The following is a 141410-nucleotide window of genomic DNA, read 5'->3' on the forward strand; positions in this document are numbered from 1 at the left end:
AGGGGAGAGGGGAGTCTGGAGTGAGTGAGGGGGGGAGGGGAGTCTGGAGTGAGTGAGGGGGGGAGGGGAGTCTGGAGTGAGTGAGGGGGGTGGGGAGTCTGGAGTGAGTGAGGGGGGAAGGGGAGTCTGGAGTGAGTGAGGGGGGAGGGGAGTCTGGAGTGAGTGAGGGGGGTGGGGAGTCTGGAGTGAGGGGGGGAGGGGAGTCTGGAGTGAGGGGGGAGGGGAGTCTGGAGTGAGTGAGGAGGGGGGAGGGGAGTCTGGAGTGAGTGAGGGGGGGAGGGGAGTCTGGAGTGAGTGAGGGGGGGAGGGGAGTCTGGAGTGAGGGGGGGAGGGGAGTCTGGAGTGAAGGGGGGAGGGGAGTCTGGAGTGAAGGGGGGGAGGGGAGTCTGGAGTGAAGGGGGGAGGGGAGTCTGGAGTGAGTGAGGGGGGAGGGGAGTCTGGAGTGAAGGGGGGAGGGGAGTCTGGAGTGAGTGAGGGGGGAGGGGAGTCTGGAGTGAGTGAGGGGGGTGGGGAGTCTGGAGTGAGGGGGGAGGGGAGTCTGGAGTGAGTGAGGGGGGTGGGGAGTCTGGAGTGAGGGGGGGTGGGGAGTCTGGAGTGAGGGGGGGAGGGGAGTCTGGAGTGAGGGGGGGAGGGGAGTCTGGAGTGAGGGGGGAGGGGAGTCTGGAGTGAAGGGGGGAGGCGAGTCTGGAGTGAGTGAGGGGGGAGGCGAGTCTGGAGTGAGTGAGGGGGGAGGGGAGTCTGGAGTGAGTGAGGGGGGTGGGGAGTCTGGAGTGAGGGGGGAGGGGAGTCTGGAGTGAGTGAGGGGGGTGGGGAGTCTGGAGTGAGGGGGGTGGGGAGTCTGGAGTGAGGGGGGAGGGGAGTCTGGAGTGAAGGGGGGAGGGGAGTCTGGAGTGAGTGAGGGGGGAGGCGAGTCTGGAGTGAGTGAGGGGGGTGGGGAGTCTGGAGTGAGGGGGGGAGGGGAGTCTGGAGTGAGGGGGGAGGGGAGTCTGGAGTGAGTGAGGAGGGGAGAGGGGAGTCGAGTGAGGGGGGGAGGGGAGTCTGGAGTGAGTGAGTGAGGAGGGGAGAGGGGAGTCTGGAGTGAGTGAGGGGGGGAGGGGAGTCTGGAGTGAGTGAGGGGGGGAGGGGAGTCTGGAGTGAAGGGGGGAGGGGAGTCTGGAGTGAGGGGGGAGTGGAGTCTGGAGTGAGGGGGGAGGGGAGTCTGGAGTGAGTGAGTGGGGAGGGGAGTCGTGAGTGAGGGGGGGAGGGGAGTCTGGAGTGAGTGAGTGGGGAGGGGAGTCGTGAGTGGGGAGGGGAGTCGTGAGTGAGGGGGGAGGGGAGTCGTGAGTGAGGGGGGAGGGGAGTCTGGAGTGAGGGGGGGAGGGGAGTCTGGAGTGAGGGGGGGAGGGGAGTCTGGAGTGAGTGAGTGAGTGAGGAGGGGAGTCTGGAGTGAGGGGGGGAGGGGAGTCTGCAGTGAGTGAGGGGGGAGGGGAGTCTGGTGTGAGTGAGGGGGGAGGGGAGTCTGGAGTGAGTGAGGGTGGAGGGGAGTCTGGAGTGAGTGAGGGTGGAGGGGAGTCTGGAGTGAGTGAGGGGGGAGGGGAGTCTGGAGTGAGTGAGGGGGGGAGGGGAGTCTGGTGTGAGGGGAGAGGGGAGTCTGGAGTGAGGAGGGGAGAGGGGAGTCTGGAGTGAGTGAGGGGGGAGGGGAGTCTGGTGTGAGGGGAGAGGGGAGTCTGGAGTGAGGAGGGGAGAGGGGAGTCTGGAGTGAGTGAGGGGGGAGGGGAGTCTGGAGTGAGTGAGGGGGGGAGGGGAGTCTGGAGTGAGGGGGGGAGGGGAGTCTGGAGTGAGGGGGGGAGGGGAGTCTGGAGTGAGGGGGGGAGGGGAGTCTGGAGTGAGGGGGGGAGGGGAGTCTGGAGTGAGTGAGGGGGGGAGGGGAGTCTGGAGTGAGGGGGGGAGGGGAGTCTGCAGTGAGTGGGGGAGGGGAGTCTGCAGTGAGTGAGGGGGGGAGGGGAGTCTGCAGTGAGTGAGGGGGGGAGGGGAGTCTGCAGTGAGTGAGGGGGGAGGGGAGTCTGCAGTGAGTGAGGGGGGGAGGGGAGTCTGGAGTGAGGAGGGAGGGGAGTCTGGAGTGAGGGGGGGAGGGGAGTCTGGAGTGAGGGGGGGAGGGGAGTCTGGAGTGAGGGGGGGAGGGGAGTCTGGAGTGAGGGGGGGGAGGGGAGTCTGGAGTGAGGGGGGAGGGGAGTCTGGAGTGAGGGGGGAGGGGAGTCTGGAGTGAGGGGGGGAGGGGAGTCTGGAGTGAGGGGGGGAGGGGAGTCTGGAGTGAGGGGGGGAGGGGAGTCTGCAGTGAGTGAGGGGGGGAGGGGAGTCTGCAGTGAGTGAGGGGGGGAGGGGAGTCTGGAGTGAGGAGGGGAGGGGAGTCTGGAGTGAGGAGGGGAGGGGAGTCTGGAGTGAGGGGGGGAGGGGAGTCTGGAGTGAGGGGGGGAGGGGAGTCTGGAGTGAGGGGGGAGGGGAGTCGTGAGTGAGGGGGGGAGGGGAGTCTGGAGTGAGTGAGTGAGGAGGGGAGTCTGGAGTGAGGAGGGGAGGGGGAGTCTGGAGTGAGGAGGGGAGGGGAGTCTGGAGTGAGGGGGGGAGGGGAGTCTGGAGTGAGGGGGGAGGGGAGTCTGGAGTGAGGGGGGGAGGGGAGTCTGGAGTGAGGGGGGGAGGGGAGTCTGGAGTGAGGGGGGGAGGGGAGTCTGGAGTGAGGGGGGGAGGGGAGTCTGGAGTGAGGGGGGGAGGGGAGTCTGGAGTGAGGGGGGGAGGGGAGTCTGGAGTGAGGGGGGGAGGGGAGTCTGGAGTGAGGGGGGGAGGGGAGTCTGGAGTGAGGGGGGGAGGGGAGTCTGGAGTGAGGGGGGGAGGGGAGTCTGGAGTGAGGGGGGGAGGGGAGTCTGGAGTGAGTGAGGGGGGAGGGGAGTCTGGACTGAGGGGGGAGGGGAGTCTGGAGTGAGGGGGGAGGGGAGTCTGGATTGAGTGAGGGGGGAGGGGAGTCTGGAGTGAGTGAGGAGGGGAGAGGGGAGTCTGGAGTGGGGAGGGGAGGGGAGTCTGGAGTGAGGGGGGGAGGGGAGTCTGGAGTGAGGGGGGGAGGGAGTCTGGAGTGAGGGGGGGAAGGGGAGTCTGGAGTGAGGGGGGAGGGGAGTCTGGAGTGAGGGGGGGAGGGGAGTCTGGAGTGAGGGGGGGAGGGGAGTCTGGAGTGAGTGAGGGGGAGGGGAGTCTGGAGTGAGTGAGGGGGGAGGGGAGTCTGGAGTGAGTGAGGGGGGAGGGGAGTCTGGAGTGAGTGAGGGGGAGGGGAGTCTGGAGTGAGGGGGGGAGGGGAGTCTGGATTGAGTGAGGGGGGGAGGCGAGTCTGGAGTGAGAGTGCGGGGGGAGGGGAGTCTGGTGTGAGTGAGGGGGGAGGGTAGGGGAGTCTGGAGTGAGAGTGCCGGGGGGAGGGGAGTCTGGAGTAAGTGAGGGGGGAGGGGAGTCTGGAGTGGGGGAGGGGAGTCTGGAGTGAGTGAGGGGGGAGGGGAGTCTGGAGTGAGTGAGGGGGGAGGGGAGTCTGGAGTGAGTGAGGGGGGGAGGGGAGTCTGGAGTGAGTGAGGGGGGAGGGGAGTCTGGAGTGAGTGAGGGGGGGAGGGGAGTCTGGAGTGAGTGAGGGGGGAGGGGAGTCTGGAGTGAGTGAGGGGGGGAGGGGAGTCTGGAGTGAGTGAGGGGGGGAGGGGAGTCTGGAGTGAGTGAGGGGGGAGGGGAGTCTGGAGTGAGTGAGGGGGGGAGGGGAGTCTGGAGTGAGTGAGGGGGGGAGGGGAGTCTGGAGTGAGTGAGGGGGGGAGGGGAGTCTGGAGTGAGTGAGGGGGGGAGGGGAGTCTGGAGTGAGTGAGGGGGGGAGGGGAGTCTGGAGTGAGTGAGGGGGGGAGGGGAGTCTGGAGTGGGGGAGGGGAGTCTGGAGTGAGTGAGGGGGGGAGGGGAGTCTGGAGTGAGTGAGGGGGGGAGGGGAGTCTGGAGTGAGTGAGGGGGGGAGGGGAGTCTGGAGTGAGTGAGGGGGGGAGGGGAGTCTGGAGTGAGTGAGGGGGGGAGGGGAGTCTGGAGTGAGTGAGGGGGGGAGGGGAGTCTGGAGTGAGTGAGGGGGGGAGGGGAGTCTGGAGTGAGTGAGGGGGGGAGGGGAGTCTGGAGTGAGTGAGGGGGGGAGGGGAGTCTGGAGTGAGTGAGGGGGGAGGGGAGTCTGGAGTGAGTGAGGGGGGAGGGAGTCTGGAGTGAGTGAGGGGGGAGGGGAGTCTGGAGTGAGTGAGGGGGGGAGGGGAGTCTGGAGTGAGTGAGGGGGGAGGGGAGTCGAGTGAGTGAGGGGGAGGGGAGTCTGAAGTGAGTGATGGGGGGAGGGGAGTCTGGAGTGACGGGGGAGGGGAGTCTGGAGTGAGTGAGGGGGGAAGGGAGTCTGAAGTGAGTGAGGGGGGAAGGGGAGTCTGAAGTGAGTGAGGGGGGAAGGGGAGTCTGAAGTGAGTGAGGGGGGGAGGGGAGTCTGGAGTGACGGGGGGGAGGGGAGTCTTGTGTGAGAGTGCGGGGGAGTCTGGAGTGAGAGTGCGGGAGGAGGGGAGTCTGGAGTGAGAGGGGGGAGGGGAGTCTGGAGTGAGGAGGGGAGTCTGGAGTGAGTGAGGGGGAGGGGAGTCTGGAGTGAGTGAGGGGGGGAGGGTAGTCTGGAGTGAGAGTGCGGGGGGGAGGGTAGTCTGGAGTGAGAGTGCGGGGGGAGGGTATTCTGGAGTGAGAGTGTGGGGAGGGGGAGGGGAGTGTGGGGAGGGGGAGGGGAGTGCGGGGAGAGGAGGGGAGTGCGGGGAGGGGAGTGCGGGAGGGGAGTCTGGAGTGAGGGGGAGGGGAGTCTGGAGTGAGTGAGGGGGGAGGGGAGTCTGGAGTGAGAGTGCTGGGGGGAGTGTAGTCTGGAGTGAGTGCGGGGAGGGGAGTATGGAGTGAGTGAGGGGGGGAGGGGAGTCTGGAGTGAGTGAGGGGGGGAGGGGAGTCTGGAGTGAGTGAGGGGGGGAGGGGAGTCTGGAGTGAGTGAGGGGGGAGGGGAGTCTGGAGTGAGTGAGGGGGGGAGGGGAGTCTGGAGTGAGTGAGGGGGGGAGGGGAGTCTGGAGTGAGTGAGGGGGGAGGGGAGTCTGGAGTGAGAGTGCCGGGGGGAGGGGAGTCTGGAGTGAGTGCGGGGGGGGGGAGGGGGAGTCTGGAGTGAGGGAGGGGAGGGGAGTCTGGAGTGAGAGTGCCGGGGGGAGGGGAGTCTGGAGTAAGTGAGGGGGGGAGGGGAGTCTGGAGTGAGTGCGGGGGGGAGGGGGAGTCTGGAGTGAGTGCGGGGGGGGGAGTCTGGAGTGAGTGCGGGGGGGAGGGGAGTCTGGTGTGAGTGAGGGGGGAGGGGAGTCTGGAGTGAGGGGGGAGGGGAGTCTGGAGTGAGGGGGGGAGGGGAGTCTGGAGTGAGTGGGGAGGGGAGTCTGGAGTGAGTGGGGAGGGGAGTCTGGAGTGAGGGGGGGGGAGTCTGGAGTGAGAGTGCGGGGGGGAGGGGAGTCCGGAGTGAGAGTGTGGGGGGGGGGAGGGGAGTCCGGAGTGAGTGCGGGGGGGAGGGGAGTCTGGTGTGAGTGAGGGGGGAGGGGAGTCTGGAGTGAGGGGGGAGGGGAGTCTGGAGTGAGGGGGGAGGGGAGTCTGGAGTGAGGGGGGGAGGGGAGTCTGGAGTGAGGGGGGAGGGGAGTCTGGAGTGAGGGGGGGAGGGGAGTCTGGAGTGAGGGGGGGGGAGTCTGGAGTGAGTGAGGAGGGGAGTCTGGAGTGAGGGGGGAGGGGAGTCTGGAGTGAGGGGGGAGGGGAGTCTGGAGTGAGGGGGGAGGGGAGTCTGGAGTGAGTGAGGAGGGGAGACTGGAGTGAGGGGGGGGAGTCTGGAGTGAGTGAGGAGGGGAGTCTGGAGTGAGGGGGAGAGGGGAGTATGGAGTGAGTGAGGGGGGAGGGGAGTCTGGAGGGAGTGAGGGGGGGAGGGGAGTCTGGAGGGAGTGAGGGGGGAGGGGAGTCTGGAGTGAGTGAGGGGGGGAGGGGAGTCTGGAGTGAGTGAGGGGGGAGGGGAGTCTGGAGTGAGTGAGGGGGGGAGGGGAGTCTGGAGTGAGAGTGCGGGGGGAGGGGAGTCTGGAGTGAGAGTGCGGGGGGGAGGGTAGTCTGGAGTGAGAGTGCGGGGGGAGGGTAGTCTGGAGTGAGAGTGCGGGGGGAGGGTAGTCTGGAGTGAGAGTGCGGGGGGAGGGTAGTCTGGAGTGAGAGTGCGGGGAGGGGGATGGGAGTGCGGGGGAGGGGAGTGCGGGAGGGGAGTCTGGAGTGAGGGGGGGAGGGGAGTCTGGAGTGAGTGAGGGGGGAGGGGAGTCTGGAGTGAGAGTGCTGGGGGGAGGGTAGTCTGGAGTGAGTGCGGGAGGGGAGTCTGGAGTGAGTGGGGGAGGGGAGTCTGGAGTGAGTGAGGGGGGGAGGGGAGTCTGGAGTGAGTGAGGGGGGAAGGGGAGTCTGAAGTGAGTGAGGGGGGAAGGGGAGTCTGAAGTGAGTGAGGGGGGGAGGGGAGTCTGGAGTGAGTGAGGAGGGGAGTCTGGAGTGAGTGAGTGAGGAGGGGAGAGGGGAGTCTGGAGTGAGTGGGGGGGGAGGGGAGTCTGGAGTGAGTGAGGGGGGAGGGGAGTCTGGAGTGAGTGAGGGGGGGAGGGGAGTCTGGAGTGAGAGGGGGGAGGGGAGTCTTGAGTGAGTGAGGGGGGGAGGGGAGTCGTGAGTGAGGGGGGGAGGGGGAGTCTGGAGTGAGTGAGGGGGGAGGGGAGTCTGGAGTGAGAGGGGGGAGGGGAGTCTGGAGTGAGTGAGTGAGGGGGGGAGGGGAGTCTGGAGTGAGTGAGAGGGGGGAGGGGAGTCTGGAGTGAGTGAGTGAGGAGGGGAGTCTGGAGTGAGGGGGGGAGGGGAGTCTGGAGTGAGTGAGGGGGGAGGGGCGTCTGGAGTGAGTGAGGGGGGGAGGGGAGTCTGGAGTGAGTGAGGGGGGGAGGGGAGTCTGGAGTGAGTGAGGGGGGAGGGGAGTCTGGAGTGAGTGAGGGGGGAGGGGAGTCTGGAGTGAGAGTGCGGGGGGGAGGGGAGTCTGGAGTGAGAGTGCGGGGGGAGGGTAGTCTGGAGTGAGTGAGGAGGGGGAGGGGAGTCTGGAGTGAGTGAGGGGGGGATGGGAGTCTGGAGTGAGTGAGGGGGGAGGGGAGTCTGGAGTGAGTGAGGGGGGGGAGGGGAGTCTGGAGTGAGGGGGGGGAGGGGAGTCTGGAGTGAGTGAGGGGGGAGGGGAGTCTGGAGTGAGGGGGGAGGGGAGTCTGGAGTGAGGGGGGGAGGGGAGTCTGGAGTGAGGGGGGGAGGGGAGTCTGGAGTGAGGGGGGGAGGGGAGTCTGGAGTGAGGGGGGGAGGGGAGTCTGGAGTGAGTGGGGAGGGGAGTCTGGAGTGAGTGAGGATGAGTCTGGAGCGAGTGAGGGGGGAGGGGAGTCTGGAGCGAGTGAGGGGGGGAGGGGAGTCTGAAGCGAGTGAGGGGGGAGGGGAGTCTGAAGTGAGTGGGGGGAGGGGAGTCTGGAGTGACGGGGGGAGGGGAGTCTGGAGTGTGAGGGGGGAGGGGAGTCTGGAGTGAGAGGGGGGAGGGGAGTCTGGAGTGAGTGAGTGAGGAGGGGAGTCTGGAGTGAGTGAGGGGGGGAGGGGAGTCTGGAGTGAGAGGGGGGAGGAGAGTCTGGAGTGAGTGAGTGAGGAGGGGGGAGGGGAGTCTGGAGTAAGAGTGCCGGGGGGAGGGGAGTCTGGAGTGAGAGTGCGGGGGGAGGGGAGTCTGGTGTGAGTGAGGGGGGAGGGGAGTCTGGAGTGAGTGAGGGGGGGAGGGGAGTCTGGAGTGAGTGAGGGGGGGTGGGGAGTCTGGAGTGAGTGAGGGGGGGAGGGGAGTCTGGAGTGAGAGTGCCGGGGGTAGGGGAGTCTGGAGTGAGAGTGCGGGGGGGAGGGGAGTCTGGAGTGAGTGAGGGGGGAGGGGAGTCTGGAGTGAGTGAGGGGGGGAGGGGAGTCTGGAGTGAGAGGGGGGAGGGGAGTCTGGAGTGAGTGAGGGGGGGAGGGGAGTCTGGAGTGAGTGAGGGGGGAGGGGAGTCTGGAGTGAGAGGGGGGAGGGGAGTCTGGAGTGAGTGAGTGAGGGGGGGAGGGGAGTCTGGAGTGAGTGAGAGGGGGGAGGGGAGTCTGGAGTGAGTGAGTGAGGAGGGGAGTCTGGAGTGAGGGGGGGAGGGGAGTCTGGAGTGAGTGAGGGGGAGGGGAGTCTGGAGTGAGTGAGGAGGGGAGAGGGGAGTCTGGAGTGAGTGAGGAGGGGAGAGGGGAGTCTGGAGGGGGAGGGGAGTCTGGAGTGAGTGAGGGGGGGATGGGAGTCTGGAGTGAGTGAGGGGGGGAGGGGAGTCTGGAGTGAGTGAGGGGGGGGAGGGGAGTCTGGAGTGAGGGGGGGGAGGGGAGTCTGGAGTGAGTGAGGGGGGAGGGGAGTCTGGAGTGAGGGGGGGAGGGGAGTCTGGAGTGAGGGGGGGAGGGGAGTCTGGAGTGAGGGGGGGAGGGGAGTCTGGAGTGAGGGGGGGAGGGGAGTCTGGAGTGAGTGGGGAGGGGAGTCTGGAGTGAGTGAGGATGAGTCTGGAGCGAGTGAGGGGGGAGGGGAGTCTGGAGCGAGTGAGGGGGGGAGGGGAGTCTGAAGCGAGTGAGGGGGGAGGGGAGTCTGAAGTGAGTGGGGGGAGGGGAGTCTGGAGTGACGGGGGGAGGGGAGTCTGGAGTGTGAGGGGGGGAGGGGAGTCTGGAGGGGGAGGGGAGTCTGGAGTGAGTGAGTGAGGAGGGGAGTCTGGAGTGAGTGAGGGGGGGAGGGGAGTCTGGAGTGAGAGGGGGGAGGGGAGTCTGGAGTGAGTGAGTGAGGAGGGGGGAGGGGAGTCTGGAGTGAGAGTGCCGGGGGGAGGGGAGTCTGGAGTGAGAGTGCGGGGGGGAGGGGAGTCTGGTGTGAGTGAGGGGGGAGGGGAGTCTGGAGTGAGTGAGGGGGGGAGGGGAGTCTGGAGTGAGTGAGGGGGGGTGGGGAGTCTGGAGTGAGTGAGGGGGGGAGGGGAGTCTGGAGTGAGAGTGCCGGGGGTAGGGGAGTCTGGAGTGAGAGTGCGGGGGGGAGGGGAGTCTGGAGTGAGTGAGTGCGGGGGGGAGGGGAGTCTGGAGTGAGTGAGTGCGGGGTGAGGGGAGTCTGGAGTGAGGAGGGGAGGGGAGTCTGGAGTGAGAGTGCGGGAGGAGGGGAGTCTGGAGTGAGAGTGCCGGGGGGAGGGGAGTCTGGAGTGAGAGTGCCGGGGGGAGGGGAGTCTGGAGTGAGAGTGCCGGGGGGAGGGGAGTCTGGAGTGAGTGCGGGGGGGGAGGGGGAGTCTGGAGTGAGTGCGGGGGGGGAGGGGAGTCTGGAGTGAGTGCGGGGGGAGGGGAGTCTGGAGTGAGGGGAGTCTGGAGTGAGAGTGTGGGGGGGGGAGTCTGGAGTGAGAGTGCGGGGGGGAGGGGAGTCTGGAGTGAGAGTGCGGGGGGGAGGGGAGTCCGGAGTGAGAGTGCGGGGGGGGGAGGGGAGTCCGGAGTGAGAGTGCGGGGGGGGGGGGGGAGTCCGGAGTGAGAGTGCGGGGGGGGGGGGAGTCCGGAGTGAGAGTGCGGGGGGGGGGGGGGGAGTCCGGAGTGAGAGTGCGGGGGGGGAGGGGAGTCCGGAGTGAGTGCGGGGGGGAGGGGAGTCCGGAGTGAGTGCGGGGGGGAGGGGAGTCCGGAGTGAGTGCGGGGGGGGGGGAAGGGGAGTCCGGAGTGAGTGCGTGGGGGGGGGAAGGGGAGTCCGGAGTGAGTGCCTATGAGCTGCGGCCACGGCCATTAGGGGCTTATCTCATTCTTTAATGCTGTGGATAAGCCCCTGATGTAACCTGAAAGATGAGCATAACAGGTTAGATTATACTCCCCCAGGGGCGGTCCCGGTTCTGTTCCAGTCCGATGGGCGTCGCGGTCCGGGTCCTCCCATCTTCATTCCATGACGTCCTCTTCTTGTCCTCATGCTCCGGTGTACTGATTTGTCCTGTTGAGGGCAGAGTAAAGTTCTGCAGTGCGCAGGCACTGGGCCTCTCTGACCTTTCCCTGCGCACTGCAGTAGTTTGCTCTGCCCTCAACAGGACAAATCAGTACACCGGAGCATGAAGACAAGAAGAGGATGTCATATGAAAGTGGGAGGCCCCGGACCGCGACGCCCATCGGACCGCCCCTGGGTGAGTATAATCTAACCTCTTTTTCTTTCAGGTTACATCTGGGGCTTATCTACAGCATTCTAGAATGATGTCGGTGGCCGCAGTTTATAGGTGAATTTTGGGGTGACAGATTCCCTTTAATTTCTGCAGCCGCTTTCCTCCATATTTGCGCTGGCCTCCTCACCACACTCACACCGGGCACCTCGCTGCTTTGTTTGTTATTGGGATTTTTGTCACTAAACCTGGAAAAAGCAGAAAAAAAAACTGCTGAATAAGAAACCAACTTCAACATTGTCTCGAAGCAACTGTCTGCCCTCCTATAGCTCCTGCCTGTCCCCTCTCTGATAACTCCTCCCTGTGGCTATCCTTTCCTGTGGTGATCTCCCTCTCCGGTAGCTCCTCCCTGTGGCGGTCTCCCTCTCCGGTAGCTCCTCCCTGTGGCGGTCTCCCTCTCCGGTAGCTCCTCCCTGTGGCGGTCTCCCTCTCCGGTAGCTCCTCCCTGTGGCGGTCTCCCTCTCCGGTAGCTCCTCCCTGTGGCGGGCTCCCTCTCCGGTAGCTCCTCCCTGTGGCGGGCTCCCTCTCCGGTAGCTCCTCCCTGTGGCGGGCTCCCTCTCCGGTAGCTCCTCCCTGTGGCGGGCTCCCTCTCCGGTAGCTCCTCCCTGTGGCGAGCTCCCTCTCCGGTAGCTCCTCCCTGTGGCGGGCTCCCTCTCCGGTAGCTCCTTCCTGTGGCTATCCTCTCTTGTGGCAGTCTCCTTCTCCAATAGCTCCTCCCTGTGGCTATCCTCTCTTGTGGCAGTCTCCCTCTCCAATAGCTCCTCCCTGTGGCGGTTTCCTCCTCCAATAGCTCCTCCCTGTGGCAGTCTTCCTCTCCTATAGCTCCTCCCTGTGGCTATCCTCTCTTGTGGATGTCCCCTCTTCGTTAGCTCCTCCCTGTAGCTGTTTTCTCCTCTGATAGCTCCTCCCTGTAGCTGTTTTCTCCTCTGATAGCTCCTCCCTGTAGCTGTTTTCTCCTCTGATAGCTCCTCCCTGTAGCTGTCCTCTCCTCTGATAGCTCTTTCTTATGGCTGTCCCATCTTCGTTAGCTCCTCCCTGTAGCTGTCCTCTCCTCTGATAGCTCCTCCCTGTAGCTGTCCTCTCCTCTGATAGCTCCTCCCTGTAGCTGTCCTCTCCTCTGATAGCTCTTCTCTGTGGCGGTCTCCCTCTCCGGTAGCTCCTCCCTGTGGCTGTCTTCTCTGATAACTTCTCACTGTGGCTGTCTCCCTCTCCCATAGCTCCTCCTTGTAGCTGTCCTCTGATAGCTCCTCCCTGTAGCTGTCCTCTCCTCTGATAGCTCCTCCCTTTAGCTGTCCTCTCCTCTGATAGCTCTTCTCTGTGGCGGTCTCCCTCTCCGGTAGCTCCTCCCTGTGGAGGTCTCCCTCTCTGTTGGCTCCTCCCTGTGGCTGTCTTCTCTGATAACTTCTCACTGTGGCTGTCTCCCTCTCCCATAGCTCCTCCTTGTAGCTGTCCTCTGATAGCTCCTCCCTGTAGCTGTCCTCTCCTCTGATAGCTCCTCCCTGTAGCTGTCCTCTCCTCTGATAGCTCTTCTCTGTGGTGGTCTCCCTCTCCGGTAGCTCTTCTCTGTGGCGGTCTCCCTCTCCGGTAGCTCCTCCCTGTGGAGGTCTCCCTCTCTGTTGGCTCCTCCCTGTGGCTGTCTTCTCTGATAACTTCTCACTGTGGCTGTCTCCCTCTCCCATAGCTCCTCCTTGTAGCTGTCCTCTGATAGCTCCTCCCTGTAGCTGTCCTCTCCTCTGATAGCTCCTCCCTGTAGCTGTCCTCTCCTCTGATAGCTCTTCTCTGTGGTGGTCTCCCTCTCCGGTAGCTCTTCTCTGTGGCGGTCTCCCTCTCCGGTAGCTCCTCCCTGTGGTGGTCTCCCTCTCTGTTGGCTCCTCCCTGTGGCTGTCTTCTCTGATAACTTCTCACTGTGGCTGTCTCCCTCTCCCATAGCTCCTCCTTGTAGCTGTCCTCTGATAGCTCCTCCCTGTAGCTGTCCTCTCCTCTGATAGCTCCTCCCTGTAGCTGTCCTCTCCTCTGATAGCTCTTCTCTGTGGTGGTCTCCCTCTCCGGTAGCTCTTCTCTGTGGCGGTCTCCCTCTCCGGTAGCTCCTCCCTGTGGAGGTCTCCCTCTCTGTTGGCTCCTCCCTGTGGCTGTCTTCTCTGATAACTTCTCACTGTGGCTGTCTGCCTCTCCCATAGCTCCTCCTTGTAGCTGTCCTCTGATAGCTCCTCCCTGTAGCTGTCCTCTCCTCTGATAGCTCCTCCCTGTAGCTGTCCTCTCCTCTGATAGCTCTTCTCTGTGGTGGTCTCCCTCTCCGGTAGCTCTTCTCTGTGGCGGTCTCCCTCTCCGGTAGCTCCTCCCTGTGGAGGTCTCCCTCTCTGTTAGCTCCTCCCTGTGGCTGTCTTCTCTGATAACTTCTCACTGTGGCTGTCTGCCTCTCCCATAGCTCCTCCTTGTAGCTGTTCCCTCTCTGATATCTCCACCCTGTGGCTGTCCCCTTTTTTGATGGCTCCTCTTTGACAATGATTGCGCATGTGAACCTTGGGGCGAGTGACCAGCTTGATCATCTTTGATTCCCATTCTCCTGTGCTTTCTAGGGTCATCTCTTCAGTGTAAGATGTCAGTGTTGAGCAGCGACCTGTCTCTGTCCAGCAGAAGCGCAAACCCCCACAGGTTCCATGATCTTTCCTCGGACAGCTCCCTCCGTAGCGCTCCACTGACTGTCTCGGAGGAGGAGCTGCGCTCTGAGCTCTCTCTTTTGGGATTCACGTCTGTTCCCCAGCAAAGGCTTCTACAATTCAAAGAAGACCTTGAGTACCTGATGCGCAGCCGAGCCGCACTGGAAGATTCCTTGGGATCCTTTGAAGACACCACAGATGTTGGGAAGGAGAATGGTGGAACGTCTGTGAGTGAATGGGACAAGCTTCCAGCATGGACAGCGCCAGCTTCTAGTCAGGAGTGTGCACACAGGGGAGCCATAGACTCCTACATGAAGCACACAGTCAGAGTGGGGGCTCAAGTGCTCGGAAAACCAAGGCCACCAGCTCTAACGCGCAAGGTGCTACGCAGGAGAAGGGACGGCCAAGCACAGGTGTGTGACGAGTCCATGCTTTCTGCGGAGTCCGAGCTAGAAGATTCCAGATTCTCGTGTGCCGAGTCACAAGCCAAGAAGTCCTTCATCCGTATCCCGCCATATTCCCTGCTTGAGCAGTACAGGCAGCGCTCAGATCCTGTAGGACGCTACCAAGAATACAAGCAAAGCTGGGACGCCCTACAGGGGTCTGTAGAAAAGAGTAGGAAGGAGCTCTGCTGGGGGGTCCGCGAGAGGATGATGTCAGCACCACCTTTGCCTCTCCCACGAGCTCTGCCATTGCCCAACTCATATGTGATCCCCACAGAGAAGAAGAGGTTTGGTCTACGATGGGCCATCCGACATGCCCTTGTGCATGGCAGAATGCCACGAGGAGACTACTCCTAGGGGACTGCAGACATGTGTGATGTTCTCCAGGGCGGCACGTTACCCCGTGTTGTCTGGGGCAGCACGTTACAGCTGTATTCCGATGTCAGCCATAGTGATGAGCGAGCGTGCTGGGATACAGCAATATCTGAGCATGCTTGAGTGATGTGATAGAGTCCCTCAGCTGCATGATTCGCTGCTGCTAGGGAATCTCCATGTGTTGCAGCTGTGGGGACTCTAACATATTAGACAACCCCCCCCCCACTATACTCGGCTAACACCTGAGCATGCTCAGATAACACTGCATCCCTGTACGCTCGCTCATCACTGGTCCGTAACTATGGTTTTTATATGAAAAAATAAATGCAACAATTTTTAGATTTTATCACAATATTGTCATGCTAAATGCACAAAACCTTAAAGTAAAATATTTAATTTTTGGGTGTCCTGCACCGCATTCAAAGTTGGTTGAAAGGGCAAGGAGTCATAGCAGTCCCATAAAGATTCTTCCTCAATCCTTCACATGAAACTTAAAATCCTGAGGACCCTTGATCACCAGAACATTGCTAGACCCAAAGTTAAATTCACCAAGAGGGTCTCTTTTTGTCAAGACCAGGCCAGTGGGTCCATGTTGCTCTACGTAGCCGCTGTCATGATACTTCCCTTTCACAGGACGAGAGTGATTTGTGCGCAACCCATGGAAAGAGGACATTGAGTTTATTATACTAATCTTCCTCCTACCAAGCCGCGCCCTCCTCCTCCTACCAAGCCTTGCCCTCCTACCAAGGCGCGCCCTCCTCCTCCTACCAAGGCGCGACATCCTCCTACCAAGGCGCGCCCTTCTCCTACCAAGCCGCGCCCTCCTCCTCCTACTAAGCCTTGCCCTCCTACCAAGGCGCGACATCCTCCTACCAAGCCGCACCCATCTCCTCCTACCAAGCCCAGCCACACCTGCCCAGCCGCGCCCTCCTCCTTCCTCCCTGCGCCCGCCCGCACTCTACTTCCCTTCCTGTACTCGTGGTTTCCTAATTTTTAAGATTGATAGTAAACATAAGTCTACAGAGTTCATCCTCTATCCTAACATACTGATACAGAGAAAGCAACCCCCCGCAGGGGCAGACACAAATGGCGACATATTAGAAGAAAAGTTCCTTTCTCGCTCCACATATGCTGACCAGACATGTTTGTGGCTTCAACGTCCATCACAAAATTCAGTGCCCATAATCTATTATAAAGGAAGGCATCTGGTCTCCTGTACTACTGAATCATCCATTACATCGTGTGGCTGACAGTGCCATAGTCTCAGTGCTCTTACAGTAAAGAATCTGAGTCTGTGATTAGGAGTGAACATTCTCTTCTGTAGACATACATGATGCCCCTTGTCCCTGTCAGTGGCCCAGGTGTAATGATCATTATACAGATCTCTGTACTGTCCCCACATATATTTGAACATTGTCAGGACTCACCGTGCTGCCACCAAGGGATCCCACCAATCTGTCACGGTTCACGGGGAAGATACCTTTATCACCCCCACCCCTCACACCAATTTGTCACGAACCGGGGTTGTTTGGTTGCTCCTGGTTTCTTCTCAAGGGGATTTAACTATATCCCACTTCCCAGTTCCGGTTTGGAACTTGCAGCTCTCTGGCGCCCCCCTTACCCTTAGGTCAGTCGGGGTACTGCACCTAGGGTAATTAGTTGCCAGAAAGGCTGCCTGCTATGTACTGGCTATGGCGCACGCTGCAGCGAGGTCGATTTAACTACTCCCACTCAGGCGGGAACAATAATTATCAACGCCGCCGTTGCTACAAAGCCTCCCAAACGCACAGCACAAAGTATGCTGCCACCATCTCCGATTTTCAAAGTATTGACGTGTCCGGAGCCAACCCAAATCAGTAGTGTAATTCATTTCAGAGGACGTGACAGTCTGTTTAGAGCAGGGAGAGACAAGCTAGTAATTTTATATTTTACTCCAAAAAAAGGTAGGCAGTGTTTACAAAGTATAACAAAAAATTATAAAGAAGACAAAATCGTGTACAATACAAATTACAAATAAAATGGGATAAAAATTGAAAAAAACACAGGTCGTTCAGATTATTTAATCTCCAGTTTGCCCACGTGCTCAGGAAATACATCAAGATGCATGTCACATCTGTAGAGCAGCTAGCCCCCATACAAGACACTGCAAAAATGCTGTGTCACTAAGTTATTCCTAGCCCAAAACCCAGTCAGTCCCCCTGTGGTGACATCACTTAGAGGCTGACACTTCCCCTTAGAATATGAACACTATTTTTACGCATATCTCTCTGTATGCACTTCGTATATGAAATACTCCAGATTCCCGAGGTGCACCACGTTAGGGCGATTCTTATAAGTGTAAGCATGTAAGCACGGCGTACTTACATGAACCGCTTAAGGAGAAATCCACGCTTTGCACTTGTTGCATTTAGCTGCTAGCGGTTTCAGTGAGTGATAGATCTATCGATAGACATCCGGAATTTATAATTCTTATATCTCTAGCCCAGATCGGTGCCAGAATATGCCACTTTAGTGGAACAAAGAATCTCATGGTGGCTACACCAGTTTGAACTAGTAATTGTGGGAAAGGGAATAAGTAGTTTTAGGGAGACTGCTCTGCCTGCAGCATAGAACCATAAAAATTCTTCAGGGATGGGTTTAGGATTCACACACAAGCAGCAGGCAGAGAGAGAAGAGGGGGGGGGGTCGGAATGGCCCACAGCGTGTCTTTGGAAAACCATGTAACCTTCTGAAACCAAACTCACAATATGACATTTTTACATTATCGTGACACCTCCCCCTTTTGGACTGCGCTACAGAGGCAGAACCTCTCAGTACTCCTCCATGTGCACCTCAGCAGGTTCCCCTGGCGGGATAACCCACCTGCATTGCCATGCTCCCTACCCATTTTGTGTTCGATGGTAAAGTCATACTGCTGGAGGGCAAGGCTCCAGCGTAGCAACCTTCCGTTGGTTCCACACATGGCTTGTAGCCAGCGCAGAGGGTTGTGGTCCGTCATCAGTGAAGGTACTCCTGTACAGGCAGGGCTGCAAATGTTGCAGGGCCCAGACTATGGCCAGGCACTCGTTCTTGGTGGAATAGGCCACTTTCCCCGGCAGAAGCTTCCGGCTCAGGTACAACACTGGGTACTCGTGGTTCCCCGAGTCGACCTGGCTGAGCACAGCACCGAGGCCAAACTCGCTGGCGTCGGTTTGCACTAAGAACGGTCGACTGCTGTCGATTGCTTTCAACACAGGAGTGTTGCACAGGGCTGTTTTCAACGCCTGGAAGGCCCCGTCACGGCCGTCGGTACAGTAGACTATGTGGGGTAGCTTCTTCCTGGTTCTGTACGAAGCGCCTATAGTACCCTGCAGTGCCCAGGAAGGACATCATCTGTTTCTTTGTCCTGGGGCTGGGCCAGGACACGATCGCGTCCACTTTCCAAGGTTCTGGCTTTATGGACTTCCCACCTACCCGGTGCCCCAGATAGTGGACCTCTCTCATGCCCATCTGGCACTTTCCTGGCTTGATGGTCTCGACCAGCTTGGTGATTTCGCTTGAGCACCTCCTGAAGATGCTGCAGGTGTTCATCCCAGGAGGAACTGAAGATGGCAATGTCATCCAGGTACGCCACCGCGTACTTCTCCAGTCCCTGAAGCAGGTGGTTGACCATCCGCTGGAAAGTGGCAGGAGCATTCTTCATGCCAAAGGGCATGACCGTGGACTGGTAGAGTCTGAAGGGTGTGATAAAAGCAGACTTCCGCGCCTCGGGGCTCAGGGGAATCTACCAGTATCCTCGACTCAGATCCATTATGGTAAGATGTTTTGCGCCAGCTAACCGCTCAAGCAGCTCCTCGATGCGCGGCATTGGGTGCGCGTCAGAGGCTGTGATGGCGTTAAGCCCCCTGTAGTCCACACAAAATAGGGTGGTCCGATCCTTCTTTGGCACGGGAACTACAGGTGAGGCCCACGCGCTCTTTGACCGTTGAATTACCTACAGCTGTAACATCTCATCGATCTCCTGGCGCATAACCTGCTGCACCTCGTCGGAGAATCGATAGGGTGTTCGCCGTAGTGGGGCATGATTTCCGGTGTCGACCTCGTGGACAGCTAACATCGTCCTTCCAGGTCGGTTGGAGAACACGGCCTGGAAGAGTTCCAGCGTGGTCTGCAACTGCGACCGCTGGGGTTTGGTTAACAAGGCACTCAAAATCCTCGATGGACCCACCGGCCTTGGCTTGGGCCAGCATTTCTAGGAGGGGGTCTTCCTCCCCGTCTTCGGGCAGGCTGCAGACCGGTAGGACGTAAGGTTCACGTTTGTGATGAGCCTTCATCATGTTGACGTGAAAGGCCTTTCTCCTACCCCAAGTGTGGTCAAGCGTGACCACCTAGGTGACCGGGTTGAGCTGTTGCTGAACGACAAATGCCTGAAGCTTATCCTTTGATACAGGGACTAGCACCCACACCTTTTGACCCACATGGTAGGTCCGCTCCCGGGCGTTCTGGTCGTACCAGTGCTTCTGATCAGCCTGCGTCATGTTGTCATGCACCAACTGAGTGAAGGTCTGTATTTTGTCACGGAAGCGCATGACATACTCCACTATGGACACTTCAGAAGGGTTCGGCTCTAGTGATGAGTGAGTATACTTGTTGCTCTGGTTTTCCCGAGCACGCTTGGGTGGTCTCCAAGTATTAATGACTGCTCGGAGATTTCATTTTCCTTGCCGCAGCTGGATGATTTACGGCTGCTAGCCAGACTGAGTACATGTGGGGGTTGCTAAGGAATCCCCACATGTAATCAAGCTGTCTAGTAGCCGCAAATCATCCAGTTGTGGCAAGGAAAACTAAATCTCCGAGCAGTCATAAATACTCGGAGACTACCCGAGTGTGCTTGAGAAAACCAGAGCAACGAGTATACATCACTATTCGGCTCCTCTTCCCAGGATTCCCTTACCAACCCAAGGGGTCCCCGGACTCTCCTGCCGTACAGGAGCTCGAAGGGGGAGAACCCCGTCGAGACCTGCGGAACCTCTCGGTAAGCGCATAGCAGGTGTGGGAGGTACCGCTCCCAGTCATGTCCTTGGGCCTCAACCAGCATTCGTAGCATCTGTTTGAGGATACCATTGAAGCACTCACAAAAGCCATTGGTCTGTGGATGATACGCACTCGATACCAGAAGCTTCACCTGCATTTTCTTATAGAGCGCCTCCATTAGGCGACACATGAATTGGGTCCCTTGATCGGTAAGCATCTCCCTGGGAAATCCTACACGTGAAAAGATGGCCAACAGTGCATCCGCCACCTTATCCACCCTAGTTGAGGACAGAGCCACTGCCTCTGGGTACCAGGTAGCGTAGTCTACCACAGTCCACAGTAAGGATGCATTGCTTTCCAGAGCTGCTGGGGACTGCCAGCGGGCCCATAATGTCCACCGCGATCCTCTGGAAAGGCTCCTCTATCACTGGCAAAGGGATCAGGGGAGCCTTAAGAGCAGGCCCCGCCTTCCCCACTCTTTGGCAGGTGATACAGGAGCGGCAGTAGTTTGACACATCTGTCCCCATCTTGGGCCAATAGAAGTGTTGAGACAGCCGGGCCTTGGTTTTGCTGATACCAAAGTGTCCAGCTAGCGGGATCTCATGGGCAATCCGCAACAACTCGCCCCTGAATTGGTACGGGATGACCAGCTGTCTTTCCCTCAACCACTCCTTTTGCGATTTTCCGGGTACTGTCTCCCGGTACAACCTCCCTCGTTCCAGAACACCCTCTCATCAGTCATGGAGGTGGGCGTCTCGGCGATGTGTCTCAAATTCTCCAGGCTCGCATCTCAGTGCAGAATGGCCTGGAACTCCTGGCTAGGGGCAGCCAGAAGCGACATCAGGGTCCCTTCCCCACGGGGACCCTCTGGGACCTGCTCCAGGTCCATCTCTGGTTCAGTCACGCTTGTGACTGAGGAGGGTCCAGAAGGCCAAATGTTATCTGCGTTCCAGGCACTCTGACTGTGGGTGACTGCAGCTACGTAGGCTGTTTCTCTGGGGATTTCCACAGACCCATCAGCCGGCGCTGCTGTGGGTGCTACCTCCCCATCTACCCCCAACATCCCAGGAGCAGTGCTACTTAGGGGCAGTTACCTTCCTCGGTGGCACTGGTCAGTTGCACGGCATTACCTTCCTCACGGTCCCCATGCATCTCCCTATTTCCCATAGCACCATCGCTTGCTCCTGTTAGGTGTTCCTCAGCCATCCCACCCCGCAGAGTGACGTGGCTGAGCACTCCTGCACCTGTGAACACATCATCCTTAGGAAATAAATGGTTAGCAGGTAAAACATGCATATTTGCATTATCAGTATTACCCTCGGCATTTTCGGAAAAATGATTATCTGGTACATCATTAACCTACCTACCTACCTAAGCATTGTCAGGTAACACATGCAATTTCCCATCGCTATCAGCATTTGATCGGGGGGAGGGGGAGTCAGGGACATAGTATGCAACTATCCTCCCCAAATCAGTCCCCAATAAAATAGTGAGTGAGTTATTGGACAGCCCCACTTCCCGGGCCATTGGCAGGGGACAGCTGATGCCCCCCAATCCCGGTGAATCAGGGCTTTCCCCGGAATAATCTCTTCAGGGGCCTCCAGTTCGGGTTGGATGATGGTTCGTTCAGCCCATGTCCTTGAGGCCTGTAATGACATGGCCCCCCACGGTGACGTGCTGCACGTTGTCACACACCCTCCCAACCGCCCCACCCACCAAAAGAACTGCATTAGGCCCTGGGGCCTTGGCTGGGGGATTCTTCTGCTTCTCTGGACAGTGGGTGCTGATATGACTAGTCCGTTTGCAGAAAAAACACTGGTGAGGGTCGGTGGTAGGTCTGGTGCTGTGGGCAACAGGGACAGGGCCTTCAGTGAGTTGGCTGGCTGGTTGGTACTGGTGTTGGTTGCAGGCTTACCCCCTCTACAGCAGACGGTGACTGGGTTCTGCACTTTCGATTTACGGTTGGCCTCATAGGCATTGGCAATCTGCGCTGCTTTATCCGTGTCTTTGGGCTTTCTGTCCCATCACGAACTGTCGCACCTCAGCTGGGCACAGATTTAGAAATTGGTCTTTGATCATCAGGTCTCCCAGCTGCTCAATGGTGGACACTGACAGTCTTTAGATCCACTGGTTAAAGTAGGTTCTGAGTCCATGCACCACATCGCCGTAGCTGTCGTGTGGGCCACGTTGCAGGTTTCGGAACTTTCTACGGTAAACCTCAGGTGTCAGCTAGTACTTTATCAGGGCCTGCTTGATGGCCTCATAGTCACCATCTTGATCTTGAGTGAGAGCAACAAACGCCTCTAGAGCTTTGCTTCTTAGCCTTGTGTTCAGGTATCGTGCCCATTAGTCCCCAGGCAGCCGGTACTGTCTGCAGGCTTTCTCAAATGCCCGCAGAAGAGTGTCCAAGTCCCTGTCCTTTTCCATCACAGGAAAGTGCTCTGGCCGGGGTTTAGGGGTCCGAGCGCTGTTGGGATCACCACTGGACTGGGACGACCTTGGCCCCTGGAGTCGGGCTAACTCCAGCTGGTACTCCCGCTCCGCTTGCCACTCGGCTCTCATGGTATTGCTGGATCAGCTGCAGACGTCCATGAGTCATCTGCGGGGAGTTGTTCTAAGGCTGCCTGCAAATTGGAGTCCAATCCACCCTGGTTGCAAGTAGGGACAGCATTCAGTGGTTGGAACTCTGCTGCTTCACCATTTTCGCTTGTGCTGGCTTCTGCGTCTGCTTCAAATTGCACCAGTTCCGTGACCAATTGAGCCTTAGTTTTGCCATGGGGTTCCAGGCCGCGGTACGTGCATACTCCAACAAGAGTGTCCGTCTGCTGGGTGTACCAGGCTTCTCCTTTTGCGGCCATCATTGCCAAATAAAAGGCTAGAAAAATGAAGAGAAAGGAGGGGGTAATCGCAAGTACACACTATTGTTTCAGGACTAGTAAACACTGAGCTTGTTCTCCAAAACTTATTTGTGCCAAGCCCTCGCAAGAACTGCAAGTTTTTAGTTAGAGGAATGATAGCTCAAACCAGATCACTAATGCTCTACTATCCCACCGCTGCCACCAATATGTCACAAATCCCACTAATCTGTCTTGGTTCACGGGGAAGATACCTTTAATATCCCCACCACTCACACCAATTTGTCACGAACCAAGGTTCTTTGAAGGGGAATTATCTATAGCCTACTTCCCAGCTCCAATTTGGAACTTGCAGCTCTCTGGCGCCCCCTTACTCTCAGGTCAGTCAGGGTACTGCACCTAGGGTAATTAGTCTCCAGAAAGGCTGCCTGCTATTTACTGGCTATTGGGCACGATGCAGCGAGGGCGATATGACTACTCCCACACAGGCAGGAACAATAATTATCAACGCCGCCGGTCGCTGCAAAGACGCCCAATTGCAAAGGACAAAGTATGCTGCCACCAGCTCCGATTTTCCAAGTATTAACGGGTCTGTAGCCAACCCAAATCAGTAACGTAATTCACCTCAGAGGACGCGACAGTTCTTTATAGAACAAGGAGAGACAAGCTAATAAATTGTATATGTTACTCAAAAAAAGGTAGGCAGTGTTTACAAAGTATAAAAAGATATAAGGAAGACAAATCGTGTACATTACAATTACAAAAAAAAAAAAAAAGATTGAAAAAACACTTTATTATTACAGATTATTATTATACATTTTTATAGCGCCATTTATTTCATGGCGTTTTACATGTGAAAAGGGGGCAAGTATAGACAAATACAATAAACATGAGCAAAAAACAAAGGCACTATCAGGTACAGAAGGAGGGAGGACACTGCCCGCGAGGGCTCACAGTCTGCAGGGGATGGGTGAGGATACACTAGGAGAGGGCAGAGCTGGTTGTACGGCGGTCCAGTAGGTTGAGGATCACTGCAGGCTTGTTGGAAGAGGTGAATCTTCAGGTTCTTTTTGAAGGTTTCTATGGTAGGCGAGAGTCTGATGTGTTGGGGTAGATCAATGTTCCCCAAGTCCGATCCTCAAGAGCCACCAACAGGTCACGTTTTCAGGATTTCCTTAGTATTGCACAGGTGATAATTGCATCACCTGGACAGGCAAGCATTCAGTGACCTGTGCAATACTAAGGAAATCCTCAAAACATGACCTGTTAGTGGCTCTTGAGGACTGGAGTTGGGGAACACTGGGGTAGAGTTCCAGAGTATGGGGGGAGTATGGGAGAAGTCTTGGATTCGATTGTGTTAAGAAGAGATGAGGGGAGTAGAGAAGGAGATCTTGTGAGGATCGAAGGTTGCGTGTAGGTATGTACCGGGAGACCATGTCACAGATGTATGGAGGAGACAGGTTGTGGATGGCTTTGTGTGTTATAGTTAGGGTATGTGTCCACATTCAGGATTGCATCAGGATTTGGTCAGGATTTTTCATCAGTATTTGTAAGCCAAAACCAGGAGTGGGTGATAAATGCAGAAGTGGAGCATATGTTTCTATTATACTTTTCCTCTAATTGTTCCACTCCTGGTTTTGGCTTACAAATACTGATGAAAAATCCTGACCAAATCCTGAACGTGGACACATACCCTAAGGGTTTTGAACTGGAGTCTCTGGATGATAGGAAGCCAGTGAAGGGCATGGCATAGGGGAGAGGCTGGGGAATAGCGGGGAGACAGGTGGATTAATCGGGCAGCAGAGTGTAGGATGGATTGGAGTGGTGCCAGAGGGGAGGCCAGAGAGTAGGAGGTTGCAGTAGTCAAGGAGGGAGATAAGGGCATGCACTAGTGTTTTTGTGGTTTCGTTGTTGAGGAATGCGCGGATCCGGGAAATATGAGTTTGAGAAGGCAAGAGGCAAGGGCTTGGATATGTGGCTTGAAAGAGAGGGCAGAGTCGAGGATCACCCCGAGGCACCGAGCATGCGGGACTGGGGAAAGTGAGCAGCAATTGACCTTGATGGTAAGGTCTGGTGGAGGGGTAGAGTGAGCTAAGGGAAAGATGATGAATTCTGTTTTGTCCATGTTCAGTTTTAGAAAGCGAGCAGAAAAGGCCAAGATAGCAGACAGTGTGGGATTTTGGTGAGTAAGGAGGTGAGGTCAGGTCCAGATAGGCAGATCTGCGTGTCATCGGTGTAGAGATGATACTGCAAACATTGGGATTCTATGAGCTGTCCCAGGCCAAAGGTGTAGATGGAGAAGAGTAGGGGTCCTAGAACTGAGCTTTGAGGGACACCGACAGGCAAGGGGCGCGGTGAGGAGGTGGTGTGCAAGAGGGAGACACTGAAAGGTTCGGTCTGTTAGATATGACGAGATCCAGGGCCAAGTCTGTGATGCCAAGAGATGATAGAATCTGTAGCAGTAGGGAATGGTCCACAGTGTCAAAGGCAGAAGACGGGTCCAGGAGAAGGACAGAGTAGTGTCGCTTGCTCTTGGCGGTTAGGTCATTGACTTTAGTTAGGGCAGTTTCAGTTGAGGGGTCGGAAGCCAGATTGTAACCGGTCAAAGAGGGAGCAGGAGGACAGTTCAAGATGGACATGCTGTTCCAGTAGTTTTGAGGCATAAGGGAGAAGAGATATCGGGCGATAGCTAGACACAGAGGATGGGCTTTTTGAGGATGGGTGTGAATCTGGCATGTTTGAAGGATGAGGGGAAGACACCAGTTGTGAGCGAGAGGTTGAAGAGGTGTTAGGATATGTGCACACGTAGATGGAACCTCTGCGGATTTTTCTGCACCTGTTTTTGTAAATCCGCAGGTAAACCGCACTGCCGATTTAAAGCGGTTTTTGCCTGCGGTTTTACACCTGCGGATTCCTATTATGGAGCAGGTGTAAATCGCTACGGAATCCGCACAAAGAATTGACATGCTGCAGAATAAACAACACAGCGTTTCCGCGTGGTTTATTCCGCATGTGCACTGCAGATTTTGTTTTCCATAGGTTTACATTGTACTGTAAATGCATGGAAAGCTGCTGCCAATCCGTTGCGGATCCGCAGCAAAATCCACAGCGTGTGCACATACCCTTAGGGTTGGAATGAAGACTGTGGTGAGGTCAGGGATGAGGTGGGATGGGAGCGGATCAAGCGTGTAAGTGGTGAGATGTGATCTAGACAGGAGGGTGGAGAGCTGATCTTCTGTCATGGTGGAGAAGATGGTTTTGGAGGAGCAGGGTTGAGCAGCTAAGAGGGGCAGTGGGCGCTGCGGGCCAAAGCTTTCTCTTATCGTATTGATCTTCTGTTTAAAGAAAGAGGCAAAGTCTTTAGCAGAAATGAGGGGAGGGAGGAGATGCTGGGGGACGGAGTAGAGAATTGAAAGTGTTGAAGAGCTGTTTAGGGTTGTGAGACAGAGGATATGAGAGATGAGAAGTAAGTTTGTTTTGCTGCATTGAGTGTTACTTTGAAACTGGCGAGGGACTGCTTGTATGCAGTGAAGTGTTCGGCAGAGTGGGATCGCTTCCATCTCCGCTCAGCGACCCTGGAAGCCCGTCTCAGTTCTTTGGTCAGCCAGGGCTGCCTTTTGATTGTACGAGTTTTGTGGTGCGTGAGGGGGGCAGCCGAATCAAGTATTGCTGTTATTATGGTGTTATAAAAAGTGGCAGCAGCATCTGTGCTATGGAAGGAAGCTATGTCTGTAAGAGGGAGAAGGGACTCAGAGAGTGATTGTAAATTGAGGTGTTTAAGATTTCTGTGAGGGTGAGTGAGTTTGTGGAGTGGGGGTTGCGCACTAGGAGAGGAGAGGGAAGAGAATGTCAGTAGGTTGGGGTCAGACAGGGGGTGGGGTGAGTTAGTGAGATTAGTAAGGGAACAGAATCGGGTAAAGATAAAATCCAGCATGTGGCCATCTTTGTGAGTGGCCGCAGAAGACCATTGAGTGAGGCCAAAGGAGGTAGTAAGCGATGAAAGTTTAGAGGCAGCTGAGGTGGAAGTGTCAATGGGGATGTTGACGTCACCCATGATGATAGTGGGGATGTCAGCAGAGAGGAAGTGAAGTAGCCAAGTGGCGAAGTGGTCAAGAAAGGTGGAGATGGCTAGTTCTGGGAGGTGGTAGATGACAGCCAGCTGGAGGTTGGAGGGGGAGTAGATGAGGACCGAGTGCGCCTCAAACGAGGGAAGAGTAGCAGAGGGTGGTAATGGGATTGGAGTAAAGGAGCAGGTGTCGGACAGAAGCATGCCAACTCCTCCACCACGTTTGGTGCTGGAGCGAAGAGTGTGAGAGAGGTGGAATCTGCCATAAGAAAGTGCAGCTGGAGAGGCTGAGTCAGAGGGGGTGAGACAGGTTTCAGTGATGCCGAGGAAGGAGAGATTGTTGGTGATGAAGAGGTCATGGATAAATGGCAGTTTGTTGCAGACGGAGCGTGCGTTCCATAGTGTTCCAGGTATGGGGACCGGGGGGGTGGGGGCTGGATGAATGGGTATGAGGTTATCATGGTTGGGAAAACGTGTGGAGGATCGTGGTGGGGGGTAGAAATGAGTGTGGGGATGTAAAAAATCTCCAATATTGCATTTTTAACGTAAAAGCAACAGTGTGCTAAATATCCCCATGAATTTTAAGTGTAGTATAGACTTGAAATAGATATGAGGAAAAAAAACAAGGGGAAACAGTCCACTACTAAAAGGTACAACTTTATTATAATTTTAAACAAGACACACATGAGATCAGAACCTGTTTGGAGTAATTACATGATAGATGTTGAATGATGAGGAGAAAAAATGACCATCACCCAGACGTGATGGAGGCCAGTGCAAACCGAAATGTTAAAGGACAAGGGTAAAGAAGCCACACAGAGTCGCTGACTGCTTGTCATTAATCCACTACAAGACTCAAGAGGGTTGCTGTCCCCCTCTGTGAAGCAGCAGAGAGCGGTTCGGTGGTAAGTTGCTAATAAGGTATAACCTGCATGTGTTTGCACAATGCACCCTCTGCAGACAATGACAGCGGTCAAAAAGAACCGCTGGAGGGGGTACTGATGCAAGATGCATAAGTGCAATATCGCAATAATATCAAATTAACATTTACCCATTGTAGTAGCAGCACGGGAGCACCAGTCAACCCCCTTTATTTTTTTTGGGTGTGGGGATGTGTTGAGGGCGAGGATTTGGGGATACGTCGCCAGTAGTGATGAGCGAGTATATTCGTTGCTTGAGTTTTCCTGAGCATACTCGGGTGATCTCCGAGTATTTGTTAGTGTTCAGACATTAAGTTTTCATCACCTCAGCTGAATGATTTACAGCTACTAGCCAGGCTGAGTACATGTGGGGGTTGCTAGGGAATCCTCATATGTAATCAAGCTGGCTAATAGCTGTAAATCATTTAGCAGCAGCAATGAAAACTTAATCTCCGAACACTTAAAGGGAACCTGTCACCTGAATTTGGTGGGACCTGTTTTGGGTCATATGGGCGGGGTTTTCGGGTGTTTGATTCACCCTTTCCTTACCCGCTGGCTGCATGCTGGCCGCAATATTGGATTGAAGTTCATTCTCTGTCCTGCGGAATACACGCCTGCGCAAGGCAATATTGCTTTGCGCTGGCGTGTTGTTATGACTTGGTGGTTACGGAGCGGTACTGAAATGACCTGGTGGGTAAAACAAATAATGAACTAGCTCTGAGGAGGTGGTAACTTTACTGACCGCAATCCCTACTCCTGACACCAACACTAGAAATAGCTGTGGAGCGTACCTAACTCTGCCTAGACGCCTCTGCACAGCCTAAGAACTAGCTACCCCTGAAGATGGAAACGGAAAACTATCTCGCCTCAGAGAAACCCCCAAAGGAAGACAGCCCCACACGAATATTGACGGTGAGTGGAGAGGGAAATGACAAAATGAAACTAGATTTTTAGCAAAGGAGGCCAAAACTATCTAAATAGACAGAGATAGAAAGGCTACTGTGCGGTCAGTATAAAAACTAAAAAGTCCACGCAGAGTTTACAAAAAATAACCACCACACCGACTCACGATGTGGAGGGGCAAATCTGCGACCCCAGAGCTTCCAACTAGCCGGAATATTTCATAATGACAAGCTGGACAAAGAGACATAAATTAAACTGAACAGAAGGTCATAAGCAGGGAAACACCCAAAAACTAGCAGACTTATCTTAAGCTGAAATGGACTGGCCAACAGAGAACTTCCAGGAAAGGACTGAATCCACATTGACAGCTGGCATCCACTACAGCCAAAAGCCCAGTTAAATAACAAAGGCCAGGGAACCGATTAGTGAACGCAGCTGCTAAGTTCCACTTGAAACCACCAGAGGGAGCCCAAGAGCAGAACTCCCAAAAATACCATTCGCAACCACAGGATGGAGCCCAAGAACGGAATTCACAACAGTACCCCCCCCTTGAGGAGGGGTCACCGAACCCTCACCAAAGCCCCCAGGCCGATCGGGACGAGCCAAATGAAAAGCACGTACCACATCGGCAGCATGGACATCGGAGGCAAAAACCCAAGAGTTATCCTCCTGGCCATAACCCTTCCACTTGACCAAATACTGAAGTTTCCGCCTTGAAAGACGAGAATCCAAAGTCTTCACCACATATTCCAGCTCCCCCTCAACCAACACCGGAGCAGGAGGGTCAACGGAGGGAACCATGGGCACCACATATCTCCGCAACAAAGATCTATGGAACACATTATGAATGGAAAACGAAGCTGGAAGGGCCAAACGAAAAGACACCGGATTGATAATTTCCGAAATCCTATAAGGACCAATAAAACGAGGTTTGAACTTAGGGGAAGAGACCTTCATAGGAACATGACGAGAAGACAACCAGACCAAATCCCCAACCCGAAGCCGGGGACCAACGCACCGACGGCGGTTAGCAAAACGTTGAGCCTTTTCCTGAGACAATGTTAAATTGTCACCACATGAGTCCAAATCTGCTGCAACCTGTCCACCACAGAATCTACCCCAGGACAGTCTGAAGGCTCAATCTGCCCTGAAGAAAAACGAGGATGAAAACCGAAATTACAAAAAAAAGGCGAAACCAAAGTAGCCGAACTAGCCCGATTATGAAGGGCAAACTCGGCCAACGGCAAGAAGGTAACCCAATCATCCTGATCAGCAGACACAAAGCATCTCAAATAGGTTTCCAAGGTCTGATTGGTTCGCTCCGTCTGTCCATTTGTCTGAGGGTGAAACGCCGAAGAAAAAGACAAATTAATGCCCATTCTACCATAAAAGGACCGCCAAAACCTAGAAACAAACTGGGTACCTCTGTCAGACACAATATTCTCCGGAATACCATGCAAACGAACCACATGCTGGAAAAACAAAGGAACCAAATCAGAGGAGGAAGGCAACTTAGGCAAAGGTACCAAATGGACCATTTTAGAAAACCGGTCACAAACCACCCAGATGACAGACATCTTCTGAGAAACAGGAAGATCAGAAATAAAATCCATGGAAATATGCGTCCAGGGCCTCTCAGGGATAGGCAAAGGCAAAAGCAACCCACTAGCACGAGAACAGCAGGGCTTAGCCCGGGCACAAATCTCACAGGACTGCACGAAGGAACGCACATCCCGTGACAAGGAAGGCCACCAAAAGGACATGGCAACCAAATCTCTGGTTCCAAAGATCCCAGGATGACCAGCCAACACCGAACAGTGAATCTCAGAAATCACCTTACTAGTCCATCTATCAGGAACAAACAATTTCCCCACAGGACAGCGGTCGGGTCTATCAGCCTGAAACTCCTGAAGCACCCGCCGCAAATCAGGGGAGATAGCAGAAAGAGTCACCCCCTCCTTGAGAATACCAGCCGGCTCACGGACTCCAGGAGAATCAGGCAAAAAACTCCTAGACAAGGCATCAGCCTTCACATTCTTAGATCCCGGAAGATACGAGACCACAAAATCAAAACGGGAGAAAAACAAAGACCACCGAGCCTGTCTAGGATTCAACCGCTTGGCCGACTCAAGGTAAATCAGATTCTTATGGTCGGTCAAGACCACAACACGATGCTTGGCTCCCTCAAGCCAATGTCGCCACTCCTCGAATGCCCACTTCATAGCCAACAACTCCCGATTGCCTACATCATAATTACGCTCAGCAGGCGAAAACTTTCTGGAGAAGAAAGCACACGGCTTCGACTCAAAGCCATCAGAACCTCTCTGAGACAGAACAGCTCCTACCCCAATCTCAGAAGCGTCAACCTCAACCTGAAAAGGGAGAGAAACATCTGGCTGACGCAACACAGGGGCAGAAGTAAAACGACGCTTAAGCTCCTGAAAGGCCTCCACAGCCGCAGAGGACCAATTCACCACATCTGCACCTTTCTTGGTCAAATCGGTCCGAGGTTTAACCACAGTAGAAAAATTAGCAATGAAGCGGCGATAAAAATTAGCAAAGCCCAAAAATTTCTGAAGGCTCTTCACAGATGTGGGCTGAGTCCAATCATAAATAGCCTGGACCTTAACAGGGTCCATTTCAATAGCCGAGGGAGAAAAAATGAACCCCAGAAAAGAAACCTTCTGAACTCCAAAAAGGCACTTAGACCCCTTCACAAACAGTGTATTAGCACGAAGAATCTGAAATACCATCCTGACCTGCTTCACATGAGACTCCCAATCATCGGAAAAAACCAAAATATCATCCAAATATACAATCATAAATTTATCCAAATACTCGCGGAAAATATCATGCATAAAGGACTGAAATACAGATGGAGCATTAGAGAGCCCGAAAGGCATCAAAAGATATTCAAAATGGCCTTCGGGCGTATTAAATGCTGTTTTCCATTCATCACCCTGTTTGATGCGGACCAGATTATACGCCCCTCGAAGGTCAATCTTGGTAAACCAGCTAGCCCCTTTAATCTGAGCAAATAAATCAGAGAGTAAAGGCAAAGGGTACTGAAATTTGACCGTGATCTTATTGAGAAGGCGATAATCTATACAGTGCCTCAAGGAGCCATCCTTCTTGGCAACAAAAAAGAACCCCGCTCCCAGCGGTGACGAAGACGGGCGAATATGCCTCTTCTCCAAGGACTCCTTTACATAAGTCCGCATAGCGGCATGCTCTGGCACAGACAGATTGAAAAGTCGACCCTTAGGGAACTTACAGCCAGGAATCAAATTAATAGCGCAATCACAGTCCCTATGAGGAGGCAGAGGACTGGATTTAGGCTCCTCAAATATATCCTGGAAATCCGACAAAAACTCAGGAACTTCAGAAGAAGGGGACGAGGAAATTGACATCAGAGGAATGTCACTATGTATCCCCTGACAACCCCAACCAGTTACAGACATAGATCTCCAATCCAGCACTGGATTATGTACCTGTAACCATGGAAACCCCAGCACAACCACATCATGCAAATTATGCAACACCAAAAAGGGAATATTTTCCCGATGTGCTGGAGCCATGTTCATGGCTAACTGTGTCCAGTACTGAGGTTTATTCTTGGCCAATGGCGTAGCGTCAATCCCCCTCAAGGGAATAGGACTCTGCAAAGGCTCCAAGGAAAAACCACAGCGCTTGGCAAATTCTAGGTCCATTAAGTTCAGGGCAGCGCCAGAATCCAGAAATGCCATTACAGAAAAGGACGACAATGAGCAAATCAGGGTAACAGATAAGAGAAATGTAGGCTGTACAGTACTGATGGTAACCGACCTAGCAACCCTCTTAGTTCGCTTCGGGCAGTCAGAGATAGCATGAGTAGCGTCACCACAGTAAAAACACAGCCCCTTCTGACGTCTGAACTCCTGCCGTTCTGCTCTCGTCAAAACTCTATCGCATTGCATAGGCTCAGAACTCTGCCCAGAGGACACCGCCATATGGTGCATCACCTTACGTTCACGTAGGCGCCGATCAATCTGAATGGCCAGAGACATTGATTCGTTCAAACCAGCAGGCGTGGGGAAACCCCACCATAACATCTTTAAGAGCTTCAGAAAGACCCTTTCTGAAAATAGCCGCCAGGGCATCCTCATTCCATTTTGTAAGCACAGACCACTTTCTAAATTTCTGACAATATATCTCTACTGCTTCCTAACCCTGACACAGAGCCAGCAAAATTTTTTCTGCCTGATCCACAGAATTGGGTTCGTCATAAAGCAGTCCAAGTGCTTGAAAAAATGAATCTACATTGAGCAATGCAGGATTCCCTGGCTCAAGGAAGAATGCCCAGTCCTGCGGGTCGCCACGCAGCAGAGAAATAACAATCTTCACCTGCTGAATGGGGTCACCAGAGGAACGGGGTCTCAGAGCAAAAAATAATCTGCAATTATTTTTGAAGTTCAAAAACCTAGATCTATCCCCAGAAAACAAATCAGGAATAGGAATTCTAGGCTCAGAAATAGGAGTTTGGACAACATAGTCTTGGATACTCTGTACCCTAGCAGCGAGATGATCAACACGCGCAGACAGACCCTGAACCTCCATATCAGTACCAAGCTCCTGCACCATCCAAAAATCAAGGGGAAAAGAAAGGGCGAAACAAGCAACAAGAAAAAAAAAAACAATGACTCAGAACTTTCTCTTCCCTCTTTTGAGATGCATTTAACACATTGTGGGCCAGCTGTACTGTTAAGACCTGGTGGTTACGGAGCGGTACTGAAATGACCTGGTGGGTAAAACAAATAATGAACTAGCTCTGAGGAGGTGGTAACTTTACTGACCGCAATCCCTACTCCTGACACCAACACTAGAAATAGCTGTGGAGCGTACCTAACTCTGCCTAGACGCCTCTGCACAGCCTAAGAACTAGCTACCCCTGAAGATGGAAACGGAAAACTATCTCGCCTCAGAGAAACCCCCAAAGGAAGACAGCCCCACACGAATATTGACGGTGAGTGGAGAGGGAAATGACAAAATGAAACTAGATTTTTAGCAAAGGAGGCCAAAACTATCTAAATAGACAGAGATAGAAAGGCTACTGTGCGGTCAGTATAAAAACTAAAAAGTCCACGCAGAGTTTACAAAAAATAACCACCACACCGACTCACGATGTGGAGGGGCAAATCTGCGACCCCAGAGCTTCCAACTAGCCGGAATATTTCATAATGACAAGCTGGACAAAGAGACATAAATTAAACTGAACAGAAGGTCATAAGCAGGGAAACACCCAAAAACTAGCAGACTTATCTTAAGCTGAAATGGACTGGCCAACAGAGAACTTCCAGGAAAGGACTGAATCCAGAGGAAATACATTGACAGCTGGCATCCACTACAGCCAAAAGCCCAGTTAAATAACAAAGGCCAGGGAACCGATTAGTGAACGCAGCTGCTAAGTTCCACTTGAAACCACCAGAGGGAGCCCAAGAGCAGAACTCCCAAAAATACCATTCGCAACCACAGGATGGAGCCCAAGAACGGAATTCACAACAGCGTGTACTCCGGAGGACAGAGAATGAACTTCAATCCATTATTGCGGCCAGCGGGTAAGGAAAGGGTGAATCAAACACCCGAAAACCCCGCCCATATGACCCAAAACCGGTCCCGCCAAATTCAGGTGACAGGTTCCCTTTAACAAATACTCGGAGATCATCCGAGCAATGAGTACACTCGCTCATCACTAGTCGCCAGCGATGAGGAGTAGCAGACAGAGCGTTAGAAGGTGGGAGCAGGATAGGACATGATGGGACCGTGTGCGCCTGGAGAAAGAGGATTGTGTGTGGAGGAACAGCTGTGAGGAGGATGTGAGATGGCTGAGGAGGATGGAGGGTAAAATTACTAGTTCCTTACTAGGGGGGATTACAGGAGGTAGGGAAAAATAGAGTAGTATAGGTGTGAAAGAGAAAAGAAACCGAAACATTGTAGTGGTTTGATATTCTGTTACCTTACAGTCCAATTAAGTCTAATTCAAAGTATAGTAATTAGAAATATGTAATTTGAAAGATACATGGATCAGACTCCTGAGTCTCAATATATCCCCAGCTAAGGGCAATCAGATGTGAATGAGGAGGTGGGTATCGCAAGACCAGATGTAGAGAGTTAAGCAAAGGTCAAAGAGAGGGAGGGGCTGGAATGACCACCCCCAAACAGATGCCAGAATAACATGAGACAGGAAACGGGTCATGGAAACAAGATGATAGGCAAGAAAGCATACCAGAAAAGATTATATGCGCTGCACAGACACTCAGAGGCCAGGGAAAGCATAGAAAATCAATGCAATCTACAGAGACATTCAGGAACCATGGAGAGCTGGGGAAAGTCAGTGCATACCATAGAAACTCAATGCAATATACAGAGACATTCAGGAACCATGGAGAACTGGGGAATGTCAGTGTATAACATAGAAAAATCAATGCAATATGTACAGAGACATTCAGATCATTTCATATCATCATGGGTGGCCGTGGGCTTTGTAGGATGCACACATCTAGATGCATAACACATCTGTACAGCCGCTAGACCCCAGACACAAAAGACCCTGAAGACTCCTGCTTCACACAGATATTTCCTAGCCTAACACCAAAGCCCCCCCCCCTGTGGTGATCTCATTAAGAGGCTGAAACCTCCCCTTTACTTAGCATTATGAAAACCATTGTTATGTCTAGCTCGCTGTACAAGTCTCGAATAAGAAACACACCAGGTTCCAGGGGTGCACCACGTCAGGACGATTCTTTTAAGTGTAAGCACGGCATGCTTACATGAACCACTTAAGGAGAAATCCACACTTTGCACTTGTTGCGTTTAGCTGCTAGCGGTTTGATTGAGTGATATATATTCCAGATGTCCATTGATCTAATTGTTTTATCTCTAGCCCAGATCGGTGCCAGTATATATAACCAGTGGTTGATACCTTTTAATGGCTAACTGAAAAGATGGTAACAAATTGCAGCTTTCGAGGCTACACAGGTCTCTTCATCAGGCAAAGACTAAAAGAAATTTCTCAATTCTAAATATTTTTCTATCTACTGGCTAACACGGTACCAAGATATATAGCTTTCCAGTATATATAATCTTAAGAGAACAAAATCTCATGCTTTCTGGACTGTTTACGACCTTCAAAGAGGAAACAAAGACATTCCTGGGGGAGGGGGAAATGAATGGCTGAATTCCACTGTGCTGCAGGCAGAGGGGGGGGGGGGGTGTCAGAATGGCTCACAGCGTCTGTTCTCTGCTCTTGGATGTAGCAGAGCTCAGTGTGCGCGATCATAGACAGTCAATACCTCATGTTCCTGACACATTGGCATTGCTAAAGAGTGTCGCAGTAGACACGTGTATGAGTCCAAAGGCGGGGAGGTACATGACGTACCAAGTCACCCCCTTACACTGGCACCTGTCATAGATGCAACGCTCTGGAGTCCTGACTCCTTTCTAATCATAGCCGCGACGCTCTGGAGTCTTAGCGCCTGTCATAGATGCGACGCTGTGTAGTCCTGGTACCTTTCTATCAAAGCCGCAAAGCTCTGGAGTCCTGACTCCTTTCTATCATAGCCGCGACGCTCTGGAGTCCTGGCACCTGTCATAGATGCGACGCTGTGTAGTCCTGGCACCTTTCTATCATAGCTGCGACACTCTGGAGTCCTGACTCATTTCTATCATAGCCGCGACGCTCTGGATTCCTGACACCTTTCTGTCATAGCTGCAACGCTCTGGAGTCCTGACTCCTTTCTATCATAGCCGCGACACTATGGAGTCCTGACTTTCTATCATAGCCATGATGCTCTGGATTCCTGACACCTTTCTGTCATAGCTGCAACGCTCTGGAATCCTGGCACCTTCCTATCATAGCCGCGAAGCTCTGAAGTCCTAGCACCTTTCTATCATAGCCGCGACGCTCTGAAGTCCTAGCACCTGTCATAGATGCGACGCTGTGTAGTCCTGGCACCTTCCTATCATAGCCGTGACGCTCTGGAGTCCTGACTCCTTTCTATCATAGCCGCGACACTATGGAGTCCTGACTTTCTATCATAGCCATGATGCTCTGGAGTCCTGACACCTTTCTGTCATAGCCGCGACGCTCTGGAGTCCTGGCACCTTCCTATCATAGCCGCGATGCTCTGGATTCCTGACACCTTTCTGTCATAGCCGCGACGCTCAGGAGTCCTGGCACCTTCCTATCATAGCCACGACGCTCTAGAGTCCTGGCACCTATCATAGCTGCGACGCTCTGGAGTCCTCACTCCTTTCTATTATAGCCGCGATGCTCTGAAGTTCTGAGACCGTTCTATCATAGCCGCGACGCTCTGGAGTCCTGGCACCTTTCTATCATAGCCGCGACGCTCTGGAGTCCTGGCACCTTTCTATCATAGCCGCGATGCTCTGAAGTTCTGAGACCGTTCTATCATAGCTGCGACGCTCTGGAGTCCTGGCACCTTTCTATCATAGCCGCAATGCTCTGAAGTTCTGACTCCTTTCTATCATAGCCGCGACGCTCTGGAGTCCTAGCACCTTTCTCTCATAGCCGTGATGCTCTGAAGTTCTGACTCCTTTCTATCATAGCCGTGACGGTCTGGAGTCCTGGCACCTTTCTATCATAGCCGCGATGCTCTGAAGTTCTGACTCCTTTCTATCATAGCCGCGACGCTCTGGAGTCCTAGCACCTTTCTATCATAGCCGCGACGCTCTGGAGTCCTGGCACCTTTCTATCATAGCCGCGACGCTCTGGAGTCCTGGCACCTTTCTATCATAGCCGCGACGCTCTGGAGTCCTGGCACCTTTCTATCATAGCCGCGATGCTCTGAAGTTCTGACTCCTTTCTATCATAGCCGCGACGCTCTGGAGTCCTAGCACCTTTCTCTCATAGCCGTGATGCTCTGAAGTTCTGACTCCTTTCTATCATAGCCGTGACGGTCTGGAGTCCTGGCACCTTTCTATCATAGCCGCGATGCTCTGAAGTTCTGACTCCTTTCTATCATAGCCGCGACGCTCTGGAGTCCTAGCACCTTTCTATCATAGCCGCGACGCTCTGGAGTCCTGGCACCTTTCTATCATAGCCGCGATGCTCTGAAGTTCTGACTCCTTTCTATCATAGCCGCGACGCTCTGGAGTCCTGGCACCTTTCTATCATAGCCGCGATGCTCTGAAGTTCTGACTCCTTTCTATCATAGCCGCGATGCTCTGGAGTCCTAGCACCTTTCTATCATAGCCACGACGCTCTGGAGTCCTGGCACCTTTCTCTCATAGCCGCGATGCTCTGAAGTTCTGACTCCTTTCTATCATAGCCGCGACGCTCTGGAGTCCTAGCACCTTTCTATCATAGCCGCGACGCTCTGGAGTCCTGGCACCTTTCTATCATAGCCGCGATGCTCTGAAGTTCTGACTCCTTTCTATCATAGCCGCGACGCTCTGGAGTCCTGGCACCTTTCTATCATAGCCGCGACGCTCTGGAGTCCTGGCACCTTTCTATCATAGCCGCGACGCTCTGGAGTCCTGGCACCTTTCTATCATAGCCGCGACGCTCTGGAGTCCTGACTCCTTTCTATTATAGCCGCGACGCTCTGGAGTCCTGGCACCTTTCTATCATAGCCGCGACGCTCTGAAGTTCTGACTCCTTTCTATCATAGCCGCGACGCTCTGGAGTCCTGGCACCTTTCTATCATAGCCGCGATGCTCTGAAGTTCTGACTCCTTTCTATCATAGCCGCGACGCTCTGGAGTCCTGGCACCTTTCTATCATAGCCGCGATGCTCTGAAGTTCTGACTCCTTTCTATCATAGCCGCGACGCTCTGGAGTCCTGGCACCTTTCTATCATAGCCGCGACGCTCTGGAGTCCTGGCACCTTTCTATCATACTGTAGCCGCGAAGCGCTGGAGTCCTGGGGAGGCTTCAGCAAGGCTGGAAATTGGCAGGTTAACCATTGCGAAGGACGTATGAATCAAGCCACATACAAGGTTATTCTGGAAAAACAGTTGATTCCTTCTACTCAGACAATGTTCCCCAACTCTGAGGACTGGTGTTTCCAGCAGGACAATGCGCTGTGCCACACAGCTAGGTCAATCAGGGTGTGGATGAGGGACCACTACATCAAATCCCTGTAATGGCCGCTCAATCTCCAGACCTGAACCCCATTGAAAACCGCTGGAATGTAATCAGGAGGAAGATGGATAGTCACAAGCCATCAAACATTGAAGAACTGCTGACATTATTGTATCAGGAGCAGCATACAGTTTCCCAAACGCAGTGTGATAGACCGGTGGGAAGCTGCCAAGACGCATGAAAGCTGGGATTAACAGTCATGGGTATTGATTTCTGAATTCTTCCGGAGGTAAAACATTAGTATTGTTGTTTCTAAATGATTATGAACTTGTTTTTTGCATTATTTGAGGTCTGCAATGCATTTTTTTGTTATTTTGACCATTTCTCAGTTTCAGAAAATAAATACAAAATTTATTGTTTGGAACTTCGGAGACATGTTGTCAGTAGTTTATAGACTAAAAGAAAAATTTACATTTTACTCAAAAAATATTCATATAAACAGAAAATTCAGACAAACTGAACATTTCGCAGTGGTCTCTTAATTTTTGCCAGAGCTGCATATGAAGATATGCCTCTGTGAACAATATATCCAAGACAATCAAAGACATCCAGAGACTCTGTACAAGACCAGCCAGGAACACTTTACAGGATAGCATCCAAGACATCATGGCTCCATCACGACAGACACAGATTTGACATTCTACAGGATTGCCAGCTTAGGGGACCACGGCCCAAATGAAAGAATACAGATCTGCTCAATTTACCATCACTGAGCCCATGGATACATTTGGGGTAATCAGGATTTGGACTCACCGGTCAACTGAACCCTACGGATAAGTTTGAGAAATCCAGTATTGGGACCCACTGGGCAGCTAGCTCCATTGAGATGTTTGGAGAAGCCAGGAAGTGACCCCCCAGCCACCTGGCCTCATACCTCAATGGACTGTCATCTCTCTAAGGCTGGGGTCACACTTGCAAGTGCAACGTGAGAAACTCGCATCAATACCCGGCACTGCCACCGGCACTCGGGCCCGGAGTGTTCAGCTGCATAGGAATACATGCAGCCGCGCGCTCCAGGCCCCAAGAGCTGCGTGGGTATTGATGGGAGAGACTCGCATGAGTTTCTTATATTGCAATCGCAAGTGTGACCCCGGCCTAAGGCTACTTTCACACTAGCGTCGTGCACTGCACGTCGCTATGCGTCGTTTTGTAGAAAAAACGCATCCTGCAAAAGTGCTTGCAGGATGCGTTTTTTCTCCATAGACTTGCATTAGCGACGCATTGCCACACGTCGCAAACGTCGTGCGACAGTTGCGTCGGTCCGTCGCCACCAAAAAACGTTGCATGTAACGTTTTTTGGTGCGTCAAGACCGTCTTTTCCGACCACGCATGCGTGGCCGGAACTCCGCCCCCGCACATCACAATGGGGCAGCGGATGCGTTGAAAAACAGCATCCGCTGCCCCCGTTGTGCGGCGCTTTCACTGCTTGCGTTGGTACGTCGCGTTGGTAACGCTAGTGTGAAAGTAGCCTAGTCTCTTACCTCACCATCTTGGGTATTTTGCTGGGACTGTTCTATGTGTTGTCTGTTTGTGGTTCAATAAAGTATTACCACACTGTGTTACCATCACCCTGTGTTGTCTGAGTAGTATTATGCCCACGGTAATAGGAGAGCGGGCATTCGGTGGGATGAGCCCTGGTCCATGTAGTTTCGGTTAGCCGACAAGAGCACCTGCTGACCCCCGTGTCTCCACAGTAGTCATGGGTGGGATGACGATAGGCAATGGGGAAATGGGGCTCGTATTCATGGGTAGGATAAAGACAGGCAATGGGCAAGTGAGGCTCATAGTTGGAGATGAGATAAAGATAGGCAATGAAGATGATGAGCTCCGTCATGGATGGGATGATAACAGGCAATAGAGAGGCCCTAAGCACCCACCAAATGCTCTGCTGCCCCCCACCCACCATCTCCTCTATAGTCCTGGTGGCACCATCACCTACAGTTCTGACCCCCCCACACACCATCTTCTACCCTTCCCAATCCCCTCTATTATCCTGGAGGCACCACCATCACCTAGTTTTGTGAACCCCCCCTCCCCAATCTGCTGCCCACCACCATCTCCTCTGCAATCCAGGTGGTGGCGCCACCATCATCTGCGGTCCTGAGCACTCACCACGCCCTTTTCTGCTCCCCTTCCATCCCCTCTACAGTTCTGGTGGCACCACCATCTATGGTCCTGAGCCCCCTCAGTCTCTGTTACCATCATCTATGGTCTTGAGGCCCACACCCTCTGCTGCTCACCACCATCCAGTCTACAGTCCTGGCACCACCATCAACTGCAGTTCTGAGCCCCCCACCACCATCCCCCCCCCCCGCACACCTGGTGGCACCACCATCATCTATGGTCCTGAGTCCTCCCTTGCCATACCCACCCTCTGCTGCCCACCATCAACCCCCTCTACAGTCCAGCCATAGTGGTGCTAACATCTAAAGTCCTAAGCCCACCACCATCCCCTGTACAGACCTGGTGGCACACCATAATCTACAGACCTAACCCCCATAAGCCCTGAGCCCCCACCCTCTCCTCTACCATCCTAGTGGCACCACAAACATCTACGGTCCTGAGCTCCCCACCATCCCCTCTACAGTCCTATGGCGCCACCATCCTCTACAGTCTTGAGCCCCCTCCCCCACACTCCCTGCTGCCCGTGATCCACGCAATTGTTGTCTCCTATCCTCATGTAAATGCCCTGTGCCATTGATTTTTTTTTTACAGCGCCACCATAATGCTTTCATGACTGATGATCTCATATGTGGTCACAGTCCTTTATTTGTATCCCAATTTGCTCTCCAGTCATCGGCGTCTAGAAGATTGCGATCGGTCAGCCAGCCTGATGCACAGAGACCTGCAAAAGAGAGACATGACTGCATGGGAGATAAACACATACAAGAGACAGTGGCTAGTGGCCCCCGGTACAGAGAGCCACTATGTGCGGAGCACAGACCAGGGCCAGGAGCCGCCGAGTGCTGTAGAGATAATCCTTGTTTTGTGCATTACAGTGATTGCCAAGCAGTTGGAATAAAGTACCATGGCAGAAGTCTGGGAAAATGCGGCTGACGTATCCATGTGTCTCGGCCAGGATTTTATAGCGGGCAGGATCTGAAGGACATGAGGAATAGACGCCATTAATATCACATTTTCTTCACTCAGCAAGGCTGACTCCATACTTGCAGAGCCGGACCTCGGGCACACACCTGAACTCGAGCTTTTCCTGTGAAGAATCTCAGCATGGACCACAGATCTGATGACATCAGCGCTGCTTGATCTCTCATGTAAAACAACCGCCATGCGGCCTGCAAGACAACGTCACAGCGTTTCCTCCATCAAACCCAGACTGCGACTGTGTGATGGGACACAATGAGGAACATGGCACCATCTCGAGCTCACCTGTGTCTCTCCGCCACCCCAGCAGGTACAGAGATTCATTCCCTTTCTTCAGGAGTTCCAGCTGTGAGACACTGGAAAATACAAAGAGATAACCTTCAGCCGCTGCAGAGACATCCTGCAACTGACCTGCCAAGACCACAGTGCCTCTACCTGGAGATGGCCACACTCAAGGAGACGCCGACATCGACTGGGACTTGTGTACCGAGACCTGCAGCAAAAAAAACAACACTGCCATCACCATGAGAGGCAGCAGCCCACGAGTCACCTTGGGTGGTCCATCTCACTGGGGAGCTACCCACCTGGTAACAGCGGCTCCTTGGGGTTGGCTTCAGCTGGACTCAGGATACGGCCCTCTCTAAGAAAATGCTCCAGTACTATCGCAAGCCGTGACTGGTTGAGTGTCTCCATGATAACAGAGCGAACCGCACGATAATTGGCATAAAGGTGCAGACATGTCAGGAGGAGGAACAAGAGGTATGTAGCCCTGTGAAGATACACACGCCCATAAAGAACAGACTCCAAGCATAGATTGGTTGGTCAGAGCCAAACCCAGCCCATCCCAGCAGCCGAGCAGAGCCCAGCGCAGGAGCCGAACAGAGCCCAGCCCAGGAGCCGAGCAGAGACCAGCCCAGGAGCAGAGCCCATCCCAGCAGCCGAGCAGAGCCCAGCCCAGCCCAGGAGCCGAGCAGAGCCCAGCCCAGCCCTGCAGAGCCCAGCCCAGGAGCCGAGCAGAGCCCAGCCCAGGAGCCGAGCAGAGCCCAGCCCAGCCCAGGAGCCGAGCAGAGCCCAGCCCAGGAGCCGAGCAGAGCCCAGCCCAGGAGCCGAGCAGAGCCCAGCCCAGCCCTGCAGAGCCCAGCCCAGGAGCCGAGCAGAGCCCAGCCCAGCCCTGCAGAGCCCAGCCCAGGAGCCGAGCAGAGCCCAGCCCAGCCCTGCAGAGCCCAGCCCAGGAGCCTAGCAGAGTCCAGCCGAGCAGAGCCCAGCCCAGCCCAGGAGCTGGGCAGAGCCCAGCCCAGGAGCCGAGCAGAGCCCAGGAGCAGAGCCCAGCCCAGCCCAGGAGCCGAGCAGAGCCCAGCCCAGCCCAGCCCAGGAGCCGACCAGAGCCCAGCCCAGCCCTGCAGAGCCCAGCCCAGGAGCCTAGCAGAGCCCAGCCCAGCCCAGGAGCCGGGCAGAGCCCAGCCCAGGAGCCGAGCAGAGCCCAGCCCAGCCCTGCAGAGCCCAGCCCAGGAGCAGAGCCCAGCCTAGCCCAGGAGCTGAGCAGAGCCCAGCCCAGCCCAGCCCAGGAGCCGAGCAGAGCCCAGCCCAGCCCAGCCGAGGAGCCGAGCAGAGCCCAGCCGCCGAGCAGAACCCAGCCCAGCCGCCGAGCAGAGCCCAGCCGAGGAGCCGAGCAGAGCCCAGCCCAGCCGAGGAGCCGAGCAGAGCCCAGCCCAGCCGCCGAGCAGAGCCCAGCCCAGCCCTGCAGAGCCCAGCCCAGGAGCCGAGCAGAGTCCAGCTGAGCAGAGCCCAGCACATCCCAGGAGCCGGGCAGAGCCCAGCCCAGCGTCACGGATGTGTCAGAAGCTGCAGACCGTTGGACTGCATCTGTCTGCAGAAGTTCTCAGCAGTTTGCTGGACCTTCTGACACTAGGGCCCAGTGGCCACCTCCCCCGGCTGTAATGGTCTCATCTGATGTTTAAACTTTCTGTTGGAAGTTGCAGGTGATATTTTCTATTTCCAGTTTCCTGTTGAGGCTTGGGACTGCAGCAGTTGGCTAGCGTCCTCTTTGCAGTTTGAAGGACAACAGTCTTTCTCGCTCAGTCTATTCGAGTTAAGTTTCCCCCTTGTTTTGTGTATCCCATCTGTCTTTAGTGGTAGTGGGGATTGACAGTATAGCAGATGATTTTTCCAATCAAGAGCTAGGTATGAAATAGCGTGTTGGAATGTGTATTAACACTAATATACATTATTAAGAAAACGTTAAAAGACAAGACCATTGTCACGTACTCACTTCTCAGCACGCGACTTGGGGTTGCGCCTGCAAGGGTAAATCTATCTCCCCTCTCTCAGTCCAGCATTCAACCTCTGTCCTATGCTGTAATGGGAGCATAAATCACACACCGACCCAGGCCACACACCCGCTCATACACGCTGCCACCACTCACCGAACACACAGGCGATGAGTCCTGGAAATATTACTACTACGGTCTGCCAATAATAAGTCTCACAAACCTTAAGGCTATGGATTCTTTAGAACATACAGGGTCAACTTAGTAAAGTTTTATGCTTCAATACAAAAAGGTACAGTGCTTACAATAAAAAGGGTAAAAAATATGGTAATAAAAAGACATACAAATATGCAAAACACTTATAAAAATAAACAGGGGAAAACTTACAGAAATACCTAACTGGTCTGATTTTTTATAGAGTCACCCTGGAGGTCAAATTTCTAGACCAGCCTTATGTTAATATTTATAATTTCTTGTTTATGACCGGGCTGTGAACACTCCACCAATGAATATATTATTTCCTCTGAGATTCCCTGTGTAAAGTTTCTCACAGATACATAGTGTCCGGCTGTAATTGGCATCTCTCTTCAAAAGAGACAGAAGGTGTGAAGCGCTTCCCCTGGCGAGATTCGAGACAGAAGGCTGCCTTCTCAGGATAACATCACCTCGGTGAGACCTGCAGCCTTCAGGACAGATGTTAAATTACTGCTAGTCACACATATATACCTATACATATTTTACCATAACCAAAACAGAAATACAAAAACAGACCAGTGGTATTACACACTCAAAGATAGCCAGCGAGGGTTTACAAGATAGTTTACTAGGATTCCTAGGAGAGGCTATCGCTATAGTATTGCAGTCAGATGGATATCAATGTTCTAGATCCAATATACTGTGTGTAGTCCACATAAGCACAAAATGCGAGGAGAATGTATAGCTGTTGAACATCAATGTTCCTTTATAGCAGGGGTGGGGAACCTCAGGCCCCTGGGGCATTTACGGCCCTCGATGACCTTTTATCAGGCCCCCGAGCAGATTCTCAGGGACCGCATTCTTGGGCACGGAGCTGTATTTTGATTACAACCAGCTCATTAGTTTCTTCTTGCCCTGCACTACTGATCACTGAAGGGCAGGCAATGGAAGATTACGTCCTGACGCCAGAGTCAGGGTGGACTTTGTGGGAGGAGTTTGTACGGCCCCCGCAGGACGGTAGAAATATCCCAATGGCCCTTGGCAGAAAAAAAGATTTCCCACCCCCGGTTTATAGAGTATGGATTTATTCCTCTGTTTCCACGGTATCAAGCATTGATATACGGGTTCATCAACCAAAATGTTGCTAATTTCATATCGCCCATATGGTGGATTATGCATTCATTTTGTGTGGCTCCTGTGTAGAGTCACAACCTAAATTCTACATCCGACACACGGAGGAGCTCGGGGATGCCGCGGGGCGGCTCTGCAGCATCCGACACACGGAGGAGCTCGGGGATGCCGCTGGGTGGCTCTGCTGCATCCGACACACGGAGGAGCTCGGGGATGCCGCTGGGTGGCTCTGCAGCATCCGACACACGGAGGAGCTCGGGGATGCCGCTGGGTGGCTCTGCTGCATCCGACACACGGAGGAGCTCGGGGATGCCGCGGGGCGGCTCTGCAGCATCCAACACACGGAGGAGCTCGGGGATGCCGCGGGGCGGCTCTGCAGCATCCAACACACGGAGGAGCTCGGGGATGCCGCTGGGCGGCTCTGCTGCATCCGACACACGGAGGAGCTCGGGGATGCCGCTGGGCGGCTCTGCTGCATCCGACACACGGAGGAGCTCGGGGATGCCGCTGGGTGGCTCTGCTGCATCCAACACACGGAGGAGCTCGGGGATGCCACTGGGCGGCTCTGCTACATCCAACACACGGAGGAGCTCGGGGATGCCGCGGGGCAGCTCTGCAGCATCCAACACACGGAGGAGCTCGGGGATGCCACTGGGCGGCTCTGCTACATCCAACACACGGAGGAGCTCGGGGATGCCGCTGGGCGGCTCTGCTGCATCCGACACACGGAGGAGCTCGGGGATGCCGCTGGGCGGCTCTGCTGCATCCAACACACGGAGGAGCTCGGGGATGCCACTGGGCGGCTCTGCTACATCCAACACACGGAGGAGCTCGGGGATGCCGCGGGGCAGCTCTGCAGCATCCAACACACGGAGGAGCTCGGGGATGCCACTGGGCGGCTCTGCTACATCCAACACACGGAGGAGCTCGGGGATGCCACAGGGCGGCTCTGCTGCATCCAACACACGGAGGAGCTCGGGGATGCCGCTGGGCGGCTCTGCTGCATCCGACACACGGAGGAGCTTGGGGATGCCACTGGGCGGCTCTGCTGCATCCGACACACGGAGGAGCTCGGGGATGCCACTGGGCGGCTCTGCTACATCCAACACACGGAGGAGCTCGGGGATGCCGCTGGGCGGCTCTGCTGCATCCGACACACGGAGGAGCTCGGGGATGCCACTGGGCGGCTCTGCTACATCCAACACACGGAGGAGCTCGGGGATGCCACAGGGCGGCTCTGCTGCATCCAACTGTCACGGGGAGACTAGGTGGGCGAGAGCTAATAACCCGGGCCCCTGCAATTTCCCTCAGACTAGGGAAATCCTGACTGACCCTCTACCTAGAGTTTACACTGATGGTGTGCATGTCTAGGCCTCGAACCTCACCCTGTCTCCTGTTTCAACCCTAGGCTGAAACCTGCGCCCTCCACCCAGTGAAGAGGTAATACACCAATACCCACAGTTAGCACAGACAAATATAACGGAAAATATACACCACGCCGCAGTCACTCAGGAATACACTATAAATGTGCAGGGCAAAATAAATACAAATATAGGAAGGAGTAAATAAGACTAAGGAAAATACACCACCAGCAACGATTCTCCAACAACCAGCTCTCCACTCCAGACCGAGATAACAACGCACAAGACAGAAGCTATAATCGGCGACGCCCAATGATCAGGAGAACTATTTAAAGGCCATGGGAATGGCCCAGCTTCCAATCCGAGGATCAGGTAAATTAACCCCGGAACAGCGAGATAAAATCTAGCCGACGCCAATGAGCACATAGTGGTCAAAAGCGGAATTACCGCTGTCTGTCGGACGACCTGGTCTGAACAGCGTCCGACATGACAGCAACACACGGAGGAGCTCGGGGATCACGCGGGGCGGCTCTGCTGCATCCGGCACACGGAGGAGCTCGGGGATCACGCGGGGCGGCTCTGCTGCATCCGACACACGGAGGAGCTCGGGGATGACGCGGGGCGGCTCTGCTGCATCCGACACACGGAGGAGCTCGGGGATGACGCTGGGCGGCTCTGCTGCATCCGACACATGGAGGAGCTCGGGGATCAAGCGGGGCGGCTCTGCTGCATCCGACACACGGAGGAGCTCGGGGATCAAGCGGGGCGGCTCTGCTGCATCCGACACACGGAGGAGCTCGGGGATCAAGCGGGGCGGCTCTGCTGCATCCGACACACGGAGGAGCTCGGGGATCACGCGGGGCGGCTCTGCTGCATCCGGCACACGGAGGAGCTCGGGGATCACGCGGGGCGGCTCTGCTGCATCCGGCACACGGAGGAGCTCGGGGATCACGCGGGGCTGCTCTGCTGCATCCGGCATACGGAGGAGCTCGGGGATCACGCGGGGCGGCTCTGCTGCATCCGACACACGGAGGAGCTCGGGGATGACGCGGGGCGGCTCTGCTGCATCCGACACACGGAGGAGCTCGGGGATCACGCGGGGCGGCTCTGCTGCATCCGACACACGGAGGAGCTCGGGGATCACGCGGGGCGGCTCTGCTGCATCCGGCACACGGAGGAGCTCGGGGATCACGCGGGGCGGCTCTGCTGCATCCGGCACACGGAGGAGCTCGGGGATCACGCGGGGCTGCTCTGCTGCATCCGGCACACGGAGGAGCTCGGGGATCACGCGGGGCGGCTCTGCTGCATCCGACACACGGAGGAGCTCGGGGATGACGCAGGGCGGCTCTGCTGCATCCGACACACGGAGGAGCTCGGGGATGACGCGGGGCGGCTCTGCTGCATCCGACACACGGAGGAGCTCGGGGATGACGCGGGGCGGCTCTGCTGCATCCGACACACGGAGGAGCTCGGGGATGCCGTGGGGCGGCTCTGCTTCATCCGACACACGGAGGAGCTCGGGGATGCCACAGGGCGGCTCTGCTGCATCCAACACACGGAGGAGCTCGGGGATGCCGCGGGGCAGCTCTGCTGCATCCAACACACGGAGGAGCTCGGGGATGCCGCGGGGCGGCTCTGCTGCATCCGACACGGAGGAGCTTGGGGATGCCCCGGGGCGGCTCTGCTGCATCCGACACACGGAGGAGCTCGGAGATGCTGCGGGGCGGCTCTGCTGCATCCGACACATGGAGAAGCTCGGGGATGCCGCGGGGCGGGGCGGCTCTGCTGCATCCATCACACGGAGGAGCTCTGGGATGACGCGGGGCGGTTCTCCCACACGGGCCCAATCCCTCCATTATATCCCCCCATGGACCCAACCTCTAAAACCATCCCCCACAGCCCTTTACCGCTATCATACTCCCCCTCTCCTGAGGTCCCAGCCCTCTATAATCCCCATGTGGGGACCGTCCTGGTCTGTAACCATTGTCACCTCCTTCCTGAACGCTCGTCTTCTGTATATTTCTTCTGACCATTTTGAACATCTTTCACGTATCATTGTACAGAGTTGCAGAGTAAATTACTAGAGCATTTGTGATCTTGTTTAGGTCTGTAACACTTATCTGTTCTCTCCTGAACCATCATCCAATAGGATTTATGATCAGCTAGAAGTTCAGCTAGAAGTTCACCTGTCATCAGGGCACAAAGCTGTCCCAACGTAAAAAGACACTCCCTGGGCTGGTGCCGGGTCGTAGGGAGAGCTTCCTCACACTCCCTGGGCTGGTGCCGGGGTGACAGCTTCCTCACACTCCCTGGGCTGGTGCCGGGGTGACAGCTTCCTCACACTCCCTGGGCTGGTGCCGGGGTGACAGCTTCCTCACACTCCCTGGGCTGGTGCCGGGGTGACAGCTTCCTCACACTCCCTGGGCTGGTGCCGGGGTGACAGCTTCCTCACACTCCCTGGGCTGGTGCCGGGGTGACAGCTTCCTCACACTCCCTGGGCTGGTGCCGGGGTGACAGCTTCCTCACACTCCCTGGGCTGGTGCCGGGGTGACAGCTTCCTCACCCTCCCTGGGCTGGTCCCGGGGACAGCTTCCTCACACTCCCTGGGCTGGTGCCGGGGTCGTGGGGACAGCTTCCTCACACTCCCTGGGCTGGTGCCGGGGGGACAGCTTCCTCACACTCCCTGGGCTGGTGCCGGGGGGACAGCTTCCTCACACTCCCTGGGCTGGTGCCGGGGTCGTGGGGACAGCTTCCTCACACTCCCTGGGCTGGTGCCGGGGTGACAGCTTCCTCACCCTCCCTGGGCTGGTCCCGGGGTCGTGGGGACAGCTTCCTCACACTCCCTGGGCTGGTGCCGGGGTCGTGGGGACAGCTTCCTCACACTCCCTGGGCTGGTGCCGGGTCGTGGGGACAGCTTCCTCACACTCCCTGGGCTGGTGCCGGGGTGACAGCTTCCTCACACTCCCTGGGCTGGTGCCGGGGTGACAGCTTCCTCACACTCCCTGGGCTGGTGCCGGGGTGACAGCTTCCTCACACTCCCTGGGCTGGTGCCCGGGCAGTCGGGACAGCTTCCTCACACTCCCTGGGCTGGTGACGTGAAGTAAGGTGGCTCCCATCAGTCCCTTTCTTCTTTTTCCCCTCTTTTATATGCTACTGTTCAGGCAGACAGTCAGCTTTTCTACCCAGTATTAACTTACCAGAAACTGTCAGACACCAATGGAACGATCAAAAGACTGATGAGAAGTCCGGCCAAGTTCACAAGCGTCTCCTATGAGAGACAATAGCCAAGAGACAGGTACATTAACGGTCAGCAAAATGGCAGGGTGTGGGGAGCATGGAGGTGTGGGTCACGTGACAGTCCTTGGCTCACCTGGCTCCCGTCCTTTGCACATACATCTGCCATATTGTCTCTCCTGGCCTGGTGCACGGTGAGTGCTGCACGTGTCGCCCCTCCGGCCACTCCCACGATGCACTGCAGAGAACAAAAGGAATGTACCCACAAAGACAGGATAGGACAGCACCTATAGGGGGCGTACCTTACATACTCCAGCTGTGCACACAGGAGAGTGAAGCATGCTGGGAGGACAGGATAGGACAGCACTTATGGGGGCGTACCTTACATACTCCGGCAGTGCACACAGTAAGAGTGAAGCATGCTGGGAAGGCCGGAGCCAAGATCTCCATAAAGATCGCCACGTCATTTAACAGGTCGGCAAAAAGTCTGCAGAATTCAGCAAATAAACAGAAATGTAAACAAAAGTAATGTTATGATCCGGTGGCCTTGGAGCCGCATGAGACTTTCTCAGGAGTAGGTGGAACCTGTACTGACCGCAATCCCTGAACTGACACCGCAACTAGAAGTAGCCGTGGGGTGTGCCTAACAAACCCTAGACACCTCGACACAGCCGGAGGACTAAATACCCCTATAGATGGAAATGGGAATACTATCTTGCCTCAGAGCAGAACCCCAAAGGATAGGCAGCCCCCCACAAATATTGACTGTGAGTAGGAGAGGAAAGACACACACAGGCAGAAAACAGGATTTAGCAAAAGAGGCCACTCCAGCCAAATAGGAAAGGATAGGACAGAATACTAAGCGGTCAGTATAAAACCCTAAAAATATCCACAGCAGATAATACAAAAATTCCACCATCTAACTAAAGACATGGAGCGTATATCTGCATCTCCTGAGAATCCAACTTGACTGTAAAAATCCGGACACAGTCCAAGCTGAACAAGAAAAGACAAATGAATAGTACTGAATAATAAGCACACAGCATGTGTACTGCAGAAACAAAAACCAGACACTTATCTTTGCTGATTTGGCTGCAGGGCAGGGAGACCAGAAAGAGATCCAAAACCTCCAAGTACAATGGACAACTGGCAAGGACTAATGAATCCAGCAACCCTAAATACCCCAGTCAGGCCTGCAATCAGCAGGGACACCTGACCAGAATTGCAACCCAGGGACAACTGCAATACCACCAACAACCACCGGAGGGAACCCAAGAGCAGAATTCACAACAAAGTACCTGAGAAGCTCTGCATGGCAGACACCGGGGCACAGGAGGCTCCGCACGGAGCAGAGACCGGGGCACAGGAGGCTCCGCACGGAGCAGCCACCACGTCCATAGGTGTAGTGGGACGTCAGGAGGCTCTGCACGAAGCAGCCACCACGTCCATAGGTGTAGTGGGACGTCAGGAGCCTCTGCACGAAGCAGCCACCACGTCCATAGGTGTAGTGGGACGTCCGGAGCCTCTGCACGAAGCAGCCACCACGTCCATAGGTGTAGTGGGACGTCAGGAGCCTCTGCACGAAGCAGCCACCACGTTCATAGGTGTAGTGGGACGTCAGAAGGCTCTGCACTGTCATGGTTCTCAATGGCAAGAGACCGTAGTAAAGCATACAAAAGGACTAGCTCTTGGAAGATGGGAACTCGAGCTGACTGTGAGCTAAACCTACCGCACAACTAACAGTGGCCGGGTAGCATGCCTACGTTTTATCCCTAGACGCCCAGCGCCAGCCGGAGGACTGACTGACCCTAGCAGAGGAAAATACAGACCTGGCTTACCTCTAGAGAAATTTTCCCCAAAAGGCAGACAGTAGCCCCCACATATATTGTCGGTGATTTTAGAGGAAAATGACACACGAAGTATGAAGATAGGTTTAGCAAATTGAGGTCCATTTACTAGATAGTAGGAAGACAGAAAAGGGAACTTCACAGTCAGCTGAAAACCCTCTCAAAACACCATCCTGAAATTACTTTAAGACTCTAATATCAACTCATGACACCAGAGTGGCAATTTCAGCTCACAAGAGCTTCCAGCCTCAGAAATATTCAAACACAGAGAACTGGAACAAAAATGCAAAACAATCTTAGGACTACAAGTCCAACTTAGCTGATAGTAGTCTAGGAGCAGGAACATGCAACAGAAAGGCTTCTGGTAACATTGTTGGCCGGCATAGAAATGACTGAGGAGCAAGGCTAAATAGAAACTCCCACATCCTGATGGAAACAGGTGAACAGAGGAGATGAAGCACACAAGTTCAGTACCACCAGTAACCACCGGGGGAGCCCAGAAACCAAATTCACAACACTGCACGAAGCAGCCACCACGTCCATAGGTGTAGTGGGACGTCAGGAGCCTCTGCACGAAGCAGCCACCACGTCCATAGGTGTAGTGGGACGTCAGGAGCCTCTGCACGGAGCAGCCACCACGTCCATAGGTGTAGTGGGACGTCAGGAGGCTCTGCACGGAGCAGCCACCACGTCCATAGGTGTAGTGGGACGTCAGGAGGCTCTGCACAGAAACGGACTAGACACAGGGGCTCTTACCTCCATCGCTTGGCGTCACAGTCCAGGCGGCTCCTGTAATAGACAAGCACTTACAGATCTCCCTTCGGTGCTACAACTTGCGCTCTGCTTATGTCTCTCTTACCCCTTCATCCAGGCGAACAGGATACGGCCAATCATCCCGGTGCCATCTACACAGCGAAAAGACAACCAATCAGAAGTCAGGAATAACAGAACGTGCCAGAGGGAGGAAGACGAGCTGCACCTCGGAGAATCCAGGTAATGGTGGCGGCTGTCACTGTGGCAGAGCTGTCACCAACGCCTGATCCACGGAGAAGAGCATGAGTGGCCAGTGAGCCGGTGACACTGCTGGAGAAGGCCTGGAGGACAAAACATAGGAGGTTAGGAAGTGGAAGCGTCGTACGGACACACTGGTGCCATCAGCCCGCACCTCGACCAGCACACGCATGGGACTCGCACCGGCCGCCCCAACCCAGACGCGCTGGCCTCGCCCCGGCCGCCCCAACCCAGACGCGCAGGCCTCGCACCGGCCGCCCCAACCCAGACGCGCGGGCCTCGCACCGGCCGCCCCAACCCAGACGCGCGGGCCTCGCACCGGCCGCCCCTGGATGTCATCAGTCACCTGCAATGTGTCCCAGAGCTGATACTCCAAATAGTCTTCACTGACACTGTCTGGAAAGCCATGAGGGAGGAACAGACTCTGGAAGAGAATAGTGGCGGCAGTCACGTGACCCCCCTATACAGTGTAACAAGACCAAACACGTGCAATTAATCCAGGTAGTGAGTGCAGAGGAGGCCAACAGGTCACAGAGCAAGAATTGTAGATGGGAGGACTTGCAATATCGGCAGTGAAGCCAATACTTATTTTCCCCCACTGTACGATTCAGAAGTGTAAGGTCCATGGGGGCACAGCGGACCTCCCGCAAGTCCATGGGGCTGCAGCCAACCTCCATGGACGAGGAAAATTGGTGACAAATTTTGGAAACATAACATGAAAGAGAACCACAGAGCCCAGAATAACTTTACAAGCTAATCGAGGTGGCCTCGGAGTTCCAGGTCCATCAATATGATGATGATGGATGATAACGGGGAGGAAACCACAGAAAACAAGACATAAAAAAAAAGCCGGACAGGAATATGCCACAAAGCTTCTGGAGAACGTCCTGTGGACGGAGGAGGCAAAACTGGATCTTTGTAGCGTTCACATCAGATTAATATTAACAGAAGAAAAAAAATTACAAAACCTCAGAACATTGTACAAGATGTGACGCGCGGAGGAGCTCGGGGATGCCACGGGGCGGCTCGGCTGTATCCGGCATGCGGAGGAGCTCGGGGATGCCACGGGGCGGCTCGGCTGTATCCGGCATGCGGAGGAGCTCGGGGATGCCACGGGGCGGCTCGGCTGTATCCGGCATGCGGAGGAGCTCGGGGATGCCGTGGAGCGGCTCGGCTGTATCCGGCATGCGGAGGAGCTTGGGGATGCCACGGGGCGGCTCGGCTGTATCCGGCATGCGGAGGAGCTCGGGGATGCCGAGGGCGGCTCGGCAGTATCCGGCGTGCGGAGGAGCTCGGGGATACCGTCGAGCGGCTCGGCTGTATCTGGCATGCGGAGGAGCTCGGGGATGCCGTGGAGCAGCTCGGCTGTATCTGGCATGCGGAGGAGCTCGGGGATGCCGTGGAGCGGCTCGGCTGTATCCGGCGTGTGGAGGAGCTCGGGGATGCCGTGGAGCGGCTTGGCTGTATCCGGCATGCGGAGGAGCTCGGGGATGCCGAGGGCGGCTCGGCAGTATCCGGCGTGCAGAGGAGCTCGGGGATACCGTAGAGCGGCTCGGCTGTATCTGGCATGCGGAGGAGCTCGGGGATGCCGTGGAGCAGCTCGGCTGTATCTGGCATGCGGAGGAGCTCGGGGATGCCGTGGAGCAGCTCGGCTGTATCCGGCATGCAGAGGAGCTTTGGGAGGCCATGGGGCAGCTCTCCCCCAAGGACCCAATCCCTCCATTATATACCCCCAAGGACCCAATCCCTCCATTATATACCCCCAAGGACCCAATCTCTAAAGCCCTCCCCCACAGCCCTTTACTGCTATCATACTCCCCCTCTCCTTAGGTCCCGGCCCTCCATAAGCCCCCACAGATCCATCCCGTATAATGGAGCCAGCGCCTAGGAAGCATGTGGCGGCAGCAGAGCTCAATGACAGAAGACTCAGCCCAGTATGGAGACTTACGGTGAAGCAGTCCCTCAGGAGGCCACAGCTGCTGCTCGAAGGCGGTCGTTCGATCCTCACGATCCCGCCATCACATCCCTTGTACTTGACAACGCCACCTGATCCATAGCGCTCCGTGCACACAATGGTTGCCCCGTTGGATGACATCACAGCCTGCCAAAAAGAAGAGGGAGAGCAGCTGGTACCACATGGTGGCCTGGGCTGCTGGCGTCGCCGAGGCCCACACCGCAGAAATGGAGACGCCGGGGCCCGCGCCACAGAACGTAGTAATGGAGACGCCAGGGGACAGGATCACAGACCGGAGAAACGGAGATGCCGGAGCCACAGACCGGAGTAATGGAGACGCCAGGGGCCAGCGCCACACAACGCAGTAACGGAGACACCGGGGCCCCCGCTACAGACCGAAGTAATGGAGACGCCGGGGGCCACAGACCGGAGTAATGGAGGGACCGGAGCCACAGACCGGAGTAATGGAGACGCCGGAGCCACAGACCGGAGTAATGGAGACGCCGGAGCCACAGACCGGAGTAATGGAGACGCCGGGGGCCACAGACCGAAGTAATGGAGGGACCGGGGCCACAGACCGGAGTAATGGAGGGACCGGAGCCACAGACCGGAGTAATGGAGACGCCGGAGCCACAGACCGGAGTAATGGAGACGCCGGAGCCACAGACCGGAGTAATGGAGACGCCGGGGGCCACAGACCGAAGTAATGGAGGGACCGAGGCCACAGACCGGAGTAATGGAGGGACCGGAGCCACAGACCGGAGTAATGGAGACGCCGGAGCCACAGACCGGAGTAATGGAGACGCCGGAGCCACAGACCGGAGTAATGGAGACGCCGGGGGCCACAGACCGAAGTAATGGAGACGCCGGGGCTACAGACCGGAGTAATGGAGGGACCGGAGCCACAGACCGGAGTAATGGAGACGCCGGAGCCACAGACCGGAGTAATGGAGACGCCGGAGCCACAGACCGGAGTAATGGAGACGCCGGAGCCACAGACCGGAGTAATGGAGACGCCGGAGCCACAGACCGGAGTAATGGAGACGCCGGAGCCACAGACCGGAGTAATGGAGACGCCGGAGCCACAGACCGGAGTAATGGAGACGCCGGGGGCCACAGACCGAAGTAATGGAGACGCCGGGGGCCACAGACCGAAGTAATGGAGACGCCGGGGCTACAGACCGGAGTAATGGAGGGACCGGAGCCACAGACCGGAGTAATGGAGACGCCGGAGCCACAGACCGGAGTAATGGAGACGCCGGAGCCACAGACCGGAGTAATGGAGACGCCGGAGCCACAGACCGGAGTAATGGAGACGCCGGAGCCACAGACCGGAGTAATGGAGACGCCGGAGCCACAGACCGGAGTAATGGAGGGACCGGAGCCACAGACCGGAGTAATGGAGGGACCGGGGCCACAGACCGGAGTAATGGAGACGCCGGAGCCACAGACCGGAGTAATGGAGACGCCGGAGCCACAGACCGGAGTAATGGAGATGCCGGAGCCACAGACCGGAGTAATGGAGACACTGGAGCCACAGACCGGAGTAATGGAGATGCCGGAGCCACAGACCGGAGTAATGGAGATGCCGGAGCCACAGACCGGAGTAATAGAGGGACCGGAGCCACAGACCGGAGTAATGGAGACACTGGAGCCACAGACCGGAGTAATGGAGACGCCGGAGCCACAGACCGGAGTAATAGAGGGACCGGGGCCACAGACCGGAGTAATGGAGACACTGGAGCCACAGACCGGAGTAATGGAGACGCCGGAGCCACAGACCGGAGTAATGGAGATGCCGGAGCCACAGACCGGAGTAATAGAGGGACCGGAGCCACAGACCGGAGTAATGGAGACGCTGGAGCCACAGACCGGAGTAATGGAGACGCCGGAGCCACAGACCGGAGTAATAGAGGGACCGGGGCCACAGACCGGAGTAATGGAGACACTGGAGCCACAGACCGGAGTAATGGAGATGCCGGAGCCACAGACCGGAGTAATAGAGGGACCGGAGCCACAGACCGGAGTAATGGAGACGCCGGTGTTGGGATATGAGGGGGGAGCAGTCACGTGAGGCCGCGGTCATGTGACCCCCCCTTACCTCTGTCTTCTCTTTCTCACCGTCCGCTCTCGGAGATCGTGTCCTGGTATCACGTGACCTGGCGGTGAGCGGTTATTGGTGGAGTGTGTACTGGAGGCCCCGGATGTGACGTCATGCTTTATTGCGCCTCTTTTGTAGTTCTAGTCACGTGGGTGTTACGAGCATAATTGTGCGACGTGTCACGTGGTGTCAGGCGGATGGGGCGGAGTTAGTACCGGAAGTGCCTGAGTGGGATGCTGAAACCTTCCCGATCGCGGCGCCGAACCGCCGGGCTATGCAATGACGTCACGAGACGAAAGTCCCCGTCTTTACCGGAGAAGGCGGCTCCTCGTGTACCGGTCAGTGCCAGCGGGGTGTGGAGCGCCGGAGAATCACGGGTTCTCAGTGTGACAGGAAGGAAGTTGTTTTTCTTCTCCAAGTTCTATAACAAAAATCCCAATAATAGAAAACAAAACAGCGAGGAGTGCGGAGGAGGAGAGGTCCGGAGTGAGTGCGGAGGAGGAGAGGTCCGGAGTGAGTGCGGAGGAGGAGAGGTCCGGAGTGAGTGCGGAGGAGGAGAGGTCCGGAGTGAGTGCGGAGGAGGAGAGGTCCGGAGTGAGTGCGGAGGAGGAGAGGTCCGGAGTGAGTGCGGAGGAGGAGAGGTCCGGAGTGAGTGCGGAGGAGGAGAGGTCCGGAGTGAGTGCGGAGGAGGAGAGGTCCGGAGTGAGTGAGTGCGGAGGAGGAGAGGTCCGGAGTGAGTGAGTGAGTGAGTGCGGAGGAGAGGTCCGGAGTGAGTGAGTGCGGAGGAGAGGTCCGGAGTGAGTGCGGAGGAGGAGAGGTCCGGAGTGAGTGCGGAGGAGGAGAGGTCCGGAGTGAGTGCGGAGGAGGAGAGGTCCGGAGTGAGTGCGGAGGAGGAGAGGTCCGGAGTGAGTGCGGAGGAGGAGAGGTCCGGAGTGAGTGCGGAGGAGGAGAGGTCCGGAGTGAGTGCGGAGGAGGAGAGGTCCGGAGTGAGTGAGTGCGGAGGAGGAGAGGTCCGGAGTGAGTGAGTGCGGAGGAGGAGAGGTCCGGAGTGAGTGAGTGCGGAGGAGGAGAGGTCCGGAGTGAGTGAGTGCGGAGGAGAGGTCCGGAGTGAGTGCGTGCGGAGGAGAGGTCCGGAGTGAGTGCGGAGGAGGAGAGGTCCGGAGTGAGTGCGGAGGAGGAGAGGTCCGGAGTGAGTGCGGAGGAGGAGAGGTCCGGAGTGAGTGCGGAGGAGGAGAGGTCCGGAGTGAGTGCGGAGGAGGAGAGGTCCGGAGTGAGTGCGGAGGAGGAGAGGTCCGGAGTGAGTGAGTGCGGAGGAGGAGAGGTCCGGAGTGAGTGCGGAGGAGGAGAGGTCCGGAGTGAGTGCGGAGGAGGAGAGGTCCGGAGTGAGTGCGGAGGAGGAGAGGTCCGGAGTGAGTGAGTGCGGAGGAGGAGAGGTCCGGAGTGAGTGAGTGCGGAGGAGGAGAGGTCCGGAGTGAGTGAGTGCGGAGGAGGAGAGGTCCGGAGTGAGTGAGTGCGGAGGAGGAGAGGTCCGGAGTGAGTGAGTGCGGAGGAGAGGTCCGGAGTGAGTGCGGAGGAGGAGAGGTCCGGAGTGAGTGCGGAGGAGGAGAGGTCCGGAGTGAGTGCGGAGGAGGAGAGGTCCGGAGTGAGTGCGGAGGAGGAGAGGTCCGGAGTGAGTGCGGAGGAGGAGAGGTCCGGAGTGAGTGAGTGCGGAGGAGAGGTCCAGAGTGAGTGCGGAGGAGGAGAGGTCCGGAGTGAGTGCGGAGGAGGAGAGGTCCGGAGTGAGTGCGGAGGAGGAGAGGTCCGGAGTGAGTGCGGAGGAGGAGAGGTCCGGAGTGAGTGCGGAGGAGGAGAGGTCCGGAGTGAGTGCGGAGGAGGAGAGGTCCGGAGTGAGTGCGGAGGAGGAGAGGTCCGGAGTGAGTGCGGAGGAGGAGAGGTCCGGAGTGAGTGAGTGCGGAGGAGAGGTCCAGAGTGAGTGCGGAGGAGGAGAGGTCCGGAGTGAGTGCGGAGGAGGAGAGGTCCGGAGTGAGTGCGGAGGAGGAGAGGTCCGGAGTGAGTGCGGAGGAGGAGAGGTCCGGAGTGAGTGCGGAGGAGGAGAGGTCCGGAGTGAGTGCGGAGGAGGAGAGGTCCGGAGTGAGTGAGTGCGGAGGAGGAGAGGTCCGGAGTGAGTGCGGAGGAGGAGAGGTCCGGAGTGAGTGCGGAGGAGGAGAGGTCCGGAGTGAGTGAGTGCGGAGGAGGAGAGGTCCGGAGTGAGTGAGTGCGGAGGAGGAGAGGTCCGGAGTGAGTGCGGAGGAGGAGAGGTCCGGAGTGAGTGCGGAGGAGGAGAGGTCCGGAGTGAGTGCGGAGGAGGAGAGGTCCGGAGTGAGTGCGGAGGAGGAGAGGTCCGGAGTGAGTGCGGAGGAGGAGAGGTCCGGAGTGAGTGCGGAGGAGGAGAGGTCCGGAGTGAGTGCGGAGGAGGAGAGGTCCGGAGTGAGTGCGGAGGAGGAGAGGTCCGGAGTGAGTGCGGAGGAGGAGAGGTCCGGAGTGAGTGCGGAGGAGGAGAGGTCCGGAGTGAGTGCGGAGGAGGAGAGGTCCGGAGTGAGTGCGGAGGAGGAGAGGTCCGGAGTGAGTGCGGAGGAGGAGAGGTCCGGAGTGAGTGCGGAGGAGGAGAGGTCCGGAGTGAGTGAGTGCGGAGGAGGAGAGGTCCGGAGTGAGTGCGGAGGAGGAGAGGTCCGGAGTGAGTGCGGAGGAGGAGAGGTCCGGAGTGAGTGCGGAGGAGGAGAGGTCCGGAGTGAGTGCGGAGGAGGAGAGGTCCGGAGTGAGTGAGTGCGGAGGAGAGGTCCGGAGTGAGTGAGTGCGGAGGAGGAGAGGTCCGGAGTGAGTGAGTGCGGAGGAGGAGAGGTCCGGAGTGAGTGCGGAGGAGGAGAGGTCCGGAGTGAGTGAGTGCGGAGGAGGAGAGGTCCGGAGTGAGTGAGTGCGGAGGAGAGGTCCGGAGTGAGTGAGTGCGGAGGAGAGGTCCGGAGTGAGTGCGGAGGAGGAGAGGTCCGGAGTGAGTGAGTGCGGAGGAGGAGAGGTCCGGAGTGAGTGAGTGCGGAGGAGGAGAGGTCCGGAGTGAGTGAGTGCGGAGGAGGAGAGGTCCGGAGTGAGTGCGGAGGAGGAGAGGTCCGGAGTGAGTGCGGAGGAGGAGAGGTCCGGAGTGAGTGCGGAGGAGGAGAGGTCCGGAGTGAGTGCGGAGGAGGAGAGGTCCGGAGTGAGTGCGGAGGAGGAGAGGTCCGGAGTGAGTGAGTGCGGAGGAGAGGTCCGGAGTGAGTGCGGAGGAGGAGAGGTCCGGAGTGAGTGCGGAGGAGGAGAGGTCCGGAGTGAGTGAGTGCGGAGGAGGAGAGGTCCGGAGTGAGTGCGGAGGAGGAGAGGTCCGGAGTGAGTGCGGAGGAGGAGAGGTCCGGAGTGAGTGAGTGCGGAGGAGGAGAGGTCCGGAGTGAGTGAGTGCGGAGGAGGAGAGGTCCGGAGTGAGTGAGTGCGGAGGAGGAGAGGTCCGGAGTGAGTGAGTGAGTGAGTGCGGAGGAGAGGTCCGGAGTGAGTGAGTGCGGAGGAGAGGTCCGGAGTGAGTGAGTGCGGAGGAGGAGAGGTCCGGAGTGAGTGCGGAGGAGGAGAGGTCCGGAGTGAGTGCGGAGGAGGAGAGGTCCGGAGTGAGTGCGGAGGAGGAGAGGTCCGGAGTGAGTGAGTGCGGAGGAGGAGAGGTCCGGAGTGAGTGCGGAGGAGGAGAGGTCCGGAGTGAGTGCGGAGGAGGAGAGGTCCGGAGTGAGTGAGTGCGGAGGAGGAGAGGTCCGGAGTGAGTGCGGAGGAGGAGAGGTCCGGAGTGAGTGCGGAGGAGGAGAGGTCCGGAGTGAGTGAGTGCGGAGGAGGAGAGGTCCGGAGTGAGTGAGTGCGGAGGAGGAGAGGTCCGGAGTGAGTGCGGAGGAGGAGAGGTCCGGAGTGAGTGCGGAGGAGGAGAGGTCCGGAGTGAGTGCGGAGGAGGAGAGGTCCGGAGTGAGTGCGGAGGAGGAGAGGTCCGGAGTGAGTGCGGAGGAGGAGAGGTCCGGAGTGAGTGCGGAGGAGGAGAGGTCCGGAGTGAGTGCGGAGGAGGAGAGGTCCGGAGTGAGTGCGGAGGAGGAGAGGTCCGGAGTGAGTGCGGAGGAGGAGAGGTCCGGAGTGAGTGCGGAGGAGGAGAGGTCCGGAGTGAGTGCGGAGGAGGAGAGGTCCGGAGTGAGTGCGGAGGAGGAGAGGTCCGGAGTGAGTGCGGAGGAGGAGAGGTCCGGAGTGAGTGCGGAGGAGGAGAGGTCCGGAGTGAGTGCGGAGGAGGAGAGGTCCGGAGTGAGTGCGGAGGAGGAGAGGTCCGGAGTGAGTGCGGAGGAGGAGAGGTCCGGAGTGAGTGAGTGCGGAGGAGAGGTCCGGAGTGAGTGAGTGCGGAGGAGAGGTCCGGAGTGAGTGCGGAGGAGGAGAGGTCCGGAGTGAGTGCGGAGGAGGAGAGGTCCGGAGTGAGTGCGGAGGAGGAGAGGTCCGGAGTGAGTGCGGAGGAGGAGAGGTCCGGAGTGAGTGAGTGCGGAGGAGAGGTCCGGAGTGAGTGAGTGCGGAGGAGGAGAGGTCCGGAGTGAGTGAGTGCGGAGGAGGAGAGGTCCGGAGTGAGTGCGGAGGAGGAGAGGTCCGGAGTGAGTGAGTGCGGAGGAGGAGAGGTCCGGAGTGAGTGAGTGCGGAGGAGAGGTCCGGAGTGAGTGAGTGCGGAGGAGAGGTCCGGAGTGAGTGCGGAGGAGGAGAGGTCCGGAGTGAGTGAGTGCGGAGGAGGAGAGGTCCGGAGTGAGTGCGGAGGAGGAGAGGTCCGGAGTGAGTGCGGAGGAGGAGAGGTCCGGAGTGAGTGAGTGCGGAGGAGGAGAGGTCCGGAGTGAGTGCGGAGGAGGAGAGGTCCGGAGTGAGTGAGGAGGAGGAGAGGTCCGGAGTGAGTGCGGAGGAGGAGAGGTCCGGAGTGAGTGCGGAGGAGGAGAGGTCCGGAGTGAGTGAGTGCGGAGGAGAGGTCCAGAGTGAGTGCGGAGGAGGAGAGGTCCGGAGTGAGTGCGGAGGAGGAGAGGTCCGGAGTGAGTGCGGAGGAGGAGAGGTCCGGAGTGAGTGCGGAGGAGGAGAGGTCCGGAGTGAGTGCGGAGGAGGAGAGGTCCGGAGTGAGTGAGTGCGGAGGAGGAGAGGTCCGGAGTGAGTGCGGAGGAGGAGAGGTCCGGAGTGAGTGCGGAGGAGGAGAGGTCCGGAGTGAGTGAGTGCGGAGGAGGAGAGGTCCGGAGTGAGTGCGGAGGAGGAGAGGTCCGGAGTGAGTGCGGAGGAGGAGAGGTCCGGAGTGAGTGCGGAGGAGGAGAGGTCCGGAGTGAGTGCGGAGGAGGAGAGGTCCGGAGTGAGTGCGGAGGAGGAGAGGTCCGGAGTGAGTGCGGAGGAGGAGAGGTCCGGAGTGAGTGCGGAGGAGGAGAGGTCCGGAGTGAGTGCGGAGGAGGAGAGGTCCGGAGTGAGTGCGGAGGAGGAGAGGTCCGGAGTGAGTGCGGAGGAGGAGAGGTCCGGAGTGAGTGCGGAGGAGGAGAGGTCCGGAGTGAGTGCGGAGGAGGAGAGGTCCGGAGTGAGTGCGGAGGAGGAGAGGTCCGGAGTGAGTGCGGAGGAGGAGAGGTCCGGAGTGAGTGCGGAGGAGGAGAGGTCCGGAGTGAGTGCGGAGGAGGAGAGGTCCGGAGTGAGTGCGGAGGAGGAGAGGTCCGGAGTGAGTGAGTGCGGAGGAGAGGTCCGGAGTGAGTGCGGAGGAGGAGAGGTCCGGAGTGAGTGCGGAGGAGGAGAGGTCCGAAGTGAGTGCGGAGGAGGAGAGGTCCGGAGTGAGTGCGGAGGAGGAGAGGTCCGGAGTGAGTGAGTGCGGAGGAGAGGTCCGGAGTGAGTGAGTGCGGAGGAGGAGAGGTCCGGAGTGAGTGAGTGCGGAGGAGGAGAGGTCCGGAGTGAGTGCGGAGGAGGAGAGGTCCGGAGTGAGTGAGTGCGGAGGAGGAGAGGTCCGGAGTGAGTGAGTGCGGAGGAGAGGTCCGGAGTGAGTGAGTGCGGAGGAGGAGAGGTCCGGAGTGAGTGAGTGCGGAGGAGAGGTCCGGAGTGAGTGAGTGCGGAGGAGAGGTCCGGAGTGAGTGCGGAGGAGGAGAGGTCCGGAGTGAGTGCGGAGGAGGAGAGGTCCGGAGTGAGTGCGGAGGAGGAGAGGTCCGGAGTGAGTGAGTGCGGAGGAGGAGAGGTCCGGAGTGAGTGAGTGCGGAGGAGGAGAGGTCCGGAGTGAGTGAGTGCGGAGGAGGAGAGGTCCGGAGTGAGTGCGGAGGAGGAGAGGTCCGGAGTGAGTGCGGAGGAGGAGAGGTCCGGAGTGAGTGCGGAGGAGGAGAGGTCCGGAGTGAGTGCGGAGGAGGAGAGGTCCGGAGTGAGTGCGGAGGAGGAGAGGTCCGGAGTGAGTGAGTGCGGAGGAGAGGTCCGGAGTGAGTGCGGAGGAGGAGAGGTCCGGAGTGAGTGCGTGCGGAGGAGGAGAGGTCCGGAGTGAGTGCGGAGGAGGAGAGGTCCGGAGTGAGTGCGGAGGAGGAGAGGTCCGGAGTGAGTGCGGAGGAGAGGTCCGGAGTGAGTGCGGAGGAGGAGAGGTCCGGAGTGAGTGCGGAGGAGGAGAGGTCCGAAGTGAGTGCGGAGGAGGAGAGGTCCGGAGTGAGTGCGGAGGAGGAGAGGTCCGGAGTGAGTGAGTGCGGAGGAGAGGTCCGGAGTGAGTGAGTGCGGAGGAGGAGAGGTCCGGAGTGAGTGAGTGCGGAGGAGGAGAGGTCCGGAGTGAGTGCGGAGGAGGAGAGGTCCGGAGTGAGTGAGTGCGGAGGAGGAGAGGTCCGGAGTGAGTGAGTGCGGAGGAGAGGTCCGGAGTGAGTGAGTGCGGAGGAGAGGTCCGGAGTGAGTGCGGAGGAGGAGAGGTCCGGAGTGAGTGAGTGCGGAGGAGGAGAGGTCCGGAGTGAGTGAGTGCGGAGGAGGAGAGGTCCGGAGTGAGTGAGTGCGGAGGAGGAGAGGTCCGGAGTGAGTGCGGAGGAGGAGAGGTCCGGAGTGAGTGCGGAGGAGGAGAGGTCCGGAGTGAGTGCGGAGGAGGAGAGGTCCGGAGTGAGTGCGGAGGAGGAGAGGTCCGGAGTGAGTGCGGAGGAGGAGAGGTCCGGAGTGAGTGAGTGCGGAGGAGAGGTCCGGAGTGAGTGCGGAGGAGGAGAGGTCCGGAGTGAGTGCGGAGGAGGAGAGGTCCGGAGTGAGTGAGTGCGGAGGAGGAGAGGTCCGGAGTGAGTGCGGAGGAGGAGAGGTCCGGAGTGAGTGCGGAGGAGGAGAGGTCCGGAGTGAGTGAGTGCGGAGGAGGAGAGGTCCGGAGTGAGTGAGTGCGGAGGAGGAGAGGTCCGGAGTGAGTGAGTGCGGAGGAGGAGAGGTCCGGAGTGAGTGAGTGCGGAGGAGGAGAGGTCCGGAGTGAGTGCGGAGGAGGAGAGGTCCGGAGTGAGTGCGGAGGAGGAGAGGTCCGGAGTGAGTGCGGAGGAGGAGAGGTCCGGAGTGAGTGCGGAGGAGGAGAGGTCCGGAGTGAGTGCGGAGGAGGAGAGGTCCGGAGTGAGTGCGGAGGAGGAGAGGTCCGGAGTGAGTGCGGAGGAGGAGAGGTCCGGAGTGAGTGAGTGCGGAGGAGGAGAGGTCCGGAGTGAGTGAGTGCGGAGGAGAGGTCCGGAGTGAGTGCGGAGGAGGAGAGGTCCGGAGTGAGTGCGGAGGAGGAGAGGTCCGGAGTGAGTGCGGAGGAGGAGAGGTCCGGAGTGAGTGCGGAGGAGGAGAGGTCCGGAGTGAGTGAGTGCGGAGGAGGAGAGGTCCGGAGTGAGTGAGTGCGGAGGAGGAGAGGTCCGGAGTGAGTGAGTGCGGAGGAGGAGAGGTCCGGAGTGAGTGAGTGCGGAGGAGGAGAGGTCCGGAGTGAGTGAGTGTGGAGGAGAGGTCCGGAGTGAGTGAGTGCGGAGGAGGAGAGGTCCGGAGTGAGTGAGTGCGGAGGAGGAGAGGTCCGGAGTGAGTGCGGAGGAGGAGAGGTCCGGAGTGAGTGCGGAGGAGGAGAGGTCCGGAGTGAGTGAGTGCGGAGGAGGAGGAGTACGGAGGAGGAGGAGTCCGGAATGAGTGCGGGGGAGGAGAGGTCCGGAGTGAGTGAGTGCGGAGGAGGAGTCCGGAGTGAGTGCGGAGGAGGAGGAGTCCGGAGTGAGTGCGGAGGAGGAGAGGTCCGGAGTGAGTGCGGAGGAGGAGAGGTCCGGAGTGAGTGAGTGCGGAGGAGGAGGAGTACGGAGGAGGAGGAGTCCGGAATGAGTGCGGGGGAGGAGAGGTCCGGAGTGAGTGAGTGCGGAGGAGGAGTCCGGAGTGAGTGCGGAGGAGGAGGAGTCCGGAGTGAGTGCGGAGTGAGTGCGGAGGAGGAGAGGTCCGGAGTGAGTGAGTGCGGAGGAGGAGTCCGGAGTGAGTGCGGAGGAGGAGGAGAGGTCCGGAGTGAGTGCGGAGGAGGAGAGGTCCGGAGTAAGTGCGGAGGAAGAGAGGTCCGGAGTAAGTGCGGGGGAGGTGGAGAGGTCCGGAGTAAGTGCGGGGGAGGTGGAGGAGTCCGGAGTAAGTGCGGGGGAGGTGGAGGAGTCCGGAGTGAGTGCGGGGGAGGTGGAGGAGTCCGGAGTGAGTGCGAGGGAGGTGGAGGAGTCCGGAGTGAGTGCGGGGGAGGTGGAGGAGTCCGGAGTGAGTGAGTGAGTGCGGAGGAGGTGGAGGAGTCCGGAGTGAGTGCGGAGGAGGTGGAGGAGTCCGGAGTGAGTGCGGGGGAGGTGGAGGAGTCCGGAGTGAGTGAGTGAGTGCGGAGGAGGTGGAGGAGTCCGGAGTGAGTGCGGAGGAGGTGGAGGAGTCCGGAGTGAGTGCGGGGGAGGTGGAGGAGTCCGGAGTGAGTGCGGGGGAGGTGGAGGAGTCCGGAGTGAGTGAGTGCGGAGGAGGTGGAGGAGTCCGGAGTGAGTGCGGAGGAGGTGGAGGAGTCCGGAGTGAGTGCGGGGGAGGTGGAGGAGTCCGGAGTGAGTGAGTGCGGAGGAGGTGGAGGAGTCCGGAGTGAGTGCGGGGGAGGTGGAGGAGTCCGGAGTGAGTGCGGGGGAGGTGGAGGAGTCCGGAGTGAGTGCGGGGGAGGTGGAGGAGTCCGGAATGAGTGCGAGGGAGGTGGAGGAGTCCGGAGTGAGTGCGAGGGAGGTGGAGGAGTCCGGAGTGAGTGCGGGGGAGGTGGAGGAGTCCGGAGTGAGTGCGGGGGAGGTGGAGGAGTCCGGAGTGAGTGCGGGGGAGGTGGAGGAGTCCGGAGTGAGTGCGGGGGAGGTGGAGGAGTCCGGAGTGAGTGCGGGGGAGGTGGAGGAGTCCGGAGTGAGTGCGGGGGAGGTGGAGGAGTCCGGAGTGAGTGCGGGGGAGGTGGAGGAGTCCGGAGTGAGTGCGGGGGAGGTGGAGGAGTCCGGAGTGAGTGCGGGGGAGGTGGAGGAGTCCGGAGTGAGTGCGGGGGAGGTGGAGGAGTCCGGAGTGAGTGCGGGGGAGGTGGAGGAGTCCGGAGTGAGTGCGGGGGAGGTGGAGGAGTCCGGAGTGAGTGCGGGGGAGGTGGAGGAGTCCGGAGTGAGTGCGGGGGAGGTGGAGGAGTCCGGAGTGAGTGCGGGGGAGGTGGAGGAGTCCGGAGTGAGTGCGGGGGAGGTGGAGGAGTCCGGAGTGAGTGCGGGGGAGGTGGAGGAGTCCGGAGTGAGTGCGGGGGAGGTGGAGGAGTCCGGAGTGAGTGCGGGGGAGGTGGAGGAGTCCGGAGTGAGTGCGGGGGAGGTGGAGGAGTCCGGAGTGAGTGCGGGGGAGGTGGAGGAGTCCGGAGTGAGTGCGGGGGAGGTGGAGGAGTCCGGAGTGAGTGCGGGGGAGGTGGAGGAGTCCGGAGTGAGTGCGGGGGAGGTGGAGGAGTCCGGAGTGAGTGCGGGGGAGGTGGAGGAGTCCGGAGTGAGTGCGGGGGAGGTGGAGGAGTCCGGAGTGAGTGCGGGGGAGGTGGAGGAGTCCGGAGTGAGTGCGGGGGAGGTGGAGGAGTCCGGAGTGAGTGCGGGGGAGGTGGAGGAGTCCGGAGTGAGTGCGGGGGAGGTGGAGGAGTCCGGAGTGAGTGCGGGGGAGGTGGAGGAGTCCGGAGTGAGTGCGGGGGAGGTGGAGGAGTCCGGAGTGAGTGCGGGGGAGGTGGAGGAGTCCGGAGTGAGTGCGGGGGAGGTGGAGGAGTCCGGAGTGAGTGCGGGGGAGGTGGAGGAGTCCGGAGTGAGTGCGGGGGAGGTGGAGGAGTCCGGAGTGAGTGCGGGGGAGGTGGAGGAGTCCGGAGTAAGTGGGGGAGGAGTCCGTAGTACAGTGGGGAATAGTCAGCTGCGATTCTCGGAGCCCACCTTCTCCCGGCTGCACTCACCTGTATGTGACGTGAGGCATCTGTGTGTCGCTGGGTGACGTCAGCGGCTGCACTCGATCACTTTTTATAATGACTCTTGTGTGGCTGCGTTTCCAGCCTCTCTCGCTCCGCTTGCCAGGCGTCTCCCCTCGCCTTTTAAAGCCTCTTGCTACCGAGCACAAAACTTGTCGTCTCCTTGTAGATAACTCACGTAGAGGCTTCTTGGTTGCACATATATCTTTATAGTTTTTTTTGTAGTGTTCTTATTAAAATCTGGCAGACTTGGAGCGCTTCACGAGAGGTCCTCCTTCAGGCTGGCTTTCTTTGAGCAATTTAACGCATGGCCACGCGCAGTTTTTTTAATTTTTTCACCCTTCCAGCCTCAAGCCCTCATCCACGAATCCTTCCAGTGGTTCTTGTGGAGGCAGCTCTCCGGAGCCGCTCCTCCTGGATTAGTCTTCAACACTTGTAAGAAAAGTCCTTACTGAGAGCTGGAAGAGCCGGGAAAATATGTGGACAATCCTCTTATCAAGCTGTGACTGCAGTTTATTCGGAGATTTCGCAGCAGAACAGTTTCATGGAGGGTCAGTGAGACCGGGCATGCAGGCACGAACAGGAGTCCAGACAGACAAAGTGACGCTGGGACGTCTGGCGGTGGTCTGGCCATGTTATGGCCCTGAACAACAGTAACGGGGGCATTTTATACATGACCCCGACAAAGAAAGCGCATTGCAGCAAAAAGGGCGTATACATGAGAACATCATACTGCGGAGAAAAACAAATATTCAAGAACAAGGCAATGGTGAAATGTAAATGGCTCCATTAGACCTGGTAGATCTCCATGTTCCTCTCAGCTGCTGTCATTAATCCCCTCACAGGTCTGTTCTCCAATATCACTACAACAAACACACTTCTTACCATCTTTGCCTTCTTCTATTAATCTCATGGCCCTGCTGCTGATCCAGTTAACCTGTGTGTCTGCCCGCTATCCCTGCCGATGGCCGTCCTCTCATCTGGGGTCTCCAGTCTGTCTAGGGCTTTCAGAAGTCCGTCCTATTGGCTTTATAGAAGCAAAGTCAGTCGGTTCCTAACTTTGCACAAGATTGCTGCTAGAGCCAACATGGCTGTTCAGTATATTATGGCTGACCATTCTCTCACAACTATTGGTGCTCGCTCTGATGCCCAGTATTTGTGCCCGTTGTATTGTTCTGTAGCTGCGTTTCTCTGCCCCGTCAGGCCGGGCCCTCCCCCCGCTGCCCCGTCAGGCCGGGCCCTCCCCCCGCTGCCCCGTCAGGCCGGGCCCTCCCCCCGCTGCCCCATCAGGCCGGGCCCTCCCCCCGCTGCCCCATCAGGCCGAGCCCTCCCCCCGCTGCCCCGTCAGGCCGGGCCCTCCCCCCGCTGCCCCGTCAGGCCGGGCCCTCCCCCCGCTGCCCCGTCAGGCCGGGCCCTCCCCCCGCTGCCCCGTCAGGCCGGGCCCTCCCCCCGCTGCCCCGTCAGGCCGGGCCCTCCCCCCGCTGCCCCGTCAGGCCGGGCCCTCCCCCCGCTGCCCCATCAGGCCGAGCCCTCCCCCGCTGCCCCGTCAGGCGGACCCTAAACCCTAATATCACAGATCAGGTGTTTCGCCTTTTTTTTTTTCTTCCTCTGGTGATCGGTGCCGTTTTTGGCTTCACTTCAGAGCTCTCTTTTCTCAATGTGATTCTTTGGTATTTTTTTTATTTCTGCAGCCCATCCTCTAGTGATTCCCCAATGTCACCTCTGTACCAACACGACCCCCGACCCGGTGTCAGCATCTCCAGAGGTGAACCGTGCACCCTTAACCTGGGGTCTCCTATGGAGAGAGAGAGTCGGAGGATTCTGTCCGTGGAGCTGCGAGATATTGCCCAGGAGGTGAGAAGCCGGGTTACATATGGGCAGTGTTGGACCTTAGGCGCAGGCAGGGGTGGTGGACCCTTGGCCGGGCAGTGGTGGCGCAGGCAGTGGTGGTGGACACATGGCCAGGCAGTGGTGGTGCACGCAGGAGTGCTGGACCCTAGGACAGGTAGTGGTGGTGTGGGCAGGAGTGCTGGACTCTAGGCCGAGCAGTGGTGGCGCGGGCAGGTGGACCTGGGCAGTAGTAGCATAGGCAGGGGTGGTGGACCCTAGGCGTAGGCAGGGGTGGTGGACCCTAGGCGTAGGCAGGGGTGGTGGACCCTAGGCGTAGGCAGGGGTGGTGGACCCTAGGCGCAGGCAGGGGTGGTGGACCCTAGGCGTAGGCAGGGGTGGTGGACCCTAGGCGCAGGCAGGGGTGGTGGACCCTAGGCGCAGGCAGGGGTGGTGGACCCTAGGCGCAGGCAGGGGTGGTGGACCCTAGGCGCAGGCAGGGGTGGTGGACCCTAGGCGCAGGCAGGGGTGGTGGACCCTAGGCGCAGGCAGGGGTGGTGGACCCTAGGCGCAGGCAGGGGTGGTGGACCCTAGGCGCAGGCAGGGGTGGTGGACCCTAGGCGCAGGCAGGGGTGGTGGACCCTAGGCGCAGGCAGGGGTGGTGGACCCTAGGCGCAGGCAGGGGTGGTGGACCCTAGGCGCAGGCAGGGGTGGTGGACCCTAGGCGCAGGCAGGGGTGGTGGACCCTAGGCGCAGGCAGGGGTGGTGGACCCTAGGCGCAGGCAGGGGTGGTGGACCCTAGGCGCAGGCAGGGGTGGTGGACCCTAGGCGCAGGCAGGGGTGGTGGACCCTAGGCGCAGGCAGGGGTGGTGGACCCTAGGCGCAGGCAGGGGTGGTGGACCCTAGGCGCAGGCAGGGGTGGTGGACCCTAGGCGCAGGCAGGGGTGGTGGACCCTAGGCGCAGGCAGGGGTGGTGGACCCTAGGCGCAGGCAGGGGTGGTGGACCCTAGGCGCAGGCAGGGGTGGTGGACCCTAGGCGCAGGCAGGGGTGGTGGACCCTAGGCGCAGGCAGGGGTGGTGGACCCTAGGCGCAGGCAGGGGTGGTGGACCCTAGGCGCAGGCAGGGGTGGTGGACCCTAGGCGCAGGCAGGGGTGGTGGCCCCTAGGCGCAGGCAGGGGTGGTGGCCCCTAGGCGCAGGCAGGGGTGGTGGCCCCTAGGCGCAGGCAGGGGTGGTGGCCCCTAGGCGCAGGCAGGGGTGGTGGCCCCTAGGCGCAGGCAGGGGTGGTGGCCCCTAGGCGCAGGCAGGGGTGGTGGCCCCTAGGCGCAGGCAGGGGTGGTGGCCCCTAGGCGCAGGCAGGGGTGGTGGCCCCTAGGCGCAGGCAGGGGTGGTGGCCCCTAGGCGCAGGCAGGGGTGGTGGCCCCTAGGCGCAGGCAGGGGTGGTGGACCCTAGGCGCAGGCAGGGGTGGTGGACCCTAGGCGCAGGCAGGGGTGGTGGACCCTAGGCGCAGGCAGGGGTGGTGGACCCTAGGCGCAGGCAGGGGTGGTGGACCCTAGGCGCAGGCAGGGGTGGTGGACCCTAGGCGCAGGCAGGGGTGGTGGACCCTAGGCGCAGGCAGGGGTGGTGGACCCTAGGCGCAGGCAGGGGTGGTGGACCCTAGGCGCAGGCAGGGGTGGTGGACCCTAGGCGCAGGCAGGGGTGGTGGACCCTAGGCGCAGGCAGGGGTGGTGGACCCTAGGCGCAGGCAGGGGTGGTGGACCCTAGGCGCAGGCAGGGGTGGTGGACCCTAGGCGCAGGCAGGGGTGGTGGACCCTAGGCGCAGGCAGGGGTGGTGGACCCTAGGCGCAGGCAGGGGTGGTGGACCCTAGGCGCAGGCAGGGGTGGTGGCCCCTAGGCGCAGGCAGGGGTGGTGGCCCCTAGGCGCAGGCAGGGGCGGTGGCCCCTAGGCGCAGGCAGGGGCGGTGGCCCCTAGGCGCAGGCAGGGGCGGTGGCCCCTAGGCGCAGGCAGGGGCGGTGGCCCCTAGGCGCAGGCAGGGGCGGTGGCAGTCGGGGAGCTCACCGATACACAACGATGTGAGACTTTGTATATCGGGTCCCCAGGGTCCGGCGTCCCGTGGCACAGTACATGCACCGGCAGATCCCGGTTCGGACCTTCTCCGCCCTGGGTGTCGGGTGTGGATGGTCGGGGGCTGTCTGTCGTTGTCGCTCTTCTCACTGACGGCTCTATCATTTTGCAGGTTGAGCAGCTTCAGGAGAAGACGCCTCCATGTGAGCGGTATGAATACTTTGTCATGGCTGTGAATACTGTAGACAGATGAGAGTGCGGAGATGAGCGGGATGAGCGACATGTCAGACAATGAGCGCAGCCATCGGCCTCATCCAGAGGAGCGGGAGGATTTCTCCCCTTGTTATCAGTCACGTCTGACGGCCGCAGCTACTAACCATGTACAGAATTGCGATGCCAGATCGGCACGGCGCCTCCGGCTGGCAGCTGAGGCTTTTATCTGTTCTCCCATAGACTCATCCGGTGTCTGTGCTCTCCATAGACTAACATTGGTGGTGGTGCCGTCAGTCATGGAGCTGAACGTACCGTGGTGTGAATGACTCCCAGCAGACACCTCCGGGCTTCTCTATAGGAGAGAATTCCCTTAACCCTTAGAGGGAGCCCGTCACCAGGTTTTTGCCATGTAATCTACGGCCCTGTGCACAGCTTCCTAATAGGCGGCATATAAGCCGCCTGCGAAACAAAAAGCAGCTGTTGTTACACTCCCGTAGGGGGCGCTCTGGTCCGGGGGGCGTCTGGTCTTCAGATTCCGACCTCTTTCTGTGCTTTGTGTGGATGATCCGTCCCTACGTCTTCCAGGCAGGCTCCTCCATCGCTCCTGCGCATGCACGCGTTTCTGCGCGGCTGAGAGCGGAGGAAAGCACTGCGGTGAGCTAGCGCTCTATGAGCTTTCACTGCGCATACGCACTTCTCTATAGTTTATATAATTTACACAATCTGATTTTCTATCAATGTTAAAATTAACCTACCCTTCAAATTATAGACTGCTCATGTCTGTCAGTGGGCAAAGTTACAAAATCAGCAAGGGATCAAATACATACTTCCTCCACTGAATTTGAGACCCTGGAGGGACGGGCAGGGGCGTGTGTGTATAGGGTGTATATGTGAGACCCTGGAGGGACGGGCAGGGGCGTGTGTGTATAGGGTGTATATGTGAGACACTGGAGGGACGGGCAGGGGCGTGTGTGTATAGGGTGTATATGTGAGACCCTGGAGGGACGGGCAGGGGCGTGTGTGTATAGGGTGTATATATGAGACACTGGAGGGACGGGCAGGGGCGTGTGTGTATAGGGTGTATATGTGAGACCCTGGAGGGACGGGCAGGGGCGTGTGTGTATAGGGTGTATATGTGAGACCCTGGAGGGACGGGCAGGGGCGTGTGTGTATAGGGTGTATATGTGAGACCCTGGAGGGACGGGCAGGGGCGTGTGTGTATAGGGTGTATATGTGTGACACTGGAGGGACGGGCAGGGGCGTGTGTGTATAGGGTGTATATGTGACACTGGAGGGACGGGCAGGGGCGTGTGTGTATAGGGTGTATATATGAGACACTGGAGGGACGGGCAGGGGCGTGTGTGTATAGGGTGTATATGTGAGACCCTGGAGGGACGGGCAGGGGCGTGTGTGTATAGGGTGTATATGTGAGACACTGGAGGGACGGGCAGGGGCGTGTGTGTATAGGGTGTATATGTGAGACACTGGAGGGACGGGCAGGGGCGTGTGTGTATAGGGTGTATATGTGAGACCCTGGAGGGACGGGCAGGGGCGTGTGTGTATAGGGTGTATATGTGAGACACTGGAGGGACGGGCAGGGGAGTGTGTGTATAGGGTGTGTATGTGACACTGGAGGGACGGGCAGGGGCGTGTGTGTATAGGGTGTATATATGAGACACTGGAGGGACGGGCAGGGGCGGGTGTATATGTGAGACACTGGAGGGACGGGCAGGGGCGTGTGTGTATAGGGTATATATGTGAGACACTGGAGGGACGGGCAGGGGCGTGTGTGTATAGGGTGTATATATGAGACACTGGAGGGGCGGGCAGGGGCGTGTGTATAGGGTGTATATGTGAGACCCTGGAGGGACGGGCAGGGGCGTGTGTGTATAGGGTGTATATATGAGACACTGGAGGGACGGGCAGGGGCGGGTGTATATGTGAGACACTGGAGGGACGGGCAGGGGCGTGTGTGTATAGGGTATATATGTGAGACACTGGAGGGACGGGCAGGGGCGTGTGTGTATAGGGTGTATATATGAGACACTGGAGGGGCGGGCAGGGGCGTGTGTATAGGGTGTATATGTGAGACACTGGAGGGACGGGCAGGGGCGGGTGTATATGTGAGACACTGGAGGGACAGGCAGGGGCGTGTGTGTATAGGGTGTATATGTGAGACCCTGGAGGGACGGGCAGGGGCGTGTGTGTATAGGGTGTATATGTGAGACACTGGAGGGACGGGCGGGTGTATATGTGAGACACTGGAGGGACGGGCAGGGGCGTGTGTGTATAGGGTATATATATGAGACACTGGAGGGGCGGGCAGGGGCGTGTGTGTATAGGGTGTGTATGTGACACTGGAGGGATGGGCAGAGGCGTGTGTGTATAGGGTGTATATGTGACACTGGAGGGACGGGCAGAGGCGTGTGTGTATAGGGTGTATATGTGAGACACTGGAGGGACTGGCAGGGGCGTGTGTGTATAGGGTGTATATATGAGACACTGGAGGGATGGGCAGGGGCGTGTGTGTATAGGGTGTATATATGAGACACTGGAGGGACGGGCAGGGGCGTGTGTGTACGGGGTGTATATATGAGACACTGGAGGGACGGGCAGGGGCGTGTGTGTATAGGGTGTATATATGAGACACTGGAGGGGCGGGCAGGGGCGTGTGTGTATAGGGTGTATATGTGAGACACTGGAGGGACGGGCAGGGGCGTGTGTGTATAGGGTGTATATGTGAGACACTGGAGGGACGGGCAGGGGCGTGTGTGTATAGGGTGTATATGTGAGACACTGGAGGGACGGGCCGGGGCGTGTGTGTATAGGGTGTATATGTGAGACACTGGAGGGACGGGCAGGGGCGTGTGTGTATAGGGTGTATATGTGAGACACTGGAGGGACGGGCCGGGGCGTGTGTGTATAGGGTGTATATGTGAGACACTGGAGGGACGGGCAGGGGCGTGTGTGTATAGGGTGTATATATGAGACACTGGAGGGATGGGCAGAGGCGTGTGTGTATAGGGTGTATATGTGAGACACTGGAGGGGCCGGCAGGGGCGTGTGTGTATAGGGTGTATATGTGACACTGGAGGGACGGGCAGGGGCGTGTGTATAGGGTGTATATGTGACACTGGAGGGATGGGCAGAGGCGTGTGTATAGGGTGTATATGTGAGACTGGAGGGACGGGCAGGGGCGTGTGTGTACGGGGTGTATATATGAGACACTGGAGGGACGGGCAGGGGCGTGTGTGTATAGGGTGTATATGTGAGAAACTGGAGGGGCCGGCAGGGGCGTGTGTGTATAGGGTGTATATGTGTGACACTGGAGGGACGGGCAGGGGCGTGTGTGTATAGGGTGTATATGTGAGACACTGGAGGGACTGGCAGGGGCGTGTGTGTATAGGGTGTATATGTGAGACACTGGAGGGATGGGCAGAGGCGTGTGTGTATAGGGTGTATATATGAGACACTGGAGGGACGGGCAGGGGCGGGTGTGTATAGGGTGTATATGTGAGACACTGGAGGGGCCGGCAGGGGCGTGTGTGTATGGGGTGTATATGTGTGACACTGGAGGGACGGGCAGGGGCGTGTGTGTATAGGGTGTATATGTGAGACACTGGAGGGACTGGCAGGGGCGTGTGTGTATAGGGTGTATATGTGAGACACTGGAGGGATGGGCAGAGGCGTGTGTGTATAGGGTGTATATATGAGACACTGGAGGGACGGGCAGGGGCGTGTGTGTATAGGGTGTATATGTGAGACACTGGAGGGGCGGGCAGAGGCGTGTGTGTATAGGGTGTATATATGAGACACTGGAGGGACTGGCAGGGACGTGTGTGTATAGGGTGTATATATGAGACACTGGAGGGACGGGCAGGGGCGTGTGTGTATAGGGTGTATATGTGAGACACTGGAGGGATGGGCAGAGGCGTGTGTGTATAGGGTGTATATATGAGACACTGGAGGGACTGGCAGGGGCGTGTGTGTATAGGGTGTATATGTGAGACACTGGAGGGGCCGGCAGGGGCGTGTGTGTATAGGGTGTGTATGTGACACTGGAGGGATGGGCAGGGGCGTGTGTGTATAGGGTGTATATGTGAGACACTGGAGGGGCCGGCAGGGGCGTGTGTGTATAGGGTGTATATGTGAGACACTGGAGGGATGGGCAGAGGCGTGTGTGTATAGGGTGTATATATGAGACACTGGAGGGACTGGCAGGGGCATGTGTGTATAGGGTGTGTATGTGAGACACTGGAGGGACGGGCAGGGGCGTGTGTGTATAGGGTGTATATGTGAGACACTGGAGGGGCCGGCAGGGGCGTGTGTGTATAGGGTGTATATGTGAGACACTGGAGGGATGGGCAGAGGCATGTGTGTGTATAGGGTGTGTATGTGACACTGGAGGGATGGGCAGGGGCGTGTGTGTATAGGGTGTATATGTGAGACACTGGAGGGGCCGGCAGGGGCGTGTGTGTATAGGGTGTATATATGAGACACTGGAGGGACGGGCAGGGGCGTGTGTGTATAGGGTGTATATGTGAGACACTGGAGGGACGGGCAGGGGCGTGTGTGTATAGGGTGTATATGAGACACTGGAGGGATGGGCAGAGGCGTGTGTGTATAGGGTGTATATATGAGACACTGGAGGGACTGGCAGGGGCATGTGTGTATAGGGTGTGTATGTGAGACACTGGAGGGGCGGGCAGGGGCGTGTGTGTATGGGGTGTATATATTAGACACTGGAGGGACGGGCAGGGGCGTGTGTGTATGGGGTGTATGTGAGACACTGGAGGGACGGGCCGGGGCGTGTGTGTATAGGGTGTGTATGTGAGACACTGGAGGGGCGGGCAGGGGCGTGTGTGTATAGGGTGTGTATGTGAGACACTGGAGGGACTGGCAGGGGCGTGTGTGTATAGGGTGTATATGAGACACTGGAGGGATGGGCAGAGGCGTGTGTGTATAGGGTGTATATATGAGACACTGGAGGGACTGGCAGGGGCATGTGTGTATAGGGTGTGTATGTGAGACACTGGAGGGGCGGGCAGGGGCGTGTGTGTATGGGGTGTATATATTAGACACTGGAGGGACGGGCAGGGGCGTGTGTGTATGGGGTGTATGTGAGACACTGGAGGGACGGGCCGGGGCGTGTGTGTATAGGGTGTGTATGTGAGACACTGGAGGGGCGGGCAGGGGCGTGTGTGTATAGGGTGTGTATGTGAGACACTGGAGGGACTGGCAGGGGCATGTGTGTACGGGGTGTATATATGAGACACTGGAGGGACGGGCAGGGGCGCGTGTGTATAGGGTGTATATATGAGACACTGGAGGGACGGGCAGGGGCGTGTGTGTATAGGGTGTATATATGAGACACTGGAGGGACGGGCAGGGGCGTGTGTGTATAGGGTGTATATGTGTGACACTGGAGGGACGGGCAGGGGCGTGTGTGTATAGGGTGTATATATGAGACACTGGAGGGACGGGCAGGGGCGTGTGTGTATAGGGTGTATATATGAGACACTGGAGGGACGGGCAGGGGCGTGTGTGTATAGGGTGTATATGTGAGACACTGGAGGGACGGGCAGGGGCGTGTGTGTATAGGGTGTATATGTGAGACACTGGAGGGACTGGCAGGGGCGTGTGTGTATAGGGTGTATATATGAGACACTGGAGGGACGGGCAGGGGCGTGTGTGTATAGGGTGTATATGTGAGACACTGGAGGGACGGGCAGGGGCGGGTGTATATGTGAGACACTGGAGGGACGGGCAGGGGCGTGTGTGTATAGGGTGTATATATGAGACACTGGAGGGACGGGCAGGGGCGTGTGTGTATAGGGTGTATATGTGAGACACTGGAGGGACGGGCAGGGGCGTGTGTGTATAGGGTGTATATGTGAGACACTGGAGGGGCCGGCAGGGGCGTGTGTGTACAGGGTGTATATATGAGACACTGGAGGGACGGGCAGGGGCGTGTGTGTATAGGGTGTATATGTGAGACACTGGAGGGACGGGCAGGGGCGTGTGTGTATAGGGTGTATATGTGAGACACTGGAGGGACGGGCCGGGGCGTGTGTGTATAGGGTGTGTATGTGAGACACTGGAGGGGCGGGCAGGGGCGTGTGTGTATAGGGTGTGTATGTGAGACACTGGAGGGACGGGCAGGGGCATGTGTGTACGGGGTGTATATATGAGACACTGGAGGGACGGGCAGGGGCGCGTGTGTATAGGGTGTATATATGAGACACTGGAGGGACGGGCAGGGGCGTGTGTGTATAGGGTGTGTATGTGAGACACTGGAGGGGCGGGCAGGGGCGTGTGTGTATAGGGTGTGTATGTGAGACACTGGAGGGACGGGCAGGGGCATGTGTGTACGGGGTGTATATATGAGACACTGGAGGGACGGGCAGGGGCGCGTGTGTATAGGGTGTATATATGAGACACTGGAGGGACGGGCAGGGGCATGTGTGTACGGTGTGTATATGTGAGACCCTGGAGGGACGGGCAGGGGCGTGTGTGTATAGGGTGTGTATGTGAGACACTGGAGGGGCGGGCAGGGGCGTGTGTGTATAGGGTGTATATGAGACACTGGAGGGGCGGGCAGGGGCGTGTGTGTATAGGGTGTATATATGAGACACTGGAGGGACTGGCAGGGGCGTGTGTGTATAGGGTGTATATGTGAGACACTGGAGGGACTGGCAGGGGCATGTGTGTACGGGGTGTATATATGAGACACTGGAGGGGCGGGCAGGGGCGTGTGTGTATAGGGTGTGTATGTGAGACACTGAAGGGGCGGGCAGGGGCGTGTGTGTATAGGGTGTGTATGTGAGACACTGGAGGGACGGGCAGAGGCGTGTGTGTATAGGGTGTATATGAGACACTGGAGGGGCGGGCAGGGGCGTGTGTGTATAGGGTGTGTATGTGAGACACTGGAGGGACGGGCAGGGGCGTGTGTGTATAGGGTGTATATATGAGACACTGGAGGGACTGGCAGGGGCGTGTGTGTATAGGGTGTATATGTGAGACACTGGAGGGACTGGCAGGGGCATGTGTGTACGGGGTGTATATATGAGACACTGGAGGGGCGGGCAGGGGCGTGTGTGTATAGGGTGTGTATGTGAGACACTGGAGGGGCGGGCAGGGGCGTGTGTGTATAGGGTGTATATATGAGACCCTGGAGGTATTAGGGTTGAACAATTAATATAATGTTCAATTCTCTAGTTGCCTACTCCTGGCCTAATGGATATTGATCATGTGCACTAAAGAAATACACCAGACACAGTCAGCTGTAACTCTCCTTGATCAATGTGTGGCTCAGCTCCAAGAAGGGAAGTTTATTAGTGAAAACACAATGTTATATATCTCCTGTAAGGGGGCTCGGTTAGCTCTAAAATGGGAGTAATCGGATGTATTCCATTGGTTAGTGGGTTGGGCATGAGCAAGTCCATGGGCGGATCCATGAGGTCATCAGGGTGGGTTGGTCCGTGAGGTCATCAGGGTGGGCGTCGCTGTGGGTGGATCCATGAGGTCATCAGGGTGGGCGTCATCTTGAATACCAGACCACACGGCATGCTGAAACAGGAAATGGCGGCCATCTTCAGTGTCTTCATTGTTCATCTTGGATACCAGAGCACACGGCTCTGCTACAGGAGATGGCAGCCATCTTCAGTGTCTTACTTTGTCTGAGGAAAACTTATGTAAGGTTAAACAATACATGTTATAGGTTGCTTCCCTCAATTACCTTATGTGTTGAGGTTAATTAAGTATTTGATCTTATGGCTCTCCTCAACAGTCCCCCCTAAATACTTTATTAACCTTTTCTTTTATCTTGATCCCACCGTGGTTCCCCAACCCACCGATGTTAAGTGTTATTATGACATCAGAGGCTTCATGACAATATGGATGCTATAGACACCAGAGAATGTGTGACTAATTATGGGTATACCGAGGAGGTATATCGGAGCGCGTTACCCATGTCCTCGGGACTTTACTACCTGCAGGATCTATTACTCTCTAATCTCCCATCTCCATGGTTACATAAAATACACGTGTGCGACTAACCCTGATGTACACATCCTAGATCTGACCGTCTTGCCCGGGGGGGGGGAATTGGAGTTTTCACCAGTTTGAGACAAGTTTTCCCTTGTGGAAAACCTCCCTTTGTAGCTGGACTTTGACAAGCAGGTCAGATCCTACTCTGTCCCTACCTGTCTAACAAATTTACAATGTGAGAGATGGACCCAGGAGGCGCACAGCAACCCTGACCGAAGTAGGAGTAGTCAGGAGCACTTGGTAGGGACCCTTAAATCTCGACTCCAGGGATGTCTTTCTGATGAACTTCTTTACCAGCATGTAGTCACCAGGTTGGAAAGTATGGGTACCTTCACTGGAATCTGGACCTGGATTGGATGATAAAACTCGTACATGTGTTATTGACAGTTCTTTAGTAACAACAATTACATAATTTACAAGAGTATCACTTCCCAAGGCTAGCTGTTGTGGAAAATATTGACCCAACCTTGGAGGACTCCAAAAAAGAATCTCGAATGCTGTGAATTTAGTGGGACCCCTTGGAGTGTTTCTGACTGAGTATAAGGCAACGGGCAAAATGTCTGACCTCCTAACTGGCTTTCAGTATTTTATTTTTGAAGGCGTCATTCAATCTTTCTACTTTCCCACTGCTCTGAGGGTGATATGGAGTATGTAAACCCAAATCCGCTCCCACCAATGTCCATAGTTCCTTAGTCAGAGCAGCAGTGAATGCGGGTACTTGGTCACTCTCAATTACCTCTGGGACCCCATATCTGCAGACTACTTCAGTCATCAGTCTCTTAACAGTCACTCTGGCAGTCATGTTGGTTACTGGATAGGCTTCGGGCCATCCTGAGAACATGTCAGTCACTACCAGTACATACTCACACTTCCCTACTTTTGGCATTTGAATGTGGTCAATCTGAACTCTCTGAAAGGGATAAAGTGGTTTAGCCAAATGTTTGAGTAACTTTCTGAGGCGGTGCTGGATTGCATGTTGCACACACAAGGCAGGACTTGAAATATTTTTGGGTGACAGTAGAAATCCCAGGTGCCATGTAGGTCTTCCAAATCAGGTCATTCATCCGATTCTTGCCTCTGTGGGTGATACCGTGTGCCCATTCTGTCACTGAGGGGTACAGATTACGGGGTAGACCTTTGTGTTCACCCTCCAGACTCCATCTTCATCCTTTTTTAGCTCCTCCTTCTTGCCATGACTTCTTTTCATCATCTGATGTCTTGTCTTGATGTAGATGGATGATCCTCATAAGAGAGGCTTTAGTCCCTTCTTCAGTGTCTTGTGACACGTACACCGCTGCTTTTTCTTTCCCAAATGGATCCACAGCATAGGTTTTTGCTGTTTTGTCAGCAAAGAAGTTCCCCCTTGCTTCTGGAGAATCCAGTCTCCCGTGAGCTTTGATCTCGATCACTGCAACCTCTGAAGGTAGACCTAGAGCGGCCACAAGTTCTTGTATGGTAGCAGCATGTTTTACAGGAGTTCCACTGGACGTTAGGTATCCTCTGGCTGCCCAGATACTGCCGAAGTCACGAGCCACTCCGAAAGCGTATCTTGAATCCGTGTAGATGTTGACCACCTTCTCTGTTGCTTCCTGACAAGCCAACTTCAAAGCCTTAAGTTCCGCTTCTTGTGCAGACGTGCGGTGGTAGGGATCTGGCTGAGATGACCTGGTCATGTGTAACCACGGCATACCCCGTATGGAATCTTCCTGTTTCATCTGCAAATCTGGAACCATCAGTGAAGAACGTCAGGTCAGCATGTGGGAGTGGGTCTTCAGACACGTTTTTCTTGGAGGCTACTTCTTCCTGCATTTGTTCAAGACAGTCATGATCCTCTGAGTGTGTAGAGGCATCTTCTCCGAGAGCATCAGTATCATCATCCACATCCCCCCTGGAAAGAGGAAGCAGCGTGGACAGTTTGAAGATGCTGCAGCGGACAAGAGTGACATTATCCGGAATCAAGAGCGAACATTGGAGTCTCTTATGATGCTGCACCAACAGATGTTTAGGTTCCAACAATAGCAATTATGTCGTGTGGAGCCATTAAGAGAACTGGATGTCCTCAGATGATATCAGGATTTGGGATTCAAAGAGCTGGTGCAGACTGTATGGCCTGTTTAAGAGCGTAGAAAGCTTCCTCGGATTTAGTACATAGTGGAAACGCTGACGTCTTGAGGTCATCGTACAATGGCTGCATCAGCTTTGAGGCATCTGGAAACCTTTGGCAACAATAATAAGTGATAGGTCAGCCAACTCATCCGAGGCCCTTGTCTTAGGTTCTTGGCAGAACTCAACACCAGAGTCCCATGTCTCGTCATGCTCCTGTAGAAAGGCATCGGCTGTTTTTCTGGATCTAGAACTTGGTTCAAAAGAGTAGCAGCTTGCTGGGGTGTAAACTTGACATAGATGGCGGGCTCCTCAGACATGAGCATTGGCACTGTTGGCGGTGGCACCTGAGGCGGGAGTAGAGATGGCACCGGGAGTGCAGATGTAGTCCCTTGTGTATGAGGACCCGGAGGAGGTAACAGTCCTGGAATGAGGGGCTCTATTTGGGCAGCTCCAGTATCATGGTGTGGGCTCCAGGTGACGCAGGCAGTCTTAAAAGCTTTTAACAGTCCTGTTCTCATTAATGCGAGTTATTGCTGCATGAAGTTGCTGAGCACTAACGTCTGGATGAATAGGGTCATAAGTAGGGGTCACAGTGTGTATGATCATTCTACATGGAAGATTGCTAGCTTTAGTCACCGCTATGTCCCCAACAGCTATCTGACCACATGACTCAACAATGATTTGACTGTCAGCTTGAATAGTTGCCCCTCCTGCTTCCACTATAGCTCTAGCTACACCTCCATTGTGCTCTAACCCAGAATTGGCAGCATTAACAATAGCGTCTGTCTCCATCGTTGTTATGTCACCCTTTCCCACCACTACCAGGGGTCCCTCAGGAAGTTCTTTTTCAAAAATAGGTTGTCACCATTCCCTCCCCTTTGTGCTTCCTGTGCTATTGGTATCCTCCTCCCAGATTGAGCCCCCCCTTGATACAGTCGCCACCGTCCCATACAGGTGTGCGCTTGGCTGCGAGACAGCCTGTGAGGTACTGGGCATAGGGTTATGTAGGCTGCGTTAGAGTGCTGTTGTAGCGGAAGCATTGGGAGGAGAGGCCGCTGCTTGGAGCATCTCATGTGGGTGTGCGGCTAAATTGGCAGTGGATGTGACAGTAGAAAGGGTAGGTGCTGGGGACGATCCAGGTGGGAGGACTGCTGGATTCACAACAGGAGTGATAGGGGAAAGGGTTGGTGCCCCATTGGAAACAACTGAGATAGGAAACATGGGTAAAGCCTGTTCACTTCCCGTAGGAATATAGTATTGGCCGTTAGTGGTCATTACTGGGTAACAAGGATTTGGTGATGTGGTGTGTAGCCTTAATCTGAGATGTTCACCACCAGGAGCAGCACATTCGCCATCCACAACATGGCTGCCGTCAGAATTACATTTGCCATCCACGAAATGGCCGCCGTCAGCATTAACACCTTTACCACCAACAAAATGGCCGCCGTCAGAATTATATTTACCACCAACAAAATGGCCGCCGTCAGAATTACATTTACCACCAACAAAATGGCCGCCGTCAGAATTATTTTTACCACCAACAAAATGGCCGCCGTCAGAATTATATTTACCACCAACAAAATGGCCGCCGTCAGAATTATATTTACCACATGGCTCTGGGCCACCATTATACGGTGGTGGCCGCTCACAGGATATATTTTTGTAATACACAACTCAAAACTCTATTCTTTCTATTCCTTTTCTCCTCTACCCAATTTTCTCTATACAGACTTTCAGAGACTCTTTCTCCTGCCCTAGCAATAGACAACAATCCATTATCTTCTAGGATACCTTTTCTTTCTTTCTTTTCTTTCCTTTTTTTTTTTTTTTTCTAAGACAATCTTCCACTCCAGGGGCTGTAACCATCCCCCCATCTGGCATTCCACACAATTTCCACTAATGTGCATGAGTCTAACTTGCCATCTGAATTTGGCTTAGTGCCCATACGGCAGAACTGCATTAATTTCTCCATCTTTCTATAGATATGCAGTATATATATATCTATCTATCAAGATAACAAACACCAAACAAACAATAAGACGGGGGAGATGACTCAAACCTGAGATTCTAAAGGGAACTGAGTCTGCAGTACTCAGTTCCTATTGCTTCTTGTCACGTGGTCCCTGTCTGACTTCCGTGCTCCGTACTTTACAAACCAATTATTCCCTACTTTGTCAAATTGCTTGCTAACTTACCGGTCCCCGTGCAGAGTCAATTACTCGATGTCACGGGGCAAAAAAAAGAAAAACTATAAATTTAATTGGCTCAAACTGAGCCAATTTGCTCCAAGTTTCAATGAGCCGCTACACAATTTATTATGCCCGAACTGAGCCAATTGCTCCAAGATTTACCGGGCCCCCCTAGGCCGAGTCAATTACTCCAGGTCCTAGTCTCTCTTGTACAGAACTGAAAATCTTATCACAGGCGACAACCGTATACCACAGACAAAAATTATTTTATTTTTTCTACACTTGCTTGCTTATCCTTCTCTAAAAAAAACCTGCTTATCCCGTTCTCCACATGCTTTTCCTTCTGTAAACACTTGCTTCTTTTCTTTCCTAGAAACCAGTTTTTCCTGCTCCAAACACAATGCTTTTCCTAACTACCAGCCATCTCCTTCTGTAAAAAACTGTTTTTCCTGTTTTATCACTTGCCTATCCCTCTGTAAGTGAAAAAAAAAACCTTGCTTCTTTTAACCTACTAGTCCTCTCCCCTCTTCACAACATGTAACAGGCAGTAGGCAACTAACACAGGTTACGGTTCTTGCAATTAAATGACCAGCAGCGGAGATACCCTTTCTGCCGTCTTACAGATACCAAGAAAACCGGACACGGTCAGGCAATCTGCACAGGATACCCCGAAGGACACAGGTAAAGACTACAGATTATAAAAATCAGCAGACTTACCGTGTTCTGTTAAGGAGGTGATCAGTCTCCTGGTTCGGGGTATTCAATGCGTCCAGCCATTCCACTCGCCGGTCCTCACGGTTCAGGGCTCTTCCTCTGCTGGCCCCACGTTGGGCGGCCAAATATTGGGGTTGAACAATTTAATATAATGTTCAATTCTCTAGTTGCCTACTCCTGGCCTAATGGATATTGATCATGTGCACTAAAGAAATACACCAGACACAGTCAGCTGTAACTCTCCTTGATCAATGTGTGGCTCAGCTCCAAGAAGGGAAGTTTATTAGTGAAAACACAATGTTATATATCTCCTGTAAGGGGGCTCGGTTAGCTCTAAAATGGGAGTAATCGGATGTATTCCATTGGTTAGTGGGTTGGGCATGAGCAAGTCCATGGGCGGATCCATGAGGTCATCAGGGTGGGTTGTCCGTGAGGTCATCAGGGTGGGCGTCGCTGTGGGTGGATCCATGAGGTCATCAGGGTGGGCGTCATCTTGGATACCAGACCACACGGCATGCTGAAACAGGAAATGGCGGCCATCTTCAGTGTCTTCATTGTTCATCTTGGATACCAGAGCACACGGCTCTGCTACAGGAGATGGCAGCCATCTTCAGTGTCTTACTTTGTCTGAGGAAAACTTATGTAAGGTTAAACAATACATGTTATAGGTTGCTTCTCTCAATTATCTTATGTGTTGAGGTTAATTAAGTATTTGATCTTATGGCTCTCCTCAACAGAGGGACGGGCAGGGGCGTGTGTGTATAGGGTGTGTATGTGAGACTCTGGAGGGACGGGCAGGGGCGTGTGTGTATGGGGTGTATATATGACACACTGGAGGGACGGGCAGGGGCGTGTGTGTACAGGGTGTATATGTGAGACACTGGAGGGGCGGGCAGGGGCGTGTGTGTATAGGGTGTGTATGTGAGACACTGGAGGGACGGGCAGGGGCGTGTGTATAGGGTGTATATGTGAGACCCCGGAGGGGCGGGCAGGGGCGTGTGTGTATAGGGTGTGTATGTGAGACACTGGAGGGACGGGCAGGGGCGTGTGTATAGGGTGTATATGTGAGACCCCGGAGGGGTTGGCAGGGGCGTCGTGTGATTTGGCAGGGATGTTGCACGGCTGTGATGTTGGGTGTGACCTTGCTCTTCTTTTCCAGCACAGGTGTCTGGTCCGTACCCAGCAGACTGAGCCCCACAACCTTCGGTGACGATCCAGGTAAGAATGGTGGCTCGGATTGTCAGTTGTGTGGTTAGTGAGGCGCCACTTGTGGTATTACATGCACGGCCATGCTTCTTTCTGCAGATCTCACAGAGTCTTCTACTATTCTGCCCATCTGCCCGGATGGCCCGTCTCACGCCTGCCCCACTTTAAAGCCAGCGCCTAAGGAGGAGGTGGGCTGGGGCCTGGTTCCACTGTTCCACAGTGTGCGCTCCAAGTTAGAGAGCTTTGCTGAAATCTTTCTCACTCCAGTAAAGAGTCGAAAAGACGCCCCAAGCTTGGAGAATGGCAGCCATACTGGTGCCGCAGATCATCTGGAGAATTCCACCTCTGGGGAGGTGTCCCGAGGCCCTGACCTGCCGTCTGCCCTGTCCCCTGCGCACTCCAGGGTAAAGACAGAGTGTAGCCTTAATGACATCTCTTCTGCATCGTCACATGGAGACGACACGACACACAACCGTCCGTCCCAACCACAGAGAACCCCTCCCGATCCCATGCCGCCATCCACATTGTGTCGCCCTCCCCTACAGCGCTTCTTGTCCTGTCCATTACCACCTCCTGCAAAGCTGAAGCGAAGGCAGAGCCTTGATACGATGGACTGTACCATGGAGCCATGTGCCTGCAGGAGGAGAAGACACAGCCTGGGATCACTCGAAGAGTGCCACTCATTGATTCCTTTCTCCTTGTCCTGCCTTCGTAAGGAGAATCATCCCTCTGTCCTGAGGCTGGCGCTGTGCCCGCCGGGTGATGTGCGGAGCTCTGTACATAGGTAAGAGGCTGCGGGATGGGTGGTCAGTCTTCAGGCGATTGTCTGCATGTGTGGTAGCCATCCAGTGCAGAGGCCATGGCTTGCTTACCCCTTTCTAGCTGCTCCTTCATCACTCACCCACAGCCAGTTCACTCCTTGTCTCCCTCTTTCATTCCCTCTGTTGTGTCTTGGTTCCATCCACAGTGAGGGGTCTCCTACGGGCCGTTACCTGGACAAGGATAGAGTGCAGGGCCTCAGTGAGGCTGAGCACCAGGTAACCGCAGATTCTGCCTTCAAGGTGAGAATTGGCTCGAATCACAGAGGCGAGGAAGTGTCAGGCGAGACTGTACAAACCTCATTTCATCTTTTCCAGAGTCCAGAAAATCGATCTCCTTCTAAAGAGAACAAAGTGTCTAACATCCAGATAAGGAAGCGGACGCAGCGACCGGAGGAGAAGCTGACGCCGCTGGGTCTCCCAAAACGAGTCCGGTAGGGGCTGACAGTTCAGTTTAATATCCTTTGAGTGCACTAGCACGCCCTCAATGCTCGCTCGAGGGTATGTGTGTGCTTTGTGTGTGTGTTTTGTGTGTGCTCGCTCGAGGGTGTGTGTGCTCGCTCGAGGGTGTGTGTGTGCTCGCTCGAGGGTGTGTGTGTGCTCGCTCGAGGGTGTGTGTGTGCTCGCTCGAGGGTGTGTGTGTGCTCGCTCGAGGGTATGTGTGTGCTCGCTCGAGGGTATGTGTGTGCTCGCTCGAGGGTATGTGTGTGCTCGCTCGAGGGTATGTGTGTGCTCGCTCGAGGGTATGTGTGTGCTCGCTCGAGGGTATGTGTGTGCTCGCTCGAGGGTATGTGTGTGCTCGCTCGAGGGTATGTGTGTGCTCGCTCGAGGGTATGTGTGTGCTCGCTCGAGGGTATGTGTGTGCTCGCTCGAGGGTATGTGTGTGCTCGCTCGAGGGTATGTGTGTGTGTGTGGTCATTCGAGGGTGTGTGTGTGCTCGCTCGAGGGTATGTGTGTGTGCTCGCTCGAGGGTATGTGTGTGTGCTCGCTCGAGGGTATGTGTGTGCTCGCTCGAGGGTATGTGTGTGTGCTCGCTCGAGGGTATGTGTGTGTGCTCGCTCGAGGGTATGTGTGTGTGCTCGCTCGAGGGTGTGTGTGTGCTCGCTCGAGGGGGTGTGTGTGTGTGTGGTCATTCGAGGGTGTGTGTGTGTGCTCGCTCGAGGGTATGTGTGTGTGCTCGCTCGAGGGTGTGTGTGTGCTCGCTCGAGGGGGTGTGTGTGTGTGTGTGTGCTCGCTCGAGGGTATGTGTGTGTGCTCGCTCGAGGGTATGTGTGTGTGCTCGCTCGAGGGTATGTATGTGTGCTCGCTCGAGGGTGTGTGTGTGCTCGCTCGAGGGTGTGTGTGTGCTCGCTCGAGGGTGTGTGTGTGCTCGCTCGAGGGGGTGTGTGTGTGTGTGTGGTCATTCGAGGGTGTGTGTGTGCTCGCTCGAGGGTGTGTGTGTGCTCGCTCGAGGGTGTGTGTGTGTGCTCGCTCGAGGGTGTGTGTGTGTGCTCGCTCGAGGGTGTGTGTGTGTGCTCGCTCGAGGGTGTGTGTGTGTGCTCGCTCGAGGATGTGTGTGTGTGTGCTCGCTCGAGGATGTGTGTGTGTGCTCGCTCGAGGGTGTGTGTGTGTGCTCGCTCGAGGGTGTGTGTGTGTGCTCGCTCGAGGGTGTGTGTGTGTGCTCGCTCGAGGGTGTGTGCTCGCTCGAGGGTGTGTGTGTGTGGTCATTCGAGGGTGTGTGTGTGCTCGCTCGAGGGTGTGTGTGCTCGCCCGCGTATCTGCGCTCGTGTATGTACATTCTCATGTTTGTGTTTGCTCAGTCTAGTATGTGTATTCTAGCATACATGTGCTCGCTTGTGTAAGTAAACACTTGTGTGTATGCGCGTTCTCATGTCTGTTCATTTGTATGTACACTCTTGTTGTGTATGCATGCTCATTTGTTTGTGTACTCGTCTGTCTGCAGTTTGTGTGTATGTGTGCTTGCTTGTGTATGCATGTACACACTCGTGTATGTGTGTTCTTGTCACGTGTGACACAGGGAGGTCATGCAGATCCCACCACTGTCACTAGTTTGTCAAGGGGATGCACTCTGCTGCCTCCAATTGTCAAGACAATTATGCAGCTGACTGATGTGTGATGGGCGAGGCCGCGGCAGCTTCCACTACTAGGCCGGTTATTGGGGAAGTCACAGTGAGCGTATACACCTCCGACTCCCACACATGGAATATATAGAGACACACACATACACCTCGGTACTGTCACTGCCAACTCCACAATAACAAAAAGCTACTGGCTGCCACCACCATTGATTTATACTGACCGTTTGGACGCCGGTTATAGCTAGCGTATGGCTTCAGTGTGGTTTACAGAGCAAGAGGAACAGCGCTTTTAACCCCTTGGTGACTGGGCCAAATTTTTGATATCTGACCAGTGTCCATTTGTGTTAATAACTCTGGAATGCTTCCAACAAATCCCGGTGATTTAGAGATTCTTTTTTACCCTTCGCCACGACAGCACCCCACATGAGAGAGAGGGATCCGCCCATAGGAACAGGAAACCTACAGAATAAAAGGAGGCGGTCCCCTCTCCTCCTTAGTTTAGGTTTCCTGTTTCTATGGGGAACCCGAAGTACCTACAGTCAGAAGGATTCCTGGGGCCATGCACCCGCCTGCGTCGGTCTCCGTGGGAACGGCAGGGGCTGCGGTACCAGAGGCAGCGTCGGGGGAGCCACTGTTTGCAGCCTCCCCCCTCGTCTGATCGTCGCCATGGTCCGGGTTCGGTGCCGCTGGTCCGCCCGGCTCCATGAGGACGCGCGCGCTCAGCGGCCGGCTTCTTATCCAGCAGCCGCCGCATGGTAAGGAGGAGCGGCGCGTCTAACCCGGAAGCCGCTGGAGCACTTCCGGGTTGGGTCCGGGGAGGCAGGAGATTCGGCGCCAGATTTAAAAGTGCAGCGCTAGCGTCGGCCGGTGTGTGTAAGTATGGCTTCACCGGCCGATGTAGCGCACTTGTCTGCAAAAGAGCAGTCTCCCAGTAAGGAGACAAGCGCCAGGAGCAGCACCAGAAGTGGAGATCGATCCCAGGAAAAGCGATCTGCCACCAAACAGAAAAATCTTTCAGCTAAGAATCCGCCTCCAGAACCGGTACCTGTCAGCTTCACTGGGTGAGTTTTAAAAGAGTCTCTTCCCATATGCTGATATATGTTCCTCCTATATCCCCTTCCTCTAGACTAAGAAAAGGACACATAAAACCAAACACAGAGAATGTGCCTTATGTTTGCAACCCCTCCCGGACTCATATACTAAGAGGTTATGTGCAGAGTGCATCGTATTGACCTTACGGCAAGAAAACGTAATGACCCCGTCTGACGTTAGAGCCATAATTCGTGAAGAGATGCAAGGTCTGGCCCATACAAGTAGCACCAGTACCCGTCAGCCTAGCAGGTCCCGATCTCCAGTAAGCTCGGAGTCAGAGGTAGTACAAAAATCCTCTGATGAAGAGGAGTCCCAGCCAAGTTCATCGGAATATGAAGGAGGGCTTTGTCTACCAAATAGTGGTGTAGACAATTTAATTAAAGCCGTCAGGAGCACAATGGGGTGCCCAGATGAGAAGGGAAAGAAGTCAGCGCAGGACATCATGTTCGCGGGGTTAGGACAAAGAAAACGAAGGTCCTTCCCCGCCATACCCACAATTAAGGAGCTGGTTAAAAAAGAGTGGGAAAAACAACATACAAGAGGATTCTTGCCATCCTCTGCTAAAAGACGCTACCCCTTCAGTGACGAAGAACTTAATTCCTGGCAAAAGATACCAAAAGTTGATGCGGCAGTGGCTTCAACTTCTAAACAGTCGGTCTTGCCTGTGGAGGACTCAGGGACTCTAACTGATCCGTTAGACCGAAAAGCAGAAGCCTTACTTAAGAGGTCATGGGAGGCTAATACGGGGGCATTCAGACCAGCCATATCTAGCACCTGTACTGCAAGGTCACTGCTAGTATGGACAGAGCAGCTGGAGGAACAAATTAAGAGTGGAGCTTCGAGAAATACAATTCTGTCGAAAATCCCTCTAATGAAAGATGCAGTAGCATTTCTAGCCGATGCGTCGGTGGATTCGCTACGCCTAACAGCCAGGTCAGCCGGCCCAGTGAACACAGCCCGGCGAGCACTCTGGTTGAAAAATTGGAAAGGGGACGCACAGGCCAAGGCAAAACTTTGTGCGATCCCCTGCCAGGGTGAGTTCCTATTTGGGAAAACTCTGGACGAGCTCTTAAATAAGGCAGGAGAGCGGAAGAAAGGCTTCCCTAACCAGTACCTTCCCTCTTACAGGAGAGCTTTCAGGAGGCGCCCCTTCACCAGGAACAAACCTACTGAACAAAGGGAGCGCTGCGAAGCAAAGGATCCAAAACAAAGAGGTGCTCTGTTTTCCGGATCCTATAACCAAAAACGTAATAAGTACCGTTAATTATGAAGTGGGCGGTAGATTGAAATATTTCTTTGATAAATGGAAGTCGATAACATCTAGTCCTTGGATTCTGGACATTATTGGAAACGGATTGAGATTAGAATTTGATAGGATCCCTTGGGATTCTTTTATTGTAACATCTCCAAGAGGTCAACAACAACAAGAAGCTCTGGAATCAGAGATCCTATCGCTTCTATCTAAAAAAGTATTGATAGAGGTTCCCCGAGATCAAGAAGGGAGGGGGTTCTATTCCCCTTTATTCTTGATCAATAAACCAGATGGTTCATTCAGAACCATCATAAACCTCAAAAAACGAAATTCCTTTTTACGTAACCATACTTTCAAAATGGAATCCATTAGTTCTACCATCAAGCTTTTGTTTCCTAGGTGTGTCATGGCCGGGATAGACCTAAAAGATGCTTACTATCACCTTCCTATACATGCCGAACACCAGCAGTATCTAAGAGTAGCGGTCATCCTGAAGGGACAGGTTCGTCACTTCCAATACGTAGCAATGCCATTTGGGCTTTCTATGGCCCCCCGCATTTTTACAAAAGTGATGTTAGAGGTAATGGCTCATCTACGCCAACGGGACACTTTAATAATACCCTACCTGGATGACTTTTTAGTGATAGGAAATTCTGTGGCTCAATGTAAATTGCGGTTGTCTAACACAATCTCATCCCTGCAGGACTTGGGTTGGATTATCAACTTCGAAAAGTCCAGACTGAATCCAGACACTACTCAAATGTTTCTAGGGCTCCAGCTAGACTCCGTAAGTCAAAAAAGCTTCCTCCCGCATTCAAAGAAAATGACTATACAGTCAAAGGTGTCAGAAGCAATAAAAAACCCCTACATGACACTGAGAAAGGCTATGTCCTTACTAGGATCATTGTCCTCATGTATCCCGGCTGTACCATGGGCTCAATTCCATACCCGCCAATTACAGTACGAAGTACTGTCAGCCCAGGGACGGAAAGGACACCTAGAGAGTAAACTAACTCTCTCTAGAGATGTCATAGAATCTCTATCCTGGTGGCTGGATATGGGACACCTTTCAGGGGGCATACCTTGGATAGTAGATCCATCCAAAATAATTACTACAGACGCCAGCCCTACGGGATGGGGTGCACATATGGAAGATGACATAGTCCAGGATACCTGGAATCAGTCAGAATCATCATGTTCGTCAAATTGGAAAGAATTAACAGCAGTAGGAAAAGCCTTAAATTATTTTCTTCCACAGATTCAAGGAGCAGATGTAAGAGTCTTCTCAGACAACTCCACCACAGTGGCCTATGTAAACCGTCAGGGCGGTACACGGTCAGGAAGTCTGATGACCATCGCAGGGGAGATCTTCCAGTTTGCAGAGACTCATCTTACATCCCTAACAGCCCTACACATCAGAGGAGTAGAAAATACCAAAGCGGACTACCTCAGTCGAAACAGGCTGCGCCAGGGAGAATGGTCCTTAAACAGAACCGTGTTCAGACTAATAACAAGAGCATGGGGAGTGCCTCAGATAGATCTATTTGCCACAAGAGGCAACAGGCAAGTAGAAAGATTCGCTTCCCTGAACTCCATGGATCATCCAGACATGCTGGACTCCCTACATCATCCTTGGGACTTCAGACTGGCTTACGCCTTTCCTCCAATGTCTCTAATTCCGCTAGTGATCAGGAAGATCAGGAGGGAACGTGCAAGGGTGATCCTCATTGCACCCTTCTGGCCAAGGAGGCCGTGGTTCTCCTGCCTCCAAAGCATGTGTCTATGCGATCCATGGATTCTTCCATTGGACAGGGAACTACTGTTCCAGGGGCCGTTTTTCCACCCGCAAGTGAAAGGGCTTCACTTGACGGCGTGGAACTTGAGCGGCAGTTACTAAGCTCAAGGGGTTTTTCAGAACAGCTAGTAAAAACCCTGCTACTAAGTAGAAAAAGATCTACCACCCTGATATATAGCAGGGTTTGGAAAAAATTCTTAGAATTTCATACAGTACCATTCACTAATCAGGTTCCGATAACACCTATTCTAGAGTTCCTACAAAAAGGTAGAGAATTAGGATTATCAGTGAACACCTTAAGAGTCCAGATATCCGCGTTAGGAGCCCTATATGGTTATAATATAGCCGCTGATAGATGGGTCTCCAGATTCATTAAGTCTTGTGAACGAAGTAACCCGGTACATATTCCCCGTCTACCTCCGTGGGATTTAAATCTAGTGCTAGAAGCCTTAACCAGCTCCCCATTTGAGCCTCTAGATTCTATACCTCTAAATGTCCTCACATATAAAGTAGCCCTCTTGGTAGCCCTGACCTCAGCCAGACGTGTTAGCGACATCCAGGCCCTATCAGTAGACCCACCCTTCTTACTGATATTCCATGATCGAATAGTCCTAAAACCAGACCCCTCTTACCTCCCTAAGGTAGCATCCACCTACCACAGGTCACAGGAAATATTTCTCCCTTCCTTTTTTGATTCTCCTGTAACCCCTGAACAACATAAGTTCCACACCTTAGATGTCAGAAGAGCCATCCTGACTTATATAGAAAGGTGTCAAACATGGAGGGAGAGTAGGGCTCTGTTTATCTCCTTTCAGGGCCACAAGAAAGGACATGGGGTCACGAGAGCTACCATATCTCGATGGATCAGAGATGCTATCTGCTTGGCCTATACATCAAAAGGCGAGATTCCTCCAGTGGGTATTAAAGCGCACTCAACACGAGCCATGGCTTCCTCCTGGGCGGAACAAGCGGATGTCCCGATCCATCTAATATGTAAGGCCGCAACTTGGTCTACACCTTCTACCTTTTACAACCATTATAGACTTGATCTATCTTCATCTTCTGATTTGACCTTTGGTAGAGCTGTGCTTAGTACAGTAATCCCACCCGAGTAATGACTCTCTGAAAGTCTCTCATGTGGGGTGCTGTCGTGGCGAAGGGTAAAAAGCCGGATTACTCACCGGTAATGCTCTTTTAATGAGTCCACGACAGCACCCATTTACAACCCTCCCTGATTACGCACAGCCCTTTCTTTAATTCACAAATAATGGTTGTATAGAGTTTTTAAGATATTTTGCTGAATAAGAATTAATACTAAAGCTTTTGCGGTTCCCTTTTTATACTCTGTAAACTAAACTGAGGAGGAGAGGGGACCGCCTCCTTTTATTCTGTAGGTTTCCTGTTCCTATGGGCGGATCCCTCTCTCATGTGGGTGCTGTCGTGGACTCATTAAAAGAGCATTACCGGTGAGTAATCCGGCTTTTTCATGGCACACTATAACGTATCAAGCCGAATATTTTGTTGGGCTGAAAAACATCTTCTCTCCCTGACAGCAGTCCATTTAAAAGGGTCCTCCAACCGCCAGGCAGATTTCCTGAGTCACCAGGACATACATCCAGGAGAATGGAGCCAGGGAATCTTCCAGATGCTGGTAGCAAGATGGGGTCTGCCAGAGATCGACTTACTCTCCTCAGCCAAAAATACACAGGTCGAAACCTATTTCTCCCTGAACCCGAAGGGACAAGTCCAGGGGAGTAGATGCCTTCGCCCAGCAGTGGAGCTTCCAGTTAGCCCATGCGTTTCCTCCAATTACGATGCTGGCAAGGACTCTTCAGAAGATCCGAGAGATCAGGTACCAACCATCCTAGTGGCTCCAATGTGGCCAACAAGGAGCTGGTTCAACATTCTCGTCAATCTCCAGATGGTCCAGTTCAGTTACCACTGAGAACCGACCTTCTCTCGCTGTTCCGGACTGACCTGGTTGGAGTAGTGATATTGCAACCACTAGGGGCAGCACCGGGCAGGTAACATAGTCTGGAATCTCCAAGGAGTCGATACACAGGAGCAGTAGTGTCTTTTGAAGGAATAAGCAGGAATCGTAGTCAAGGAAGCCGGGGTCGTTTACCAGGAGCAGTAGTGTCATTTGAAGGAATAGCAGGTGAAAGGAAGCTTGACTAAAGGCAGGTAGCTCAATAGTCACACAAGGACCTGAGAGCAAGGCCAGGGGTAAATAGGGTGTGCAATCAGAATGAGCCAATCAGGAACTCGGAGTGGTAACCAACAGGAAACTCAGGGAGGCGACATCAGCAACAACAACATAGGTTTAAGTATTTGGATAAACACGGAACTGTCCAGGGAGCTGAATAGCTCAGAAGGAAGAGCTGCCGACTGGTGCACAGGAGCTGTTAGGTTAGAATCCTGACACTCGCAGGGACCTCTGCGTCATCCGGATCCTCAAAAGCTGAAATTTGCTGCTTGGTTACGGAAGCACAGGTATTGCGTGCAAAGGGCCTCTCGGACAAAGTAATTTCCACATTACAAAAGTCCAGGAAACCAGTCAGCAATGCCATTTAGAACAGTGTGAACATTTGTTTTTTTTTTTATCCTGGTGCATTCCTAACGTACTAGATCCATTCCGCCCTAATATTTCGCAAATACTGGACTTCCTACAGAGGGGGCTAGAGTTAGACCTCAAGCCTAGCACCTTGAGGCTATGTGCACACGTTCAGGTTTTCTTGCAGAAAATTCCTGAGAAAAACCTGAAATTTTCTGCAAGAAATCTGCGTGCGTTTTTTGCCTCGTTTTTGGTGCGTTTTTTTCCGGATATTTCCCAATGCATTTTATAGTGGGAAATGCGAAAAAAAAAAAAAAAAATTAATGAACATGCTGTGTTTTTTACCGCAATGCGTTTTTTTCGCGGGAAAAAACACATCATGTGCACAAAAATTGCGGAATTCATTCTAAATGATGGGACGCATATTGTATGCTGTATTTTCAGCAACGTGTGCACACAGCCTGAAGGTTCAGGTCTCAGCCCTGAGCTCTGTATTCGATCAGGACTTGGCCAACCATCGCTGGATTAAAAGGTTCATGGTGTCAGACTACATCTCAGGATTCAGAAATCATGTAAAAAAAAAGTGGTGTAAATAAACCAAATGACAAATGGAATGTATTAAAAGAATATTTTTATTAAAGATAATTAAGATAAATACCAAAAACAAACAATATATATATATATATATATATATATATATATATATATATATATATATATATACATACATACATACATACATACATACATACATACATACATACATACATACATACATACATACATACATACATACACACACACACACACACACACACACACACACACACACACACACACACACACACACACACACACACACATATACATACATACATACATACATACATACACACACACATATATATATATATATATATATATATATATATATATATATATATATATATTAGATATAGATATTGTTTGTTTTTGGTATTTATCTTAATTATCTTTAATAAAAATATTCTTTTAATACATTCCATTTGTAATTTGGTTTATTTACACCTTTTTTTTATGACTTCTATATTTCTGGTGTAGAACCTATCTTTGTCCTTTATTGCTCCTTGTGGAGTTTCACCTCTATATTTCACATGATGTTTTTCTTTGCCTCCATCTCAGGATTCCAGTTCTCCCCTCCTGGGATCTAAACTTAGTCATCAAGGGCCTCACCCAACCCCCGTTTGATCCTCTATCCTCCTGTACCCCTCAGCTTATTTCGTTCAAAGCCCCTATAACTACGGCGAGACGAATAGGGGAATTACAGGCATTGTCTTTAAGAGAAAGTTACTTAATCAGAGACGATTGTATAGTTCTCCATCTTCATCCATCTTTTCTGGTCAAGTTGGTGTCCGATTTCCACCGTTTACAAAACCTCATCCTCCCCTCCTTTTGCCAGAATCCAACAAATGCAAAGGAGGAGGAATTCCATTTTCTCGTCCTACGATGTTGCACTACCTGCAGCAAACCAAATCATGGAGGGTTGCCAAGAATGTATTTGTTCATCCATCGGGATGAAATAAAGAAAAGAAGGTGGCGAAGAGTATCATCGCAGTTTGGATAAATAGAGCCATATCTGAAGCATATCTAGCCCAGACTATGACACCTCCCTCTGGGGTCAGGGCTCCTTCTACAAGGTCTACCTCGGCCTCCTGGGCTGAAGGAGCTGGCGCATCCACCGAGCAGATTGGCAGGGCCACTACGTGGTCTTCTCTTCATACTTTTACCAGACACTATAGATTGGACTTGTTGTCCAATAGGGATTTAGGTAGCTTTTGGCCGCAAATTTCTTCAGGCCGTTGTCCGCCCTAGTGGAGAATTGGATGGTATTCCTCCTATGCTGCCGTGGAAGGTGACTCTAGAAAACAGAATTAGTCTTACCGGTGATTCGGTGTCTAGGAGCCTTCCACGACAGCACTATTACCCCCCTATGTCCCGTGGAGTATTCCTGGGGATCTAGAGGTAACTGGTGCTATGGTGTTAGGAGGTGGGAGCTTCTTCTAACCTCTTTGTGCTTCCTGTCCCCCATTAGGGCGTGGAGACAACCTCCTATGCTGTCGTGGAAGGTTCCTAGCAGCCGAGTTACCGGTAAGACTAATTCTATCCTTAGGGACCTGTTCAGTTTTGAAGTGACTTTGTAGCTCCTATATATTGAAAACCCCCAAAAGTGATACCATTTTAAAAACTTCACCCCTCAACGTATTCAAAATTGCTTTAAGGTAGTTAATTAACCCGTCAGGTGCTTTTCCCGAATTAATGCAAAATGTCATAACAGGAATGAAGAAATGTGTCTTTACTGTCTAATTGCTGATCACTTCTGAACAGGTCACTATAGCCAACAGACTCTAAGGCCGTTATTTGGCAGGGAATTGCCATCGCAAACATCCGGACCAAACGAACAACAATATTGTTGCCCTTCTCTAGGATCAGAGAGAAATTCCTCCTTCCACATAAAGATCATTATAAATATTTACATATGACATTTTCTACGGGGAAAAAAGATATAATATTTTCACAACCCCCCAAATTATACGCAATGCTCCTCGCCCCAGCGTGGCAGATGAGAGCGCTGTCCGTAGGCTACAACCATATGCTGGAGCAGACCTCCCCCTCTCTGGACTCGTATCTTCACAAATGGGAGAGGGATCTACAATGCGGGATGACCCCGGGTCAATGGTGGACGTCCTTCTCAATGATAGGGACACACTGTAGGTGCACCAGTCACCCGGAGAACTCCAGAAAGCTGCTGTACAGGTGGCACTTCACACCATGCGGATTGTCTAAGATGTGCGCTGGAGGTGCGGAGACGCCAAGATGCAGATATGATGCATGCCTGGTGGGACTGCCATAAAGTAAAGCAGCTCTGGGGGCAATCTCACATTTAGTGTCTCAAATTAGCGGCATCCCAATAAAAATTGGGAAAGAACAGACTCTTCTGGCCATTGACCTGCACGAGTTCAGGATGGTGATTGCACACATCCCCATGGCTACTAGAATAAAGATAGCAGTATATTGGAAAACCCCCCCAATGTCCGTCATTGACGGAGATTGTGGCATTGGTGAATGACCATTGCTTATCAGAGACGATAACTGCTTCATCCTCCAATAATACAACATCACATCTCAGGAGATGGGACAGCTGGCCATCATTCACACTACACACTGGGGTCCTAGAGAGGTAATAGAGCCATTCATAGTAATACATAGCTAGTAATACATGGATATAATAATCTGTTCTCATCACCCCTTCCCTTTTGCCTTCTTTTTCCCATAATATTCAGTTATGTTCAAATACTATTGTATTCAGCCAATAAATGATTGAGGAATTTTTTTTTTGCAACAATATACAATGACAGAAGGCTTAATGAATATGACTTTATTTAAAGTAAATAAAAAGTTTATGGTTAAAAAATAAGACCACTAAGAACATCTGTTACTGCTACTCGACTCCTTTTCTTTGGCAGCCGCACAGCAGTATGCCTTGTAGATGAGGTGCAGGAAGAGCATGTTCTACAGTGGCTGACAAACGCGGCCTCAAGTGGCCTTTCTTCCTCTTCTTCCACCTTGACGTCACACGCAGTATAATCCTCGGATGTAGTACCCCAATCACCCTTGTTTCCCTTCCCCGGCAAAACTTTCCAAAAGCCCAACTGACTGTGGGGAACCTCAGAAGGACCATTCTGAAATGCTACTCTCACATTGTATTCCATGGGCATCAGAGGTCTACTCCGAAGAATCACAGAATCCAGAGGAGGAAAGCATCTGCCACAATATTCTCATTTTTTTCATGTTGGAGCCGGGGCCGGAAGAAGTAAGGTCCAAGCAGAATCCAGACCCTTGTCACTAGACGATAACCACCAAGGGTGGAGGTGATCCTGATGTGACTCAGATATCTGAGGCTCACGTGGACTGTACCGTGCTGTCAGGGCAGAAAGAGGAGGAGGGTGACTCTCAGGATGAGGAGTGTGAGAATAAAAGGTTGACAATGATGTTGTAGATCCCACTTGGTGTGAACCCAGAGGTACTCATTGGAGTAGCTCAGCAGAGGAAGTGGAGGAGGAGGAAGATGAGGAGGTTACGTTGTGGCTTCCCACACAGACACAAAGTGATGCAACTACGACACGCACTGAATCCTCAGCCCCAACTCTGCCTGTGGCCAGCATCAGTCTCGAGTGTGCAGTTTGCAGGGATGGAAAAGGTTGCCTAGCCTGAGCGTTTTTTGTGACCGCAAAGGATGATCCAACTCACGTTCTGTCAAATTTGAAAAAAAAACTCTGTAGAGGCAAAATTTGCAATAGTTTGACAACTACATGCATGAACTGTTACATGCGCTTTTAACATGCCTTAGTGTGGGAATCTCACTGCCCTAAAATGCTTACAACCGGCCATCCCATTAACACCATCTGTTGCTTTTTCCTCCTCTGTCACCATTCCAAATCTTCACACACATGTCTCCGGCCACAGTAACTACAATTGTTAACCCAGCACAGTTGGGGAGATTGAGAGCCCGTCAGCTGTTATGGAAGTGGAGATGACTGCTGCTTTCGTGTTATCTATCACACCACAAGTTTCTCCATCCACCATAATATCGCCACCTGCACCTCTCTCACCGTCCAGCAGTTTGCCCAGTTCACCGTACTCCTCCCTCTCTCAGCACAGCAGCCAGCCCTCGGTCCCGCAGTTGTGGTCACGTAAAAGAATGTTTCCTCCTACACATGCCAAAGCTAAGAGCTTGAACTCCACCCTCTCCAATCTGTTGGCCACGGGAATGCTGCCTTTCCGCCTACAGTTTCCGAAAGTTGATGGCCATCACAGTCCCTCAGTACCAGTTGCTCCGTCACCAATACTTCTCTAAGAAAACTGTGCGTGCGCTACACCAGCATGTTGCTGACATCACCCTTTCCCTGAAAAAATCTTATGTCTGCCAGTGTGCATTTCACCACAGACACATGGCCAAGGGCGTTACATCTCGCTGACAGGGCACGGGGTGACTCTGGTGGCTGTGGGAGCAGGCACTGCTCCACAAGTCTGGGAATCCCCAAGGCTTGCAGGACAAACCTCTACTTTTAACACTTCCTCCACTGCTTCTTCATCCTCTATCTTCTCTAGGGCCTCCACCTGCGCCCTCAACCTCTGCCTTAACGAGACACGCATTCCTACAGTGTAGAGCAAATCCACCACCACCTCAGTACTGTACAACCAGGGCTCACCGCAATCAGTGTTCAAATTGACTGCGATCTCCAAGGCATATAATACAGCTGAAGAGTTGTGGACAGGTATCCAGGCCGAGTTAGAGCAATGACTGTCTCCACTAAACCTGGAGCCAAGGAAGGCCGTGTGCGATAACGGTGCAAACCTGGTGGCGGCCCTATGCCCGTGGCAACCTCACACACGTACCTTGCGTGGCTCACGTCCTCAGACTGGTAGTACAGGAATTTCTACACAACCATCCTTGATGCTCTGCTGCAGAAAGCACGGTTGCTGTGTGCTCACTTCTGCCGATCGCACGCCACAGGTCATCGACTTGTATCGCTACAGAGGTTTTTCGGCCTACCGGTTAACTGTTTGATATGCAATGTGCCGACACGGTGAAATTCCACTCTACACATGTGGCAGCAGCGATGAGCCCTGGTGCAGTATGTCCTTTTGCATTGCCTGGGCCATCGTAGTACGGACGTGATGCATATCACGCTGCGTGAGTGGGCACAGGTGAAGGACCTCTGCTCCCTTCTGTGCAGTTTTGGAATGGCTACCAAGATGGTTAGTGCTGACGACGCCGTCATCAGCATCACCATTCTGGTCATCTATATGATATATACTGCGTGAGGAGGTGGTGGTCCCAGAGGAAGCGTTGGAAGCTGAGGAGGATGTGGAAGGGATAACAATATCTCAAATATCCGGACTATCGTCGCACAGGCGGGTGCCATGGGAGGGTGGCTTACAGCGATCAATGGGGGGTCATGGTACCTGACAAACTGTTAGTGAAGATGCAGGATCCGAGGAACAAATTGAAGAGGATGGAGTGATGGACGTGCAACAGTCAGGAGATGAGCAGGATAATGACATGGTCTCTGTTTTCCGTGGTTTGACAGAGGACGCAACCTTGAGTGCTACCCTCCACCAACACAGCATGTACTTGGACCTCATGGAAGCGCCTTACACATGAGCGCCTTCTTGCTGCACTATCTTCAATACGATGCCTGTATTCTTAGGATTGGAAGTTGTGCTGACTACTGGATTACCACCGTTAGATCCACTGTACAAGAGCAAATTTAGCCAGTAGCCAGATACGCCCCTCCCCCCTAGAAATCGATGCGTTCATGCTGTAGTATCGAAATACAATAAAAATACCAATACAATAACAAAAAAGAATGCCTGGCTGCCACCACCAATAATTTATACAGGCCGATTGGAAGCCCCTAACAGTTAGCATATGGCTTCAGAGGAGCGGTTTACAGAGCAAGAGGAACAGAGATATTACATTTATATACAGCTCTGGCAAAAATGAAGAGACCACTGCAAAATGTTCAGTTTGTCTGATTTTTCTCTTTATAGGTATATATTTTTGAGTAAAATGTAAATTATTCTTTTATTCTATAAACTTCTGACAACATGCCTCCGAAGTTCCAAACAATAAATTTTGTGTTTTCTGAAAATGAGATATGGTCTAATTAACAAAAAAAGGCATTGCTTGCAGACCTCAAATAATGCAAAGAAAACAAGTTCATAATCATTTAGAAACAACAATACTAATGTTTTACCTCAGGAAGAGTTCAGAAATCAATATTGTGTGGAATACCCATGACTGTTAATCCCAGCTTTCCTGCGTCTTGGCAGCTTTCCTCCAGTCTCTTACACTGCTCCTGGGTGACCTTATGCCGCTCCTGGTACAATAATGTCCAGCAGTTCTTCTGTGTGTGATGGCTTGTGACTATCCATCTTCCTCCTGATTACATTCCAGAGGTTTTCAGTGGGGTTCAGGTCTGGAGATTGGGCGGCCATGACAGGGATTTGATGTGGTGGTCCTTCATCCACACCTTGATTGACCTAGCTGTGTGGCATGGTGCACTCTCCTGCTGGAAAAACCAGTCCTCAGAGTTGGGGGACATTGCCTGAGCAGAAGGAACAAACTGTTTTTCCAGGGTCACCTTGTATGCGGCTTGATTCAAACGTCCTTCACAAAGATTAACCTGCCCAATTCCAGCCATGGGGTGACATGTTCTTATGCATTTTATTTTTTATCTGACAGTGTACGTACACTCGTGTGTGCGTACACTTGTGTGTATGCACATTCTCTCTCGTGTGTGTACTTTCTTGTGTGTGTGTACTGTCGTGTGTGTGTGTGTACACTTTGTATGCACATACTCTCTCGTGTGTGTGTGTACTCTCGTGTGTGTGTGTACACTCGTGTGTGTGTGTGTATACTTTGTGTGTACTTTCTCTGTGTGTGTGTACGCTCATGTGAGTGTGTGTACTTTGTATGCATATACTCTCGTGTGTGTACTTGTGTGTGTACTCGTGTGTGTACACTTTGTATGAACATACTGTCTTGTGTGTGTGCTTACACTTGTGTGTATGTACATACTCTCTCGTGTGTGTACACTTTGTATGCACATACACTCTCGTGTGTGTGTGTGCGTATACTTGTGTGTATGTACATACTCTCTCGTGTTCGTACACTTTGTATTCACATACTCTCTCGTGTGTGTACTTTCTTCTGTGTGTACTCGTGTGTGTGTGTGTACACTTTGTACATATTCTCACGTGTGTGTACTTGTGTATGTACTGTTGTGTGTGTGTGTACACTTTGTATGCACATACTCTCGTGTGTACTTGTGTGTGTACTCTCTCGTGTGTACACTTTGTATGTACATACACTCGTGTGTGCATACACTTGTGTATGCACATACTCTCGTGTATGTGTACACGTGTGTGTGTACACTTTGTATGCACATACTCATGTGTGTACTCTCGTGTGTGTACACTTTGTACATACTCTCTCGTGTGTGTACTTTCTTGTGTGTACTCTCTCGTGTACACTTTGTATGCACATACACTCGTGTGTGTACTTTCTCGTGTGTGTACTCTTGTGTGTGTGTGTACACTCGTGTGTGTACACTTTGTACATACTCTCACGTGTGTGTACTTGTGTGTATGTACTGTTGTGTGTGTACACTCGTGTGTGTGTGTGTGTGTACACTTTGTATGCACATACTCTCGTGTGTACGTTCTTGTGTGTGTGTACTCTCGTGTGTGTGTGTGTACACTTTGTATGTACATACTCTCGTGTGTGTGTACTTTCTTCTGTGTACTCTCTCGTGTGTGTGTACACTTTGCACATACACTCGTGTGTACTTGTGTGTACTCTCCTCTGTGTACACTTTGTATGCACATACTCTCTTGTGTGTGTACTCTCGTGTGTGTACTTTCTTCTGTGTACATACTCTCTCGTGTTCGTACACTTTGTATTCACATACTCTCGTGTGTGTGCGTACACTTGTGTGTATGTACATACACTCGTGTGTGTGTGTACTTGTATGTGTACTCTCGTGTGTGTGTACACTTTGTATGTACATACTCTCGTGTGTGTGCGTACACTTGTGTGTATGTACATACACTCGTGTGTGTGTGTACTTGTATGTGTACTCTCGTGTGTGTGTACACTTTGTATGTACATACTCTCGTGTGTGTACTTTCTTGTGTACTCATGTGTGTGCGTACACTTGTGTGTATGTACATACACTCGTGTGTGTACACTTTGTATGCACATACTCGCTCGTGTGTGCTTTCTTCTGTGTGTACTCGTGTGTGTGTGTACACTTTGTACATATTCTCACGTGTGTGTACTTGTGTATGTACTGTTGTGTGTGTACTCTCTCGTGTGTACACTCTGTATGTACATACTCTCGTGTGTGCGTACACTTGTGTATGCACATACTCGTGTATGTGTACACGTGTGTGTGTGTACACTTTGTATGCACATACTCTCGTGTGTACTTTCTCGTGTGTGTGTACTCTCTTGTGTGTGTACACTTTGTACATACTCTCTCGTGTGTACTTTCTTGTGTGTACTCTCTCGTGTGTACACTTTGTATGCACATACACTCGTGTGTACTTTCTCGTGTGTGTGTACTCTCATGTGTGTGTACACTTGTCTGTGTGTACACTTTGTACATACTCTCACGTGTGTGTACACTCGTGTGTCTGTACACTTTGTATGCACATACTCTCGTGTGTACGTTCTTGTGTGTGTGTACTCTCGTGTGTGTGTGTACACTTTGTATGCACATACACTCGTGTGTACTTTCTCGTGTGTGTACACTCGTGTGTGTGTGTACACTCGTGTGTGTGTGTACACTCGTGTGTGTGTGTACACTTTGTACATACTCTCACGTGTGTGTACTTTCTTGTGTGTATGTACTGTCGTGTGTGTGTGTACACTCGTGTGTGTGTGTACACTTTGTATGCACATACTCTCGTGTGTACGTTCTTGTGTGTGTACTCTCGTGTGTGTACACTTTGTATGCACATACTCTCGTGTGTACGTTCTTGTGTGTGTACATACTCTCTCGTGTGTGTGTGTACACTTTGTATGCACATACACTCGTGTGTACTCTCTCGTGTGTACTCTCTCCTCTGTGTACACTTTGTATGCACATACTCTCTTGTGTGTACCCTCGTGTGTGTACTTCTGTGTATATACTCTCGTGTGTGTGTGTACACTTTGTATGCACATACTCTCGTGTGTGTACTTTGTTGTGTGTGTGTACTCTCTCGTGTGTGTGTATACACGTGTGTGTGTGTACACTTTGTATGCACATACTCGTGTGTGTACTCTCTGTGTGTGTGTGTACACTTTGTATGCACATACTCTCGTGTGTACGTTCTCGTGTGTGTACACTTTGTATGTACATACTCTCTCGTGTGTGTACTTTCTTCTGTGTACTCTCGTGTGTGTGTGTGTGTGTGTGTGTGTGTGTGTGTACACTTTGCACATACTCTCTTGTGTGTACCCTCGTGTGTATACTCTCTCGTGTGTGTGTACACTTTGTATGCACATACTCTCGTGTGTGTACTTTGTTGTGTGTGTACTCTCTCGTGTGTGTGTGTGTGTATACACGTGTGTGTGTGTACACTTTGTATGCACATACTCTCGTGTGTGTACTTTGTTGTGTGTACTCTCTCGTGTGTGTGTGTGTGTGTATACACGTGTGTGTACACTTTGTATGCACATACTCTCGTGTGTGTACTTTCTTGTGTGTGTGTGTACTCTGTCGTGTGTGCGTGCTCTCTCGCCCCTACTTCCATTGTGTTTTTGTACATAACGTGACTTCTGTCTCCAGGTTGCAGAAGGAGGACTTCAGCCTGGAGGAGATTTACACCAATAAGAACTACCACACGCCCACAGAGAAGAGGTCGGTGTTGCTCGGCTGCTCTGGGCCGTTGTAGCCAGCAGATACTGGACGGTGACTTGTGAAACTCGCTTATTTTTTCATTTACAGAAAATTTGAGACAATATTTGAGGAGCCTATGATGAGGGACGGCGCCCTGATCTTCACTAGTCAGCGACCACTACGGCGGATCATGATATTTAAAGATCGCACCTCTGCTCCTCGCAAGCGGAAGAGGAAGGGTAAAGTGGTGGGCCGCACCCGGAGACATCCAGCCACCAGCACAAGCGACAACGTCAACTACGAACTGTTACTGCAGCACAAGCTCAGGCAACTGGAGGCTGCACTGCAAGAAGAGCCGTCCGATCCATGAGCTCCGTCCTCACATGTAACCCCAATAAATGATGTAAGCGAATGTCTGGTGTCCTGTACCCAAAGCCACGAGTCAATGGTGCCCAGGACTGGCACCTCTATAACCACTGCATGTAAGGAAAGCGTCTGATCACACCACATCAGTACAGCAGAATAGTGAGTGCAGCTCTGGGGTATAATACAGGATGTAACTTAGGATCAGTAATGTAATGTATGTACACAGTGACTGCTCCAGCAGAATAGTGAGTGCAGCTCTGGGGTATAATACAGGAGGTAACTTAGGATCAGTAATGTAATGTATGTACACAGTGACTGCACCAGCAGAATAGTGAGCGCAGCTCTGGAGTATAATACAGGATGTAACTTAGGATCAGTAATGTAATGTATGTACACAGTGACTGCACCAGCAGAATAGTGAGTGCAGCTCTGGGGTATAGTACAGGATGTAACTCAGGATCAGTAATGTAATGTATGTACACAGTGACTGCTCCAGCAGAATAGTGAGTGCAGCTCTGGGGTATAATACAGGATGTAACTTAGGATCAGTAATGTAATGTATGTACACAGTGACTGCACCAGCAGAATAGTGAGTGCAGCTCTGGGGTATAATACAGGATGTAACTTAGGATCAGTAATGTAATGTATGTACACAGTGACTGCACCAGCAGAATAGTGAGTGCAGCTCTGGGGTATAATACAGGATGTAACTCAGGATCAGTAATGTAATGTATGTACACAGTGACTGCACCAGCAGAATAGTGAGTGCAGCTCTGGAGTATAATACAGGATGTAACTTAGGATCAGTAATGTAATGTATGTACACAGTGACTGCACCAGCAGAATAGTGAGTGCAGCTCTGGGGTATAATACAGGATGTAACTCAGGATCAGTAATGTAATGTATGTACACAGTGACTGCACCAGCAGAATAGTGAGTGCAGCTCTGGGGTATAGTACAGGATGTAACTCAGGATCAGTAATGTAATGTATGTACACAGTGACTGCTCCAGCAGAATAGTGAGTGCAGCTCTGGGGTATAATACAGGATGTAACTTAGGATCAGTAATGTAATGTATGTACACAGTGACTGCACCAGCAGAATAGTGAGTGCAGCTCTGGGGTATAATACAGGATGTAACTTAGGATCAGTAATGTAATGTATGTACACAGTGACTGCACCAGCAGAATAGTGAGTGCAGCTCTGGGGTATAATACAGGATGTAACTCAGGATCAGTAATGTAATGTATGTACACAGTGACTGCACCAGCAGAATGGTGAGTGCAGCTCTGGAGTATAATACAGGATGTAACTTAGGATCAGTAATGTAATGTATGTACACAGTGACTGCACCAGCAGAATAGTGAGTGCAGCTCTGGGGTATAGTACAGGATGTAACTCAGGATCAGTAATGTAATGTATGTACACAGTGACTGCTCCAGCAGAATAGTGAGCGCAGCTCTGGAGTATAATACAGGATGTAATCAGGATCAGTAATGTATGTACACAGTGACTGCACCAGCAGAATAGTGAGTGCAGCTCTGGGGTATAATACAGGATGTAACTTAGGATCAGTAATGTAATGTATGTACACAGTGACTGCACCAGCAGAATAGTGAGTGCAGCTCTGGTGTATAATACAGGATGTAACTCAGGATCAGTAATATAATGTATGTACACAGTGACTGCACCAGCAGAATAGTGAGTGCAGCTCTGGAGTATAATACGGGATGTAACTCAGGATCAGTAATGTAATGTATGTACACAGTGACTGCTCCAGCAGAATAGTGAGTGCAGCTCTGGGGTATAATACAGGATGTAACTTAGGATCAGTAATGTAATGTATGTACACAGTGACTGCACCAGCAGAATAGTGAGTGCAGCTCTGGGGTATAATACAGGATGTAACTCAGGATCAGTAATGTAATGTATGTACATAGTGACTGCACCAGCAGAATAGTGAGTGCAGCTCTGGAGTATAATACAGGATGTAACTCAGGATCAGTAATGTAATGTATGTACACAGTGACTGCACCAGCAGAATAGTGAGTGCAGCTCTGGAGTATAATACAGGAGGTAACTCCGGATCAGTAATGTATGTACACAGTGACTGCACCAGCAGAATAGTGAGTGCAGCTCTGGGGTATAATACAGGATGTAACTCAGGATCAGTAATGTAATGTATGTACACAGTGACTGCACCAGCAGAATAGTGAGTGCAGCTCTGGAGTATAATACAGGAGGTAACTCAGGATCAGTAATGTAATGTATGTACACAGTGACTGCACCAGCAGAATAGTGAGTGCAGCTCTGGAGTATAATACAGGAGGTAACTCAGGATCAGTAATGTATGTACACAGTGACTGCACCAGCAGAATAGTGAGTGCAGCTCTGGAGTATAATACAGGAGGTAACTCCGGATCAGTAATGTATGTACACAGTGACTGCACCAGCAGAATAGTGAGTGCAGCTCTGGGGTATAATACAGGATGTAACTCAGGATCAGTAATGTAATGTATGTACACAGTGACTGCACCAGCAGAATAGTGAGTGCAGCTCTGGAGTATAATACAGGATGTAACTCAGGATCAGTAGTGTAATGTATGTACACAGTGACTGCACCAGCAGAATAGTGAGTGCAGCTCTGGAGTATAATACAGGAGGTAACTCAGGATCAGTAATGTAATGTATGTACACAGTGACTGCACCAGCAGAATAGTGAGTGCAGCTCTGGAGTATAATACAGGATGTAACGCAGGATCAGTAATGTAATGTATGTACACAGTGACCGCACCAGCAGAATAGTGAGTGCAGCTCTGGAGTATAATACAGGAGGTAACTCCGGATCAGTAATGTATGTACACAGTGACTGCACCAGCAGAATAGTGAGTGCAGCTCTGGGGTATAATACAGGAGGTAACTCCGGATCAGTAATGTATGTACACAGTGACTGCACCAGCAGAATAGTGAGTGCAGCTCTGGAGTATAATACAGGATGTAACTCAGGATCAGTAATGTAATGTATGTACACAGTGACTGCACCAGCAGAATAGTGAGTGCAGCTCTGGGGTATAATACAGGATGTAACTCAGGATCAGTAATGTAATGTATGTACATAGTGACTGCACCAGCAGAATAGTGAGTGCAGCTCTGGAGTATAATACAGGATGTAACTCAGGATCAGTAATGTAATGTATGTACACAGTGACTGCACCAGCAGAATAGTGAGTGCAGCTCTGGGGTATAATACAGGATGTAACTCAGGATCAGTAATGTAATGTATGTACACAGTGACTGCACCAGCAGAATAGTGAGTGCAGCTCTGGAGTATAATACAGGATGTAACTCAGGATCAGTAATGTAATGTATGTACACAGTGACTGCACCAGCAGAATAGTGAGTGCAGCTCTGGAGTATAATACAGGAGGTAACTCCGGATCAGTAATGTATGTACACAGTGACTGCACCAGCAGAATAGTGAGTGCAGCTCTGGGGTATAATACAGGATGTAACTCAGGATCAGTAATGTAATGTATGTACACAGTGACTGCACCAGCAGAATAGTGAGTGCAGCTCTGGAGTATAATACAGGAGGTAACTCAGGATCAGTAATGTAATGTATGTACACAGTGACTGCACCAGCAGAATAGTGAGTGCAGCTCTGGGGTATAATACAGGATGTAACTCAGGATCAGTAATGTAATGTATGTACACAGTGACTGCACCAGCAGAATAGTGAGTGCAGCTCTGGAGTATAATACAGGAGGTAACTCCGGATCAGTAATGTATGTACACAGTGACTGCACCAGCAGAATAGTGAGTGCAGCTCTGGGGTATAATACAGGATGTAACTCAGGATCAGTAATGTAATGTATGTACACAGTGACTGCACCAGCAGAATAGTGAGTGCAGCTCTGGAGTATAATACAGGAGGTAACTCAGGATCAGTAATGTAATGTATGTACACAGTGACTGCACCAGCAGAATAGTGAGTGCAGCTCTGGGGTATAATACAGGATGTAACTCCGGATCAGTAATGTAATGTATGTACACAGTAACTGCACCAGCAGAATAGTGAGTGCAGCCCTGGAGTATAATACAGGATGTAACTCAGGATCAGTAATGTATGTACACAGTGACTGCACCAGTAGAATAGTGAGTGCAGCTCTGCAGTATTATACAGGATGTAACTCAGGATCAGTAATGTATGTACACAGTGACTGCACCAGCAGAATAGTGAGTGCAGCTCTGGCGTATAATACAGGAGGTAACTCAGGTTTAGTAATGTAATGTATGTTACACTGACAGCACCAGCAGAATAGTGAGTGCAGCTCTGGCGTATAATACAGGAGTTAACTCAGGATCAGTAATGTAAAGTATGTACACAGTGACTGCACCAGCAGAATAGTGAGCACAGCTGTGGAGTATAATACAGGAGGTAATTCAGGATCAGTAATATATGTACACAGTGACTGTACCAGCAGAATAGTGAGTGCAGCTCTGGGGTATAATACGGGATGTAAGTCAGGATCAGTAATGTAATGTATGTACACAGTGACTGTACCAGCAGAATAGTGAGCGCAGCTCTGGGGTATAATACAGGATGTAACTCAGGATCAGTAGTGTAATGTATGTACACAGTGACTGCACCAGCAGAATAGTGAGTGCAGCTCTGGAGTATAATACAGGAGGTAACTCAGGATCAGTAATGTAATGTATGTACACAGTGACTGCACCAGCAGAATAGTGAGTGCAGCTCTGGAGTATAATACAGGATGTAACGCAGGATCAGTAATGTAATGTATGTACACAGTGACCGCACCAGCAGAATAGTGAGTGCAGCTCTGGAGTATAATACAGGAGGTAACTCCGGATCAGTAATGTATGTACACAGTGACTGCACCAGCAGAATAGTGAGTGCAGCTCTGGGGTATAATACAGGAGGTAACTCCGGATCAGTAATGTATGTACACAGTGACTGCACCAGCAGAATAGTGAGTGCAGCTCTGGAGTATAATACAGGATGTAACTCAGGATCAGTAATGTAATGTATGTACACAGTGACTGCACCAGCAGAATAGTGAGTGCAGCTCTGGGGTATAATACAGGATGTAACTCAGGATCAGTAATGTAATGTATGTACATAGTGACTGCACCAGCAGAATAGTGAGTGCAGCTCTGGAGTATAATACAGGATGTAACTCAGGATCAGTAATGTAATGTATGTACACAGTGACTGCACCAGCAGAATAGTGAGTGCAGCTCTGGAGTATAATACAGGATGTAACTCAGGATCAGTAATGTAATGTATGTACACAGTGACTGCACCAGCAGAATAGTGAGTGCAGCTCTGGAGTATAATACAGGAGGTAACTCCGGATCAGTAATGTATGTACACAGTGACTGCACCAGCAGAATAGTGAGTGCAGCTCTGGGGTATAATACAGGATGTAACTCAGGATCAGTAATGTAATGTATGTACACAGTGACTGCACCAGCAGAATAGTGAGTGCAGCTCTGGAGTATAATACAGGAGGTAACTCAGGATCAGTAATGTAATGTATGTACACAGTGACTGCACCAGCAGAATAGTGAGTGCAGCTCTGGAGTATAATACAGGAGGTAACTCAGGATCAGTAATGTATGTACACAGTGACTGCACCAGCAGAATAGTGAGTGCAGCTCTGGAGTATAATACAGGAGGTAACTCCGGATCAGTAATGTAATGTATGTACACAGTGACTGCACCAGCAGAATAGTGAGTGCAGCTCTGGAGTATAATACAGGATATAACTCAGGATCAGTAATGTAATGTATGTACACAGTAACTGCACCAGCAGAATAGTGAGTGCAGCTCTGGAGTATAATACAGGATGTAACTCGGGATCAGCAATGTAATGTATGTACACAGTGACTGCACCAGCAGAATAGTGAGTGCAGCTCTGGGGTATAATACAGGATGTAACTCCGGATCAGTAATGTAATGTATGTACACAGTAACTGCACCAGCAGAATAGTGAGTGCAGCCCTGGAGTATAATACAGGATGTAACTCAGGATCAGTAATGTATGTACACAGTGACTGCACCAGTAGAATAGTGAGTGCAGCTCTGCAGTATTATACAGGATGTAACTCAGGATCAGTAATGTATGTACACAGTGACTGCACCAGCAGAATAGTGAGTGCAGCTCTGGCGTATAATACAGGAGTTAACTCAGGATCAGTAATGTAAAGTATGTACACAGTGACTGCACCAGCAGAATAGTGAGCACAGCTGTGGAGTATAATACAGGAGGTAATTCAGGATCAGTAATATATGTACACAGTGACTGTACCAGCAGAATAGTGAGTGCAGCTCTGGGGTATAATACGGGATGTAAGTCAGGATCAGTAATGTAATGTATGTACACAGTGACTGTACCAGCAGAATAGTGAGCGCAGCTCTGGGGTATAATACAGGATGTAACTCAGGATCAGTAATGTAATGTATGTACACAGTGACTGTACCAGCAGAATAGTGAGCGCAGCTCTGGGGTATAATACTTGATGTAACTCAGGATCAGTAATGTATGTACACAGTGACTGCACCAGCAGAATAGTGAGTGCAGCTCTGGAGTATAATACAGGAGGTAACTCAGGATCAGTAATGTAATGTGTGAACATAGTGACTGCACCAGTTGAATAGTGAGTGCAGCTCTGGGGTATAATACAGAATGTAACTCAGGATCAGTAATGTAATGTGTGTACACAGTGACTGCACCAGCAGGATAGTGAGTGCAGCTCTGGAGTGTAATACAGGATGTAACTCGGGATCAGCAATGTAATGTATGTACACAGTGACTGCACCAGCAGAATAGTGAGTGCAGCTCTGGGGTATAATACAGGATGTAACTCCGGATCAGTAATGTAATGTATGTACACAGTAACTGCACCAGCAGAATAGTGAGTGCAGCCCTGGAGTATAATACAGGATGTAACTCAGGATCAGTAATGTATGTACACAGTGACTGCACCAGTAGAATAGTGAGTGCAGCTCTGCAGTATTATACAGGATGTAACTCAGGATCAGTAATGTATGTACACAGTGACTGCACCAGCAGAATAGTGAGTGCAGCTCTGGCGTATAATACAGGAGGTAACTCAGGTTTAGTAATGTAATGTATGTTACACTGACAGCACCAGCAGAATAGTGAGTGCAGCTCTGGCGTATAATACAGGAGTTAACTCAGGATCAGTAATGTAAAGTATGTACACAGTGACTGCACCAGCAGAATAGTGAGCACAGCTGTGGAGTATAATACAGGAGGTAATTCAGGATCAGTAATATATGTACACAGTGACTGTACCAGCAGAATAGTGAGTGCAGCTCTGGGGTATAATACGGGATGTAAGTCAGGATCAGTAATGTAATGTATGTACACAGTGACTGTACCAGCAGAATAGTGAGCGCAGCTCTGGGGTATAATACAGGATGTAACTCAGGATCAGTAATGTAATGTATGTACACAGTGACTGTACCAGCAGAATAGTGAGCGCAGCTCTGGGGTATAATACTTGATGTAACTCAGGATCAGTAATGTATGTACACAGTGACTGCACCAGCAGAATAGTGAGTGCAGCTCTGGAGTATAATACAGGAGGTAACTCAGGATCAGTAATGTAATGTGTGAACATAGTGACTGCACCAGTTGAATAGTGAGTGCAGCTCTGGGGTATAATACAGAATGTAACTCAGGATCAGTAATGTAATGTGTGTACACAGTGACTGCACCAGCAGGATAGTGGGTGCAGCTCTGCTCAGCTGCTGCTCACTGTGTTGATTGTGGGTGCGGTCGCTGCTGAGCCTGCTGTGTGCTCCTGAGCTGGGAACCACCACCTCTCCACCCGGGGACCTGCGCTCTCTCTTACCCAGGGAGTGAGTGGGTTTCCTGGGATGAATGAGGGGGCCAAGTCCCAGGCTTCTGCTTCCCGGACCAGGCTGGCGGGGGGCAGAAGGAACCAGCAACCAGCCTGCACATCAGAGGATTCGGGGGTGAGACGCTCCACCAGGAGTCGCAGCAATGTGGCTCCTACTCCCCCCGAGTCTGCAGAGACCCAGAGAAGCTGCAAGGCTTCCATGGAGGAGAAGCCTGCTAGCGAGCAGGATGGCGGCCCTTCCGGAGGAAAGCTGAGTGCTCACGGAGGTGAGGCCGACCTCACTGAGGAGGGTTGGGCGCTGCAGAGACCCCGGGAGTCTGTGTCCACCTATGCCTCCCGGGTCATGAGCCACCTCCGTGAGTATGAAGAGGCAAGTAAGAGATTGAGAAGGCTCCGGGAGGAGCTGCGCTGCACAAGCGAGCTGCAGGCGCCTCCAGACCCAGGAAGACGCAATTCCAGGTGGAGGTAAAGAGGCTGAAGCTTGAAATTAATGACCTGGAGGTAAGAAAAGCGTTTATCCAAGAAAAAAGTGGACCATTTAAAAAAAAATTGCAAAATGAAGACCGATTCAGAGAAATGTCTGATAACAGAGAGCAAAGGCAGATAGGGCTGCAGCCTGGGAGCCAGGTGGATGATGATGAGGAGGAGGAGGATGACCAGCAGAAAGCCCCACCTGGCAGCCTGCTTAGTCACTCACAGGCCACGTGCAGCGAGGTCCCTGCTGGACAGGCGACAATGACATCTTGTTGCAGTTCTGCTGGCTCTGGGGAGGACAGTGACAACATTGGCCAGGGAGGGGCGCTAATGGCAGAGATCAAGCTCCTGGAGTCCCCAGTGTGCCTTCAGAACTTCCATCTTGGTGATGATTTGCCAGAGGAAGCACCTGGGGGCCACAAGAAAAAGGTAAAGAAGATCAAACCTAAGCTGCAGGAAGCGGTAAGCTATGTATATGCCCCCCTCCCTGTACCCCCTGAGACGGCTGCAGGGTCAGCTCGCTGTATAAGCCCCGTTGCCCAGCCCGGGTTCTGCTGTGGATCCGGTGCAAAGGCGCGGGGAGATTACAAAGCACGGTAGTGAGGTGCAGAGCTCCGTCTCTGCTTGTAGTAGCGGGGACATAGCAGCAGGTGCATCAGCCGAGTGGCTGGACAGTGAGGGCGGCCCGGCGGCGGGCAAAAGGTCAGGCCACGATGCTGTGGTGCGCTCCTCAGTGGGAGGGGGGAGCGGCCCGGTGTCAGGGGCAGCTCCGGTAGCCTCGGTGTCCCTGAATGCTGTTGCCGCTGATCACTTAGTTGAGAAGCGGCGGCAGTGTGAGGGGGTTACCGGGGCTGGGCGTTCCGGTCCTCCCACCAAAGTCCTGTTCTGTGTTGGCGTCGCTGGTCAACAAGATGCTGATATAAAGGATCAGCGGCGCGCCACAGTGGCGAAAGATCAGCGGCGCCTGGTATCAGCAGTAAAGCAGCGGAAAATATCATCTGATGATGCGGAGGGCACACGTAAGACCAGGGGTGAGGGCGCCTCCAGTTCTGTGGAGGAGACTCAGCCCCTTGTGCCTGATGATGCGGAGGTCAAAGTGTCACCCCCTGTTGTCACTGGTCCAGCAGGAGTGAATGTGGTGGTGGGTATGGATGAGGAAAACTCTTTGTCTAGTGGTGTGGTTGCTGGTTTGGTAGAGGGTGAGGGGGTTATGGAGGTGGGTAATGGTGATGCTGTTGGTGTGGATGTGGTCACTGGTCCGGCTGCCCCCCCGGTGGTGGCAGCACTTGTCAGGAGTTTTGCCGCTGTCACCTCCGGGGGAAGAGGGCATCCTCATCGTCTCCGGGCTCTGGGGACGGCATGTTGCAACGGCGTCTCCTGGAGGCTCTAAAGAAGGGAGAGAGATCACTAATGGTAGAGGGTCGAGAGGTTGATCTATCCTTTTGGATAGAGAGGCATGGCCTCGGGGCCTTCCGAGAGCAAAGAGGGGGGCATACAGTGTGGTCCCTCCCAACAGCTGGGCCGGGTTGTGTGCGTAGGAATGTGGTCCGTCTTCGGTGGAGAGGCAGTGATGCGTGTCCTCCAAGGTCTAAAGTTGTGGAGCTCCTGCTGAGGATGGGCTTCAAGGCGATTGACATCTATGCCTTGATACATCCCTATTCCACACCTGAGTTTGATGTCAGCTTTGTTCGGCCGGAGGGGCTTGAGCTCTTCTGTTCGAACTATGAGTTGGCAAAAAATGAGCCTGGCTGGCGAGACTTTGCCGTTCAGGTGGTGTCTCGCCAAAACCAAGTCAAGAAAGTGACCGTGATGACTTGTAACGAGTCGCTTTCTTATGACATCATGACGTGGCTTGGCCGGTATGGAGAGGTGGTAGAAATGCCAAAGAAAAACCGTGACGAGTTTGGTATCTGGTCAGGGGCCTGGACGTTTATGGTAAAACTTAAGCGTTCAGGTGGTACGGTTCCCCACATACCATCATGTGCCTTCCTGGGTAGGGATCGTATCCTGGTCTTCTACCAGGGGCAACTGAAGCTCTGTCACAAGTGCGGCGACCCTACACACTAAAGCGCAAACTGCACTGTGCAGAAGTGTGCATTGTGTGGGGATATCGGCCATCTTGCTGCATCTTGTGTGGAGATTAGGTGCCACCTGTGTGGTGAGTTAGGTCACCCATTCAGCCGTTGTCCTCGCTCCTTCGCTAACGCAGTCGTGACCCCGGTGGGAGAAAGCCGTGAGGCTGATTCTGCTGGGGAAGGGACTAGCAGGGGTGAGGGAGCTGAGGGGCCAAGGAAGAAAAGCAATAAAAAGACGCCTGCCCAGCTAAGGCGTCTAGACAAGCGCAGACAGGATAGGGAGCTGGGCGAGCCTCGGGCTACTGGGGCGGCTCCTGTCCTGGACGCCAGTCTTGCTGCAGAGGCCCCGAGGGATGATGAGTTGGATGAGGAGGATCCACAGGGAAGAAAGTGCCACTGCCTCAGAGTCCTCCCATTATGAAAGTATGGATGAGGATAATAGGCAGTGGCTAGAGGACAAGCGTAAGCTCGGCACCAAAAAGAAGAGAAATAAGGGAGATAAAAAATCTCCCGCTCTGACCAAGGTACCTAAGGAAGGAAAAACCGACTCCCCTCTGGTTGGTCATTCTAACCGGTTCCAAGCCCTTGAAAACATCTCTTCCTCTGAGGAGGAAGCTGAGGGTGAGGTTCTGGCTTCGGCGGGGCTCACAGGGGATGCTGAGTCTCCTTCTTCGGGGAATGTAAGATCCTTGGAGGGAGGGACTGGCCCAGAGTCCGGAGACGAGGACGATAAAAATAAAAAACACGTGGGAATGGATACCTCATTGTCATTAAAGAGGGGGAAGGATTCCTCCTCTGAGGCAGAGGATAAGGGTAGTGGGAAAAAGAAAGCCATCTAACTCAATCACCAATGATGGCAGAACCCACTACGTTGACGCTGGCGTCCATTAATGTCGCCGGCATAAAGTCAAATACAGCTAGATTTGCGGCCTTTGATTTTCTCTGCCGGGTTGAAGCTGACATTTTCTTTTTGCAAGAGACCAGGCTGCCAAACATGGCAGATGTGTTTAAAGCTAAGAGGGAGTGGAGACTCGGGCCCTCCTATTGGTCTCTTGCGGCCGAGCCGTATAGCGGAGTGGCGGTCCTTTTTACCGCACCGGTGGAATGCCGACGGGTTATTGAGTTAGAAATGGGGAGGTGCCTGATCTTAGATGTCCTCATGAAGGGACAAGAGCTCTGGCTCATCAACATCTATGGTCCCCAATCTAAGTGGGACCGGAAGTGTCTCTTTATGAGGATCAAGCCCTACCTTTTTACAAGTCAGCAGGTTGTCTTTGGAGGGGACTTCAATGCTGTCACGAGGCCCCGAGATAGAGGAGGTTCCAGAGATAAGCTGACTTATAGCGTCGCCCTTAATAGTATAGCTAGTGAGGCTCGCCTGGTGGATGTCCACATTCGGCACACCCCAGGCCACGAGGGGTTCACCTATCATAGAGGTAACTGTAGGTCCAGAATAGATAGGTTTTATTTAAAGGAGGAAGCTGTCTCTTCAGCAGTGTCTGTTGTTGAGGTGGAGTTCTCCGACCACTTTTTAATTTGGTTTTCTCTGAATGTTAGAGACCCTCCGGATGGGAAGAGGCTTTTGGAGGCTCAATTCGTCTCTCTTGGAAGAAGCGGAGATAAGACAGTCCTTTGAGGATTTTCTTCAGAGCCAGGTACCCTTACTGGATCTTTGTAGTAGTAAGTCAGAGTGGTGGGAGATGTTCAGGGAAAGGGTGGCGAGATTCTTCCGCCAGCTCTCGAGCCTCAGGAATCTGAGCAGGTACTGCCTGTATCAGGGTCTGAGGTGGAAACTCGAACATCTTGTCTCAACTGGAGGTAGCCGCGAGGAGATCTCCAGAGTGAAATCTTTGCTTATGAGGTGTCAGTATGATAGACACGCATCTTTGGTTTTTGAGAGGGATTACGGGAAGTACCGCTCGCCCGACCCTTACAGAAACTGCAAGATGTCAGTGAATAGTAAAGTAGTTACAGGACTGGTCGACACTACGGGGTCCCTGAGGCAATCCAGATCAGGGATCCTGGAGGTTGGCAGATCCTTCTACTCGCACCTCTTGGGGAAGAGGGATCTTGATTGGGATGAGATGTCGGCTTTCCTGGCTGAAGCCGTCCCCGAACCAGGGGTAGACCCCTCTCTTGACGTTTTGACAGAAATGATCAGGGAAGAGTAAGTTCAGTTGGCGATTGAAGGGCTTGCCCAAAAAAAATCGCCTGGTCCAGATGGCTTAACATCTGAATTCTATAAGACCTTTAAGGACATTTTGGTTCCCCTCTTGACTGAGGTATTCAATGAGTGTCTTTCCTCAGGCACTCTGCCGAAGTCAATGAGGAGGTCTGCTCTGATCATCTTGTCAAAGGGTAAGGACCCATCTTGCATTGAGAATTGGCGTCCCACAGCGCTTCTCAATGCAGACAGGAAGGTTCTGGCAAAGGTGCTGTTTAATCGGCTGGTGAAATTTGCACCCCGACTCCTTTCGGGGGCCCAGCATTGCTCTGTTCCAGGCCGCAGCACATTTAGTGCTGTGCTCTGTGTCCGAGAGGCAGTGGAGCAGGGTAGGGCTGGTCACTGGAAGGGGTACATGCTGTCACTGGACCAGGCAAAAGCGTTTGATCGGGTTAATCACGAGTACCTCTGGTCCGTCCTTCTGAGATATGGCCTGCCGGGGGGGGTTGTTGATTGGCTTAAGACCTTGTACACTGGGGCAGAGTTTCCCGCTTGTGAATGGTTGGATTGGCAGCTCTTTTGAGGTTGGGTCCGGTGTTTTCCAGGGTTGTCCCTTGAGCCTGCTGCTGTACGTGTTTGCGATTGACCCTCTTGTTAGGAGGGTGGAGCGTGGACCGTTGGCCGGGATCGGGATGGACCAGTCAGCATCGGAGGCCACTCTGAGGGTGGTGGCGTATGCCGATGATGTCACCGTGTTTGTTTCGTCTCACGAGGAGGCAGGTTGGCTGATGTCAGAGGTAGATCGCTACTCGGAGGCATCCGGGTCCAAGATCAACCGGGATAAGTGTGAGAGTCTCTGGCTGGGAGGAGGAGATCCTGGTTTTGATCTCCCGGACACCCTTCCAGGACCCAAAATCTCTGCAAAAATCCTTGGCATTGAATTTGGCCAGGGGGATTACCCCAAACAAAATTGGGACAGCAGGCTAGAGATCGCCACTCAGAAGGTGAACCAATGGAAGGGTTGGTCTTTGACCCTAAGGGAAAGGGTAAACCTGATCAAAACTTACCTGCTCCCTTTACTGATTTATCTGGACAGTGTGTGCATCTTGCCGGAATCTCTCTGGACTCGGGTCTACAGTTTGTTCTTCCAACTGTTATGGGGGAATAGACTGAACCTGGTCAAGAGGGAGGTTACTTACCGTACGAGGAGACTAGGAGGGTTGGGTATGGTCAACCCTGTGGTATTCCTTATGGATACCTTCATTAAGATCAATATTGCAAACCTCTGGAAAGAGAGGGCTCCTCCGTGGGTATTCTCCTGTAGGGGATGGTTTCAGCCTTTCTTCCAGGAATGGGAGACAGGAGGGCAAGTGAAGGATCTTCGCACACCGCATGGACATCTTCCGGCTTACGCTACCTTGGTTCTGAAGGTAATTCGTCGGTGGGGTCTGGGAATGTGGGAGATCAGGACTCTGCCAAGGAAACTCCTTGACAATAGGGTTCTGTTGACCCATTTCCAGAGGCCTCTGGCACTCAGGGACTGCCCAAATCGGGACCTTGGGGTGGGTTTGCATCTTTTGAATATTTTGGATCCCCTCGAAGTTTTGGGACTTGGCTTGGCGCTGCTTCCATGGGAAACTGTGTGTGAGGGACAATCTGAAGTGTAGGAGCTCTGAGAACAGGAATTGTCCTCGGGAGCATTGTGGTACCTTGCTGGAAAGCATGGACCACTTCCTGCTTCATTGTCCCTTCAACACAGAGGTGTACAACAGGGTGGGTGCCTTCATTGGTTGGTCTCGGCTGGCCGGTCTCTCCTATGCGGAATGGGCCTATGGAGCATTCGGAGACCTTGGTGGTCGGGACCGCTGCACCTTATTTCTAGTTAGCGCAGTGGTTAGGTATCACACGTGGAACGCATGTGTTTAGGACCATACTCTGTGACCTGGTGAAGGTGCGCTCTCTGGAGTATGGGAGACTGGGCACACGGAGGGCCGCTCTCCTCTGGAGGGGCTTTTCTTTTAGTGTGCCCTAGTCTGGTCATCTCCTTTCCTGGTGGTGGGCTGCTGCTGACACTGTAGATTTTTGTTTTGTTTGATCATTATACAGTGATGTAGGGCTGCAGGCGCTGAACTTGGGCTTCGTGAGTTGTGATTATTGTGGTGTGTGCTGCTGTATATATTGTATATGGGGTTTAGATTTGGGTGTAGGTGTTAGGTTGGGTGGTGGGAAAGGGGGGGAGGTGGGTTTATCTTATGGGACACTGGGTTGTTTGGGGGAAACACTGGCACTGCCTGATCTGGCCTATGGACGTTGGACATGGACTGAGGCATGAGACGCAGGACCAGCTCTCAGGTCAGTGCAGGGGGTTGGGAATGGAGGCTAGCTTAGTACTTAGTATTGTATATATTTGTTTAAATTTGTGGCTATTTTATTTAAAACTAAAAAAAAAAGAGAAAAAAGTTTATGTACCGTATATACTCGAGTATAAGCCGAGATTTTCAGCCCAAATTTTTGGGCTGAAAGTGCCCCTCTCGGCTTATACTCGAGTCATGATCGGTGGTGGGGTCGGCGGGTGAGCACTGTCATATACTCACCTAGTCCCGGCGATCCTGGCGCTCCCCCTGCCCGTCCCACGGTCTCCGGGTGCCGCAGCCTCTTCCCCTGAGCGGTCACGTGGGACCGCTCATTAGAGAAATGAATAGGCGGCTCCACCTCCCATAGGGTCGGAGCCGCCTATTCATTTCTCTAATGAAGCGTGCCGGTGACCGCTGATAGAGAAAGAGGCTGCGGCACCGAAGACCAGCTGTCCGGGGGAAGGAGCGGGACGCCGGGAGCAGGTAAGTATCGCATATTCACCTGTCCGCGTTCCACACGCCGGGCGCCGCGCCATCTTCCCGGCGTCTCTCCGCACTGACTGTGCAGGTCAGAGGGCGCGATGACGCATATAGTGTGCGCGCCGCCCTCTGCCTGATCAGTCAGTGCGGGGAGACGCCGGGAAGATGGCGCCGAGGAGCTGCAAGCAAGAGAGGTGAGTATGTGTTTTTTTTATTATTATTGCAGCAGCAGCAACAGCTATGGGGCAATAATGGACGGTGCAGAGCACTATATGGCACAGCTATGGGGCAATGGTGCAGAGCACTATATGGCACAGCTATGGGGCAACGGTGCAGAGCACTATATGGCACAGCTATGGGGCAATGGTGCAGAGCACTATATGGCACAGCTATAAGGGAACGGTGCAGAGCACTATATGGCACAGCTATGGGGCAATGGTGCAGAGCACTATATGGCACAGCTATGGGGCAATGGTGCAGAGCACTATATGGCACAGCTATGGGGCAATGGTGCAGAGCACTATATGGCACAGCTATGGGGCAATGGTGCAGAGCACTATATGGCACAGCTATGGGGCAACGGTGCAGAGCACTGTATGGCACAGCTATGGGGCAATGGTGCAGAGCACTATATGGCACAGCTATGGGGCAATGGTGCAGAGCACTATATGGCACAGCTATGGGGCAATGGTGCAGAGCACTATATGGCACAGCTATGGGGCAATGGTGCAGAGCACTATATGGCACAGCTATGGGGCAATGGTGCAGAGCACTATATGGCACAGCTATGGGGCAATGGTGCAGAGCACTATATGGCACAGCTATGGGGCAATAATGGACGGTGCAGAGCACTATATGGCACAGCTATGGGGCAATGGTGCAGAGCACTATATGGCACAGCTATGGGGCAACGGTGCAGAGCACTATATGGCACAGCTATGGGGCAACGGTGCAGAGCATTATATATATATGGCACAGCTATGGGGCAACGGTGCAGAGCACTATATGGCACAGCTATGGGGCAACGGTGCAGAGCATTATATATATATGGCACAGCTATGGGGCAACGGTGCAGAGCATTATATGTGGCACAGCTTTATGTGGAGCATCTATGGGGCCATAATGAACGGTGCAGAGCATTATATGTGGCACAGCTTTATGTGGAGCATCTATGGGGCCATAATGAACGGTATGGAGTATCTATTTTTAATTTTGAAATTCACCGGTACCTGCTGCAGTTTCCACCCTAGGCTTATACTCGAGTCAATAAGTTTTCCCAGTTTTTTTGTGGCAAAATTAGGGGGGTCGGCTTATACTCGGGTCAGCTTATACTCGAGTATATACGGTATATAGTTTTTGTTTGCCATTGTTTATTTTATTTATTATTATTTTGTTTGGTGACCGGACCAGAAGGTCAAAGTAGTTATTCTGTATATACTGTATAATATGTGAGAGAGGAGAGGATGAGCGGCTGGACCAGTGTTCAGTATACTGATTATTTTCTGGCTGATATTTCTGTTTTATTTCTGTTATTATTGTTATGTTTTTCATTTTTATAATAAAAGATCTACAGGAGGTAACTCCGGATCAGTAATGTAATGTATGTACACAGTGACTGCACCAGCAGAATAGTGAGTGCAGCTCTGGGGTATAATACAGGATGTAACTCAGGATCAGTAATGTAATGTATGTACACAGTGACTGCACCAGCAGAATAGTGAGTGCAGCTCTGGGGTATAATACAGGATGTAACTCAGGATCAGTAATGTAATGTATGTACACAGTGACTGCACCAGCAGAATAGTGAGTGCAGCTCTGGGGTATAATACAGGATGTAACTCAGGATCAGTAATGTAATGTATGTACACAGTGACCGCACCAGCAGAATAGTGAGTGCAGCTCTGGAGGATAATACAGGATGTAACTCAGGATCAGTAATGTAATGTATGTACACAGTGATTGCACCAGCAGAATAGTGAGTGCAGCTCTGGGGTATAATACAGGATGTAACTCAGGATCAGTAATGTAATGTATGTACACAGTGACTGCACCAGCAGAATAGTGAGTGCAGCTCTGGAGTATAATACAGGATGTAACTCAGGATCAGTAATGTAATGTATGTACACAGTGACTGCACCAGCAGAATAGTGAGTGCAGCTCTGGGGTATAATACAGGATGTAACTCAGGATCAGTAATGTAATGTATGTACACAGTGACTGCACCAGCAGAATAGTGAGTGCAGCTCTGGGGTATAATACAGGATGTAACTCAGGATCAGTAATGTAATGTATGTACACAGTGACTGCACCAGCAGAATAGTGAGTGCAGCTCTGGGGTATAATACAGGATGTAACTCAGGATCAGTAATGTAATGTATGTACACAGTGACTGCACCAGCAGAATAGTGAGTGCAGCTCTGGAGGATAATACAGGATGTAACTCAGGATCAGTAATGTAATGTATGTACACAGTGACTGCACCAGTAGAATAGTGAGTGCAGCTCTGGGGTATAATACAGGATGTAACTCAGGATCAGTAATGTAATGTATGTACACAATGACTGCACCAGCAGAATAGTGAGTGCAGCTCTGGAGTATAATACAGGATGTAACTCAGGATCAGTAATGTAATGTATGTACACAGTGACTGCACCAGCAGAATAGTGAGTGCAGCTCTGGGGTATAATACAGGAGGTAACTCAGGATCTGTAATGTATGTATGTACATAGTGACTGCACCAGCAGAATAGTGAGTGCAGCTCTGGGGTATAATACAGGAGGTAACTCAGGATTAGTAATGTAATGTATGTACACAGTGACAGCACCAGCAGAATAGTGAGTGCAGCTCTGGAGTATAAGGCTGGATGTAACTCAGGATCAGTAATGTATGTACACAGTGACTGCACCAGCAGAATAGTGAGCTCAGCTCTGGAGTATAATACAGGATGTAACTTTTAGTTTCTCTTGCCAGCACATATATGGTGGGTGTTGACTCCCCTTCTCTGTGTTTCTGCTTGCTGGAATGTGTGTGTAGAAGAGGTTTTATTGCTTCTAGCTGTAAATTCCAGGTTCTGAGCAACTTACTTATTCCCTCCCACCACAAGAATTTATACGACCGGTAGCCACAATAGACAATTGTACCAGCTGAAACTGGTCTAGGCCTCCCAAAATCCATGAGGGTCTTTGTTCTACTATGATAAGATATTGGTGTGAAGGATCCCCCGCTCCTCCCACGTCACCAATCCATGACGTCACTACACAGGCACAGCTCTCCGGCGCCCCCTTTGTCTCTCAGGTCAGTAAGGGAACTGCACATAGAGCAAATGGCTGCCGGGGAGACTGCCCTGTTACCCACACTGGGTATTCTAAGATTCGCAATCAGAGTAAAAGGATCAGCCCAAAATTAATTTATGATTTAATTGCCTTAAGGGCGCACTAGGTAACTACAAGAAATATACAATCACAATATATCAAGAGTTACAGTCAGAGTACAATATAACAATCATGATACAGGGCTTAAAGGTATAAAGCTGGAGGTCAATTTACCAGGTTGAAGGTCGCTTGTGGAAGCCGGGGGGGCTCAGCGTTCCGCAGGTCCACAACTTAGTTGCCGGGCAGCCCCCAGAAAGCGTGTGCTTGCCTCCCCTCTGGCTGGCATATGCCCTGTTCCTTAGTTCCTTAGTTAGTCATCTTCTGTGTGTCACACTCTCCAAGTGTCCTCACCTCTTAAACCTTGCTGTGCCCCTCCGCCTGTAGCTGGGTGGTCTTAGCAATCTCCACCCCTCTGCCTCCCTGCAAGATTCATTCCAATATCTAATAAATGGGATAACTTCTCTCAGGATGATCGGATCAGCACACGGGCAGTACCAGCGCCTGTGGTTTGTTCTGCCGGTCATACTGGGATCAAACCTGGACCAATTCGGTCCCTGTGGGAGGCTGATCCCTATATCTCGGGTTTCAGACCTCCCACGGACACGGGAGTCGCACTGTTAGATGCACAATTTCTTTAGGGCGAGGGGGATATTTTTATGAGCCGGTACCTCGGATGATGCGTCCATAATTCACGATTCCATGTTGGAGACGGGTCGACTGGACGGCCATACTAGATGTGTATCCCGTGGCCACTTGACATGCGTGCTTTAAGCCCCCAAGCACTTCCAAGCTCCCTACTGGGGTGGCTTCCTCACTCAGGCTTTGAAATGCTATCTGCCTGCCAAATTGTGCTCAGCCCATTAACATACTGAAAGGAACTTTATTCATTAGAAAAGGTGGGGGCCAGGAGCACTCCTCTCTGCAGACCTGTGACCAGGAGACAAAATGGAGTCAAGCCAATCTCCGTTAGTATGCCCGTCCAAGATGGCGGCTGTTCCCTCATCACACCTCCCTGCTTTAGAGGGCGCTAGGGGGCATCACATTCCTGTGTTCCCCCATGCGCCCTTCCGCACCTTCTCCTTGCCGGGACAACCCATCAGCATTACCATGGTCTCTGCCTCTCTCTCCCTGAGCCTGTCTGCCTCCTCCTCTCTGAGGCTGTCTCTGGTCCCTCCTCTCTCTCTGAGGCCATCTCTGCCCCTCCTCTCTCTCTGAGGCTGTCTCTGCCCCCTCCTCCTTCTCTCTCTGAGGCTGTCTCTGCCTCCTCCTTTGTCTCTCTCAGGCTGTCTCTGCCCCCTCCTCTCTCTCTGAGGCTTTCTCTGCCCCCTCCTCCTTCTCTCTGAGGCTGTTTCTGCCTCCTCCCCTCTCTTTCTGAGGCGGTCTCCTCCGTCTCTCTCTGAGGCTGTCTCTGCCCCTTCCTCTCTCCCTCTGAGGCAGTCTCTGCCTCCTCTGTCTCTCTCGGAGGCTGCCTCTGCCTCCCCTCTCTTTCTGAGGCTGTCTCTGCCTCCACCCCTGTCTCTCTCTGAGGCTGTCTCTGCCTCCTCATCTCTCTCTGAGGCAGTCTCTGCCTCCTCTGTCTCTCTCTGAGGCTGTCTCTGCCCCCTCCTCCTTCCCTCTCTGAGGCTGTCTCTGCCCCCATCTCCTTCCCTCTCTGAGGCTGTCTCTGCCTCCTCCCCTCTCTTCCTGAGGCGGTCTCCGCCTCCTCCTCTGTCTCTCTCTGAGGCTGTCTCTGCCCCATCCTCTCTCTGAGGCTGTCTCTGCCCCCTCCTCTCTCTCTCTCTGAGGCTGTCTCTGCCCCCTCCTCCTTCTCTCTGAGGCTGTCTCTGCCTCCTCCTCTGTCTTTCTCTGAGGCTGTCTCTGCCCCTTCCTCTCTCTCTGAGGCTGTCTCTGCCCCTTCCTCTCTCTCTGAGGCTGTCTCTGCCCCTTCCTCTCTCTGAGGTTGTCTCTGCCCCCTCCTCTCTCTCTGAGGCTGTCTCTGCCCCTCCTCTCTCTCTGAGTCTGTCTCTGCCCCCTCCTCTCTCTCTGAGGCTGTCTCTGCCCCCTGCTCTCTCTCTCTGAGGCTGTCTCTGCCCCCTCCTCTCTCCCTGAGGCTGTCTCTGCCCCCTCATCTTTCTGAGCGGATAGGGTACCCCTAACTGTCGGTCCCTGGGCCACGCCTCCGGTGAACCCTGCTGGACCGTTACCCGGTACAGCCGTCCCTGGTCCCAGACCACCCGCTCGCGGTCTGACTCACCGGGAGGCTGTGCCGCCTGCTCCTTGAGAGCTTTCAGGCTAGCGTCAGCTTCCAACGCTGCCTGAAATCCCTGACTCGATGTGGCGAGAATGGACAACACTGCTACATCCGCTGTAAGCTCCCCGGGATCTGTCTCCTGGCCGCTGTCTGACTCGGCCGCCACTTGGTCAGAGAGGGGGAAGCCGTCGGACCTCTGCAAGGCTCCTTGGGCTCCGGCGCTCCCACTCCTGGTGACAGCGGCCACGACCGCTGTGCCCACGGGTGGCGCCTGCTTCCCCCTGGCTCCTGCCCAAGTCGCCGAGTCAGGCAGACTTCCCTGCCCTCCTAACATCCTGGGTGTGGGAAACTCCTGCCCTGGGGTCTTACCTGGTGGCTCCTCTCCTGGGACGCCTCCTCCCCCCATGGCCTGTTCCTCTTCCTGCAGGGGCCCTAGACTCAGCAGGCTGGATTCACTTAGGGGCCCTACGCTGCCCATAGCAGCCCCTCCCTCCACCTCTGAGCTCTCCCCTACAGTCTCCTCACCTGTCCTCCCTGTGAGCCCTGTGTGTGGTGTCAGTGCATGGATTACCCTCAGGTTTCACTCCCTCCTCCAATGTTGGAGGCACATTCAACACATCAACATTCACAGTAGAGTCATGACATTCTTGGGGAGCCGAACTTGGGGGTTCAGTGGCCACATACTGAGACACTAGCCGCCCCAAATCGGTCCCAAGTAATACATTGGCAGGAATATTTGACGTTACTCCTACCTCCCGCACTCCCCTCCCGGCGCCCCAGTCCAAAAACACCTTGGCGACAGGCAGCGCCGGTTCCACGCCTCCAATTCCGGAGACAGAAAGGGTTCTCCCCGGCACCAAGTCTTGAGGGGACACCACCTCAGGACGTACCAGGGTTCGTTCAGCGCCTGTGTCCCGCAGTCCCATGACCGCTGAACGGCCGATAGTGATGGGTTGGTAATTGTCCAGGGACCTCCCACCACCCCCTAACACACATAAAACAGTGGACGGTTTCGGGGACAGGGATGGGGCCTTAGGACACTGGGGACATACAGCCTTGAAGTGTCCCAGCTGGTTGCAGTGATGACGTCTGGGTTCTGCGCCTGGCCTGGAGAGGGCAGCAGGGGGGTACACCCCTTGCACTCTGGGGGCTGGGGAAACGGGCAGGATTGGGCTTACCCCCTCTCCAGGAGCTGATGGCAGGCTTCTTCGGCTCAGGCGCCCTGTTATTGGCATACTCGTCTGCCAGGGCGGCTGTAGCAGAAGCCCCCTTCAGTTTCCGGTCACGGAGGAACTGCTGGAGGTCCTCTGGGCAGTTCCACAAGAACTGCTCCGTGATGAACAGTTCCTGGACTTCCTGGCGGGTGGTGAGCGCTAGACCCGAGGTCCAGTGCTCTGCAGCTCTCAGCAACGCCCGCATGTGGTCGGTCCAGGTGTCCTTTGGGCCTCGCTGCAGGCTCCGGAACTTCTTGCGGTAGGACTCCGGGGTGAGGTTGCAGTGCTGGATCAGGGCCCGCTTGATGCTGCTGTAGTCCTGCTCCGCCCCGGCAGGTAAGTCCCCCAAAACTTCCAGGGACTTACCCCTCAAACGGGGGGTCAGGTATCTTGCCCACTGAACCGGGGCCAGATGGTGTTGAAGGCAGGTCCTTTCAAAGGCCAGCAAGAAGGAATCCAGGTCTCCATCCTTCTCAAGCAGAGGGAAGTCCTCGGCCCAGACTTTGGAAGCCCTGGACTCTGGTGGTGCTGGGGCGTTCAGCGGGAGCCCGTGTTGAGCCATCTCCAGTCGGTGCTGGCGCTCTGCTGCTCTCTGCCGCTGCTTGCTCCGCTGCCCGCTCTGCAGCTTTCTCTGCTAGCTCCGCTGCTTCACGGCGTTCTGCCCGCTCTCGCTCCTCTGCCTCACGGCGTTCTGCACGCTCTCGCTCTGCCGCTTCACGGCGTTCTGCACGCTCGGCCTCCGCTGCTTTCTCTGCAGCTGTCATGAGTCTCATATAGGTGTCTTCATTACCCACCTCGAGACGTGCCACTGCCGCTGCAACAAGGGCCTCCGATGTGGACAGGCTAGGGCGGGTAGGTGGTGGGTAGTCCCTTGCCGGACTAAGCACGGGTGACTGGCTCCTTGGGGAGTCTGGGCTGAGCTCCCCCACGCCTTGAACAGTAAAGTCCACCACCACCTCCTCATCGACCATAGCACTGGCCTGCGCCCTCACTGCACTCCTGGTGCCATCCGCCATCTTTGTAACCTCTGGTTACTGACACAGCTGTAACCCTCACCTTGCACACAACTTATTATATCTACACTCTGACCGTCTAGTGCTGGGCTGACCTTAAGACCCCAGCAGTGAAAGTTACCACTGGTAGTCTTTAGTGTCTGGGAGAAGGGGTCCCACGCACACTATTACTCTGATCCCACCGCTGCCACCAAGGTGAAGGATCCCCCGTTCCTCCCACGTCACCAATCCGTGACGTCACTACACAGGCACAGCTCTCCGGCGCCCCCTTTGTCTCTCAGGTAAGGGAACTGCACCTAGAGCAAATGGCTGCCGGGGAGACTGCCCCGTTACCCACGCTGGGTATTCTAAGATTCGCAATCAGAGTAAAAGGATCAGCCCAAAATTAATTTATGATTTAATTGCCTTAAGGGCGCACTAGGTAATTACAAGAAATATACAATCACAATATATCAAGAGTTAGTCAGAGTACAATATAACAATCATGATACAGGGCTTAAAGGTATACAGCTGGAGGTCAATTTACCAGGTTGAAGGTCGCTTGTGGAAGCCGGGGGGGGCTAAGCATTCCGCAGGTCCACAACTTAGTTGCCGGGCTGCCCCCAGAAAGCGTGTGCTTGCCTCCCCTCTGGCTGGCATATGCCCTGTTCCTTAGTTCCTTAGTTAGTCATCTTCTGTGTGTCACACTCTCCAAGTGTCCTCACCTCTTAAACCTTGCTATGCCCCTCCGCCTGTAGCTGGGTGGTCTTAGCAATCTCCACTCCTCTGCCTCCCTGCAAGATTCATTCCAATATCTAATAAATGGGATAACTTCTCTCAGGATGATCAGATCAGCACACGGGCAGTACCAGCGCCTGTGGTTTGTTCTGCCGGTCGTACTGGGTTAAAACCTGGACCCATTCGGTCCCTGTGGGAGGCTGATCCCTATATCTCGGGTTTCAGACCTCCCACGGACACGGGAGTCGCACTGTTAGATGCACAATTTCTTTAGGGCGAGGGGGATATTTTTATGAGCCGGTACCTCGGATGATGCGTCCATAATTCACGATTCCATGTTGGAGACGGGTCGACTGGACGGCCATACTAGATGTGTACCCTGTGGCCACTTGACATGCGTGCTTTAATTAAGCCCCCAAGCACTTCCAAGCTCCCTGCTGAGGTGGCTTCCTCACTCAGGCTTTGAAATGGTATCTGCCAAATTGTGCTCAGCCCATTAACATACTGAAAGGAACTTTATTCATTAGAAAAGGTGGGGGCCAGGAGCACTCCTCTCTGCAGACCTGTGACCAGGAGACAAAATGGAGTCAAGCCAATATCCGTTAGTATGCCCGTCCAAGATGGCAGCTGTTCCCTCATCACAATTGGGTCACCGATTTAGGCTAGGAAAATAAGTCCATGTTGCGAATCTCCATCGGCGGATCTGTCAGTCACTGTAAGCATGAGCCTCTAATCCCAACAGGTACAAAGTATGGATTTTTCTGGAACTGTGTGTCCCAAATAACCCAAATTTGGTATCAATAGAAAGTCAATTGTAAAATAAGAATGAGGGGTGTGCTGTGATTGTGACATGTTCTGGAGCGGAAATACGAGTATTATAAGAATTGGTGTTATACTTTGTGAGAGCGAGGAGAGAGGAGGGTCCAGGAAAACCAGCCCTGTTACTGGTGTCACAAGGCTGCAGTTTTTAATTTTTCTGCAAGGCACCCAGCAGTTAGTCTTACCTGAGGAGCTCTTACTGCCAGCCGTGATGAACTGGGATATTTGGAGCTCCGCCCACTAGCCTGGTTTTGCCTGAAATGATCTGAACACATGTAAGTCTTAATTTCTCATTTAATCCCTGTTATTTTATAAATACTTTGTACATACTTCCAATTGTCTCTTATTGTAACATCCTTGTAATATTTTGATAAACACTGCCTAATCTTTCGGAGTAAAATACTTAAATTACTAGTTTCGTTCTCCCTGCTCTAAAATGTACCCTAAGTCTTCTGAAGGGAATTACGCTACTGTTTTGGATTGGCTTCGGACCCATTTAATCGAAGCTGGTGGCAGCATATCTTGTTCTGTGTATTTGGGAGTCGTTGTAGCGACAGCGGCGTTGATAATTATTGTTTCTGCCTGAGTGGGAGTAGTTATCTCGCCCTCGCTGCAGCATGCCCAGTAGCCAGTACAAAGCAGGCAGCCTTTCTGGCGACTAATTACCCTTGGTGCAGTACCTAGTCTAACCTGAGGGTAAGGGGGGGCGCCAGAGAGCTGCAAGTTCTCAAGTGGAACGGTAAAGCGGGATATACATAAATCCCTGAAGTTCGTGGTATATTGTAGAGCAGTGGGATAACTAAAATAAGCCCCTGCTGTAAATCGATAGGTCAATAACCTTGTGTGTTTTCATCACATTGATAGCAGATGGATAGCTAAGATAAGCCCCCTGCACATGTGATAGCCATCTGTTGGCCTAAAGTCACCTCGATTCGTGACATAGGGGTGACGGTCACGGTGTGAATCGTGACATATTGGTGGCAAGGTGGTGGGATCTTGGAGCATTAGTGATTTGGTTTGAGCAATCATTCCTCTCACTAAAAACTTGCAAAGTTCTTGCGAGGACTCTGTGCAAATAAGTTTGGAGAACGAACTCAGTGTTTATTAGTCCTGAGACAATTGTGTGTACTGGTAATTATCCCTTCCCTTTCTCTTCGTTTTTCTGTCCTTTTATTTGGCAACCATGGTTGTGCTGGGAGAAACCTTTTATGAGCAGGAGACCAGACACACCCTTATTGCCTTATGCAAGTCACAGCACATTGACTTTGCAGGCAAAAACAAAGCCCAACTGGTCGCAGTTCTGGTGCAATGGGAAGCCGCTCTAGACCACTCTCAGAGCCCAGTGGCCGCAGAAGCCAGCACCAGCGAACATGGTGCTGCAGCAGAGGTCCAACCACTGAATGCTGGTCCTGTTAGCAATCAGGGCGAATTGGATTCCCACCTGCAGGCGGCCTTGAAAGAATTCCCCACTGACGACCATGAGGGACATCGGCAGCTGATTCAGCAATACCGGCAGGAGGCCGAGGCCCAAGCCGAGCGAGAGGCCCAGCGAGCCGAGCTAGAGGCCCAAGCGGAGCGGGAGTACCAGCTGCAGTTAGCCCGACTGCAAATGCAGGGGTCGTCCCAGTCCGGCCGTGAGACCAGCAGCGCTCAGATACAGAAGCCCCGGCCCCATCACTTCCCTGTTATGGAAAAGGATGGGGACTTGGACACTTTTCTGCGGGCATTTGAGAAAGCCTGCAGACAGTACCAGCTGCCTACACAAGAATGGGCACGTTACCTGACACCAGGGCTGAGAGGCAAAGCTTTGGAGGCGTTTGCTGCCCTCCCTCAAGAACAAGATGGTGAATATGAGACCATCAAGAAGGCTCTGATAGCCAAGTACCAGCTTACACCCGAGGTGTACCATAGAAAGTTCCGGAACCTCCACTGTGGCCCAGATGACAGTTACAGCGATGTGGCGCATGGACTGGAGACCCACTTTGACCAGTGGACCCAAGGACTGTCAGTGACCACCTTTGCACAGCTACGAGACTTGATGATCAAAGACCAGTTCTTACATCTTTGCCCAGCTGAGGTGCGACAGTTCGTGATGGACAGAGAACCCAAAGACGTGATGAAAGCAGTGCAGATTGCCGATGCCTTTGAGGCCAACCGTAGATTGGAAGTGCGGAAGCCAGTCACCACCAGCTGGAGAGGGGGTAATCCTGCAACCAACGCCAGTACCCCTGCCAGCCAACACCCCAGAAGTCCTGTCCCCGTAGCCAACAGCATCAGACCTACCACCGAACCTCGCCAGTGTTTCTTCTGCAAGCAGACTGGTCATATCAGTCCCCACTGTCCAAGCAGAAGAACCCCTCAGCCAAGGCACCAGGGCCTAATGCAGCAGTTCTTTTGGTGGGTGGTGTGGCTGGGTGTGTGACAACGTACAGCACGTCACCGTGGGAGGCCATTTTGCTACAGGCCTGTCACAGGGAGACAAGGAGGGCGAGAGCTAATAACCCGGGCCCCTGCAATTTCCCTCAGACTAGGGAAACCCTGTCTGACCCTCTACCTGAAGTTTACACTGAAGGTGTGCATGTCCAGGCCTCCACCCTCACCCTGACTTGTAATTCAGCCCTAGACTGAACACCACCGCCCACCACCCAGTGAATGCAATAGACCAATACCCACAGTTATAACAAACAAGGATAAAGGAAAATACACCACGCCGCAGTCAATCAGGAATACACTATAAATGTGCAGGGCAAAATAAATACAAATATAGGAAGGAGTAAATAAGACAAAGGAAAATACACCACCAGCAACGATTCTCCAACAACCAGCTCTCCACTCCGGACCGAGATAACTACGGATAAGACAGAAGCTATAATCGGCGACGCCCAAAGATCAGGAGAACCATTTAAAGGAAATGGGCATGGCCCAGCTTCCAATCCGAGGATCAGATAACTTAACCCCGGAGCAGCCAGACGAAAACTAGCCGACGCCAATGAGCAAACTGGTCAAACGCGGAATTACCGCTGTCTGTCAGATGACCTGGTCTGAACAGTGTCCGACATGACAAGGCCTCAAGGACACCGGGGCTGAATGAACCCTCATCGGACCCGAACTGGCAGCCCCTGAAGAAATCATTCCGGGGAAAACCCTGTCACTGAGATTGGGGGCATCAGCTGTCCCTTGCCAATGGCCCAGGTTTATATTGATTGGGGTGCCGGGAGCGGGGTGAAGGTGTTGAGGAGAGCCATAAGATCAAATACTTAATTAACCTCAACACATAAGACATAAGGTAATTGAGAGAAGCAACCCATAACATGTATTGTTTAACCTTACATAAGTTTCCTCAGATCAAAGTGAGACCCTAAAGATGGCTGCCATTTCCTGTATCAGAACCATGTGCTGGTATCCAAGATGATCAATGAGACACTAAAGATGGCTGCCATTTCCTGTATCAGCATGCCATGTGCTCTGGTATCCAAGATGACGCCCACCCTGATGACCTCATGGATCCACCCACAGTGACGCCCACCCTGATGACCTGATGGACCAACCCACCCTGATGACCTCATGGATCCGCCCATGGACTTGCTCATTGCCAACCCACTAACCAATTAAATACATCCGATCACTCCCATTTTAGAGCTAACCGAGCCCCCTTACAGGAAATATATAAGCTTGTGTTTTAAGCCAATAAAGTCCTTCTTGGAGCTGAGCCACAAATTGATCAAGGAGAGTTTACATCTGACTGTGTCCGGTGTATTTCTTTAGTGCGCACATGATCAATATCCATTAGGCCAGGAGTAGGCAACTAGAGAATTGAATATTTTATTAATTGTTCAACCCAACATATTTGGCCGCCCAACCTGGGGTCAGCAGAGGAAGAGCCCTGAGACCCTGAGGACAGGCGAGTGGAACGGCAGGATGCACTGAATACCCCGAACTTGGAGACTGATCACCTCCTTATCAGAACACGGTAAGTCTGCTGATTTTTTTTATAATCTGTAGTCTTTACCTGTGTCCTTCGGGGTATCCTGTGCAGATTGCCTGACCGTGTCCGGTTTTCTTGGTATCTCTAAGATGGCAGAAAGGGTCTCTCCGCTGCTGGTCATTTAATTGCAAGAACCATCACATATTTTAGTTGCCTGCTGCCTGTTACATGTTGTGAAGAGGGGAGATGACTGGTAGTTAAGAGAAGCAAGTGTGAAAACAGGAAAAGCAAGTTTTTTTTACAGAAGGAGAAGCAAGTGTGAAAACAGGAAAAACAAGTTTTTAGAGAAGGAGAAGCATGTGTTTAGAACAGGAAGAGCAAGTTTTTAGAAAAGAAAAGCAAGTGTAAGAAAAAAAAAAAAAATTTTGTCTGTGGTATACGGTTGTCGCCTGTGATAAGATTTTCAGTTCTGTATAAGAGAGACTAGGACCTTGAGTGATTGACTCGGCCTAGGGGGGCCCGGTAAAGCTTGGAGTGAAATGACTCAGTTCGGGCCTAATAAATTGTGTAGCGGCTCATTAAAACTTGGAGTGAAATGACTCAATTCGAGCCAAATAAATAAATTTATAGTTTTTGCCTCGTGACATCGAGTGAGTTGACTCTGCACGGGGACCGGTAAGTTAGGGAGCAATTTGATTAAGTAGGGAATAATTGGTTTGTAAAGTACGGAACACGGAAGTCAGACAGGGACCACGTGACAAGAAGAAATGGGAACTGAGTGCTACAGACTCAGTTCCCTTTAGAATCTCAGGTTTGAGTCATCTCCCCCGTCTTATTGTTTGTTTGGTGTTTGTTATCTTGATAGAGAGATATACAGTATATACTGTATATCTATAGAAAGATGGAGAAATTAATGCAGTTCTGCCGTATTGGCACTAAGCCAAATTCAGATGTCAAGTTAGACTTGTGTACATTAGTGGAAGTTGTGCGGAATGACAGAAGGGGGATGGTTACAGCCCCTGGAGTAGATTGTCTTGAAAGAAAGAAAAGGTATCCTAGAAGATAATGGATTGTTGTCTATTGCTAGGGCAGGAGAAAGAGTCTCTGGAAGTCTGTATAGAGAAAATTGGGTAGAGGAGAAAAGGAATAGAAAGAATAGAGTTTTGAGTTGTGTATTACAAAAATATATCCTGTGAGCGGCCACCACCGTATAATGGTGGCCCAGAGCCATGTGCTAAATGTAATAGCTGCCATTTTATTGATGGCAAATGTGTTAATTGTACCAGCAGCCATTTTGTGGATGGCAAATGTAATTCTGACGGCAGCCATTTTGTGGATGGCAAATGTAATTCTGACGGCAGCCATTTTGTGGATGGCAAATGTAATTCTAACGGCAGCCATTTTGTGGATGGCAAATGTGCTGCTCCTGGTGGTGAACATCTCAGACTAAGGCTACACACCACATCACTAAATCCTTGTTACCCAGTAATGACCACTAACGGCCAATACTATATTCCTTCGGGAAGTGAACAGGCTTTACCCATGTTTCCTGTCTCAGTGGTTTCCAATGGGGCACCGACCCTTTCTGCTATCACTCCTGTCGTGAATCCAGCAATACTCCCACCTGGATTGTCCCCGGCACCGACCCTTTCTACTGTCACTTCCACTGCCAATTTAGCTGCACACCCACATGAGATGCTCCAAGCAACGGCCTCTCCTCCCAATGCTTCCGCTACAACAGCACTCTCACACAGTCTACCTAACCCTATACCCGGTACCTCACAGGCTCTCTCACAGCCAAGCGCACACCTGTATGGGACGGTGGCAACTGTAACAAGGGGGGGCTCAATCTGGGAGGGGGATACCAGCAACACAGGAAGCACAAAGGGGAGGGAATATTGGCAACCTATTTTTGAAAAAGAACTTTCTGAGGGACCCTTGTTAGTGGTGGGAAAGGGTGACATCACAACAATGGAGACAGATGCTATTGTTAATGCTGCCAATTCTCGGTTAGAGCACAATGGAGGTGTAGCTAGAGCTATAGTGGAAGCAGGAGGGGCGACTATTCAAGCTGACAGTCAAATCATTGTTGAGTCACGTGGTCAGATAGCTGTTGGGGACATAGCGGTGACTAAAGCTGGCAATCTCTTGTGTAGAATGATCATACACGCTGTGACCCCTACTGTTGACCCTATTTATCCAGACGTTAGTGCTCAACAACTTCGTGCAGCAATAACTCGCATTAATGAGGACAGGACTGTTAAAGCTTTTAAGACTGCCTGCTTCACCTGGACCCCACACCATGATACTGGAGCTGCCCAAATAGAGCCCCTCATTCCAAGACTCCTCCTGCTCCTCATACACAAGTGATTACATCTGTACTCCCGGTGCCATCTCTACTCCAGCCTCAGGTGCCACCACCAACAGTGCCAATGCTCATGTCTGAGGAGCCCACCCTCTATGTCAAGTTTACACCCCAGCAAGCTGCTACTCTGTTGAACCAACTTCCAGATCCAGAAAAACAGCCGATGCCTTTCAACAGAAGCATGCTTCAAATCCAAAGGAATCACTCAGCCACGTGGCAAGATCTCATTTCCTTGCCAAATCTTAAAGCAGGCGATGCATATTGGCCTGTTATGGATATCGTGTTCAATGATGACTCACTTGCCAGTGACGAGACATGGGACTCTGGTGTTGAGTTCTGCCAAGAACCTAAGACATGGGCCTCGGATGAGCTGGCTGACCTATCACTTATTGTCGCCAATGGATTCCAGATGCCTCCAAGCTGATGCAGCCATTGTACGATGACCTCAAGACGTCAGCGTTTCCACTATGTACCAAATCCGTGGAAGCTTCCTACGCTCTTAAACAGGCCATACAGTCTGCACCAGCTCTTGGAATCCCAAATTCTGATATCATCTTAAGACATCCGGTTCTTTTAATGGCTCCACACGACATAATTGCTATTCTTGCAACCTAAACATCTGTTGGTGCAGCGTCATGAGACTCCAATGTTCCCTCTTGATTCCGGATAATGTCACTCTTGTCCGCTGCACCATCCTCAACCCGTCCACGCTGCTTCCTCTTTCCAGGGGGATGTGGATGATGATACTGATGCTCTCGGAGAAGATGCCTCTACACACTCAGAGGATCATGAATGTCTCAAACAAATGCAGGAAGAAGCAGCCTCCAAGAAAAACGTGTCTGAAGACCCACTCCCACATGCTGACGTGATGTTCTTCACTGATGGTTTCAGATTTGCAGATGAAACAGGAAGGTTCCATACGGGATATGCCATGGTTACACATGACCAGGTCATCTCAGCCGGATCCCTACCACCGCACGTCTGCACAAGAAGCGGAACTTAAGCCTTTGACGATGGCTTGTCAGGAAGCGACGGAGAAGGTGGTCAACATCTACACGGATTCAAGATCTGCTTTCGGAGTGGCTCGTGACTTCAGCAGTATCTGGACAGCCAGAGGATACCTAACGTCCAGTGGAACTCCTGTAAAACATGCTGCTACCATGCAAGAACTTGTGGTCACTCTGGATCTACCTTTAAAGGTTGCAGTGATCGAGATCAAAGCTCACGTGAGATTGGATTCTCCAGAAGCAAGGGGGAACTTCTTTGCTGACAAAACAGCAAAAACCAATGCTGCGGATCCATTTGGGAAAGAAAAAGCAGCGGTGTACGTGTCACAAGACACTGAAGAAGGGACTAAAGGCTCTCTTATGAGGATCATCCATCTACATCAAGACAAGGCATCAGATGATGAAAAGAAGTCATGGCAAGAAGGAGGAGCTAAAAAGGATGAAGATTGAGTCTAGAGGATAAACAAAGAGGTCTGTCTACCCCATAATCTGTACCCCTCAGTGACAGAATGGGCACACGGTATCACCCACAGAGGCAAGAATCGGATGAATGACCTGATTTGGAAGACCTACATGGCACCTGGGATTTCTACTGTCACCCAAAAATATTTCAAGTCCTGCCTTGTGTGTGCAACATGCAATCCAGCACCGCCTCAGAAAGTTACCCAGAAACATTTGGCTAAACCACTCTATCCCTTTCAGAGAATTCAGATCGCTCGTATTCAAATGCCAAAAGTAGGGAAGTACGAGTATGTACTGGAAGTGACTGACATGTTCTCAGGATGGCCAGAAGCCTATCCAGTAACAAACATGACTGCCAGAGTGACTGTTAAGAGACTGATGACTGAAGTAGTCTGCAGATATGGGGTCCCAGAGGTAATTGAGAGTGACCAAGGACCTGCGTTCACTGCAGCACTGACTAAGGAACTATGTACATTGGTGGGAGCTGGTTTGGGTTTACATACTCCATATCACCCTCAGAGCAGTGGGAAAGTAGAAACACTGAATGGCACCTTCAAAAATAAAATACTGAAAGCCAGTTAGGAGGTCAGACTTGGGACAGACATTTTGCCCATTGCCTTATACTCAGTCAGAAACACTCCAAGGGGTCCCACTAAACTTACCATTTGAGATTCTTTGGGGGGGCCTCCAAGGTTGGATCAATATTTTCCACAACAGCTAGCCTTAGGAAGTGATACTCTTGTAAATTATGTAATTGTTGTTACTAAAGAACTGTCAGTAACACATGTACAAGTTTTATCATATATTCCAGGTCCAGATTCAAGTGAAGGTACCCATACTTTCCAACCTGGTGACTACGTGCTGGTAAAGAAATTCATCAGAAAAGACATCCCTGGAGTCGAGATTTGAGGGTCCCTACCAAGTGCTCCTGATTACTCCTACTTCAGTCAGGGTTGCTGTGCGCCTCCTGGGTCCATCTCTCACATTATAAACGTGTTAGACAGTTAGGGACAGAGTAGGATCTGACCTGCTTGTCAAAGTCCAGCTACAAAGGGAGGTTTTCCACAAGGGAAAACTTGTCTCAAACTGGTGAAAACTCCAATTCCCCCCCTCCCGGGCGAGACGGTCAGATCTAGGATGTGTACATCAGGGTTAGTCACATGTGTATTTTATGTAACCATGGTGATGGGAGATTGGAGAGTAATAGATCCAGCAGGTAGGACAAGGGTAACGCGCTCCGATATACCTCCTCGATATACCCATAATTGGTCACACATTCTCTGGTGTCTATATAGCATCCGAATTGTCATGAAGCCTCTGATGTCATAGTCACACTTAACACTGGTGGGTTGGGGAACCACGGTGGGATCAAGATAAGAAAGGAAAAAAAGGTGGTTAATAAAGTATTTAGGGGGGACTGTTGAGGAGAGCCATAAGATCAAATACTTAATTAACCTCAACACATAAGACATAAGGTAATTGAGAGAAGCAACCCATAACATGTATTGTTTAACCTTACATAAGTTTCCTCAGATCAAAGTGAGACCCTAAAGATGGCTGCCATTTCCTGTATCAGAACCATGTGCTGGTATCCAAGATGATCAATGAGACAATAAAGATGGCTGCCATTTCCTGTATCAGCAGACCGTGTGCTCTGGTATCCAAGATGACGCCCACCCTGATGACCTCATGGATCCACCCACAGTGACGCCCACCATGATGACCTGATGGACCAACCCACCCTGATGACCTCATGGATCCGCCCATGGACTTGCTCATTGTCAACCCACTAACCAATTAAATACATCCGATCACTCCCATTTTAGAGCTAACCGAGCCCCCTTACAGGAAATATATAAGCTTGTGTTTGACTAATAAACTGCCCTTCTTGGAGCTGAGCCACACATTGATCAAGGAGAGTTACAGCTGACTGTGTCCGGTGTATTTCTTTAGTGCACACATGATCAATATCCATTAGGCCAGGAGTAGGCAACTAGAGAATTGAACATTTTATTAATTGTTCAACCCAACAAAGGACGTGGGGCTGTCTGATAATTTGCCCACTGATGTTTTGTTGGGGACTGATTTGGGGAGGATGGTTGCATACTACGTCCCTGACACCCCTCCCCAATCTGCTAATAAGGGTAACGTTAACCCTGATGATGATGATGGGAAATCGCATGTGTTACCTGACCATGCTTTATCTGATAATGATGCATCTGATAACCATTATTTCCCTAGGATTGATGGTGAAAATGTTGTACCTGTGCCAACTGAACTTGATAATTATGTTTCTGTGAAAGTTGATGTGTCCATAGGTACAGGAGTGCTCAGCCACATCACTCTGCGGAGTGAGACGGCTGAGGAACCCCTAGCAGGGGCAAGTGGCGGTGCTACAGGAAATGGGGAGACACATGGGAACCATGAGGAAGATGATGCCATGCAATTGACCAGTGCCACCGAGGAAGGTAACTGGCCCATAAGTAGCAATGCTCCTGAGGTATGTTAGAATCAGGCTGCACTCAGATGTCGTCCGAGTGCAGTCTGTTACAAAGAGTAGACCCACTGGACCGTGGCACCGAACCTCCCCTGAGCGAGCACTCCACAGTGGAACCAACCCCTATACAGGGACTGTTAGAAGGCAGGCACAGGGAAAACTAGTACCACAAAGGCCAGGACCAGGGATCGGCTCCAGGAAAGGAAACGGGGAGAAAAATGGGGAAAAACAGGGAAGAAGGTGAAGGAGGAGAACCTGGGTGAGAAGTAAAGGAGCTGAGGATCGGACTGAGGAAAGGGAAAACACAGGAACTGCGGAACACGGGAGCAGGAACTGAAAGAGAAAAAAGGAGAACAAGAGGTTAAACAACACAGGGCTGGCAAGGCACAAGACTGGGAATGCACAGGACTGGTAAAGCACAGAAAACTATGCGGCCTAACTAAAGCAGGAAAACACAATAATCAGGCGCCTCCACAAAGGGAGGAGGGCCAGAAATACCTGAGGCCAGACACTGATTGGCAGGAAGTACTTCGGGGTCAGGTCAATGAGGGATAGAAGAGCAGAGGGAGCGCGCAGTCAGAACCTACTGCGCCTGCGCAACCCACAGGTGCGCGCAGCTGAGTGCAGGGAGGACGCGCGCCGGGATGCAAGCACCGAGCCCCGGAGTGAGGCGGACGCAGCAAGGACATCAGCTGACCTGGACTCGGCAGCAGCAGGTAAAGCGCCAGGAACAGGAGCCGAGGTAACAAGGTAATGGGGGTGGATGGGGAGGTAGAGCCCATAGCAGCGTCGGCTGATGGGTCTGTAGAAATCCCCGGGGAGACAGCCTACGTAGCTGCTGTCACCCGCAGTCAGAGTGCCCAGAACGCAGATAACTGCCTTCCGGACCCACCTCAGTCATCAGTGTGACTGAACCAGAGGTGGACCCAGAGCAGGTCCAAGAGGGTTCCCGTGGGGAAGGGACCCTGACATCGCTTCTGGCTTCCCCTAGCCAGGAGTTTCAGGCCGCTCTGCACACAGATGTGAGCCTAGAGAGTTTGAGACAACTCGCCGAGACGCCCACCTCCGTGACTGATAAGGAGAAGGTGTTCTGGGAAAGAGGAAGGTTGTACCGGGAGACAATACCCGGAAAATCGCAGAAGGAGTGGTTGAGGGAAAGACAGCTGGTCGTCCCGCAGCAATTCCGGGGTGAGTTGTTACGGATTGCCCATGAGATCCAGCTAGCTGGACACTTGGGGATCAGCAAAACAAAGGCCCGGCTGTCTCAACACTTCTA

At 53.3% G+C, this 141410-nt stretch overlaps 3 protein-coding genes across 7 annotated transcripts in view; 2 read left to right on the top strand and 1 right to left on the bottom strand.

Annotated features, from left to right (window-relative positions):
- The window catches only part of HYLS1 (HYLS1 centriolar and ciliogenesis associated), a 15369-nt gene extending 466 nt beyond the window's left edge, over positions 1-14903 (top strand). For both annotated transcript variants that reach the window (XM_077273593.1, XM_077273594.1), the window contains exon 2: positions 12854-14903. In XM_077273593.1, coding sequence (XP_077129708.1) covers positions 12874-13734 — 861 coding nt within the window. In that variant the 5' untranslated portion in view covers positions 12854-12873 and the 3' untranslated portion in view covers positions 13735-14903. The remainder of the gene's footprint in view (positions 1-12853) is intronic.
- Positions 14904-40232: 25329 nt separating this feature from the next.
- On the bottom strand, positions 40233-55972 carry RUSF1 (RUS family member 1). Of its 3 annotated transcripts, none has more exons than XM_077273586.1 (15): positions 55853-55972; positions 53746-53898; positions 52144-52221; positions 51766-51880; positions 51646-51691; positions 51543-51575; positions 49321-49426; positions 49076-49177; positions 48903-48973; positions 41336-41520; positions 41187-41244; positions 41037-41107; positions 40844-40942; positions 40677-40748; positions 40233-40494 (listed from the first exon to the last, which is right to left on the bottom strand). In XM_077273586.1, the coding sequence occupies exons 2-15, from the start codon at positions 53890-53892 to the stop codon at positions 40406-40408; spliced, it is 1272 nt and encodes a 423-aa protein (XP_077129701.1). In that variant the 5' UTR covers positions 53893-53898; positions 55853-55972; the 3' UTR covers positions 40233-40405. The 3 variants fall into 3 exon arrangements, with proteins under 3 accessions (XP_077129701.1, XP_077129702.1, XP_077129703.1); XM_077273587.1 differs by having other exon boundaries at positions 40269-40494; positions 55873-55962; XM_077273588.1 differs by lacking the exon at positions 52144-52221 and having other exon boundaries at positions 40269-40494.
- Positions 55973-56025: 53 nt separating this feature from the next.
- PRR14 (proline rich 14) lies at positions 56026-105096 on the top strand. 2 transcript variants are annotated; one of them, XM_077273584.1, is made up of 9 exons: positions 56030-56190; positions 67985-68147; positions 70358-70395; positions 84616-84674; positions 84762-85446; positions 85630-85723; positions 85799-85914; positions 104634-104705; positions 104793-105096. In XM_077273584.1, the coding sequence occupies exons 1-9, from the start codon at positions 56132-56134 to the stop codon at positions 105052-105054; spliced, it is 1548 nt and encodes a 515-aa protein (XP_077129699.1). In that variant the 5' UTR covers positions 56030-56131; the 3' UTR covers positions 105055-105096. The 2 variants fall into 2 exon arrangements, with proteins under 2 accessions (XP_077129700.1, XP_077129699.1); XM_077273585.1 differs by lacking the exons at positions 67985-68147; positions 70358-70395 and having other exon boundaries at positions 56026-56190.
- The last annotated feature ends 36314 nt before the right edge of the window (positions 105097-141410 follow it).

The sequence above is a fragment of the Ranitomeya variabilis genome, chromosome 7 (genome assembly GCF_051348905.1).
Source record: "Ranitomeya variabilis isolate aRanVar5 chromosome 7, aRanVar5.hap1, whole genome shotgun sequence".
Taxonomy (NCBI): Eukaryota; Metazoa; Chordata; class Amphibia; order Anura; family Dendrobatidae; genus Ranitomeya; species Ranitomeya variabilis.

Coding starts and splice junctions, on each gene's coding strand:
- RUSF1 (XM_077273586.1), bottom strand. CDS start 53,892: ATGTCATCCAACGGGGCAACCATTGTGTGCACGGAGCGCTATGGATCA. Junction 51,576..51,645: donor CTGTTCGCCTGGATGAAGGG/GTAAGAGAGACA, acceptor TGTCTATTACAG/GAGCCGCCTGGACTGTGACG. Junction 41,108..41,186: donor TTGAGTGTGGCCATCTCCAG/GTAGAGGCACTG, acceptor TGTATTTTCCAG/TGTCTCACAGCTGGAACTCC.
- PRR14 (XM_077273584.1), top strand. CDS start 56,132: ATGACGTCACGAGACGAAAGTCCCCGTCTTTACCGGAGAAGGCGGCTC. Junction 84,675..84,761: donor AACCTTCGGTGACGATCCAG/GTAAGAATGGTG, acceptor TTCTTTCTGCAG/ATCTCACAGAGTCTTCTACT. Junction 85,915..104,633: donor GGTCTCCCAAAACGAGTCCG/GTAGGGGCTGAC, acceptor TTCTGTCTCCAG/GTTGCAGAAGGAGGACTTCA.